The 144,179-nt window shown below is 46.2% G+C and overlaps 1 long non-coding RNA gene across 1 annotated transcript; it reads right to left on the bottom strand.

Annotated features, from left to right (window-relative positions):
• Positions 1-68,969: 68,969 nt before the first annotated feature.
• On the bottom strand, positions 68,970-143,739 carry LOC139827961 (uncharacterized). Its single transcript, XR_011739105.1, has 3 exons — positions 143,668-143,739; positions 96,547-96,609; positions 68,970-75,484 (listed from the first exon to the last, which is right to left on the bottom strand). It is a non-coding gene; the product is annotated as an uncharacterized lncRNA (long non-coding RNA).
• Between the last annotated feature and the right edge of the window lie 440 nt (positions 143,740-144,179).

Genomic DNA, 144,179 nt, shown 5'->3' with positions numbered 1-144,179 from the left:
TGTTAGTTCTGAGAACTCACACTCTGCTGGTGAGGGGCTGGAGCACAAGTGTGATGGGAGCGGCTGAGGGAGCTGGGGGGTTCAGCTGGAGAACAGGAGCTGAGGGGAGACCTTCTGATCTCTGAACTGCCTGAAAGGAGCTTGGAGCCAGGGGGGTCGGGCTCTGCTCCCCAGGAACAAGTGCCAGGAGCAGAGGAAACGGCCTCAAGTTGCGCCAGGGGAGGTTGAGGTTGGGTCTGGGGAACAATTTCTTCCCCAAAGGGCTGTGGGGCATTGGAACAGGCTGCCCAGGGCAGTGCTGGAGTCACCATCCCTGGAGGGTTGGACAGACGGACATGAGGTTCTCAGGACATGAGGTAGTGCCAGGGGTGGGGGAACGGTTGGACTCGATGATCTTGGGGGATCTTTTCCAACCAAAATGATTCTGTGATTCCCAGGAGAGAAAAACATGAGAATGGACTCAGATGAAGTGCTATGGGCAGAGGTTCTCTCCTCAGGGAGCTGATCCCAGCTGAACTCTGTCCTCCCCTGATGCTGCTTCTGCTGCGGGAAGAGAACAAGCTGGCAGTGGCACGGTGTCACACTCATTAAGGTGACCCCCAAGGTCCCTGCTTGTTGTCTTACCCTTTTCATGTCCAGCACCTTGCCCCAGCACTGTGTCCAGCCCTTACCATCTTCTAAGGACTGATGTACTGAAACCCCAGCAGAGCCGAGGGCTGCCAACACGCAGGAAGCTGCTGAGAGGTTCAGAAAGCTTTTCTTCTTCTCTGTGTTTTTCTCAAATTTTTATATTTTCATTTACTGTCTATAAGCACAGACTATTTATAATCAGGAGAAGTTACGCCACCCACGCTACCAAGAGATGCAGCATGGTTCGGAGCAAGGTTCAGAGCTTGGGAAATATTCTTTGTCAGGTTCCTGGTTTTACTGTAAAATCAATAAAAAGCAACCAATGTGAGGCAAGCCGAACTATTTCCCCTCTTATTTTCAGAGAAATGAAAAAAGGCTGAAAAAACAATCATTTAGAGTCAAACCAAAATATTTCCCTTGACCACCTAATTACATTTTTTGCTTCATTTTTAAGTTATTAAAAATAAACAGGTCCACTCTGAGAGAAATTCCACTTTGAAATGACAAATAGAAGCTGAAAGGTTTTGCTTTGAAATTACTCTGGTGTTTCTGATGTGAAATATAAGACAGGTTGAGAAGAAACATTTTGACATTTCCCTTCCATCATCCCCATGCTTTTATTTTCAGCTGAAACCATCGGCTACACTCAATCCATATTCACAAATAACACACTGCCCCCAACACTCCACTTCTAATTGAATTAATTCTTTGTGAGAAATGAGTCACCGGACTCTATACAACATGCGGTCCAAGCCAGTGAACAACTTAACAACTTTTGCTTTCTGTTTTCTTCCTTCGGGGTTTGCCGATCATCCAGCAATGGTGAGGACAGTCAGGATTTGGTTATTACAGCCCAAAATGAGAGGGAGAAGAGAAAAGATCACTCCTTTTCTGTGTGGGGGAGTGGGGGGAAAGAGTGAAGAAATGACATAAAAATCTTTCCCAAGCAAAACCTCAAGGTGGTAACCTCAGAAGGACTGCAGAGCTCAGCCCATCATCAGGGGGACATTGACCCATGAAGACCAGGCACACCATTGCTGGCCACTCTGGCTACTAGACCGACTGTGAGGAAGAAGAGGACAGTGAATTTTCCCAAGGGCTACCGCAGGGGGAGGTTGTAAAGGAAAAACTCTTTCTTCCTTTGTGAAAATCCTCTTTTTAGCATCCCTCTTCAGCCAACACTTTCACAGGCTGCACTTTAAATTGGATAATCATCTGGGTTAAAGGAAATCTTCCTCGTGTTGCAAACCAGGCATCATTCTACTGGTTTCTCTGCTCTTTACACACGTCTCTCTATAATTATATCAGAGAGAGAGGGCAGCGCATTCATTAGGCACAGCCACAAGTAGACGAAAACGACATTGTTTTGTGATACACGGCATCCACCCCACGAGCACACACGTGTGTGCCATGCCCCAGCACAGTCCTCTCTAGGGGGTTTTAGATTGAGTTATATTGCTATGAGAAAGAATATGGCAGGAGCAGAGGATCTTGACAGTAACACTGGTATTTCCAAGGGCATGTGGAAGCGTATCTTCGTTAGTCCCGACCCTGCAACAGCCCCGGCTTTGCTCAGCTCTCACTTTAAATGAACTGTGATCAATTAAAAGCTCTGCTCACTGCTTGTTCAAAGAGCATATAAATCTTCAGGGTCCGATTTTGCCTTTTGGGCTGCCTTTGGAAGACTGAAAACAAAGCCAGTGCCAATTCTGAATATTTCATGTCTCCATGTTTCCAAGCTCAAATGAGTCTGATGGCTCTGGTAATCTGTAAGGAAACAACCAGAACAGACCAGAAATCTTGGAAAAAAAAAATCACCCCATATCACCTCTGAAGCGAAAATACTCCTTTTGGTTTTCTTCCTTTTTTAGACAAATGTGGACTTGCAGGGAGACGAACTGGAGGGTTCCAGAGCTGTTTGTTGCTAGGTTTCTGTTGAAATCCAGCTGTAAAGACCCAAAGGAGCTTCTCACTCATCTGAAACTATTTCAGCCTGGAGAGGAGATATCCCAACAAGCTGCTGTGAAGCAGCTGCAAATTTGCTTTAAGAGGTGGGGGATAACATTCTACTTAGAGGTGCATCTTCCTAACTGATAGCTCCTAATTAAAGATGGCAGGCGGAGAATATCAAGCCTCTATAGCTGTTTTCTCTCCTGTCCCTCTTTAGAGGGTAAATGCAGGACCACGTTTTCCCAGGCTGTCAATGTGGCACTTTGGAACGTGTCCCACATCCACTGAAAGCAAATAAAACTGTGTCGGACCGACTTTCTCATGCTAATCAAGTCACTGGAGGCAGTGAAGACGAATGGTGTGGGACACTGCCTGTGCTTACCAGTGAGGTAATGACACTCCAGACCCTTGCTAAGGCCAGGTTCATAGTTGAGTGCCTTCAACCTTGCTTGAATTAACACTTCTGGGTGCTCCAGGAGTGTGTTTAGCACAACCACAGGTCACTGCCCGGGAAATCTTATCCTCAAAGAAAAACTGGTGCTGGCTAGGGACCTAAACTTCATCTCACCATTGGGTACTGGAAGTGCAATGACAAATTTCTTCCCTCTGCCCTCCTCTGATCCATGGTTTCAGAGATATTGGTGGCCACATACACCATTAGATCGGGCAAGGGGAGACTCCTTTCCTGCTGTAGATATGGTCTGTCTTCCATAGCTAAGAATGAAAGGCTGCTTCTCTTCCTAGACTCCTACTTTGTTGGCACGCTGTCTCTGAAAGCTGCTGGACTCAGGGTGTCCCATCTCCAGTGTAACTTTGCTGTTCAGTATCCTACCTGATAGCCCACCTAAACCAGTCAAGCAAAGTGGCTTGATTTACATCAGGGGATAACCCAGCCTGGTGTCTAAAAGCAGAGGGAAGAGGCAAAGTTCCATAAAACTAGAAGTGGATGCCTGGAAAACTCATTAAAACCCCTCAAAATACAATGGATAATGAATCCTCAGTGGGCCATAATGTCTGTGTAACTCAGTGGGCAGCTGACACCACATCTATCTTTTAAATGGTACCTCTGGTCCCTTAAAACACATTACCAGAGCAGATCTGTGTTGCTGGAAGACTGGAAACATAAACACTCCAATTAAAATCTTTATCAGTCAGACAAAGCCTGACAATTGAAGTCTTGTGCTGAGCGGGTCCATCTCCTACTGATGCCCCCTAAGATACACTGCTGAAAAAGCTTTGCAAAGTAGACTGGGGAAAACACCATCCCTTCTCTGCTTGCCAGATAATTGTGTGTTGCTGTAGCTTTTTTTATTGTTGCTGTTGTTGTGTTTTGGGTTTTTTTCACTATCCCCAGCATTGAAAATTCATTAGTCACAGGGGCGTGAGGTTAAACGGCACTGTGTGCAAATCACATTTTATTTTAGGTTGCATAAGCTTCACAGAATTTCTGCTTAATGCTTTTGCATTCTCTGGTGCCCTCTCCTCCTCCTTTCTATTATTCTTGTCAGTCTAACGACTAACAAGACTGATCTTGCTTACTGCTTTCTGATCCCTGCTCCCCCTCCCAGCTTTCAGTTTACAGTAGTTTTTATTGTAATACAGCTGAATAGGAAAGATTCAAAGACACAAAGGACCATGAGTGATTTGCTTCCCATCAGTCTCTGTTGAAGCACAGGTGTCTTTGTGCCCTTGAAATTTCACCAACACTGAGAAACTGGGGGATCTTACACTGATCTCCAAACTTATCTTTGCATTGCTCTTGTTCTACCTCCTCCCAGCTTCTTTTTGCTACTCAGGTTCATTGGTCAGGGAGTATGGAAGCTAAAAGAGGTATCAGGTTCCCACCAGCTGGGAATCTGAACTATGATGCTTGTTTAACAGCAGAAAATGTGGTCTTGCCTCTGTATTTTTATTATTGTTCCTTATTTCACGGGTATCATAATGTGCTGGAGTGTCTTCCCTTCCTATTTGTGCTGTAATTGTGGTCACTTGGATTGACATCATTTGAAGACTTTAAACTTAAAATCCCTGATACTTTAAACCAGTGTACACATCTCCGTCTGAATTAGCTGCCCACCCTCCATTGCTAATCAAGGGAGCAAAATGAGTACTTCTAGGAATGACTCGTTGCCTCCTAAGTGAATTTCCAAAATAGACCAGATGGCTTTTATCCTCTTTCACCCCACTGGCTACAAAGGGAGCCCAGGGCACAAGCTCCAGGGGACACTTGTCCATTGCAGGACTGTCTACTTGGCCAGAGAAACCCCACTGTAGACAAGTGGCTCAGGAGTGAACATGTAGAATCACAGAATCATAGAGGGAGGAATCATAGAATAGTTTGGGTAGGAAGGCACCTCCAAAGTTCATCCAGTGCCACCCCTGCCATGAGCAGGGACATCTTCACCAGCTCAGGTTGCTCAGAGCCCCGTCCAGCCTGGCCTGGGATGTCTCCTGGGATGGTTCATCCACCACCTCCCTGGGCAATCTGGGCCAGTATTTTACCACCAGTAGACTGAGGGTGCTTAATATTTGGGGAGGTTCAAGCAGAACCAGTGTTTCTGGGATGGATGCTGGGTCAGATGAGGCCTGCTAGTCTGGATTCATGTGCTTTAAGAACAAACAATGACAAAGATCTTTTCTGGATATAAGACTGTCAGCTATATTCTTGTCTAATGTCATTAGGAAATTTTCTGCAGTCTAAAGAGAAAGTTACAGCGGCAGCACTGGGTAGGAAACCATGAGGTGTTTAATGATGATGTAGGGTAGATTGTACATGGAAGGAAATGTCAGGACAAACAGAATGGTTTCTGTGGCATAATCTGCTAATGGTTCACTGCCTTTGGTTGTTAATCTGCGGTTACCAAAGGATCTCAGGAAGTTACTGAGACAAATCATACTTGAGTGTATTCTTGAACCTTAGTCCATATTTACTGCTCATGCCAGGCTCAGGAGCTGGTGATATTTAATATACATGCTCAAAAAGTAAAACAGAAAAGTGTCCCTGTTCATCCCAGCAGTATTGATGGTGGTGGGAGATGTTGGCTAATGGGAGACAGGTAAGAGCCTACCCTAAACAAAGCACATGGATGGTGAACATGCAATACATCGGTCTTCCAAGGAAGTCTGGCCCCTGGGCCCAAGTGTCAGGGAAAACACTGACCAGGATGCAATTTTGTTAACTCTTATTTTGACCTTGGACAAATAGGATAAACAGAGCTCCTATGTTCTGCTTGTGTCCAACAAGATCAATAAAAGCTTGCTCAACACACAGCTCAGGAAAACATTGTCTCCTTTTTATGGTGGTGGACACCAACCAACATCTTCACCTCAGGGCATAAAAATGACGCAGAGAGACTTCAGTTTTTTGTTTTTCAGCATGAATAACTATTCAACATAAATTGACCTCGGAGTCCACAAGCTATGGAAATTCCTCTTTTGAAAATGTTCTTGAGGAAGCAAATTGGGGAGGGAGATGGATAGGAGAACAGTTAGAGGCCAGCCATGCACTCCATCAACCTTAAACGAATGAGCTGTCACGTGGATATATAGGGAGAGGGACACAGGTTAGTAAATTAAAGCCTTGACAGCTCTTGACTCCAGTCCAATGTGCTAATTGGAAAGACTTCAACTGTTGCTGTCCCCAGAGGCCTATATCTCAATCACAGGCCTGCCCTCTCCAGGTCAGTCCACAGAGTTGTTATTGCCTACTGCTTGGTCTTTTCCTGGAAGCAGTTCAGGAGTATGAGAACAGGGGAAAATATGGGGTTTTTTGCTTCTACATGGTTTTTCTGTGCCTGAGTAGGACTACACGGAACCTCACCTGGTGGCAAGTCAGTGTCTCACCACCACAGAGATGCTGTCACCACCCAAGAAGCTACATCACTTTGTGCAGATTGGAGACCTTCTGGTGGTGGCTGATGGCAGTGTTACTCCACTTTAAACTGACAGAGGATCAGTCCTCATTACACCAATGTAATAAACACTGAAATTTCACTCTCTTAATTATGGCTGTAGCTGTTTCCACTATTACTTGTTCAGTACCAATTATGCAGATTTAAAATAGCCTGTGGCATTGTCTATCTCCAACATTTGATGCCTCAAAATGACTTGGATAACATTGTATTAACCGTCAAGGTGGTATCTGAGATACTGCTCTTTCTTGCCTGACCAGCAGGAAATAATTTGGTTACACAAAGGGAAAACCTGACTTTCTAGTGGTGGCTACTTTGATTTTGCTGGTTGGATCCATCTCATTTGGTTCACAAAATCATCTTTTTTCCCTTACTGAACTCTTTGACACTCATTGGCTGCATTTCTGAGTTGCCACTTTCCCAACTCATTTGCATGTATTTATCCATCAAAGCCAGACCCAGAGACTTTATTATTAAACCACATACTCTCACAGTCTCTTTAATAGAGAGAAACTACCTCTTGTTCTCTTCCGTGGAAGTTATATGAAAACTTCGCAATGTGCATTTATTTAATCATATAACATAAATGCACAGATGTTGACTTGGGGACAGGTGCTCTGAAGTAATAGGAAAGGCTGTTCTTCCCAGGAGGCAAAATGTGATCACCTTATTCAAAACTAGCCAAGAAATGCAGACAAATCATGTAGCTCTTCCAAGATAGCCCCAAGAGCTACAATTACCTCAAGAAACTGGAACCACAGCTCTTTCCCATGACCCAGTAGTATCAATTGAAGAAATATTCCTCTCAATGTCTGGTTTGGTTGAGACTGATCTCATCTGTAGACCTGAGCAATGTAGAGCTTTCTTACAAGTTATTGTAATCCCATCTTATTGAAACACTTCTCCTGTTGCCTCTTAGAAAAATGAGCATTTTTTGGTAAATCTTTGTTCAACTAAATAAGAGAAAGGAGAGCCATTTTTGTTGTCATACAATGGGCTACAGACAATGCCACCACAGTGTGATAGAGGAGAGGAAGGTTTCCTGCAGGAGTATTTTTCCATCCATTCAAATGTTTTATTGCTGAACAGTCAAGCTACTCAGAATGGCATTTGATGAACTGGTGACTGTACAGCTTGGATCTGCTGTTTAGGGAGAGCTGAGTAAATGCTGCTCCAGAGGAAGACAGTGGGACAGGATCTCTGTGAGGGTTCAAAGAGAAGATGCAACTGGTGTGTAACATCAGGATGGAGGATAGCTAAAAATGAAGCTAAATATCACTGCATCATGTTCTGATCTCACACCAGTTTCACACAGGTGGATTCAGATGATTTGAAAAGGTTTGGTAGTAAAGTGAAAGGGGGTGAAGCCAAATATTCAGGATGTCTCAAGTACCAAACTCCAGAATAGCTGGGACCTCAGAAATAACTTCCAAGTGACAATCCTGATAAAATATATACTAATCATACTAATAAAATAGAAATAATCAAGGAACCCTCACCCCTCAGATGCTTCAAAAAAGCCTGTGTGATACCTCCATGGCATCTGTGAAGCTACTCCTGATTTGCACCCTGGAGGAGAAGGATCAAGCCCAGATCCTACAAAGCCATGTAGCTGTGCCCACCACACCTGTCCCAACAGAAGGAAGGTACATCCTCCCAGACCAACCTCATTCTGGATCATCCACCCATCTTATCACAGTCCCAAGGACAGAAACATCTCAAGAAGGAAGGTTTGGCTGCCTCTTGGTCCCTGAGTTCCTGTCATGGTGCCATGCGGCCTCGGGGTTCAAGATGTGGACAAGCTGTTGTTGGCTCCAGGTGAAGAGCCTGGCTCAGGTCTTGGAAGCTGGGCACCCCTCTCAGCTCAGCGCTGCTCCAGAGGTGATTTGCTCGGCTGTGCTGAGAGCTCATCCATGAGGCATGTTCCCACTCCTGAAACAGCCAGTTTGCTCCTGTGCCTGGGACTTCACCCAAGCTGACACTTGACCGAGTATTCACACTTGGCTTTTAATTACCGTTACAATTAGCATTGGTTTCTTGGCCTCCTTTTCATCCAGCTTTGCAGGGAACAGAAGCACTGAAGCCACTGCTGTAAGCTCACTGGGGAGGAGGGGATGTGCCCTTGAAGCCCAAAATTATTGAATGGTGAGGGCAAGAAATTTGCTGAGAACAAATGAAAGCGAACCTCTAAGAAATGCTGAGTGTCCTGTTCAGCATCCAGAGACAGGCATTAAAAGTGATTTGAAAGATGTATGGTCTTTTGAACCATAGAATCATAGAATCATTCTGACTGGAAGAGACCCTCAAGAACATCGAGTCTATCCATAACCTAACTAGCACTAAACCGTGTCCCTAAGAACCTTGTCTATACAACTTTTAAACCCCTCCAGGGATGGTGACTCCACCATTTCCCTGGACAGCCTGTTCCATTGCTTCACAAGAGAACTAGCAACCATACCAGCTCTCGCCTTGCTACTATCACTGCTCCAGTGATAGCAGCTCCAGTTGTTTCACTGATTAGCAAATAAAACATGGAATAATCCTCTCCATCTTGATCTTGATTTGAAGTTTACTGCTTTTGTTTCAGACCTGCAAAAAGCCTTGGGAACCCAAAAGCTCCCCTGTTCCTCCTACACACTCATATCTCATGCATGAGTAAGGGATGATGCCCTTTTCATACCAACCCACTTCACGACTCAGCTTTGGAAATCAGCCTGAGTTTGCATGGGGCACTCAGGCAGTGATAATGCAGTTGTGCTCTTCCCAAGGCCTCCATGGGGGCATGAACTTTGCATCATGATCCCAGACCATAGCAGATTGCAAAGGAGGATGGTCCTTGGCTATTTTGCTCTGTTTTCATGCTGAATGTCTTCCCAGGCTTTTTGGGCTCTGTCCAGATCTTCTTTGCCATTCAGTTGGGCTGCACCTGAGTGTCCCTTGCCCAGACAGTCCCACAAGTGGGGCAACCAAGGCTTCTGCTGGAAAACCCTGCAGAACCCTGTCTCCAAGCACAGCCCTGAAGAAGCAGTGTCCACGTCCCCGAGAAGGTCCAAAGCTCTGGTATGCATCACTGTTATCAGCTCAGCCATTTCAAAAACACGATTTACACCACAACGCTCATGCAAAGAGCCTCAAAGTGAGTAGTATTGTACGTGAGGCATCTTTCAACTATCAGAGCAGTTTTACCAGATTCTATCAGCACATTGTTTGCTAGGGTTTAAGGACTGTTACTCAGTCCAATACAGCCCACAGTCTTGGTCATGGGAACCCAGCCTGTCTCCTATCCCTTCACCATGATGGGTCTAGCTTTGAGACTTCATTGTCATTTGTTGGATGTGTCCTGCAGCACACAAAGGGTTACTGTGAAGCCAAGGAGTTTTTGGTGTGGCAAGGACAAACAAGGAAAGCATTAATCACAAGGAAAAATGTGAGGAATGTCACCCTCTGTAAAATCAAGCCCTTGTTATCAGTTTGAAAGACTACTATTCTGGCTCAGGCTGGGGTTTGTTTCCCTCTCAGACCTCCATCAAGTCAACATCACTGACACGAGGCATGATTTACCTTTCACTCTGCAGACCTGGGACTTGCGTGGCCACTAGTCACCCTCTAAGTACAGTGACAGAGACCTCGCTGCCTTGCCAGGCCCCCCGGGACCTCGCAGGGCTGCAGGAATTTGGATTTTCAAAAACCAGGGTCAAAACAAGCCAGGGAAAGCGTGCACCACCATGCTTGGCTTTTGCAGGGACTGGAGACACTGGATGCAAGTAGGGAGTCTAAAGAGCAGAGGAGAGAGACCGTTAGTTCCATGATTGGGGCAGGTGAAAGAGCAGGGGTCGCACAGCAATGACAATGAGCTTGGTCATGTTGTGGAGGAGTTGTTGAGGAACAGAACAGTGTCTTCAAGGGACAGAAAGAAAATTGCACCAGTAATGCTATTCCTGAGTCAATCCCAAAACATTCCTTCCGCTGAAACGCTGTTTCCCTTTGTTAAGATGGGAACAGCCCCACAAACAAGCAGCTTGTCATAGTCCTCTCAGTGAAAGAGTTTCTCCTTGAGGAACTTCCAGATAAATAGAGGGCCTTCACAAGTCACCCCCACACCTCCCTCCCACATCTCCAAACAGCCTCACATCTTTTCCTCCTGGGGGTTTCAGCTTGCACCCAGTGAAGTACTCTCGGTTTGGCTTCTGTCCTGCTGACCACCGGAAGAGTCACTGGAGGACATTCAGGATCACCATCTGAAACTGAAGGTCTTCTTGTGGCCGTATTTTTCAGTCCTTGCCAATAGTCGAAGGGCAAAAACCATTCCCCTGTCTGAAGGTCTGATCCTCAGTAACACTGAGCAGATGTAGCGCTGTGACTCCTTCCTTCCATTTACCATCAGGTGGCAGAAGGAGCTTCTTACTCTCTCAGCTTTAAACCACAGCTCTGATGTTCCTTTTCACCCAGAGTGGACTCAGAGAGTTGTTTCATTTTCTAGCAGAACTGTTTTTTTCCTGATGGTGAGTTTCACCCAACTACATGATTTCTATAAAACAGGGGTTATACACCTGAGGATAAAGGTGTTATAGAAGCCAAACTATATCTCTTGGCTTCTTTGAAGATGAGTTTATAGCTGAAGAAACTGAGTCAGATGAGTAAAAGGCTTTCATGCAACCCAAGCCCTTACTCTCATCCCTGGGGTAATCCCGTAGATTATAAAAATGGTAACCCAAATATACTTTCCTCTGGCTCTGGAGTGCAAGTGCAGTTGGTAGTTGGTCAACAATGCAGGTAAGTAGTGGTAGACCCTCCACTGTCTACATTTGCTTTGGAGCAGGGAATAGCACCACCTCTTTGCCTCCAGGTGCTACTCCAGCCTTGGGTGCTCACCCAGCACGACATTGCTTCTGCCCACCCAGGGGTGCCAGGACATCAAAAGAAAGCAGCAGGAGGCAGGATCAAAGGGAAGGAAAGGAGATGCTTCTTCACTTGCATCATTAGTGGTGGTGGTCCTTGCTGCAGCATGGAGTGTGCACTGAAAACTCACAGCAGTTGGAAAGTCAGTTGGATTAATTCATGGTGGGAAATCCAGTTATTTCCATATATCCAGTGAGGTCTATTAATTACACAGAGCCATGGATTACTGTGAGTTGGGGGAGTGTTATTTGATGGTGTCATGTATGTGCTCTTGTTGACACAGCTTCTGCTCTGGCTGCTCTTAGAATCAGGATAATAGACTAAGCTGTAGGACAGTTCTTCCATGCTTGTGAGCCAAGGGTTTGGGGGACCTTTTTTTTTTCACTGTGGATTTAGGTGAAGCCAACATGTTTTTGTAACAGCAGAGACTTTTACAGCCAGACACATGAGGGCAGAAATGCAGCATTATGTTATTCTATGGACCTGTAATCACAGCCCCAGATCATTTGAGGATTTCTGCATTTTTTTCACAGGTGGCAGATAACAGTCGACTATCACCTCAGACAGATTCCTTGAAATAACACCTTCACACCCCATATACATATGAAAGTAGCAGCAAGGAAATCATCTTCTAGCTCTGGAAAGGGCTGAGACATCAAGAGTCTCCATCCTTGGAGGTTTTTAAGACCAGACTGGCCAAAGCCATGACTAACTTGATCTGATCTTGTAGCTGATCCTGGTTTGGGCAGAAAACTTGACTGGAAATGTCCTGAGGTCCCTTCTAGTCCAGATGAACCTGTGAACCTTCGGGTTATGATTATGAAAATGTGGCGTGAACAAAACCATCTCCGTTGCATCTCGCAGCCTCATGGACGTGGCTGATCCAACAGCCCAACCTTCTCAACCTCTGAAAGGTCGGATGACTGTCTGAAGCAGTATTACCAGGGCCAAAAATAAGTTAAACCAGTCTGCAAGGGCTTAGTACTTTCCCACGTGGCTCCTTTTTCTTCTCTGACCCAAGCCACAACTAGGAGCTGGAGGAGCCTTTGCCTGCTTTACTTGCTCTGTTGGAGATATGTTGAGCCAAAACATGACGCCTTTGCAGGTCTATTGGCTTCTGGACTGAGGGAGTTGAGGATTAGTTTTGCAGAACACTGGTTTCATGGGAGAAGATGATTTGTGTTGCTTTCCACTTTCACTAGCAAAATCAGTGTAGCTGGAAGCATGCGAAGAAGTGGGAATGGGGACCCCAAAGCTGTAGATTTACTTTGTGGGTGAATATAATTGCAGATTTTTTTGGAAAGAGAATTTTGCAGCTTTTCTCCCTAGTGCAGGAGATTTTCACAAAAAACAAGTGCAAAGTCAAAGAAGCAAAGGCTTCTCCCCTGTGAGTTATCGAAGTGGAAATGGGCTTGGAGCACTGCAAACCTGGTCAGTTTTTCCATGTCTCTTGTGCGCTATTTGAAACATTTCAATGTTTATTCTGTGTGGGCTGTTTGTGATATTGGACCACTTTAGTGAAATAACAATGCAAAAAAATTCAAAAAAAAATTGACTGTGTGCATTTTCAAGCTGTAATGGTTTAGAACTGCACAGATCTTATATGTTCAGTGACCCCAAATGGCCAAAAGCAGTTTTTACATCTCATTGGGAATCACAATGATTCAGAACTATGAAAAATTGACAAGAAAATAGATTTTAACAGAATTTCAATGGGGAATAATCCAAACAGGCCTTCTCATTTTTGTACTGGCTGTCGTCTCTAGGTCTGCTAGTTCCTCACAGAAGTATTAGTCCTCAGAGCTGTTAGCACCAGTTTGCTTCATGATCTCCACTTTTTGCCTGGACAGTAGCTCACAGGTATCTGTCATTCCCTTCCTTTTCCTAAGCTAAATCTTATCACCTTGGAGACAATTTATTCTCTTGTTTGATCCAAATGTTGGCTCAGTTCGAGAGAAGAACAATTTTCAAAACCAGGGAAATTTCTCACAAGGTGAAACTTCCCATTTTTTAAACCTTTGTTAATTAACTCTCCCTTCTGGCTTCCTCCCCAAAGCTTATCTAGTCACCCCCTCGCTTTGCTGGGAAGAGCTGATGAGGTCACAGCCCAATCTGAACATAAATTCCCACCTTACACCTCTTCTATAAGAAGGAAATGACATATTGCAAATCCAGTTTGGTTCTTTAATCCCAGGGTAGCATGAATCCAACATCAGGACACAGCTTGTTCCTTGAAACTAGACTAAAACAATTATTACTGAAATGTTTCAGGAGTGATTCTTGTTAAGCTCCAGAATCATGCTAATTTCTTTGCTTAAGTTTGCAGGATCATTTCCTTTTTTATCATTTTTTTTTAACCTAAGTTGACATTCTTTCCTGTCCCAGGAGAAATTTCTGTACAGCAGTTAGAGCAGCAGCTGCAAGCTGAAAGCTGCACACGCAAAGGGACACTTCAGCAAAGCAATCCTCTTTGATTTTTAAAACAGGGCAATCACTTAACGAGGAAGGCAGCAGGATGCACATTGAACACCAGCCTGTTTTGGAAGGCAGCGGGGTTCAGGGTCAACCTCTGCTGCTCAGACTCTGCGTGACCCCATGCACGTCACTTTGGACCTCGTCCCCAGCTTTGTTCACTGTTGGAAAGGTCTCATCCCAGCCATCTCTCATCACAGGGATTCCACCATGCTCTAAAGAAGCCCTGCCTGAGTCCCAGCAGCTTGTGCCTTCAGTTCTGTGCCAGGAAATCCCGGGGTTACATTCCCACCCCAGGACAGCTAATTTGATGGCTGATGACCTTGGTCATACCTCAAGCAAACCGAACACAATCTGCTAGCGACTGGTCCTACAACTGTACTCCCAACTAGAGAGATCCTGAAGCACATAATCAGATTCAGGTGAACAAGGACTTCTTCACATTTCTTATTTGAAGAGAAGAGAGATATCAGCTCAGAGATATAGGGCATCTTGGCCTTGCAAACCTCAGATGTCCCTCAGGGCATGTCTCCCTCAACCCAGCTTCCATCCCTATGGCTAAGATTGCTCCCTCCCCTCAGACTAGACCAGCCTTGTCTCCACTGCCTGGTGGAAACCATCCCTGGTCTGCACAAGGCCCTGAACCATGCCTGGAGGGGGAGGTCAACATATCTAGGAACAGGGATCCTTGGGTAGGCTCTGTGGGGCAAGAGTGTGGGGTACTGTGCAACAAGGCTGTTGGTCTCTGTCTTCAGAAATGCCTTGCCCTGAGGAGGTGGGTGTCTCCATCCATCTGAAGAGCCTTTATTAGTTGGTCTGGGTCCAATGGGGCTTAAAGATGGCTCTACCAATGTCTTGCTATGAGTGGTTTATCTGGGAGAGGCTGATCTTTCACCTTCTGTGATAGGGCCTGGGCATACTCATCAGAACTACACAGCATGTCTAACTCACCAAACCTAAAACCACCTTCCTACTTGGGGAGGGAATCTCCTGAGCCCTCCCTCCAGCCTGCAATTACACTTCTTAAATGTTGGTTTAATGGTGCTATTAGGAACCCTTGCTCCAATGCTTCGGAGGCCTCAAGATATCTAGGGTAGGCTCCTACATAAGCAAGGAGGGATCGCTCATGGATGGCCAGCCTAGCCTCCTAGACATCCCAAACCAGAAAACCACTGGTCACTCCTACATGGACAGTTTCTCTGAGATATGTCCCTCTCAATCAAAGCAGCCCACAGGCAGTCTGACCTGAGCCTGATTTACTCTGCCTTTTGCCTTGGAGGAGAGGACTGGGACAACGCTACACTGAGGCAAGAATGAAACCTCTATCGGGTCATGATAGGTCCCATGGAAACCCCACCCTAGCCATGAATCCCACCAGGCTGGAGTGAAGGTACAGCATTTATAAATCTCCAAACAAGGCCTGTTTGGATGTCTTTGTATTTAATCTGTTGATCTCCTCGGACTCAGCCATCACCTTGGTAAGTAACGTGTTGCAGAAGGCACAGATCGAATTGTCTTGTTTGTTTGTGTGTTACAGTGCTGATCACATCACCAGCCCGAAGGCCAGGACTGTTCCAAGAGCGCTGTGGGAATTAAGTACCCTGGAGAAATTCGTATAAGCCTGGCCGCATTTCAATAAGATCTGGGCTCCTATGTTCCTTTGGCTCCCTTTGAAGATTTCAGCCTTTAACGAATTAATAACAACGGGGAGACAAACATGGCATTTTAAAGCACACTATGTCCAATCCTTAGCAGAGGTCACGGGATGTCTGTCACTTTGCAGCAGCTGAGGATCTGACCCAGAGACAATTTGCTTTGTTTGGGGAGAAATTTCTTCCCGAGCATTTCAAACAGGCGAGCATTGGGCTTTAAATCCACCCAATTACCTTCAGCACATATGTCCTTCACCCGCACAGGAACATCAGAAAAAAATGCAGGAAAAGCTCCCTAAAGTCCAAAATGAATTTAAATAAGACAAGAGTCGAGCAGCAGACTCGTTAGTCTCACTACTGTGTGTTGCCTCTTATTCCTGCCGTGGGTTTGCACTTTCCAACAGCTGCTCCTGTTGGGGGACGCTCCTCCCTTCCCGGCTGGGCTGGAGGATGGAAATTTGGACACCCAGTCCTGACCAACATGCTGTGCTGTAATTGCAATCTGCCATCTCAGGAAAACAGACAGATTTGTTTAACTAAAGACAGCCCCGAAAGCACCTGTCCCCAGACAAAAATGATTCTGTCGCCAAAGCCAGTATGAAAGGTGCAATTTGTGCCTGTGACTGAGTTTTATTAAAAGCTTCCCTGGACTCCCTCATATCATGATTAGAGTAGGCACTGTCACAGTTTTCCTCCAGACACATTAGTATTGCTTCAGGGCTGCAAAAAGAAGCAGTTTTGGGGTATGTAGACCAGTATTTGGGTAAGTTACATGTACTAGAGATTTAAAAGCATGCTCACGGGCTGTTATTTTAGAATAACTCTTACTCAAATTAGTCACTTCACAGCTTGATCTGCTGACCAGTTTTTATTCCACATTCAGGGATTAAATCCTCACCAGCCATCTCTCTCTTTGTTGATTCATCCCAGGAGAACTTGTCCCCCTCATCCTTGCTGTGCACCTACACTGGAGATGCCATCGAATGGCACCCACTGACTCTGGTACTGACTCTGACCATGCAAGTGCAGAAGCTTCTAAAGCCCAGGAGTCTGCCCTCCAATATGGTTGCTCCTCAAGGGACATTCCATCCTCCTCCATCATATTGCATGGTGTGCTATGGGCAACCTGGTAGAGGAGTCATCTTCCCCACACTGCTGTTCAGTGCCTTTCAGACAACTTTACTGTGCTCAGCCTTGGCAACTCTGGGTTGAACAGAAGTGTTTCACAGCTAGGATGACCAAGTAAATGTCCACCTGAAGCATGGACCATGCAAACCAACGTGAGCCATGGTGCAGAGCAGCACTACGTGGCCCCCTTGGTACAGCACAGTGGGTCTCCTGCCCAGAAGCACAGCATAGGGCTTCAAAACCAACAAAAAACCCCAAATCCTCATTATTCCTTTCAATGGAGTATCCATTGTTTCCTCCTGACCACCTCACCCCTCCAGAATGATCCTTACAGTCTTCAAATGCCGTGTGATGCCATGCTTGATCTCTGCTTCACGCCTCTTCTCTTCATCTCCCTCTGCTCCTTCCTGTTTTCCTTCTTTTCCTTTCTCACCCTGGTGGTGTTTTCTCTCTTCTCCCCCTCAATTTCCCCCTGATCTTCCCATTTCATATCTCACTTTTGCCTCATAACACGTTTATCCAAAAATGGTGGCTACTCAGATAACTATGAAATAAAGCTCTTGAAAAACACCTAAACTCTGTACCAGGGAGAGCTAAGAAACTTGTTTAACCTTGAGCCAAACAAAAATAAATAAATAAAAAGCCATCAGACTCAAAAGCCTGTGTTTTCTGTGTTTTGTTCATCAAGAGAGAGGGACTCTGCAGGGATTTGAGGTCTGATCCTGCACGGAATGGGAAGTCCGCCTATGTTATACAGACTCAGATACACAGTTTTCCCCTCTCTGCCTTTACTACTGTAATCTTCTTGGCCCAGGTGTAAAAAGCCGTGAAGAGGAAAGAGTGTGCTGAGGCGATCAGACACTAATGCAGAATTATAGTTCCTGCAAGTTCTTGCTGCTGCATGATGCTCAGGAAGCGCGAGTGAACGCTGGCAGCTGGACGACGTGCCGACATGGGTAACTTGCTGTGTCTGCACGTTTCTGATGAGGTCCTTGGCCTCTTGTTTTCTTTTCCCATCTTCTCCCAGCCAGTGCTGAGTGACACATGTCACACACTGGCCCAGATGGAAAGTTTTCCCCAGGAGGATCCGAACCGGGAGCAGTGGGCGGTGAGGATTTGATGCCGGGCACAGAAATGCTGGGATGCGACAGCTCCGGTCCCTGACATTTGGTACATGGCAGACTTTAATAATGCCATTGCCCACCTCCGGCAAATGAGCCCTGGAGGAGCTGCAATTCTGATTGTCAGAGAGGGAGAGAAAGGGTAATTAAAAGGCCAGGTAACAGGTAATGAGCAGGATGGAGCCGCATCTCTGCTAAAAGACCTCATGCTCTCCCAGTCCCTCTCTCCAGCACACTCCTCCGTGCCCGTGCAAGCACATCCCTCCACACCCCCCTCTCTGCCTGGGACCAGGAGTGACCTTCTCCAGAAACACAGCCGGAATTGGACATCCTCAGCTCCCACTGCTGAAAGCGTCAATTAGCACTAATTGGAAGGTACTAGGGTGAGTGCACATTGTGGGGGAGGAAGGGCAGGCACTGTAAGGCTTCGTAGGTTTCTTTCTTCTTTTGCTTGAAAATACAGAAAGCTATGTGATGAATGCATTTCCATGTGGGTTCCAGCAGGATGTTTTCTCAGGATGGAGCTTTTATTCAAACGGCAAATACCAAATTCCCCCAATGAGACACAGAGTGAAGTACCCATGGTCAGAGTAGACAGAGGTCTATAGATTGAGGTCTTGCACTTTCATTTCCCACAGAGCAACAAAAAAACCTTTGGTGTGTCAAAAACAAGTGAGAATCTTTAAGATTACACAACACATTTTTTTATTGGTCCCACAGTCTCATATGACTAGATTTCTCCCCTCCAGTATTTATGACAGCCCTGGTTTTTCTTCCCCTGATATCTTGTATGTCGGTGTCCTTTCACTTCTAATGGTGAAGGATATTAGAAATTTGTGTGAAAAGGACTTGCTTTGTGCACTGTTGTTATTTTTATTACCATCGAACAAGTGTTCCAACCTCTAGTGCTTCTACACTTTTATGATCACCTACGCTGAAATCTCCCCAGATTTATGTACTGTAAATGGTAAGTGCCTTGTTCTTTAGATCATGTGCCGAGGATCCAGATGGTCATGTTGTGATGGTCTGTAAAGTTTAAGGGCATTTGGGGACCTAATAAGAACTTTCGTGCTGTTGCATTCAAAACTCTCCCAAGTAGGTAACCTTCATGCACCCCCAACCTCCAAGTTTCATACGGGTGATGCCTTCATACACTGGATTTAAAACTTTCTAATATTTTGTTTAAGAAATAAACCTAGGATTCTCTGAGGATGTCTGCATGAGGATGCTAAAGGGGCAGCTACACCGTTTATGTGGCATAAATAAGACGTTTCCAAAATACATTTCATCCTCTGGAGGTTACATCTCAGTCGGAGGGGGAATGATGGCAGAGGTGATAGGGATAGTGAGCCAGAAATAGCCAAGAGATAAAACTCTTTGTTTTAAATCCGTTGGTAATAGCAAAGACAAATTGTGAAGCTGCCTGGAAAAGCAGGATAGCTATTGATAAAGAGGCAATAAGGGGATTCTCGGAAACTGTGAACAGACACAGCACAAATCAACCACCCAATTTAGTGCTTCAGAGGGCTCTGAAAAAATTCACTAACAAATTTTTAAACTGCAAATTGCAGAATTTACGAAATAACGTGGGGTCAATGGTGTGTCCATTTCTAAAGAAGAAGGGACAGTGCTAGGAAGGATCTAATGCTAAGGACATAGTTCCACTTCTCGCTGCTTTTGCTTTGGCCAGCTCAGGTGATTTTGAAAGATGCTTCATGCTTTTTCAACAGCTGTGAGAAGAGATAGAGCATCATGGATCCAGGGGTGCATGGGAATAGCCCAGCTGAGCTTATGAATTTAGTGTGATCGCATGAGTGACACCCCCTTACAGGCTGGTGAAAACGAAGGGAGCAAAAGAAATTCTGATGCAAAAATAAGAACGCCAAGGCAAACGTCAAAAAAAAAAATAATGCAGTCACTGAAAAAGAAGAGTGGTTCTGGTAATTGTAACTGTAACTAATAGAAAAAGTACGGAGTGAAATAAGTACCTTCGGAGTGGGTAAAGAAAGGGAAAAAAGCTCAAACCCACAAGCATGTGCCCAAGTATATAAAGCGTAAATCTCAGCAGAGAAATTTGTTGCCTATTTTTAGCTGAAACTATTAGTGGATAAAGAGTTTCTGTTTGGATTTTATTAAAAACCTTGCAACCCTGCTCTCTGAATTAATTCAAATACACATCGCTTAGCCAGGCTGCAACAGAGGGAAACTGGGGTGTGAAATGTATTAACCATCTATGGAGACTTGCAGAGGCAGAATACTGCTCCGGGATACCGAAGAGGGTGTAAACAAGACAACATGAGTGGATACATGGCAAAGATATATGGCAAAAGAGTAGATCCTCACAGTAAGATCTTCCAGGCTGCAGGGAAAAAAAGGGTAATGGGAATCTAGTTCTTTAGGATAACTCCTGACAGAGTACCTGAGGCACTACTGTTTCTTCTCCAGCCTTCAAGTCAGCTCTTATTTTCCTTCAGCACAGTTCTCAGTTCCTAATCATGTTTCTAGTTTTACTTTTCTCAGCGTAAAGTTACATTTTCATGATTTAACTCAAGCAAATCCCATGAGCTAAGCTCTGCATTGCTTCAGAGCAAGAATGCTCCAGCTCTGCTCTCTGGACTTCTTCCTGGTCACACCACAAGGCTACAGAGAGAGATGTTATGAAGTTTTAGGTGACTCCTCCAAAACGGGCTCTGATGCCTTTAGATGAGCTTTATCCATTTATACATGGAGGTCATCAGGGAAGACATTTCTGTCTGAGCACACCAGCCTGGGAGAGCTTGCTGGTGTAGCTGGTGGAGTCTAGGACATGACTCATCCCATGCTAAAGAAGATACCTCCATTCAGCTAGGTGGATCACACCACTATCTCCAATGACTTCACCGACTACGTTTGCATGGAGAGTTTGCACACCTAGATACACATGGAGACACCTTCCGCTGCTTTATTTTGTGATGTCCTACCCTATGAGCTGGATCGGGTCCTCCAGGTAATGCCACCGGTCCATCAAAATGGTCTTAGGTCTCCCATGAGTCCTGTGTCCTGTCTGCCAGACCTGCACTGGCATCCCAGGCCTTCTCAAACAGCACCAGACACATTTGCATGGGCAACTGAACTCAAAGTCTGCTAATTTCTCTCTAGATGCCTAGGTGTTCTCCAGGTTATAATAGGGACCTGGACACCTCATGTGTGGGACCTTGAACTTCATTGTCACCACCTGCAAGGTGAATCCCACAGCTAAGACTGGTGAAGACTGATCCTTCCCTTGCAGGATTTTTGATCTGGAGGTACCAGACTATGTTCAGGTGCCACCACTCTCTGGACAGGAGCATCTCCTCTGAATGGTCATCTCAATATCCAGCATCCAAGTCTCTGCAAAAATTCACAAGGGCTTCTACCGCCTTTGGATCATGGCTCTAGTCTTCTTTTCAGGCCAGTGCTGGGTTTCTTTAGGCTCTTTTCCCTGCCCCAGAGCAGATGAGGGGATGCAGCACTCCACAGCAGCTCTCCCTGTCACTCCAGCAAGAAGCCATGATGGAGCACCACGGAGAACACGAAGAGATTAAAAGCAGAGGCTCCAAGTCAGAGACGTTTTAAAAATGTGTGTGCTCAAGTAAAGGAGTTTTTAATGTTCTAATAACAAATATTACAAGATATTTTTCTCCATGCCCAGTGCCTGCTGAGCCATCATGCTGAGCCTATATTTATGGCACTGTAAAGCACAATGAAGGCAACAGCGCTAGGAATACTAATAGCCTCAAGTTTATTACACTAAGGCTGAGTGCTTCATTTTAATTGCATGGAAACATTTAATTTGTTAGATGAGGTGTCATGTATTTTTCCTCAGGCACCAGTAACTCATATCCACACTGGGACAATCTAACAATCTAGGGAAGGCTTTAAAATTAAATGGATTTTACTATTTCTTACCTCTTTGGTGTGTGTGGGTGGCCAGATTCTTGGACCTTGTAGAGTTAAAATATTTCTGCCTCTTTGTTGTAAGGCTTGATTGGGGAAATCCATGTCTCCACAGCTGTCCAAGGCAAACAGGAGTCTGCAAGGAGTCACAATAGGGAGTAAGGAGTCTGCTGGAAGAGCTATACATCTCATGTCTCTCTCCTTCACGCTATATGGACAAAGGTGTCCCTCAGGGGTCCATACTGGGACCAATACTGTTTAATACCTTCATCACTGACATGGACAGTGGGATTGAGTGCACCTTGAGCAAGTTTGTGGATGACACCAAGCTGAGAGGTGCAGGTGACACGCCTGAGGGATGGGATTCATCCAGAGGGCTTCTTCAGAAGGACAAGCTCAACAAGTCTGTCCGTGAAAACATCATGAGGCTCAAGAAGTCCAAGTGCAATATCCTGCATCTGGACTGGGGCAATCACCGCTATTAATCCATGCTGTGGATGAAGGGATGGAGAGCAGCCCTGCCAAGAAGGACTTGGTGGTACTGGGTGGGGGTGGAAGATGGGACATGAGCCACAACGTGTGCTTGCAGCCCAGAAGCCAAATCATATCCTGGGCTGCACCCCCAGCAGCGTGGGCAGCAGGTGGAGGGAGGGGATTCTGCCCCTCTGCTCCGCTCTGCTGAGACCCCCCTGCAGTGCTGGTCCAGCTCTGGGTCCTCAGCACAGGACACACATGGACCTGCTGGAGAGGGGCCAGAGGAGCCACAGGAATGACCCGAGGCTGGAACAGCTCTGCTGGGAGGACAGGCTGAGAGAGTTGGGGTGTTCAGCTGGAGAAGAGAAGCTCCGGGGAGACCTTAGTGTGGCCTTTCTGGACTTAAAAGGGGCTGATAAGAAAGATGGGGACAGACTTTTGAGCAGGGCCTGTTGGGATAGGACAAGGGGTGATGGTTTTAAACTAAAGGAGGGAGATTCAGGCTGTACATGAGGAAGAAATTGTTGCCCTGAGGGTGGTGAGAGCCTGGCCCAGGTTGGGCAGAGAGGTGGTGGATGAACCATCCCTGGAGACATCCCAGGCCAGGCTGGACGGGGCTCTGAGCAACCTGAGCTGGTGAAGATGTCCCTGCTCACGGCAGGGGTGGCACTGGGGAGCTGGGAAGGTCCCTTCCAACCCAAACCATTCTATGATTCTGTGCTTCCTGCCTGTCCTGCTAATGCAACCAGGCAGCGACCTATTGCTGCAGTGATGGGAACAAAACATTTTTTGGAGGGAAGAGTCGGAGTTGAGATCCCACCTGACCAATGAGTTTAAGGTACTGTCATGCTTCTCAGCATCTCTCTCCATCATTTTTCTGACCATTTATAACATCAATATTTATGGAGTAAAGAGGAGAGGAATCCCGACTCAACAGTAATGGGTTTATGCTCTGAAGTGATTTCAAACCAGAAGATATGAAAAACCCAGGCATTTTCACGAAAAAAAAAAAAAAAATCCATTTAAGAGAAAAAAAGGAAGCTTGCCAGTATATCCCATGTGGCAAAAGGGATGGGGTAGAGGAAAATCAAGGCCATTTGGAAACAAGCTGGGTCTATCAAAATAATGATAACAGCTCCAGTTTCCTGCGTAGTTCACACGTGCTCAGACAGTGATGATGAATGTGGAATTAATGCCTGAGTGGGTAAGATTACATTTACCTCTGGTGTTAAGGGACCTGTAGCTCACATTAGATTTTTTTCCCCACATGCTGATATAGCATGTTTGGACATTGAATTTAGGAAACTTCACATTGGAAATGAAAGGTGATTTATTTTTTTTTAACCTGCATAGAGAAGTAGTGACTGCAAGAGCTTTGCAAAACCAGTGGTAAATAACTTATCGCACCAGGTTTTAGAGCGAGATAGGACTTTGTTTCTTAAAGATACGCTGCAGTTCAGCTCCAACTTTATGGGCACAATGCTGTCGTGTCTGTGCTATGGAAGAATAACTCTCCCAGCAGGAATTACCAGGGAAGAGGAATATTATGCAGAAGAGGAGACTCTCCCATGTCCTTAATATCCACATTATCTCCTTTGAGGCAACAAAGCAGATACCACAGCAATAAGCAAACATAGTGGTAACACAGATGATGTGAAGCCATGTGTTAATGATGAACATCCTGGCCAAGATCCTCTTCTTCCAGTTACCTTAAGCCTCTGGGAAGCCAGGATGTGCACATTGTGATGGTCCCAATGCATGGCTGGCTACACCCGGTGTGTCCAGTGATCCGATGAGAGCAAGCGAGCACTGATGTCCGTGTTCAAATCTACCGTGGGCTTTTTACCTCCCTTAAATGTCAGCGCTCAAGTTGTCACCGAGATCCCCCCTCCATCCATCAGTGGCAGAGGCTTCTTATAGAAAGTTTGTGGGAGGTGTCCAGTGGAAAACGCAGAGGGGGAGGTCAGTGATGTAAAAGCAGGGGACCGCAAGAAAGAATTTCATTCCCTTGTCAGATTACCGCAAAAGAAAGAAGTCACAGGGGGGGCTGATCTCCTGAGGATGGATTTTTGTACCACTTCTGACAAGTGCTGCAGTAAGAGCTGAGAAGGGCTTTTCCATCAGCGTTTGCTGGAAATTTTAAACAAACCTCTCCAAATGTGTCAGTGACTCCTTTTTTATTTTTTTGGAGTGTGCATTTTCTGCAAATAGTCCTGGCACTGAGATTGTTGAGGCAACAACTATAGAAATTGGCTGCCCCCAGCCGGCATCTAAAAACGGTCACGGGGATGGAGTTTTGGATTGATTTATGAGGCTAAAAGAGGCGCTGTATGTAAATGGCTATTGCATTGCAGTCTCTTACTCCCACACTGAGAGCAATAGCTCATATTTAGTTAGTGGACAGTTTCTAGGAACTTGCATTCAAATTCTGAAATTGCCCCAGAAACCTGGTTTTAAATTTCTCCTCCAACTGGAAACACAACTTCTATTACGTCCCCTCTCTGAATTAATGGTTCAGGATATTTCCACCTTGGCCCCACACTGACATTAGTGCAGAAGCACCCTGAAGACATGAATAATTTCCCCATTATCACCAAAACAGTCCTTGCCATAGAAGGGAAAGTTCAGCTCAGTTGTGGCGCAGGTAGCCCAGAGGCGTTAAGTGATGTGACTAAGGTCAGTTGGAGATGCACCGTCCTACGTAACTCCTTTGGAGGTCTGACCAATTCCCAAACTCAGACCTCTCCCTGCTTTCAGACATTATCCTGCTCACAGACTCCTTACAAGTAACAGAAAGGCCAAGAATACTCACAAGGTCATCGGTGAATAATTCCGAATAATCGCCAACCCTGGAAAAATCACAGATCGCTTGCAGGGAATTATTGAGCAGGAAGAGGCAAGAAAAAAAAGTCAGAATTAATTCTTTCCCAGACTCCCAGATGTGTATCACTGCTTTAGTTTTGATAAAATGAACACAAGGAAATCGTATTTTCAGAGAGTGAATTAATGTTCATGGGCAGCACAGAAAAAACTCAGTAGCCAACAATTTCGAATACTAGGTGCCTGTAGAAAGCTGTGACTCCATGAGCAATCATACAGATGAAATAGCTTGCTGCTGCCCAAGTGTTGTCATATTTCTTCTCCCAGCACTTGTTCATGGCCACATGGTCCTTCTGCTCTGACTGTGGTGCTCACAGACTCTTCTGTGATCTGATTTGGCTCCTCAGCATAGTAGAAATCTATCCCGTTTTTGGTCTCAGGCAGGATTCCTGAACTTAATTTGCTTTCAGATGTTATATTTCCATTGCTAAAGAAAAAGATGCCGTTGAGCAAACATGGTGTCCCATCACTATTGCTCCCTGAAATCTCAGCAATTCAGTTGAGCTCAGAATCACTCATCTCTGGACCCAATTTGCCACATGAGTTGTGGTGAGGCACCAGTTCTGAATGAACGCAGGGACTGGCACATGCCGTGGAGTCAGGACATGAGTTGCACCATATGCCAAAGTGTTTTATTCCCTGATTTGGGACCTTAAATGACCACCTCCCTGGGTATTTAGAAATCTAACTATGAGCATCTAATTTTGTAACTCTTGACCAGTGGGCCAAACTAATTTGTAGGTGTCCTCTAATCTATTAATGAATTTATAAGAAGAGAATAATTTGTCTCTCTATGCCAAAAGAAGCATATTCAGATGAGGGGTGGGGGGCACTCTGTTTTTTCCTTTTTAAGGAGAAGACAAAGATACTTTGTACCTGATTTGAATTTCAGACAAACATTTAACAGATCACTTTGCTTTCCCAAATGTATGGTGCCGCCTCTGAGAGCAAGCTAAATTGCTATAAATTAAAGTTAAATGTCAAAAAGGCAAAGATGTGCAGGAATGCAGGAGACAATCTCTGTGCAATTGGGGTTGTTACCGAGCTGCTTTTATCCACTTTGCTTGCATATTGTTAAGTGCTCTTCCTGGAAAGGGGAACTTTTTTTTTCCCTTTCCATTTTTAAATAAGTCCCAACCCCCTGTTCCACTAAAATAGGGTGTTATAATTTCTCATTTCCAAATATTACGAGAGAAAGAATTATGATTGTCCACTCGTTGTGCTTATAATTTCATTTGAATTTTGCAGCCTGCTCTTAGAGAAATGCCATCCTTTTGATATAACAGGTATCAACCTGCTCAGTAAAAGGGAAATTAAGATGCCATTTTTACCTGAGTTGAGCAGTTGGCCTTTGTGGGAGGGAAGTAACTGCTACTTCAAAATAGAAAATATAAGGGGAAATGCAGTGTGAGCTATATGTGACAGATGAGAAAACCAGTGCCAGGGTTCCAATAGCTGGATCTCACCTACAAAAAGATGACTTCTGCTCTTTATTTCAGCAAGATCCGCTTGTTCTTGCCCTCCCCACTTGTTACAAGACCTCTATCCCCAACCCCACAGTGTCCCTGCAGCATGACCTAGAGGATGGGAAGAGCTGAGCTGGCTCAGCACAGACCAAGTCGGGCTGAAGGCTCCATTGCAAACCTCATCTCCTGAGATTACCTGATCTAAACGGTCCCTCTTGCCCTGAAGACCTTTGGATCTATAAAACCATCAACATCTATGCCACCAAGGGATGCTTCTAAACAGGGAGTAGCACAGAAGACTGTATAATGTATGTTGTGGTTTAAACTCAGCCAGCAATCTGTTCTTTGTGCTATTTTCCCAGTTGTGTGTACCCTATGACCCATCCTTACAGAGCCCCAAAGTGGTCAGAATGCTTTTAGCTGCCAGCCTCACCATACTGGCCATTCTTTTTGATGAACTGACTACAGCATAAAGGACTTCCTCCAATTTAGCTAATGTTGCAATAGCCAATAAATAGCTAGTCAATGAAAAGAGTGAAGACCATGATTGCTCTTTACAACTACCTAGCAGGAGGCTGTAGCATGGAGGCTGTTGGTCTCTTCTGCCAAGGAACAAAGCGACAGGATGAGAGGAAACGCCCTCAAATTGCGCCAGGGGAGGTTTAGATTGGATACTAGGAAAAATTTCTTCATGGAAAGGGCTGTGGGGCATTGGAACAGGCTGCCCAGGGCAGTGCTGGAGTCACCATCCCTGGAGGGGTTGAACAGATGGAGATGAGGTTCTCAGGGACATGGGTTAGTGCCAGGCTTGGGTAAATGACTGGACTCAACGATCTTGAGGGTCTCTTCCAACCAAAATGATTCTATGATTCTGTGACTGTTTAGATTTAACATAGATGTTGACTGGAGGATCTACATTGTCCACTGACTGTGCTGACAAGAGTGTATTGATCTTCAGGTGAGCCATAATGTCAATGGATACATTCTACAGTGTTTAAACAACACAGGAAGACTAGAGCTCAGTTCAGGTGCCTGAACTCGCTGTCTAGTGCCATTTGTGACACTCATGTTGACCACAAAGGGCTGGTTGTTGGGTCATAAGATCTACAAGAGCTCCAGCAACTGCATGGGTTCAGCTAGAATCTGGAGGAGGTAGATCATGTCTAATGCCAATGGATATCTACAGTAGGCCTCCTCAGCAAGTCTCGGGTGATTTTAAATGCCCTTCTGACCTCAAAACAAAGAAAAAAGCACCCATGAGCCCTGTTTTTTAGCTAGCATCTTGTCTTCCTTCATTTGCAAGGTAACAGAGACACCAAAGGCTGCAGTGCTGTGCAGCCTCTCTACCCACACAGCACCCAGGAGCAGGATTTCTCCTTTTCAGGCAACAAAGCTCATGAGGAAAGTAAAGATGCTGTTTCTGACTGACATCACAGTTGTGATGTGCTAAAAGAGTGGATCCTTGAGTAGCAGCATGTCCTGTGAGGTTTCTCTGTCCCACCACTTTCCAGCCAGCCAAGAAGCAGGCAGAACGGTCTGTACAAGATTCCTTGGAGGAGTCAGGAGCTTGCTTGGGTGCAGGGCCCCTTATTTCTTGAAGAACATGCACCAGCTGTATTTGAGGTCTTGTGTGGATCCAGTCAAGACAGAGGACAACGAGGGCCCAATGTCAAATACACTTTGCCACTGCTCTTGAGGTTGCCAAGAGTCCTGAGCCTTGTGCTACCAGATTTACTGATATAACCTAGAAAAGTCACTGATGGGGTTTGTTATTTTTGGCAGGTATGTTTGAAAACCCTGGGGAAGAACAAGAGCTGTGGACTGAAGCCATGTGAGGTCTCATCTTGGCTCTGGGACAACATACATCTTGGATGAGATAAAAGCTTCATGCCAGGATCTTGAGGTGAGACAATATGGGTGGGAGGATTGCTCTCCAGCAAGAATCCTGGATGTGTGCATAGTTCAGACTCATATCTGATGGATCTGTCTACATAAATTTTCTGTGAGGGATGTGATTATTTTTTTAGGCTGGCTTCCTAAGGAAATGAGCCCTTTATGTAACTGAAATATCTGCTTGTCTGTCTTACTCCTCCTTTGCAACTTTTGAACCCAGCAACAAATTTCAGACAATTTTTCTGGCTCAAAGGTCTTAAACTTCTACAAATTTCAGGAAGAGATGCATCTGGCTTAAATGCACTCTGGTCCTGTCACTGGGCAGCACTGAAATGAGCCTGGCTCCATCTTCTTTACATCCTCCCATCAGGTATTTATAGACATTAATAAGACCCCTTGAGCCCTCTCCATGCTGACCAGTCCCAGCTCTCTCAGCCTCTCCTTACAGCAGAGAAGCTCCAGGCCCTGAATCATCTTCATGGCCCTTGGCTGGACTCTCTCCAATCTGTCCATGTGTCTCTCGTACTGAGGAGCACAGCACTGGACCCAGTGCTGCAGGGGTGGCCTCACCAGTGCTGAGCAGAGGGAAGGATCATCCACCTCGACCTGCTGTCTCTGCCATCACCAAAGTGAGGAGTGGACGTGCTGGGTTCCTTGTGCAATCCCACACTGAAAGCCCAACACAACTCTCCAGAGGGGAGCAGATGCTTCTTTTACACTTCCAACAAACTCATTTGAAGTTTTCAGGGTCCCTGCCCCCACACAAAATTAAACCTTTACAAGAGTAAATAATTTTCCTTGCCCTTTTCTCTCTCCTTCTTCAGTGCTTTAGTTCCCTCCAAACATTTTTAATTAGTACTCAGGATCTGCTCCAAGTCCAGCCTGGAGATGAGTTTAGTAATACCATCTCTAGGGTCTCTACTTTCCCTTCAGGAAGAGATAGAGATGGAATTGCAGTGGTGTTGTTTTGTCTCTATTGAGGCACATGGACTGTCTACATGTATCTGCCCTGGGGTATTTCAGGTCCCTCCACCAGCAGTAGCCAATATCTCTGGGTCCTCAGACACCTCAGACCCCTGAAAACGATGCAGAGAAAATTTGCTCCTGCACATCAGCAACAGAAGGTTGATTTACGACCCATTCATCCATGACCTGAAGACTCATAAAGTTTAGGAATCCGCTGGCCCAAGAGTTTTAGAGCCGTAAGAGGTGGTGACTGCATCCAGCTCGCAAAGAAGGAAAACAAAGACAATGACCCTGCTAAGTCTCGGAGGAACTGAGCTTAGAGACGTTCCTGCCAGGGTTATTCATGACAGCTATTCTCTTCTCCTGACCTGATAGAGTCTTGTGCTGCTTTCAGCACTTTGAGGCTTCATGTTTTTCATTACTGTATTTACATTTTTGCTTTTAACTGGTTCTTCCAGAAACGAGGATAAATACAGTACCCCCTATATATATATATGCATATATATATATGCACGCGCACACATGCATAAGTTACACTTCATAAAATTCCTAGAGAAGCCGCCGGCAGGATTGATTGAAACCGGCAATTTCGTAGTGAGCTGCAAAGTTCTTCCCTGAATCAGTGAGTCATGATGCCCTATAAAACACACACTAAAACGTCATAATGACCTACCGCTATTATTTCTTCCTTAAATCTTGACTGTGAGAGAAAAAGGAGTTTGCAGAGTGAGGGCAGGAGGGACTCAGCTGCCCATGGCATGACCTGAGGAGGCAAGGCTCTCCATTGCTGGCAGCATTGTGGTTAAGTGGTCAAGGAGAAGACAGGACACACGTTTTTGGGGTCATAAATCCCAAGATCACTCGTTTGCATTCCTAGGAACAGAACAGGTTGCATGCCAGCAGCATTAGACATTCAAGCCGTAATTGGGTCAGGTAGAAGGTATGAATGAAATAAATGTGCCTTTCCATGCATACACAGACACACAACCCACTAATGTGTTTTCTCACACCCATCTTCACAACTATGTGCAGAGATGAATAATATTTCTTTCTTTTCATTTTTCTAAGACCTTTCTCTACTTCTCAGCCTCCCACACTGCTGTTCCCTCTTTTTTTTTTAATGGATAATCACGTTATAAAATGGAAGAAATCATGTAAGCTTGAAGAAAAAGGGGTTTCTGGTTGGATGGTTTGTTTGTTTGCTTCTGGAAAAGAAATAATCAGAAATATTTTCGCAGAAAACAATGTTTTGCTTGAAAAGACCTTTCCTCTTTGTGAAACATTTTATCATCACTGTTTCTGCCAGTTCTATGGTTTTGCTGCCAAATGAATCCTGAAGTGCAAATGAACTTTGAACAAGAAATCTTAACTTTCTTTCCACTCAGAACTCCATGGAAATGGCATAACCACCAAATTGTCATTGATTTTCTCGAAAAATAAGAAAGCTCTGCGTTCACTGGAAAGCCTGGAGAACCATGACGCAGAATGACCTGAAGCTTCTGATGATGTACGAATCTGTGTAAGGCCCCAACCATACGGTTAGACCATGATATCAATGGCAAAAGCAGTCTGAGGAAAGACTGCAGGCTATTTCTGGTGGCAGTGGTAATGAAGAGTTCGTCTCAAGGAGGATCAGAAAGCAGGAGGCTGTAATCCAGCTCTTGTTTCCATGTAAAACCACTACGCAAGTCCCTTTTTCTCATATCCCATTTGTGAAAGATAACCAGTTGGCAATGAGAAATTTCAGCCTGTTTTGGACCACATCCTGGTCTAGAAGTGGGAGGAATGCTTTTAGATTAAACTGTCAAACCAAGCCCATGACATAGAAAATGTGCTGGAAGACAACTGCAAATTAAAAAAAATATATGTATGCAATTTAACTTTCCATTGCACTGGTCTTTCCTTGCCTTGTATCTTCATGCAACTACTTCCATCTAGAGATGGGAAGCCAATGCTTTGCTAGCCCCTATGGAATGAATGCATGACAGATCCTAAAAGAAGACACTGACTTTTTTTCTGTGTCAGTCATGGAATCATAGAATATTTTGGCTTGGAAGGATCCTTCCCAGCTCCCCCAGTGCCACCCCTGCCATGAGCAGGGACATCTTCACCAGCTCAGGTTGCTCAGAGCCCCGTCCAGCCTGGCCTGGGATGTCTCCAGGGATGGTTCATCCACCACCTCTCTGCCCAACCTGGGCCAGGCTCTCACCACCCTCAGGGACAACAATTTCTTCCTCATGTCAGTGCTGAGCTCAAGGAGACTCTGAACTGAGTTGAGCTTTTTGCTCTACAATAATATTAATTATATGGTCATGCACTTGGAAAACAAATGGACAAGAATGCACTGGCTCCCTCTGCCTTGTGCAATCCTCCAGGACTGTCCCAACACACTTTGCACCTTCACCCCTGCCCTCACAAGATGTTCAGTGCTACAAAACTACTTTCCAGTGGGTTGCAGGGTGGCCTGCACATATTCTAGGTTGCAGTCCATGAGTGCATCAACAGAGATGCAGGAAAAGCGCTGGGTCAGGTGGGCACCACCAGTTCTTTAGATGCTCCAGTGCTTTAGAAGTGCACTCTGCTCTAGAGACATGGTAGAGATCAGTCACTGCACCATTTGGATCAAAGATTGCTCCTTTGTCCTGTTGTATTAATTCATAGAATCATAGAATCATTTCAGCTGGAAGAGACCCTCAAGATCAAGTCCAACCACAATCTAACTCCTGCACTAAACCATGTCCCTAATTGTGTAGACATGTCCTAGTGGATAATCTCTAACGTACACTTTTACCCACCTGCAGGTACAAAGTCTTTCCTGTCCATGAATCAGCTGAAGGATGCTATGCTCACTGGATCAGCATCATGTTTTGAGCCAACACGAACTGGCATCTATTTTAGGCTGCAATTAATTCCTCCCTCGCAGTGCTGATCACCTTGCACAGACTAGAGAAAGAGCCTTTTTTAACTAGTTCAGTTTCCACTCCAAACTTTCTGAGTGCTGATGTGAGATCAGAGAATCGATAACATAAGAAAGACCCCACTGGGTCAAACCATATGCCCAATACCATCTGTAAGTGTGGCTAAAAGCAGATGCCAAGTGAAAAGCCCAAGTACGAGCACTTGCACCTTCCACCTCTCGATCATTCAAGGCTAAAGGACTTTCAGGACTAGGTTTAGTTTCTATGAGCCTCCAGCAGATCACTATTTCTTGTCCACTCTTCTCTCGAACAAGTGTTGATATTTATTATCCACAACACTTTGCAGCAAGGACTTCTACTCCTCTTCTCATTGTGCGAAGAAAAAAATCCCTTAGAGTTCATTATTTTCTGAACTCATCTGTCATTGTCTTCCTTCAGTGATCCTTAGCTGTTGTATTGGAAAAGGCAGGAAGGAATTAATCCTCTCCATAGTTTCTGTGGTACTCATACTTTTACTTTCCCATGCTGAACTCCATCCCCATCTTCTTATTTCACCACTGAGTTACACCAGACTCATGCAGGTATCACATCGTTGACTTGAGTGGCCATCTGAACCCAGCTATGGCAGTTAGACTAGAATAAGTAAAAAACCCAAATTGCTGGATTATCTTGTGATGCTTTGCTGATGCACACATCTTTATTGATTTTTACTGCATCAATTTTTTTATGTCTCTATATGTTTTACATAAGCAGATACCAGCAAATGTAGCTGGGATTGACAACCTATACATGTGGAGAGATACAGTAGTATAAATGTCATTGAAATGAGACGCAAGGACACCAAGGAAGATAAAAACCTTGTGACAGGGAAGATTAATATCATCCAGACAATTCTCTTTTCACTTAGTATTTTGTGTCCAGATCCAGATACTGACATCTCAGCATGAGAAAACAGATTGAAGTCCATGAAGGTATGCATGATGCTGCGAGTTAAATGCATTTGTGAGTCTTTGCAGTACTGAAGACTCAATTAGCAAAAGGAACTCAGGAATACAAATACCTTTTAAAAAATAACTTTTGACTTTTTTTTCTTTTTTTCTCAAGTAAGAGGCTTTACTGTTTTGTTTCTCTTTTTTGACCAAACTGGTTTTGTTGTCATTGTTGCTGAATGCCTTGTATTTCCTTTGATGCACCTGAAAAGCTATTTTCAAAAGAAAGAAGAACTTTCCAATGTATTTTTTTCTCTGTCTGACTTTATTACATAGTAAACAAAGCAGATTTATTCCTGCGCACACCTGTATTATTTCTGAAGAGCTGTTGAGCATCTGTGAAATGAACAGATTGTCTCCTTTTTTTAAAATACAAAAAGCCCCAGAACAAAACTCGTAGAGCTCGAGGCTCCTCTGTGTCATCATCCACATCGTGGCAAAGTGAATGTCGTGTCTCTGCTATTCAAATCCAATAGCTCTTCAAACCTCTTCTCCAGTGGTAGAAATGGCAACAGGAAATGTGAGCCCGGGATGAGTCGGTGTCTCAGGGCTTTTAATTATGCTAATAAGTCATTCCGGGAATGGAGGAACTTATGAAGTTTGAGCAGACTCTCTGGTGTCTAATAAGGTTTTTTAGATCATGCTATGAGCTTTGAAAATAAAAAGTCTTTCAGCTGCCCAGCTGTCTGTTTTTATTAAGTTCCAGGGAGTTTAATGTATTCATGGTTTAATTTATTGAAGACACTCCCTTCGACGGAAATAATCGAAGTCATTCCAAAGTTACTGCCAAAGAAAAAAGGTAGATATGAAGACAGACACACAGACAAGTGAAGACAGCATGACAGCCTAAGCTAAATGACTTCAGGAAAACAGGTCCAAAACAGATGGATGTTGCCCCAGCATCAGCTGTACACATGATCTGAATCCCATAGTTCCCAAACTATAATACAGGGAGCACAACTTCACCATCACTCCTCCATGAGCTACATCACCATTCACATCTCATGATGCAGTCATTTCCAGCTCTCCCACTAAAGGTTCTCAGCGAATATAAGCAACAATATACACTTTCCAGCTGGTGATGTAGCTCATCACACCTGTGATCTACAGCAGAGGAGCGCTTTTGAGCAATGAATTTGTCCATCACTGCTTGGGGTCAAGCTGCGCAGTGTTATCTTCCTTTTATCCCCATCAGAGCTGCTGTTTATGTTAAGAAAAGCACTTTATGTGGACCCTTGCCAGGTCAGTCTCTGCAGCTCATAGAATCATAGAATCATTTTGGTTGGAAGAGACCCTCAAGATCATTGAGCCTGCTCATTTACAAAGGCAGATTTGTTCTTGCTGGAACGATGAGCCGGTAATCCAGCAAAGAGTTAAAGCACGTGAAAGCCCTTCCAGCAGTAGCTTAGTGCACACAGGCAAGGCAATTGGGAAGCGGGCACATCACTGCTGCTGAATGAGTGACCCGTAACGTCATGATGACACGTCACTATTGTTCCCTTGTAGAATATTTCCTTCGGGAGCAAAATGAGCGAGAAACGAGTTTCCAAATGATTGCTATCAAAAAAACAGGAAAAAAAAAAAAGAAGGGGGGGGGGACAAAAAGGGGGGGAAAGAACCCAGAAAGGCTTCATAGGCTAAGAGCAAATTACTCTGCAATTCAGAGAGTGATTTCATGGACATGCTGCAGGGATAATGTATTCTGAGTGGCTAGAATTTCATTTAATTCCACTTCATTGTTGAGCATCTTTTCCAGTGGTTTTACGACTGAACACTCTGTGCCCATTTTCCTTGTTCTTAATCTGGCTGTTTGACAGTCTCTCTGGATGTACAATGTTCATGTTTATTTGCACGATGTCTCTTTTTCTGTATATGTTCTGAGACAGAAGTGGTAAAAGGAAAATGTTCACAAATGAACCCTAATTTCACTACAATTGCTGTTTAGGTTAGTGACTCAAGGTTTTTGTCTCTGCCATGCAGCCCAGGTAACACGGGGCTGTCAGTCACTCACTGATCAATTAAGTGATCAATCAATATATATATATCAGCTGCAATGACTGAGGGGGGCAGAAAGCTCTGTGAACCTGAACAAAATTCCATTTGCCGTGATCCAAAAGCAGCTCTGGGACAGTTCTGTGCTGATATCAGGAGTATCTCTCATTTTTCTTTAGCTTCCTTATGAAGCCACACAAAACCTCAAGCCCTCCGATCAGACTAATAGAGAAATCTGAGGTTCACAGAATCCCAGAATGCCAGGGGTTGGAAGGGCCCTGGAAAGCTCATCCAGTGCAATCCCCCCATGGAGCAGGAACACCCAGCTGAGGTTCCACAGGAAGGTGTCCAGGCGGGTTTGAATGTCTGCAGAGAAGGAGACTCCACAACCTCCCTGGGCAGCCTGGGCCAGGCTCTGACACCCTCACCAGGAACAAGTTTCTTCTCCTCTTTCAGTGGAACCTCCTGTGTTCCAGTTTGAACCCATTGCCCCTTGTCCTACCATTGGTTGTCACCCAGAAGAGCCTGGCTCCATCCTCCTGACACTCACCCTTTATATATCTGTAAACATTAATGAGGTCACCCCTCTAAATTCTGGCAACACCAACCAAACAGAAAGTATGACCAGAGGGAAGCTGCTGAGCTCTGTGTGTGGAGAACTCCTCCTCAGAAGAGCTTCCCAAAAAAGCAAAGCAAGTTGAAAACACAAATATCTTATTTTTTTTTTTCTACCCACACAAAGTTCAAAACTCCCATTTGAGGGGAAAAGGTGCAAAAAAGGAGATGAGGATTGTGACTTAAACTTCTTTCCTGACACGCCTGTTCTAAATAAATGTTGTTCTGAGCTAAAGGAGCTTTGCTGTGCACAGAAGGGGAACGTTATATCAATATAAAAAGCATTTTTTCAGGGTGTTCCAGGTGCCAGCAGTGACCTCAGCTTGGACCCAGAAGCATATGAAAAGCTGCTAGGGGCCCCAAAACTGGTTTGTGCACAGACGTTCCTAAAGGCACAGAGAAAGGCTCTGAAATAGCAGCTATATAGCAAAATTTGTGCAAATTACAGTTCCAGCTACGTATCTCACATGGTTTTGGTTTCTTTCTAGCACTTTTGCCTCTTGCCTTCTCTTGAAGGCAAGATAATTGACTGGACAAACCTCTGGTCCCAGGTTGTAATCTTAGTCTTCCAACTTGCTATTCAAAGACCATGACGCAAATTTTAGCCACAAGCTTTTAATCAGATACTGTTTTCAGTGCCATTTCCTCAACTGGTTCTGGACCATTTATATTGGCCATAGTGCCACCAGCTGGAAACATCAAATTACTCAATTTTTCTGCCCTTTCTGTGACAGTAAAATTGTCCCAAGCCATTTTTCTCTTGGTTTTGTTCCATCCTTCAAATGTTTTTTATTGCTGAAGTAAAAGGGGAATTCCTCTTGGAATGTGTTAACTCCTATTCAGACCCCCAAAAAGTGATCTTTGGGAATTAAATGAACCCTCTTCCTTTGACTGTGATCTCTTTGTAAGTGAGGTGTGATGGGTGGAAGGAAATGGTGGCATCACAGGTATTGGACCTTGCTGTCCCATCACAGATATTGGAGCTTGCTGTCCCTCCATAAGTAAATGATCACAGAGACATGAGGATGGTCAAATTTGGCTGGATGAGAGATTTTGCAGCTAGGTACCATTTGGAATATTTGCCTGAGCGTTATCTTGTGCAGTCCCATCTGCCTGTACCCACTGTTGTCTCTTGCTTTATAATTAGCACTAGCACTGTTGCAAGGACTGATTTATCATTCTGTCTTCATACAATTTCCAGCACAATGGAGCGTTGATACAAGTCACACTTCCATATAAAACCACTGTTTGAAGATTAAGAAAAAGGACAGCGTGGCCTAAAATCCCATTTTGGTCCAGTGGCAAAACAATTAAAAATAAAAAGACAATAGAGGAAAAATGGTACTAGGAAGATAGTAATTAGCAAAAACGAAAAGCTATGAAATTCAGATAGGTGGTTAGGAAAGCTAAAGACATCAGGGGAAGTCCCAGGCTTAAAGAACTGTACAGCATGCTAAAAACACGAGGGATCTCAGCAATGGTATTTAGCTCATTGCTAGCTGGGGATAAGAAAGTTAACAACATGTTCTCCATTCCTGAAGATGTTCTCATCTTCATCCATCATTTTTTTTAATAATAGGAAAGAATTATTTCTATCTCATTAATATTATTAGCAATAAATATCAAGTAAGATATTAAGAAACTACTAGGAATACATTAGTTTAAAAATTGTTAAGTCATTATAATGTGCTTTAGATGTTGGCTGAGGAGAAATCTGCACAAACATGTAGTAAGCCCTGCACTGCTTAACATGAGTTTTTACTCACCGTAAATATATTATCTGTCGTGACAGGAATAGGAAGGATTTTAAACAGACAATTGTGAGGATACCCATGGAGATTTAAGGAATGTAGACCATGTTGGGTTAAAGGTCTCAGAAAGTGAAGAGCTCACCAGAAACTCCCACCATGGTGCTGTAGCAAAGATATGAACAAAGACCCTGGAAAAAAAAAGAAGAAAGGAGATAATTAGGAAAGGATAAATGTTTTCTGCTTCTATGCGAGATATCAGTGAGACTGAAATGTGTAGACCAGCTGGTTGTCTGCTGTCAATTTTAAAAAGGAGTTTGGGAAAAGGTCTGAAGGGTGTCCAAAAAAAAAGAAGGTGCAAGAAAAATTACCTGAGAGCTGGAGAAAGTGCCTTGCACTGAGACTTTCCTCAATCCAATCTGCTTAGTTTATCAAAAAAAAAAAAAAGATGGAGAGGTGACTGATTTGATTAAGGTGTGTAAGTACTTCCATAGGGAGAAAATTGTGGTTAGCAAAGCAATCTTTAATCTTGTGGAGAAAGGTATATTTATGACTGCAAGTGGAATCCTGACATATTCAAATAGAAATAATTTTTAACAGAGCAATGGAGCATTTGGACAAAGTGCCATGGAAAGCACTGCATCTCTCTGCCACTGAAGGCTTTCAAATCAAGACTGAATTTCTTCCTCAAAGACCAAGACACGTTTGACTTAAAGCTCTCAATATGCTGCTAACCAGCTAAATTCAATAACAAGTTAGAGGTCAATTTAAATGATCAGTTATGTCTTCTGGCCTTGAAATTCTACGTCACCAGCACAATGTTCCAAGGTTTTGCTGTTTCACAGGTTTTTTTAATTATCAGGACTAGGCACAGATGATCCTTGGTCACCACATCTCCCAACCACCCCCTCTGAGCTCTTGGTGTCACATTGAATAGTTCGAGCAGGGCAGTGGGCATCTCAACTGCCCCTTGTGGACTCAGTGACAGCTCACTGAGAGATGACCTACCACATCTCACATCATTCTCGTAGAATTATAGAATCACAGAATAGTTTGGGTTGGAAGGGACCCCCCAAGCTCCCCCAGTGCCACCCCTGCCATGAGCAGGGACATCTTCACCAGCTCAGGTTGCTCAGAGCCCCGTCCAGCCTGGCCTGGGATGTCTCCAGGGATGCTTCATCCACCACCTCTCTGCCCAACCTGGGCCAGTGTTTTATCATCTTCATTGAAAAATAATTTCTTTCATGCTCTGGTGTTTATTTTAATATCATTTTTTAAATTTCCATTTACTTCCTCAGTTTTTCAGAGAGGAACCACCAAAAAAAAAAAAAACACCTCACAAGGAGCATAACAAAAGCTGGTGCACTCCATCCAACATGGCCTTCATCAGCCCTGTGATTTAGAATGGAGCCTGTGAGTATTTTTACTAAATTAAATGGCTTTGCTGGAAGTGCACTGAAATGGCACATTTCCCAGGACATATACTCTTAGTGTGAGCACAACATCTACCACAGCCTAGCTGTAGCTCCAAAGCCCTGCCACAACCCAGACCAGAACGGATATATGAAGGTCATAAAGGGGAAACACAGAAGAGGAAAACTCTTCCTGCCCAGATAACAGAGTTTGGAGGATATCTCTAAGCAAGTGGCAATTAAAAGAAAATATGTTGTGTGCCTCCCTGCACTCCAGGGAGGGGTCTGTAGAGCATCCTGTCTTGCATGACAGGGCAGCCAGGGTAAGTGCATCCTTTGTTGCTTCTCAAACCATTCTTGGCTGTCCGCCTGGCACCAGGCTCCAGCAGCATCTCCCAATGCTCATCTTCTGTCCCTTCAGAAAATGCTAAGGAGGCCTCTGGGGAGCGTCACCCCAACCGAACGCCGAGGAGGTTTAATTGCAATACCAATGGTTAGCTGAGCCGCCAGCTGGGACTCAGCGCTTGTTGCATCCGCAATATGAAAGTCATCTCACTGAAGCAGAAAATAGGAATGTGTTGAGCCATCACGTGGCCTTCTATAAAGATAGAAGTGCTACCAGGGGTTTCTAGGCTATTTGTGTGCATCTCCCCATTTCCTAATTATGACATTTTTTCCCCCAGCCCTTTCAGCAATGAATAAATATAAATATATATATATATACATCAGCATTCCCATCCCCATGATAATAGCTGGAGCATCTATTTAGCCCACAGCCCTTCACTGGTATTCGTAAGTCTCAGGCTGGCACTGGTGACCGTGATTTGAATTAAAAGGATGTAGCACAGAATTTAAAATCAATGGGCCAGATCATTAGCTGGTGCAAGTCAGTGTAGACCAGCCGAAGCCAACAGAACTAAAATTATTTAGATTAAGCAGGGAGATCTAACTATATGCATAGGAAACCCTGCCCAACCTGTCCTTACTCATTCCTCCAAACTCTTGCTGTTTGCTATTCTCTGCATTAAGAGAGGTTAATTATCATCATCTGGAAGCGCTGGAGTGAAATTAAGTAAAGGAGGATTTAGGAGGCATGTCAGGAAGCGCTTCCTTGCTGTGAGATTTTGGAACAGTATATTCTCACAAGGAAGGTGAGAGGTGTCTGATGACTTATACCACTGAAACTTTGGGTGCTCAAGGTGTTGGGAAAAGATGCTATAAGGAGCAGCATCCCTCTGTCCTAGGAAAAAGATCTGACATCTAGATGAGCACCTTGGGTTGTTTGATCCACTGTTTCTGAGTGATCGCATTTCCCAATGAAACTGCTAAGCAGGGCACAGGCTATCTGAATTATTATCCAAGCAAACACTCTCATTCTCAAAATCTGGGAAGTTTTCCAGCTTAATTAACATTAACATTTGTTTTCACTAAGCCGTCTGTCAATGTGCCACCAGAAGCACTAAATATGAGCTCTGAGTACACACACGGCTAGGTAGCAATTCAGGTGGAGCATGCAGTTTTATTTCCAAGCTTTGTTCCTTACAAGCTTCGTTATTTCTCAGGTCTGTAAATCATTCCCTCTTCGAACCGCAGAACCCTGTCCCTTGACACACGGTCTCATTGAAAGCTAATGACCAAACATCATGTAACAGCCTCGGCTCATCTGTACCCAGACATGAACCCTGATTGCCTTTTGCTGCTACTGATGTTGGTAGTAAGGCAAAGAAATGGTTTTAGAGTGGCATCGTGTCCCTGTCCCCCTCCACAGCTCCATTTCAAACCACAGAATCATTTTGGTTGGAAAAGCCCCTCAATATCATCAAGTCCAACCATTAACCCACCCCTGGCACTGCCCGATGTCCCTGAGAACCTCATGTCCGTCTGTCCAACCCTCCAGGGATGGTGACTCCAGCACTGCCCTGGGCAGCCTGTTCCAATGCCCCACAGCCCTTTGGGGAAGAAATTGTTCCCCACATCCAACCTCAACCTCCCCTGGGCAACTTGAGGCCGTTTCCTCTGCTCCTGGCGCTTGTTCCTGGGGAGCAGAGCCCGACCCCCCTGGCTCCAAGCTCCTTTCAGGCAGTTCAGAGATCAGAAGGTCTCCCCTCAGCTCCTGTTCTCCAGCTGAACCCCCCAGCTCCCTCAGCCACTCATCATAAGACGCAGCTTTCTTACGTATCAGTCCTGTGAACACACAGGTGTTAGTTCTTCATGTTCTCAGGCTCTCTTTCCCTTTGGTCAGCTTGTGGCTTTGAAGACTATCATTTCTCAGGGATGACAGTGAGAGAGGGGTCTGATCCACTGCAGAAGGTGGCTGAGCTTGGCCAGACATGTAGCAGGGTGATAACAAGGGATAGAGAGCGAGACAGGTTGCAGTTGTGGCGGGTGGCACACAGTATTTCCCATCCGCGCTGTACGGCGTTGACACGAGCGCATCCACCACCCACATGTTCCTGTTGTTGACATCATCGAACCCTCTGGGCAATTTTGTGCATCACCACTGCGAGTAGCTTTAAGCTTGCATGACTGACACGTATCAACACTGGTCTTACCAACCTAGACAAGCTTGCAAATGTCGTGTTCTTCCGCCAGATTAACTGCTCTCGGGGGAGCTATATGAGATAAACAGGTTCTTCCTCACCTCTGAGCATGATCCATCTTGTGCTTTACTGTATTTAAAAGGAAAATTCATTGCTTCTGTCACCAGCAACAAATAGAGGCTTAGTCATACATGGGTGTAAGGACTGATACTCTTGGACCAGTCCTTGTTGCCATTGATCCCTTCCCCTGATTCATCTGATCCAACCATGTTTCCTCTCAAGTATATATAAGCCTCACACAAGTTTGGTACGTGGTTTCAAGTACAGTGTTCTTCTGGTTCCTCAACACCAACCTTTCTATCCTGCTCAAACCTACTATGTGGAAAAAGCCACAACAATTTGGTCCCATTCATGCCTGTGCCAGGAAGTACAAGAGCAAAGAGCTCAGCTACAGGAACCAGGTGCATCTGACCTGGGTTAATTTCAAGTAGACTCACCTGGGACAGGGTTTTGTCAGATTCTTTGTACAGACTGGGGTCTTCGAGTTTCCTGCTATATTTCTGTTCGGAGGAGATGACTCCCCTTGAGATCTTGTGCCTGATGCTGAAATGGAAGTGGAGCTACCACTCCAACATTTGCTTGGCAACAGAAGAAAAGGTTGGCATAGCAACCCTCTTCCAACACGTAAAAGGTTGTTATAAAGGGGACGGAGATCAACTGTTGTCATGTCCACTGAGAGAAGGACAAGAAGGAAGGCAGTTTAATTTGAATTTAAAAAACAATAGTAGTTAGAGATGATAGGGAAAAACCTTCTAACCTCCTAATAGTGAAACACTGCACCTGGCTGGTGGGAGAGGCCACAGCATCCCCCTCACAGTAAGGTTTGACGAACAGATAAGACACAGCAGACAAGGCTGGTCTAGATGCACTCAACCCTCGTCAGTGCAGAGCCTCCAATGGGCAGATTTCTTAAAGCAGTCTTCAAGGACTCCTTGGATGCTTGAGATCTTCTTGGCTCTTCTCTGCTTCGCATTAATAGGCAAGAAGCTCTTTATTTTCCAGCTTCTCCCTGCCTCTGCCATGCTGTCATCAGATGCCATCAGATCTCTGTATCCATGCATGTTGTTGCTATAATGCTGTACCTGATCTTGGGATCAAGTGCACCCTGAGCAAGTTTGAGGATGACACCAAGCTGGGAGGTGCAGGTGACACACCTGAGGGATGGGATCCATCCAGAGGGACCTCGACAAGCTCTAGAAGTGGGTCCATATGAACCTCATGAGGTCCAACAAGGCCAAGTGCAAGGTCCTGCACCTGGGCTGGGACAACCACCGGTATCAACACAGGCTGGGGATGGAGGGATTTGGAGCAGCCCCCAGGAGAAGGACTTTGGGGTGCTGGGGGTGAAAGATGGGACATGAGCCACAACGTGCGCTTGCAGCCCAGAAGCCAAATCGTATCCTGGGCTGCATCCCCAGCAGCGTGGGCAGCAGGTGGAGGGAGGGGATTCTGCCCCTCTGCTCTGCTCTGCTGAGACCCCCCTGCAGTGCTGGTCCAGCTCTGGGTCCTCAGCACAGGACACACATGGAGCTGCTGGAGAGGGGGCAGAGGAGCCACAGGAATGATCCGAGGCTGGAACAGCTCTGCTGGGAGGACAGGCTGAGAGAGTTGGGGTGTTCAGCTGGAGAAGAGAAGCTCCAGGAGACCTTAGTGTGGCCTTTCTGGACTTAAAAGGGGCTGATAAGAAAGATGGGGACAGACTTTCGAGCAGGGCCTGTTGGGATAGGACAAGGGGTGATGGTTTTAAACTAAAGGAGGGAGATTCAGGCTGGACATGAGGAAGAAATTGTTGTCCCTGAGGGTGGTGAGAGCCTGGCCCAGGTTGGGCAGAGAGGTGGTGGATGAACCATCCCTGGAGACATCCCAGGCCAGGCTGGATGGGGTTCTTACAATGGAAATTCAGAGAGCAACACATCTGGTCCTTAGCACCAGTGAGACTCGTGGTTACCCAGTGAAAGCTGTCTAACAGAATAGAGAACGGCACCCATTGGGAACTGAATTATTAGGAGAACATGGTGGGGTAAGGAGAAATCTAAAGGTAGAAATATCACACCAGAAGGAGCAATAACAAACATGACTACAAAAAATCAGCTCTGGACCTTTAGATCTTTAACACAAAACACTCAGTAGTAGATCAAGATGGTGCTTCCTCCCTCGTTCCAAATTATTCTTTGCTTAAAAAAGTAAAATAGAACCCACAAAACCACAAGACGCAATCTCAGTCTCTCCACAAAACAATATAAACAAGCAAACTTCAAGCCTCTTCGATTCCAGCACAGAAGCTCAGCCTGCTATAAACGCTGCTGGATTTAAATATCAAATATATTCAATGCATCAACAACAACAAAATATAATCCATGTTATTTCAGATGACAATGCACAGAGTATAAAAATAGAAAGGCCTGCCCCATTAAGCTTGCATCTCAAACTGCACTGAAATTATAATCAACAGCTTCTTCAGGGCAAAGGAAAAGAAAACAAAGCAAGGCAGAAGAAAGAAAAAATACACGGAGGCTTTTTCTGTAGCACTCAGAAGAATTCAGTTCCTCCTTCCCTGTCCCGTCTCATCTTCCTTGATGTCAAGACAAACCACAAGGAAAGCCAAGACTGAATCCTACACATGTCCATCATTGGATCAGGAAGGTTTAGAGTAGGATGTTTTAGGACATGTTTAGGGTGGAGAAGTTTGACCTTCAGTCCAGGCTCCTTGCTCTGTGCATTCAGCTCTCTCCTCTCTTGTTCTGAGGCCATAGTAAGAGGCTATCAGTCCCTTTTGGATGCTTTCCAGCAAGATTTTTCAATAGGTGTCAGAATATCATGCAGAATTTTTCCACCTTCTTTTATTTTTTTTTTTACTAACTAGAAGTGGCTGAGGTCATGATTTTAAAAGTCAAAACTACGTGGCTAATCAAACCAACCATCCAACTCTATAAAGTTAAAAGCTCCAATTTTGCTATTTTTTCCTGGCATGACCTCAGCCCTGTGATGTAGAAACAGAGTCTGACTTCTCTGAGCAAGGAAAACATGAAAAGTTCAGAAAAATCAGTCTCACCAGTGCTGCTTTCTTTGGAGCATGTTTATGGTCCCCAAACTCCTTCTTCAGATTTCCCAGGTTTCCTGCAGCTACAGAATCTGATTTCTGTTATTACATTTTTTCTTCATCATTGATTTATGTAAATTATATAGTTAGAAATACCAGCACTCCAACCAAAAGGAGAAATGCCAGGTTTACAGGCTCAATATTTCACACAGATTATTCATTCTTCCTTGTGAGCAACTTCTTTTTTTCCTCTCGCATTATATTTTTACTGATAGTATTAAATGCTGGATGTAGGCAATATCTTTGATGTATGGACAATTTACAACACACACAGAGAACCCTGACAGGATCCCTTTTCGTTTCTTTAACATTTCATAAATTACAGCTGCTCCAAAAAGGGGGATCGGCAATGAGAAATTAGGGCTGTGTTTGAGGGGTGAAAGCATGGTCTATCTGTAACATATGACCAGTCAAGGTGCGTTTGGTGCATATATCTCCTGAATAAGGCAGTTTGCTTATGGCCTGCGGGTTGTATATAGCCTCATAGGACAGTTAATTCTTTTCATTGTTTGCAGTGCCCTCCTGAGTGCTTTCCTTTTTCAGGACAGCTTAGGAAGGCACAAGTGGGGGCTGAAGCTGACAGGATGAATTTGTGCAAGGACAGCCACCCCAGCTCAGATTAAAGCCTCGTTAAGCCCAGCTGCAACTGCAGAGTCACATAGCCCAGTGATGGCCAACAGCTGCCACCCAAAGAGACCTCAGGAAGGTTATAACAGGCTGGTGGACTTCACTACCCTCCAGTGATGTGCCTTCAAAGTTTCTGGTCTTTTTGCCATAGGATGAGAGGAAACGGCCTCAGGTTGCACCAGGGGAGGTTTAGATTGGATATTAGGAAAAAATTCTTCTTGGAAAGGGCTGTTGGGCATTGGAACAGGCTGCCCAGGGCAGCGGTGGAGTCACCATCCCTGGAGGGGTTGAACAGATGTGGAGATGAGGTTCTTAGATGGGTTAGTGCCAGGGCTGGGTTAACAGTTGGACTCAATCTAGAGGGTCTTTTCCAACCCTAATGATTCTACGATCCTGGGATGGTTTCAATCTATTTCAAGCCCACATCTTACACATTCTGTCCACTTTTTCCCCATTATGCCACCACAGGGGAGGTGCCAGGCCTGCTTTTCTCCAGAACTGCTGAGGAGTGAGCACAGCTGACATCTTTCCCCTGCCATCAGAACAGAAAGTGTTGTGGGGCTCCTTCAACATCCATGCAAGCAGATGGAGTTGAATCCCTGAGTGTCTGTCATGACGCTCCTGCAAGGAAGATGATGCCTACATCTCCATCATTGCTGACAACATTCACAACAGTCAGACACAAGTTTGAGACTGACTCTGGGACTTCTCCATTTCTTGCCTTTGAGAGCTCTATCTGTGGAGTCCCCTTGCCCTCTCTTTCCCCCCCTCCCTTCAAATTCAAGACATTTGGCAGAGACCACAGATCTCCAACCTTCAGCATGTTCAAGGCCTCCACTCTGTGGGATAGAAAGGCACCTGGAAAGAATAGAATTGGGTGAGAGCCAAGGAGAGGGGCAGATGAACTATGACTTTCCTTCTTCTTCTTCTGGAATAAAAACATTCTGTTTCTTCCTCTGGGTCATAGTAGCAGCAGGATTTAAGACTCAGAGAATTGCGAGAAGTAGGAGGGGGTAGGAGGGTGGTGAAAATGAAATGCCAGGCACAGAGTCATAACAGTGTGAATTGAAAACACATTGCATTTTTTCAGAAACTCTTAACCCAGCCTAGTAAGCTGCTGCTCTGTAAATGCAAACCTCTCACCTTGACGTTAGTCATATGAAGACATATTCAAAACACCCAAGGAAATGGCTTGAGCTGGGTGGCCCCATATTGAGAAAGTCGTTCATCACCGGTGCATCTCAGCAATGGCACCCAGGGCTCCCCAAGTCCTGGGTGCTCCGTAAAATGGGAGGAAGGCATCGTCCCATCACACAGGAGCTCTGGACAAGGAAAACACAACTCCCATGACCTGCTAGCCCCAGGTTGCAGTTTTAGATCACAGATTGTTTCTAAAGAATCCTTTCAGAAGACAGGACTAAATGCATTAGTGGTAAATTGTTTAGGAGCTGTATTAATCTTAGTCTTCACGCATCTGTAGTCATTTTCTGCTGGTTGTAAGCAGCATTTCTCTGCATAATTGTATACTACCCCCCGGGGTCTGTTCCAAACAGAACTTGTTTTTAAAATAGAGTTGTTAATCTGATTCTCTTCTTTGTTTTTCAAGATACAGGTCAATGCACACCTGTTATAAAACATCTGTATGTAAAATTTACAGCAGCTACCTTCATGCCATCTGAAGTCATGGTTCCTGCCTTGTTACTGGTTCCTGGATCATGATGTCAAGCTATTATGAGTTAGGATAAAAACAGTTCAGACACTGACAGCTTTGGCACAGGCTTTCCTACAGAACAATTGCCTGACTGCTCTGTCTCCAACCTCCTTCCACATGGCTGCTCCTATGGATGGGTAATCTGCCTCCAGCTGGGCCCAGAGACTTCCTCTGCAGATCAAATCTTCAGGAAGATAGAGTCTGCACAGATTTGCTGGTTAATGAAGATGTACTGATTTCATCCAGCTAAGAATGACGGAGCAGGCTGCCCAGGGAAGCAGCTGAATCACCATCCCTGAAGGGGTTTAAAAGATGCAGAGATGAGGTTCTTAGGGTCATGGTTTAGTGCCAGTGTTGGGTTAACGGTTGGACTTGATGATCTTGAGGGTGTCTTCCAACAAAAATAATTCTATGAGTCTATGATTCTACTTAAACTGAATCCTAGACCTGGAGTAAAGAAGGAAGTTTCCTCTTCTGTTCCCAACCCCTTGTCTAACCTGCAGGGTCTGCTGCAATTCCTTTTGCCTTCTTCTGGAGGGTGGCCCAGAGCCTATCACCTTATATCCAGTCTGATCCTGGAGAAGGGCCATCCCCTCTGAGAACTTTGCTCTTTTCCACCAGCTAAATTGTCCTAACAAAATATACTGCTTCTGTCTACAAACTTGGTCTTGCTAAAAAAATCAAGACCTCCTGTCATGACCATGACAATGCTTTGGCTCTCCTATTGCCTCTTTCTGAAGCATTTTTGAGTTTTTTTGAACTTTTCTACTTGTCCTTCCCATGAGCCATGTGGAAGCATTTTGCAGCTTGTGGAACTAATGATCTGTCAGTCCTTCTGGACCGGCCACATATTGATGAGTTGCTCACAGTTCTGCAGGTGGACACAGCACGGCATAGACAGTTCTTCCTGTGCTGTGAATTTTTTACGGTACTATAATCAAGTTATTCCACAGTCACCTTGTTCCTGTTGGGAATCACAAATTGTGAGAAAATTGAAGAAGATACAGTCTGCCTACATGAAGGATATACTTGTATGTATTCTCTGCTCATGAACTTTCCACAGACTGGCCTTGCTTTCTTACAAATGACAGGATCATACAACCATTTAGGATGGAAGGGATCTCTTGAGACTGTCTTGTCCACCCCTCCTGCTCAAGCAGAGTCACCTAGAGGAGCTTGCCCAGGACTGTGTCTAGTCATGCTTTGTGTATCTCTACACACAGACCCTACACAACACCTCTGAGCAACTTGTTCCAGTGTTTCACCATTCTTACCATTAAACAAAAAAAAAAGAAAAGCTTTTCCTGTGTTCAGGTTGTATTTCACTTCTTTTAATTGGCACCCATCGCCTCTTGGTATGTCACCGGGCATCACCAAGAAGAGTTTGGCTCCCTCATCTTCATCAGCTACCATCAGGTATTCATGCACATTGCCTCCATTGTTCCATTTATACTCCATTTATGCACAAATGCCTCTGTCATTCATAATTGACAGCATGTGAGCAGCACACTTCAGAAGAGATACGAAGAAAGACACTATCCCAGATGACAACAAGCTGACAGCAGTTGGCTGAGATTTTCAAATTGCTCAGAGAGGGACAAACATATAAGCCCCATAAGCAATATCAGAAACATTGCCACCATGATACCCATTTAATTCAGCTACACACTGTGTTTGAGAAGAGGTTCATTGGAATTGAAGCTTCCCACTACAAGGTCTGTTACCAAGAAAAAGTTAGCCTCTAATTCTTTGATCCATCTCAAAGCCCCACTAGATGCTTCTATTGCCCATTTCTCCTGCAAAACTCATGCTCTGGCACGAACTAAAGCCATAATTCATTCAGAAGAAAAAAATACCTTAATTTCATTAGTGCTAAGTCCCTGGTAGAAGGAAAACCAGTAGAAAAAAGAGGAGCTGAGAATTGAGAAGCCAGAGATCAGCCTTCGTGGTGACTCACGGGACTCATGACAACACATCAGCGCACAATAAAATGTCACACCATGAAAAATACTCATTGTCTGGCCATAAATCCTTTTCCCAGTTGAACTGTCTCCCTGTCTCCTGCCCTGCTAAAGGCCACAGAGCTGTTCAGACTCACTTGTAGAAGTCCCTGAACAATGTGGGTTTCAGGAAGGGAGCCAATACCCTCCCAGGCTGGGGTTTGGGAGGTCATCCTTTGGCTCTGACAGCATCTGGATTGACATTTCTTTGGAGCTGGGGCTGAGAAGCAGAGTATCAGCCAACTGGAGAGGCAGAGCAGATGCCTGACTACATGATACATCAGTGAGGAGGAGGAAAGCGTGGTCTGTCGTCACTGCCACAGGGATGTTCATCACTCTTTTTCATCTTCCATGTCAAAACGAAGTAGTTCAACCATCAGCAACAGGGAGCTCCTGTTACTGTGGTGTTGGAGTTCTCATGGGGGACAAGCAGACTCACATCGTTGCAGGTAGATGGGCATCACTTATTGACCTCTTGCTGTTTGGGTAGATGCTGTAGCCACCAACCAGTTGTAGTAGGAAAATCGTCCTTCTCCCCTGTGGTATCCCCAGGACCTGTTTTGGAAAGTGGGATCCCATGCTGAAATGCACACAGCTTTTCCTATTTTGGAGATTCTACTGGACCATTTCTGGTGCATAAGACTCAAGCCACTCTGGACATGCCTAGGAGCAACCATATAGACAGAACATGATGGGAACCATCTCCTCTAACTTTGGGAGCTCTGTCTAATCCACAGAGAGAGAAGTGCCTCCTGAGGCTTAGTCATCCCACCTCATCTATATCCCATGGTTAAAAAGAGACTGTAGACAACTGCTTCGGAATGGACACATGGCTTTTACACAGCTAAAGGTAAGGGCAGTGAATCCTCCCATGTGAAGCAGGTCCAGAATGTAAGCAGTCTACAAGATCAGCTGTGAGTCAAGCAGACCATTGTGGTTCTGGACCATGGATGTGGGCAGTTAGAGATGAAAGCAGAATGTAAGCATTTATTCTTATTTTAGAACTAGCTGTATCACTTGTCTCTCAGGGCCAGCTAGTGTTGGAAAACTTCCATAAGCATGTTGCCTTCACAGGCTGTCTGCAGCAATTGTGGTGCCTGTACTGACATAGAACATGAAAGAAGGTGAACCCTGGGTCCAACAGACCCTCCACATGACCTAGGATAAGCATTCCAGAAAGGTCAACACGTTTGTTGCCTCTGACTTCAACACAAGAAGGAACACGTCCTTCTGTAGCCCAAATTAAGTCAAAGCACAGAAGATAATTTGGGAGTTGTTTTTCCAGGCCAAAAAGAGAGCATTAGTGAGCAACATGGTGAACATGTGGCCATTGTCCTCTTCAGAGCAAGGGGCAAGGCAAGTGGTGAAAGAGACACTGTCACCTGGCAAGACACGAAGTCAAACTCCCACACAAGAAGCAACCTCAGCTCTGCTCACTGCCTGGAAGAGAAACATTTTAAACATTCATGGGTCTCTTCAGAATAATGTATTTGGTTCAGGTGTTGTCTCCCTGGGCATGTAAAACACCTTCCTCCCTGCTCAGATGTGTATTGAGACTGGACAATTGCCCCCAAGCTTTGCATTCATACTGGGCAGATGGACAACTACCTCCAGCCATGAGACGAAGCACCACTCCAAAAGCTGCGATAAACCACCACCCAAGATGTCAGCAAACCCATTCTCTTTATCATGGACACAATCAGCGCATTTACCAGCTGCAAAGGAAACCGTTTGTGTACAAGGTTTGATTTTGGTAAGGATTGCTACTACCAGGCACAAGCAATTAACGAGTTTGCTTCTCCTGTTGAAATCAGCAGAAGATTTTTCATTGATGATGTAGAAACCAATATCAGGCTTTGCAAGACAAGGGTTTGGGTTTTTTTTTTCCTTTGGATGATTTGAGCCTAATAAAAAGACATTTTGTTCCATTCCCGTGGGATGGAACATCTCTCAGTGCACAGCGGGGGCCCTAGAGAAGATTGTTCTTCCATTTTATGGAGAAACAGTGCTAAAACAGCCCAGGCAATGACCAGAGAAGGGGGAATTCCCATCTCACTCCAGATGTTTCCCATAATCTGGTCTTGCTCTGGCTGACTGGTTGCATTCGGCTGCCCAGGAGCAGTGTGTTTGGGTAAAAATCGCATTGTCTATCTGAATGCTTGGTAGCCAAAAATTTTGGACATGAAGCACTGAACAGTATGATGGGACAAACTTCCCCCGGTGTAAGATCCTGCCCTTGTCTCTAGTAAGGGCAAATGTGGTCTATCCAACTGTCTGAAGACAGGGTCCCTAGAAATACACACAGATAGACCCAGAGTTCCAAGCTATGTATAGCTGCTTCTTTTTTTTTAATTATTATTTTTTTAAATATATATTTTTATTTCATATAGTAAATAAAGCTTATTTTTTTAATAGCTTCCCACAGTGGAAAAGTCACCATGATCTCTGTTGAATGGATCATTCTTGAAACTGGTCATGGACCTATCAGTCAAACAGTTTTCCCAGGAGGGCTTTTTCACGCCATTTAAATTTGGTGTGGGAAAACTTCTGATTTATATGACGCAAGAATGAAATGTCTCATTTTATGTCTGGCCTTAATTACACTTTCGATATGAAGTAATGACTTCGCTGTGATTTTGGTCTCAAGCGACATTTTTCTTTCCTGTGGACATTACATTAGCAATGTGGGACTGAAGGTTTGTGTCTCCTATAATGCAAAACGCATTTCTTCACTGCCTAAGATGAGTGATCACTGTGAGAACGGCTGATCATGACATGGGAGGTATAGTTCAGCCAAGAAACAAGACCAACAGCAAGTAGTGGTCAAAATGACATCACAAGAAACATGTCAAATGAGGAAGGACGTGACTTCCAGCAGAACATGGGGAATGTGGTAATGAAGTCAGGATAAGGCATATTGATTTGGGAATTTATTTGAGAGCCTTTCAGGCTAAAATTCCTGAAGCCAAACAGTCTGGCTGGTCTGGATCTCTTGGAATTACTGGGCTGCAAAAAATTTTGAAGTGTCAATGTTTTTGGCCCAGTTTGCAAGAAAAAGCCAATGTTGGTATTTTCATGGGGAGGGGGGAACTAATTCCCCATTCTATTCTGCCTAAATCAGCCTTGCTATTTGAGAATGGGTGGCGGATCCCTCCATTAAGGAAAGAGAAGCGTTGTAACCACTGGAGGTGGAGGGTTGGAGCATCTGTCGCCCACGGTTGCCCTTCCTCCACCCACTCCTTTTGTTTTGCCTCTGTCTCAGGAAATCTATCACCTCGCTCTAGCTCTCAGCCAGCGGATCTTGTTATCCTTTTGTGATACAAACTGAAGAGCCTCTCTCATTTCAAATTACTGTTCCCAAGCAGGTACTTACAGACAATGATAAATTACCCCTTAACCTTTTCTCTGCAACATCAGGCAGCATCTGCCTCCCATCCTTAAGGTGTGTGTCCTCCTCCTGCTCCCGCCATCCTCATCCCCAAAACCTCAATTGTTCCTGTGGCTCTTCCTTGAACTGTCACCAATTAAATAGCATCCTTCTGGAGCAGAGACAAAGTGAATTAAACACAGGGGTGCAGAGGTAACCAGCCAAATGCAAAACTCTCTGTGTCCTACCTTATGGAAGGACTGCTGGTCTAGAAGAACCCTGTTGGAAATAATTTCTGAGATATTACGGAATTTCAATCCTCAGACACCACATAAATGGGAGGGAGCTGTGTAAAGAGGTAAAATCCTGGAATCATTTGGGTTGGAATGGACATCTAAAGGACATTCTAACCCCCTGCCATGAGCAGGGACATCTTCACCAGCTCAGGTTGCTCAGAGCCCCGTCCAGCCTGGCCTGGGATGTCTCCAGGGATGGTTCATCCACCACCTCTCTGCCCAACCTGGGCCAGGCTCTCACCACACTCAAGGGCAACAATTTCTTCCTCATGTCCAGCCTCAATCTCCCTCCTTTAGTTTAAAACCATCACCCCTTGTCCTATCACAACAGGCCCTGCTCAAAAGTCTGTCCCCATCTTTCTTATCAGCCCCTTTTAAGTCCGGAAAGGCCGCACTAAGGTCTCCCCAGAGCTTCTCTTCTCCAGCTGAACACCCCAACTCTCTCAGCCTGTCCTCCCAGCAGAGCTGTTCCAGCCTCGGGTCATTCCTGTGGCTCCTCTGGCCCCTCTCCAGCAGCTCCATGTGTGTCCCGTGCTGAGGACCCAGAGCTGGACCAGCGCTGCAGGGGGGTCTCAGCAGAGCGGAGCAGAGGGGCAGAATCCCCTCCCTCCACCTGCTGCCCACGCTGCTGGGGATGCAGCCCAGGATACGATTTGGCTTCTGGGCTGCAAGTGCACGTTGTGGTTCATGTCCCATCTTTCACCCCAGTGCCCCCAAGTCCTTCTATTGGGGGCTGCTCCAAATCCCTCCATCCCCAGCCTGGATTGACAGAGATCTTCCCGTGTGACTATGGAGGCTGCAGAAACCTCAACAGGTTTAAGCCTTACCCAATAGAGCATGGAGTTATTTGTAATAATCTGCTCCGGTAGCATGTCCTCTGCCTTTCCTCTAGTCCAGGCAAACACTGAAATGAACCCTACACAATCCTCCCAGCTGTTCTTCTGACATACCTGCTACTTGCTTACCACTACCAGGAATGGGCTAGCAGCATCCACTGGTACCTCATCAATCATCTCCGAATGACACACCATAACGTGTAGGAAGCTTAAATCAGTGGTTGCCAGAGAGCAGTGTGCTGTTGGGGTAAATGAGGCTGTTTTACTTTCCTATTACATCTGACAGCTGGACCAGTGCCAGGACAGCATGGTTTCATGATGTGTCTCTAAATTACAGCCGGACTGTGACACACTCCATCAGCGTTAATTCTATCCACAAGACATTCAGAGTGAGGAGAAAGGTCTCTTTTAGCCTGCGAGTGTATTGATCCGAGTGCACGGGACCCTTGGTGGGAATGAAAAAAGAAGTGCTGGCATTTATGAAAGAGAAAGAGACTACATTGTATTTGGTGGCTGGGAGAAGAAGAAAAGACCGCTTGTCAAATTCAATGAGCGGTTTCATATGTAGGGAACTGTTTATGGCCCTTTTTAATTGCTGTAATATTCCTGCTGCAGCCACAACTCTTTTTCTAGCTGCTTCACTTGCTCTGACAAATCAGCTGCCAGGGGAAGAGAAAACAGTAAAGCAAATGATTTAAGCAATGAAAAGAAGGGTGACCAGTCCTGCTGATTTCTCAATCTCTGTTCTCTGCTTGCAGGAAGGTGTCCAAATGACAGGCAAGGACTAGCCATGTCCCATCAGATGTTGGCCTATTGACCTCTGTTTGTGGCCAATCTGCTGCACACACCTTGAGGGAAAGGCTGCCTCCTTTCCATACAATGCATCTCATACATTGTGCTTTCTCATCCGTAGGAGCTGGCAGCAAATGTCCTTTTGAGCCTTGCTCGTTATTGAAGCATGAGGAGCAGGTTGCCCTTGGTTAAACTTCAGAGCAGGAAAAATACTTCTGGGGCACAGAGTTCACCTTGAAAACCATGCGCAACTTCAGCTGCGAGGTCCTGGTCCAATGCCTTTCTTTCGCAATACATTTCTCTGGGAACCGTGTTAGTTTATTGATTAGCAAAGGACCCATGAATCTCACCTGCAGTCAGGCTGTGAGCTCTTCCAGCTGTACACTTTCCCTGCTGGGGTCCTGCTATGACCCAAGATGTGCTCCCAGGGGAAAAAAACTTCTATTCATTGCCAAATTTTCCTCCATAATCTACAAACGTTCATAAAATAGCGTCTGAAAAGGCTAGGGTCTCATTCTATTCTGTTTCTATTCTATGATTCTAGGTGTCTAAAGCTAGTTTTTGTCCATTTGGAAATCAAGATTTAACCAAGATGTAATCAATTGGTGAGACTCATTCTCTTGGACTGGTAGCGTTCAAGGTATGGATGGATGTCTACAACAAATATATATGGATAGAGGTGACTGAAGTCCACTAATCTTTTCTTGGGACAGCACACATACCTGACTGCTCAGCCTAGAGCGAAACAGCAGATCACTGATGCAAGAATTGGGGCAAACATCCTCCAGCATCAGTTTGGCAGTTAAAATGCTCCACAAAGTACTATTTCCATTCCCTGCTTGAATAGTTGGGGGGAAAACAAATAAATCTTTCCTCAGATATATTTTATTTCCCACCAACACGTGGAGATTGTTCGATGCCCAAGTATATCACCACTTTATCTTACGGAAGAAAACTCCTCAACACTTGAACTTTTGAAGAAAAATTGCAAGCCCATTTCTTGTTATACAAAAAATGCACAATAGGTTTGTTATATTGGTGGTTTGACAGAGAAGAGCTCTCAGGAAGCACACATGGTGCTCTCATAATACCAAGCAGACTGACTGGAGTGCCTAGGTGGGAGTACAAATGCCTTTGAACTTGCTCGGTTGCTAAGGACACACGCTTGGCCTATTGTGCTTAAAGAGGGTATTGTCTGCAAGTTGCTGCTAGTGGTCTTTTGTCATAGGCAGGGAAGATAACCTGTCTTTCCAACCGCAAAACATAGAAGTATTGACACGATCTGATGTCTCTACAGTATGAATCATGAGGATTTGGCTGGATGTAACACAAAATGGAAGAAAAAGGGATAATTTCAATATTCTCCAAGCATCCATTCTTACAATAATCACTCCTTTCTTTCCACTCCTCCCCTCTTTGATGCCCAGTGAGTGAATTCTCTGCTGCGTGGTCCCTTGATGGCCCACATGGCACATACGTTAGTCCATTCTCAACACCCTTTAGGACTGAGAAAACTCTGGAACTAAACCCGAGTGCTGCGCTAGGGGTATTTAATCCTGGAGAGAATGTCCTATAAGAAACAGGGCTTGCTCCAGACACCTGGTCCTCAGCACTATCCCTTCAAGATCTGGAGCCCCTGAACTCCCTTCACCCCCATGTTTTCACACCCCATGGCAGGCAATGCTTACCTTCAGAGTCATGCAATAAGGAACATACCTGTAGAGATTCTACAAGACAGACATTTTTGCAAATCCCAGTATGCATCTCTCCATCTTTAGGAGCTGAGTGACTTTAGAAACCTGTGTTTCAGCTTTACCAGTAGAAAAAGAGTTCTAGCGCCTCCAGACTGCACAGAGCTGCAGGGATGATATGTATGAGTTGTTCATACATATGAGTCACTCAACTATTATGAGGTTCTTGCAGCTTGTTCAGAGTTGGAGACAAAAGCTGTGCTCTTAGAGCAATTCAGTTGCTTTAATCTTTGTCCTTTCACTTGAGCTGTCAACTGAGAAGTCACCTGGGGTCCTCCAGCCATTTACGGTGGAGCATTAGAAGCTGCCGGATGAAGTCTTCTCATCCATGCTTGGATGGAAGGAGGGACTACAGAAGGTGACTTCCCAGTTACAAGACCCCATTGCCAGTGGGGTCAAAAATGAGCTGTGGGCCACACAGAAAACTGGGTTGGTCTGATTTTCTTTCAGGGAAAAGGTCTAAATGAAAGAGGAGAGAGGTCCTTCTCCCCACTCTTCATGCAGCGGCCTGTGAACTTGATTAGCAAACACACACTCAGAAGAAAGTAGTAGGATTAAGAAATGGAATCGCCATTTCATAATCAAATGCTTGGATTGAAAAGAAAAATCAGAAAATGATAGGGTCCCTCAGCAGCATGCTATCTCCAGTGGAATATCAGAAGAGGGTTAAAACACTTGGGTAAAGACTGAGATTTAATATTGTTGTCTCCAGTGTGTAAAGAGGCAAGGACAAGGATACCACAAATCCCAGCTCTTAGGTGAGCTCTGACAGGACAACAGGGGAGCACAGATGTCTCCATGCCCTGAAACTGGGAGACAGACACCCTCCTCTCCACCTCAGCCAAGCTGTTGTGATTGAGTTCCTGCCTGTACCTGGCATTGATAATATTTTCAGGAATCTGAGCTTCCCTTCAGCCTTATAGTGGGTAGAGTTCCTTTACCCCAACCTGAGACATGCAGAGTGCAAATACCATCACCTGACGTGATTGCTTTTGGCTCACCTGGCAGTCAGCAGCCAGAAATCAGGATTCCCAGCGGGTGATGTGTTTCGGCTATTTTTGGTGGGATGAATCATGCCATAGAAGTGCCATCAACTACAAAGAGAGCTGAGGATGAGTGTTGCTAATGGAGATGTCGCTGTGAGTACTACGCTGTCTAAGGTCAAGAGAGAGGCAATCAGCATAAACCATCTACTCTGCAAACGCCAGCTCCTTATTTCTCCATGGATAGAAATAACCCCTGGCATCTATGGGATGTGATCTGACATGCTATGGACACCTCTCTCCTTTGCACCGAGAGGCCAGGTCTGCCAGCGCTTTGGAGCAGGTGACATGAATTACCCGTTACAGTCATGACTGCGTTAGGCACAGGAGAAGCACGTGGATCTGGATCACTCCAGAGTATCTGCTCTGTGTAGGGGTTTCCTTATGGGGTGCAGCTCCTTCATTGCTGTCCTCATGTAACAGAGCTGGAGGAATGACATAGATAAATCACCGCTGTGTGCCCACTACTCCCCGTGAAGGGGATATCACTCGTGGGAGGTCCCCAGCACCCAAGGACCAGTGAAGCCAAACCCCAAGGTGCCTGTGGTCTCTGCTGGAAGGACAGTGGGGCTGAAAGACATGATGGAGCCCTAAGCAACCTGATCAGGGTGAAGATGTCCCTGCTCATGGCAGCGGGTTGGACTGGATGAGCTTGAAGGTCGCTTCCAACCCAAGCTATTCTATGATATGATGACCTAAGGATTCTGCGGTCTCTTTGATGCAGATATCAGTCTGGACTTGAATCCCACTGTCCCTCCATTCAATGACATATTTAGGGTGTGTGTCAAAAGATTTAAAATAAATAAATAAATAAATAATAATCAAATGCAAGGAAGTTAACAGTCCCTGTCTTCCCAAAAATACCACTCTGCTGGAGAATGAAAGGAAGGATTGTTTGGGTCCTCGCAGTCCAAGGCACTGGATGGACCGTGGCACAAACAATCCTTTTAATACCAGTCATGACCTGGCCTCCTCACCCCTCTATCCCAGTGTAGGGCTTGACATTTCAGGCCAGCCCTGTGACATGCGGCATGAGATCACCCTGCATTCGACCCAGATTAGATAAATACTCACCCGATGATTCCCAGGAACACCACAGTGTTCATTTTGTAAGGCACCAATTGCAGCAAATTAGCAGCCAGCCACAGAGGGAAATGCTGCTGCTAATGAAAACTTCCCATTTAGCAGCGCAAAACTCATAATTAATTTTACCACTAACATTATTTTTTATTATTTTTAATTTATCCCTGTGAGGCATTGGGGTCAGGATAAGGGTTCGGTTGTTGTTTGACTTTCCAAAACACAGTGGTGAGTAACATCCCCTGACTGGTCAAGCTCACAGCCTTCATCTGCTTTGCTGGGAGTTTCAAAGAGAGGAGGATCGGATTGAGATGAGCCTGGACCTTCTTTTCCCTTTTTCCTTACTCTTCATTTCGATCCTTTTTTTCAGCCATGAGCTTGCATCCATAACGAGAGGTGGAAACCTCTCTGGCTGTAGACCATCTAGCTTTACAATGGTGACCTCCAGCCACAAGCTGGCCATGGGCCTTTGCCCAGAGTAGGAATAAAACTCCAGAGAACCGAGTTATTTGATTAATTGTTTGCAGTAATTACATCCATGGCCAACCAGGACCACCAGGGCTGAGGCACTGAAGGGCTGCAGCAATTCCAACAGTGTTGGGACCTCTTGTGCTAACACCAAACACCTCATGCAATGTTCAGTCTGTGCCCACTGGCTCCCTCCAACTTTCAGCTTTTCTCAGAGGTGAATAATTCACAGCACAGGTGGCTGGCCAAAATGGATGAGAGTCTGTTGAACGACAACTAGCTTACCCCTAGGGATGGGTACTAAAATGTTGTTTTCTACCAGATACCTGTGTTTTTTCAGTTCAAGGAGATGGAACCTTTGGTTTGATTCTAGAAAGAGAGAGGCATTTTAATTTTAAGGAAAAAAAAGAACATAACAGATTAAAAAAAGGAAACTCTAGTTACACGTCAGGGTGTCACTGGTGGTCAGACACAAGTCATAATCTCATTAAGCAAAGAATAAAACTAAAACTAGCGCAAGAACCTTTCCAAGCAAATTTGGTGTATGCTGCATTAATTCTGTATATTAACCCAGCCAGGGAAGCTCTAAATGATATTTACACCTTCACACCATTACCAGTCAAGGATAATGGCCCACGGTAGCATCAAACCAAACAAAGCCTCCCAGTGCTGAGGTCTGTGGTGGGTGAAGAGCATCATTGTGTTTGGTGGGGTGGAAAGAAGAATGAGAACTGGTGGTTAATGCCTTTTAGCAATGGATTGGCTCAGCAGAGTGAGGTTGAGGAAGACATTCTGATGACACGTTCTTCACCCTAACAATTGTGTAGTTATTAAGAGCCCAGTTGAAAAAACTCCACCGAAGGTTCACCTATCCTGCAGTGGAACATCTGGTGAAAGATGATAGGATACCATAAAGTAGTGGGGAAACCAAAAATAGGAATTTCTGTCCTGGGGGAAGTTATGGTGTTTCCTGTTTGGTCCTGTCCTGACTCAGGATGCAAACCTGAACTACTGAAAACAAACAAACCAACACTCTTAAATACTTTTTTCCCCCCAAAAAGGATGAAATGTTCCACCTTGGCCTCTCCAGTGAAGTGAAAATAACTGACATGCCAGAATTGAAGCTTTGTGTTTGTTTGTTGAAATCATCCCAAATTTCACTTCTTTCATATGCATGTCATGCTTTCAGGACTCGGTTTCTCAGCCAGAGCCCATTTTTTAAGTCCACCTGTGATTAAGTTCATGTTACCTATAATGTAACCAGTCAGTGGCCCAGACTTGCTTGTGTATGTTTGCAGGGAACATCGTTTTTGTTCTGATCCCTGGTATATTTTACATAGATGTACTTTTTGCCATAGGTTTTCAGATTCGGGTCATATCAACTCCAGGCCTTCCTCTCATTGCATCCCAGGCAAACTCTTATTGAAACAAAGGGGAATTTTGCAAGCTAAAATTACTTTACCAAGAAAAATGAGTGTGCTTGACTTCATTTCCTTTACAGCTGTCCTGTCTGGCACCAGAGATACCAGCTCTGGCTGATGGCACAAGATCAGCCTGAAACATCTGAAACATCAAGAGTTACTAAGAATTTGAGGCATTTTCTGTCCTTTTCTAAGATGCTGCTACAGACACAGAAATAAGGTAGAAGATAAGGTGACTGAAATGCCTTTTGGAGAGTAAATGAGGTATATTGGCTTGTCCCTGTCTCTGACCACGTGTTGGACTATTAATGATCTTCCTTCCTCCAGGTGACTTGCGCACTAAAATGAATCGCTGGCAGTTCTCTCAGTGGCCATGCTTATTTGATAATTTAGATGGAGCTATGAATGTTTCCCTCCTTTTTTATTCCACCTGTGGAAATTCCAGCTCTCTGATTGTAGATGTGGCTGTTTATTCATTACAGTGGTACAACCATGGCACTTGGCTCACCAAGTCTGGTCCCTGGTTGGCCCAGTTGACCTCAGAAGCTGTTCAGTTATGTCCTTCTCCCATTTCAACTGCCCAAGTTCTTGGTTGCATACCACATTCTTTGCTTTCCTATTGTACCAAGCTTCTCCAGAGTGGAGCTGCAACCTTGCTCCATCTTGGTCTCTGCAGCCTCATTCAATATCTTCTAAGTCCAGCCATTCACTTGGCCTTAGGTACTCCAGAAAGTACCGACGTGCCTTCACAGAATCATTGAATCAATCATAGAAACACAGAACAGTTTGGGTTGGAAGGGACCTTCAAAGGTCATCTAGTCCAATCCTCTGCAATAAGCAGGGACACCAACCCTGAGTGCATCTGTGGAAGTTCTGCAAGTCCTTTTTGGCATCACCAGGTGTTTCTGAGATGCCCAGAAACTAATTTTGGTGAAAAAGGCAGAGAGAGGAATGTGTTTGTCTGAAGTGTGGTGGGTGAGACCAGGACATTAGGTTGGCAGAGAAGCTCTCAAGTTTCTTCATTCACAACCATGACACCCCTCATGGTGGTAGGACCCTCCTGCCTGTTCTCATGGCAGAAGAGGTGACACGTTTTTGAGTGGCCATTTTACACGTCTTAGGGATGCTGGGCCTTACAAGGAATCACTTCTCCGAATAAAGTTTAAAACTACGGCTTCTCTCTTTCTTGTGACTGCACACACCAGACACAGCTTGTCAGGACATCAGGTTTGGGAGGGGGCGGCTGCAGTCTCAGATCCCCATAGCAAGGCTTGGAGATGCCTGCAAACCACCACGGGACAGGATGCACCAGAGTACAACTGACCATTGAAGGCTGGCAATTCTGGAGCCTGGTGCTGCAAGGACAGGAGCTCAGCACATACTGATGCTCAGCACCACCAGGGTCTGCTCCTGGGCTTGCCACACCATCACCAAGTGCTGGGACCATAGAGTCATCCTGAGCTGGAAGGGATCCACAGGGATCATGGAGTTCAACTCCTGTCCCTGCACAGGACACCCCACAGTTCACCCCATGTGTCTGAGGACATTGTCCAGTCTCTTCTTGAACACTGTCAGGCTTGGGGCTGTGACACCTCCCTGGGGATCCTGTTCCAGTGTCCAGCACCCTCTGGGTGAAGAACCTGTTCCTCATGTCCAACCTAAACCTCCCCTGGCACATCTTTCTGACATTCCCTCAGGTCTTCCTCATGAACTTATGATTTTGGGGAGAATGGAGAGGAAGATGACGGTTGGAGGACCACACAAGCACGCTCTGGCAAATGTCCACCTTAACACGGTGATGACGGCTGCTGCCAAAGAACCTACATGAAAACAGCCCGTCTGCCCAAAGGGGCTGCAGGAGTTCTCGGGGAGGAGAAGGGAAGAGGGTAATGAAAGCAGCAGTTTGGTGAAGAAGCACATGTGCGAATTTCAAACCTTTTCTGGTGCCTGCAGGGCTGGTACGCTGCTGCTCGTTGAACCAGGCTGCTAATTTCCAAATTGATACTTTACTCTAATCCCATCCCTGAAGGCGCCATTATGGTGCATTCAGTAATGGGCTATTATTCGGGCTTGTTGCAGGGGGGCAGGGGAAGGGAAGGAGGAGGGAGGCTTTTTTGGAAAAGCACGCTGATATTGGAACAAATCAGCACTGTGATGCTCCTTCCCCGATTTGCAAAGCTATTAGACTGCTTTAGAGCTATTCGCTCTCCTTTGGTTTGTCTACAGCCTTGTTTTGGGGAGAAATTTTATGGAATTTTACGGCCTCATATAATACTTATCCCCAGCAGTCAATATTGATTTTAACATAACATTCTGGTTTTAAGACTCCTTTTGTTGTTTTGCATTCATTCTGCATGTTAATAAGGTTTATAAAAACCATGATCTTTGCTCATTTCATGAAATCTTATTGGGATAATTACCTCGGTCTGTTGACAGATAGTTGTGCCTGAATTATACAAAGAACACTACTGTTATCAGCTTTTCCTCTGTCTCTTGAAGAACACTTTCCTACTTCAACATGCATTGAGTGTATGAATACAGAGTAAATACTGAGAAATACTTATTGTACCCAGCGTAACCTTAGTTACTTTTTTTTGCCCCATGGAAAAGAAACTTCCAGATGCCACCCAATGCTTTGAGGCAGAGTGACCTTTACTGTAAATAAGAAAGCAAACGAATGAGAAGGAATAATGGTTAAGCCTTCAGGACAGAGTATACACTACATGTTGTTCTTTTCTAGCTGTCTACACTCAAAAGAGACCAGAAATGACTGACCAGTTCTGGAGGTGCCAAGGGAAAAATGTCTCTGGGAAAACCCTCCTCAATGAAAGCACTTCCACGAAATTATGTCTAGAAGTTTTGATCCTTCTGCTTTCAAGACGTAACTGTTAGACAGAACATTGTGATTCCGTCTTGTCATGCTCATACATTAGTTTGGCTACAACTACAGTGGTATTTATTGTTGATTTCGGTATCATATCACCCAAAAACTCATGTGAGATGCCCCACCCCTGCATTGTGTTACCTTTCTATTCCTGTGTATGATATCAAAATGTTTTCCAGGCTCCTTTTCAGTGCCTTCCAGGAGTTTGACATGAAGTCTCCTGTCACCCTCCAGGCCAGTTAGAAGGTTGTTGAAGCAAGAACTTGGGGTCCTGAGCTGCTTCTGTTTGAGACTCACATACAAAGATGCTTTTCAAACCCATGGTAGCAAAAGCAAAATCTGTGGGATGTGCACAGGGAGTAGAGATGAGACCATCACAAGATGAGATGGAAAACCAAGAGGAGGACTGTGTCTGACAGCCTTAAGGCTGACCCTAATTAACACTGTAGGAAGAGCTATCTGGAGACGAGAGTTCAAGGAGCACCAAGCTTACTGCACACTGACATGATGCATTAGTCAAACTCATAATGATTTTTGTTTTTCTCCCTTCTCAGTGTTGATGCCTCCAGATGGTCACATCCTTGTAAATCAGACCACCAAAGTCACTGCTCATGGGAATCTCTCCTGCAAATGCAGCACACAGTAAAGATTAGAGCTTCGTTTCATCTTCTTGAGATCTTGTATCCCCTACAAAATATCCCTGTAGTCTGTCACAGAGTACATTGAACCTACAGACAGCCTTGCTTTCTGAACTTCCAGAGGCACAGCGATGTAGAAACGTAACAGAAAAAAATGCCCTGTTTTTGGATAATCCCCAGCAAACAGTACTTTCCTTAATCCCTCACAGGATGCTTTATTGTATATTTGTGCTTTAGCTGGCTGTTCCCAGGCATTTGCTTCTCAGTTATTAAACACAGATCGCTGTTAAGTGGATAGCCCCTGCACAAAACCAGCCAGCGCGAGACCAGGACTATCACATAGCCCAAGGGTTTCCAGATGTCACAAGGAAGAGCTCAGCACTTCTCTGGGACTGGTCTTTGGAGTTCTGGGCTCACCTTGCCAAGGTTCTGGTTTGCCCATTAAATGCTGGGTAATACCAGCTGCAATCAGAATAAAACGAACTGGATGCAAGTGCTGTACATGTTACATGAATTTTGCCAGAGACTTGCTCTGGAAAAGCCTCAGGAAAGAGTCAGGAAGAAGAAAGGTTGTGTGGATTTGTCTCCTTTTAAAGAAAATATCTGTCCTGTCAGACACTGATATCTGAGACGCAGGGGACTTAGAGATGGACAGAGGTACAACCACGGTGATCAAACCAAACAGCAATGCAATTCTGTCCCTGGGACAATCACCAGATCGTGACTTAAAAGTTTCTCATCTCTGTCAAGACTCTGTGTGTGTTTCCTATCAGGAAAACAGCAATACCCAAAAGGGAATAAACACCGAATTGTTCCAGGTGGGAACACAAAAAGGAAGAACAAGTATCATTTCCCTCAGATACGAGAAAGAGGGGTGGGTGGTGCTGCCTTGTCTCCGGTCTCAGACAGGCAGCAGCCACAAAGAACTGAGTTTGTGTGGACAGAAAACACCAAACACACACCAGATGGTCTGAGGAGAGGGAAAGAACAACTCAAGATGTCTCAAAACATCAGAGGTAGCATTAACCAGCTGGGAGTCCAACATCCAGTCTAACCTGGTGTCTGGGCTCAAAAATGATCCGAGCTTGGAACAGCTCTGCTGGGAGGACAGGATAAAAGAGTTGGGGTGCTCAGCTGGAGAAGAGAAGCTCCAGGGAGACCTTAGTGCGGCCTTTCTGGGCCTGTAGAAAGATGGGGACGGAGTTTTGAGCAGGGCCTGTTGTGACAGGACAAAGAGTAATGGTTTTAAACTAAAGGAGGGAGATTCAGGCTGGACATGAGGAAGAAATTGTTGCCCTGAGGGTGGTGAGAGCCTGGCCCAGGTTGGGCAGAGAGGTGGTGGATGAACCATCCCTGGAGACATCCCAGGCCAGGCTGGACGGGGCTCTGAGCAACCTGAGCTGGTGAAGATGTCCCTGCTCATGGCAGGGGGGGCACTGAATGAGCCCCAAAAAATTCTGTGATTGTGTGACTCTTTGGAGTCAACTAGGACTGACTGGCATTTCCAGCAGGCAGTTGACCTCACCTTTCTGAGCTTGCCTGTAAAACAGACAGAACCCATTCTCTGACCATGGGGAAAAATGGCACGACATGGCTCAGGACCACCTGGCCAGACTCTGCTCCCTTCTGTCCTTCCCTCAGAAAAGTGTGGCTGTGCCCATTTTGCCTCCTAGGAAGAGCTCCTGGCCTGTAGTGCGCCCTTGCCTGTTCTCAGCATCACTGAGGTTATACATGAGTCAGAGGTCTCATGGTTAAGCTGGTCATGTTTAGTTTGCTAGTTAGGACTGGATCACCTCCTGCAGACCCCAAGCGGCTTGGACTAGACTGCTGCATTTCATGAGAGAGCAGCAGATGTGCCGAATCCTATGTTTTTCTCACTAAATGCATCAGTTTAGATATTTAACATAACAATGCTATGGATGGAAGGTAAAAATACCCTGTTTAGATATTGTCTTCCAGCTTTCCTAGTTACAGCAGGATCCCAACATATTGAGGATTCCCTCTGTCTCACCTCATATCACAGGAAATTCCTTGAAAAAATAGACTCCATATGTTTTTCATTTGTTTTACAGGTTTTGGGGGACTGGCTGGACATTCATGATCCCTGATTCATGACCCCTGGGACTGTGGGGGATAGAGTTTGCAGGGGGCCTTTTCCACCCCTGTGTCCCAGCACTCCCAGATGAAGCATGGCAGAGCTTTCCTCGTTATGCTCAGACAGATGGAAAGAGACATAGGATGCAGCAAAGCTCTTGGAAGTACTTTAGGCACCGAGTGGCTTCTGAACACCTGGTCTTTTACTCACGGTGGACTGCAACCAGGGTTAGAAATAACTCAAAGTCGCACAGCTGAGTGGGGGATTGTGTCCATCAGAGCCCATCACCACGCTCTTCTACAAAGCCATGGCTGGGATGCTCAACACGTCTTGTACGAACAGTTTGACACGTCTGAGTGACCAGGAGCCACAGACCCAGCCAACGCGCAACTCCGCGTTATCGTTGGATTTGTTACCTTTCCTCACAGCTGGGAACTCTGGAGAGGAGTTTCTTTGAGCTGCGTTTAAACAGGCACAGATGGCAAAGCCAGCTGCTCGTTCTTTTGTTCGCGTTGGCACCACAGGAGCAGCTCTCGGTCAATTAACAGTTATTGCTGTATGGCTGATGGTTTTCTCAGGTTGGCAGCCCCCTCCCACCATGTAACAGCCATGCCTGAGCTACAGTGATGCACCAGAGGCCAGACTAGAGCTGGTTCTTAGATGGCAAATACTGCAAAGCACTCTGGGCTTTGTTGACAGTAGGTCTCCAAACCACAGCGATTCTGTAACTGAGTGGCTCAAGTGATAATGGTTCACCAAGTTCTTCCTTGATGAGTAAATAAAACAAGCTGCCCCACAGCCTCAGGTCTACAGGGACCTCAAAATGATGGAGAAATCAGCCAACAGGAACCTCATGAAGTTCAGTAAGGAAAAGTGCAGATTTCCTCCTGGAGAGGGACAATTCCAGGCACCAGCAAGTGCTGGAGGCCACCCAGCTGGAAAACATCTTGGTAGAAAAGGCTTGGTTGTCCTGGTGGACACCAAGTTAACCAGCAATGTACCCTTGCTTCGAGGAAGGGTAATGGTATCCTGGGTTGCATTGCCTGCAGGTTGAGACAGGTGATCCTTCCCCTCTGCTCAGCACTGGTGAGGGCACACCTGGAGCACTGGGTCCAGTTCTGGGCTCCCCAGTACAAGATACACATGGACAGACTGGAGAGAGTCCAGCCAAGGGCCATGAAGATGATTCAGGGCCTGAGGCTTCTCTGCTGTGAGGAGAGGCTGAGAGAGCTGGGACTGGTCAGCCTGGAGAAGAGAAGGCTCAGGGGGTCTCATCAATGTCTATAAACACCTAAAGGGAAAATGCAGAAAGGACAGACCCAGACTCTTTCCAGTGGTGCCCAGTGACAGGACCAGAGGCAACACGCACAAGCTGAGACACAGGAGAGTCCTTCTAAACATCAGGAAGCACTTTTGTTACAGTGAGAGTGACTGAGCACTGGCACGGGTTATCCAGGGTGGTTGTGGAGTCTCCATCTTTGGTGATCTTCAAAAGCCATCTGGACACAGCCTTGGGTAACCAGCTCCAGGTGATCCTGCTTGAGTAGAAGGCTGTACCAGATGACCTCCAGAGGTCCCTTCCAGCCTTAAGCATTCTGTGAAGCAACAGCAAACAGCTTGTGTGTCCAAGACTAAGTTCTGCGTCCTACAAACGACAAAAGCAACATCACCAAGTGCAAACGCACTGGAGATACCACAAAGTTCTGGGTCAGCTTTTGCAGCCACGTGTTCTTTGTGAAATCACCCTTTTTTGGTGGCTCTGTAGACTGAAGGGCTCAGGCCCACGGCAACAGCCACCATAATATTTGCCAAATGATGACAATCATTTGCCATGCTGATGACAGTCCTCACAGAGATGAGGAGGACTAATGAGCTGCTGACTTACCAGGTTCTGATATGGTCTAGTGCCACCGTGGACTTTAGAGAGGCTGAGAGGGACTAGACCTTCCTCAGAGAAGATATTCTGGGTGCCTCATGGCTTCATTAAACCTTCCTTGTAGCCTGATTTTCTTTCCTTTGTCACACCTGAGAACCACATTAAACTTTTTCTTGAAAGTGCAAACTATTTTGCATGGGGTTTTTGTGTGGAATTTGTTTGTGAATGCCTTGTGGAACAAAAGCTGGGGTGAAAAAAGCAACTTAAATGAATGACGCTCAGGTGGTAGATACTGGAAATAAATTTTGCTGATATTTAGTGGCTACCCCTGGCATACTGGAAGCTTCTCAGCTCACTGAAGTGTCACTGTGGCATGGAGACACCTCCTGAGCTCTGCGGAGAATTCACCGAGCAAAGGTTAAAGACAACTCCAAAACATCCTCCACTAAATGTCACTGCATTCCTGCATGATGGCATTTTAATGAGCACCGTTTACTTTTTGTCAAGATTTCCAAATAAGTGAGGACAATATGACACTGGAAGGAAAAGAAACATATTTAGGCCATTTCATAATGTCTATAAATCTTCCTCCCTCCAAAAGTTAATAACTGCAATTAAGAGCAAAAGGATACGGTTAAGCTCCAGTAGCTGTCAGAAAAGTGTGCTGTAAACTTCTAGAGGATTTAAGGAGTTCTGTAAGTCACCACTAACAGGCATTGTGCTAAGGAAAGGGTTAACAGAAAGACACAGGCACTGATCTTAATGTCCCATCAATTTGCTTTTCCCTGTACCCTGGAGGACTTTCCATATTCACACAGATACTGGATTGGAAACCTTCTTGCTGGAGACCACCTGTCAACAGATGGACACGGGGACCCCTCTGGAAGAGTCAACAGTGGGTTGAGGGCTGAACCAGTAGTCTTCTTGGTTTAAATGAGCAGCCCACCTGGCTGACCCTTGGGGATGTTGTCTTGTCCACAACCTGAAGGCCACCACCCACTGTCAAACTGCACAGAGCTGTGAAAAAACCTGCACTGATAGCACCAGAAACTTTTCCTCATTCTTGGCTTTTGACACACTGACAGCAGAGTTTACCATTCTAGCTGCTTTCCATAGCATTGCTGAGAGCAATACCCATAGAATAGTAGAATCATGGAATCACTTTGGCTGAAAGAGACCTTCAAGATCATCAAGTCTAACTATTAACCTAACTCTGGCACTAGCCCATGTCCCTAAGAACCTCATCTCTGTGTCTGTTCAATCCAATTTAAACCTCCCCTGGCGCAACTTGAGGCCATTTCTTCTAATCCTGTCCCTTGTTCCTTGGGAGCAGAGCCTGACCCCCCTGGCTCCAAGCTCCTTTCAGGCAGTTCAGAGATCAGAAGGTCTCCCCTCAGCTCCTGTTCTCCAGGATAAACAAGTGATCTTGCATAGGACAACAGCTTTGTGCTGTTAGTACGCTTGTTCATCACTCCCTGAGGCAGTAGCAAGGTCAAGTGTTATGTACCCCTTGGCAGTGTTGGTTCAGCACTGGTTGCAGTGTGCCTGTTGGGAAGACACCACTCATGGAGATCCTCATGATACTTGTGGCATCAGAAGAGAGGCAGAACCTCTGTGGACCTGCTGATGCATATGATACCTAGGGATGGAACAGGTCTACATGCTCTTTGTGCAATGCTCCTTGTCATCTCCCTTCTGTATCCCTGTCATAGCTTTATTAGGACTTCTGGAGAGCTTCGCCAGGCATGGCTGTTTCTTCATCTGAAAGGGAGTCATCATTTGACCAAGCTTTGGCTGTTCATGGTTGGAAGAGAGACCCCAGGAGACCCATGAAAATCCGGGCTGGCTGTCAGTGCTGCTTGGAAAAAAGTGAGGACAGCAGCCGATGCTACTGGAAGAAGTTGCTTTCTATTCTCCATCAGTAGCTACCACCTCACATACACCCACAGCTCAGTCGAGTCCAGCTTCGCAGACTCTGGAGCAATGGTCAACAGGATTTTGGTGTCCTATTTGTGTTCAACTCTGCTGTGTTGTACCCACACAAAGTAAAATCGCAGACACTGGAGTTGTCCTTGTTGCAAAATTCCTCCTCCTTCAACTGAGAAAGCTTCTCTGAAATGATATCGGATTTGAAGAGACTTGCACACAGCAAAATAGCTCTAACTTCACCCATTTTACAGCAGTAGCACACACAGACATACTACACAATCATACACCCACACCTACTCATGACATCCATCAAAGAAGCAGAGTCCTTTGCTCCATGATGGAACGACTGCACAAGGCATCTGAATTTGATTTTTCCTATAATTTTACGTGTGAGAGAGAAAAATGTCACCAACCCATTGAGTGGCTTGCTGAAGGTCATGGTGTTCAAATGGTTAAGAGGGCCTTTTACCTGAGACTTAATTCCCAGTCCTGTACATTGGTCTCTTGAAGAACAGACAGCATTTAAAAAATGTCCAAGATAAGAGGAGAGCTGAAATCCAGGCAATATGTCCCTAGAATTTAAATTTAGCCCTAGGAAAATGCAAGCCAATGTAACCCAAACATAAGCCCACATCACAACGAAAATCAGTTCTATAGCCAGGAGCTGAACCCATTTCCTTGACCCTTAGAAACAAAATTTCTAAAAAATTCCTTACCTCTTCTTGCAGTTGAAAATCTGCCAGTTTGTAAGTGCTAAGTATTATTTCAATTTCTCTCTTCAGTGGCTAGAAAGTGCTAATGTTTTTGGCTCTGTCCCAGCTGACCTGACCTCTCTGACATCCTACATCACATGAAAATCCTCCTGTAGATCTACACTGGTGATAGTGTCATAAAAAGCATAGAAGGGGAGGGAGACGGGAGACTGGGGAGGGAAGAAAAAGGAATGATTAAACAAAGCAATAGCCAGGCACCCACATAAAAATCTATCTAGGTGATGAAGCTTCAATGAATGTGGCACGTCAGAGCTTTCATATAAATGGTCAAGGTAAAATATATTTTTATATGTACATGAAAGAGTAGTTTAAAAATTACTCGGAGCCCACATTCCCCCCCACCAAAAGAAAAAAAAAATTGCCTGAAGTGTAGCATGTTATTGATTTTTTGTAAGTCAGGGCCAAATTTATTGGAGAGAAAAGTTCATTATTTAGTAATCCCACAGCTCAATCTGCTCTGCTGGCCATTAACCCTCAACAGTTCCCATGATAAACTCCCCGTGAACTCTCTCCATGTGTTGCCTCAATGAACTGCAGATGAATTTTGCTGAGTGCTCGTTCAGCCTCGCCTGGATATTCATTGTGCCTTTTGCTGACATAGATCTCAACTCACCTGGGTACCGTGGCAGTGTCTGTACCCACCTTGGCTCCCACTCAATTCTGCTTCCAAGGAATCACTCTCCAAGCCCTCATCACTCATTTATCAACCTCAGTCAGCATGGACTGAGAGCAGAAGAAAATAACAACCAAGCAACCACATGCATGCTCATTAAATGCACTGACTCCCTTAATTCTCCCACAGTTCTTAATTAAATTGGTATCAATGATGTACAAAGTATAAATATGTGGCAAAACGAGCTTTTTTGCAAGCATCGTGGTATCATCGGTGCTTGGTGGTCACGTGTGAGTGCAAGTCCATAGGTAAAACACAACAATGTGCAACTCCGCATTGGTGCCAGCTACTCTGAACATACACATCAACATGAAGCTCCACCCTGGGATGGTGTTGCAGCCCTGTGTGAGGATCCCAACATTTTTCTGACCCAGTTCTATACATCACGTTAAGTCCGGCAATACGGAAAATGCTCTGACACAAGAGTCAAGATAAAATAGTAGTAAGTGCTACTCTTCTTATCTAGCGGCATTTTATACCCACCTTGCACAGGTGGAAAGCTCTGCTCTGTGTAAAGGTTTGCTGGAAATAAGGCAAGGGAAGCAGAAATCTATATTAAAAAAGAAACCACAGTGTTGTGAAATTATGAGGGGCAGCAAAATGTATTTGCCTTGTATGTGAAATCTATCTTGGTAAGTCATTTGATAGAGTGGATGAATTGCTCATCTGAGGCAGGCTGAAATACCGAGTGTGAAGGAAAGAAATAATTGAAACCAGCCGTCATAAACATTCAGGGTAAGGGAAATCGTGCGTTCAGGAAAGGTCCTAATTATCTGGTGACCACGAGGCAGGTTAAAAAACACAGGGCAGAGTTATGGAAAAGGAGCTATTGCTTCACTTACCACCTCACTCTAACTATAGTAAATCAGACCTCTTTCAGCAGTCCCACTTTTCAGAGACACCAGGCACTGATCCCTTCTGGGCTGATGTAATCTGTTGGCTTGATGGAGAACCTCTTGAGTTTCTTTGGCCCAGAGACTGGGAACACAGCACCAGTGAGGAGAACAAACACAGGTGGACAACTAAATTATCATTAATCATTGAGTTAAAGCGCATCACCTGAGATGAAGTTGCATCAGGACAAGAGCATACAGCAGCCAGTTATGGTATCTCTGCTGACTGGTGGTAATTCATTAATTTGTGCTGATGGATGTTGGTGGGATGCTTTTCAGCAGGGCATCTAAGCAAAAGGAGCAACACTGAACCATCACTAAGGTGCAGGACAGTTACCAGAAATACTCAAGCCTCACTTGGAGAGCTATACGGGATTTTTTTTGTATGGGAAGCTGGCTGTGTGTGACTCCTCACCCTCCCAATGCAGCAAGAAACTGCACCATAGGCTTCATGGATGCAGACTTTATCATGCAGAAGGTTTGGCTCCTTGCAGGCATCAGCTAACCAAGAGTGCCCCAGTCACCTCCTGAAGGAGGAGTGGGAAAGACCAAGGTATGTTCCTGTCCCACCATATGCTCAACAGCTTCCTCCTTCTCCCACACTCATGCAATGGTTTGAAAGGATAGTGTTGTTGAAAAGAGATTAGGACCTTCAGGTCATTTACCCCAAGCTTCTCCTGGATGCACCTCCGAGAAACTGGGGAGCAGATGGTTTTGGCCCAGTCCCCCACCTTGCAGGCTGTGAATGCTTTTTTCCCCCTGTATGTGGGGACCCTTTTCAGCTGTTAATGGAAAGAGGGTAGGAGGGCCCCTCCAAGCTCCCCACAAAGAAGATGCTGAGCTACCTAGAAGAACCTCAAAGGCTCCTTTTTTCTTTAACACCTTGTATCTGCACCTAGCCTTCCTAACCATGTAGGACATCAGTGGTTTTTCTGAGCTGGGTCTGCCTCAGAAGCCAGGACATAACCTTTCTCAGCACCAGCACTCATTTCAATGCAGAGCAAATCGAGTACCTTTGCTATGGTCCCAATCACTGTTGCCTTCGTCAAAGCTGCCTCTTTGCTTTTCATAGGACAGTACTGGGCTTTGAGCCCTCCTGGTCAATGATATGTGTGCTTGTCGATAGGTGTAAAGCCACCTGAATCCAAGTGGGATGAGGAAAGTTTATTACGGGTGTTATTGATTTTGTGCTTTGTCAAGGGCTACCAGTCACATTTTTAAGGTGGTTCAGGTGTTTCCTCTCTGCACTGAGGAAGCAGGGGTCTGGAGTAGGAAACACAAGAAAATCCCTTTAATAGGGAATCTTCCAGTCTGAGGACATGTATGTCACAACACATAGAAGACCTTCTAGATCTGGCCAGCTGAATAGATCAAGGGGGTTTAAAAGTCTCTTCTCCAGCACCCATCCCTCCTGTCCCATGGCTGGTATGGAGGAGAAGGGAACAAAAGAGAGCCAGAGGGAAAGGCCACCACCGAATAGCCTCTGTCCTTTAATAAAGCATCGTGTCGTGTGTGAAAACAAATCACTCTTCCCCAGGGCAACAAACTTACTTCCTAAGCAACCGCCAGGAGGTTTCTCAGGTTTAAAAAATAGCAGGGCTTGGTGTTCGGAGGTTATTTATTTATGTGTTGGTTAATTCTGAGCCCTGTACTTGTATGAAAAAAAGCCTCCGGGAAGAACTGGGTAAGAACAGGTATTTCAGCTGCTCCCTGCGACAAGCTGATGCTTTATGCAGCCAACACACATATGGAGGCAAAGCCTCTTGGCAGAAATCAGCTGACAAACGTCATTCCTCCTGTGCATGGTCCCTGCAGACGGGTGCAAAAGGGGGGCAGGAGTGTCCCAGGGAGGAGGACACAAGGGACCAGGACCATTCCTGTTCCCAGAAGCCATTTCTAATCTCCCCTTGGGCTGCGAGAGGCGACAACTATAGGACCTGATGCCTGCATGGGATTCTTCTTGGCTGTGGAAAATAAAGGTTTAGTGCCAGAGCTGGGTTATGGTTGGACTTGATGATCTTGAGGGTCTCTTCCAACCAAAATGATTCTACAGTTCCTAGGGCTCTGAGCTGTAGCTGCTGTTTCAGATAAATTCAAGAAAGAAACAGGTATAACAAGTCAAGAGAAATTCAGTCTGGCTATGAAAATGAACAGCACTGGGGCTGAGTTTTCCTAAGAGCAGCATTTATAGTTGGCAGGGCTGTTGCTTATGTCTCAGCCTTGCCAAAGACATCTGGTCTTTTCCTCTGTGCTCACGGCACCGATACAACCCTCTTCTCCAAAGACTTGGATGCAGCTTCAGATCCAGGAGGTAAATCAGCATCTTGGATGCAGTGGGTGCTGAGAAAAGCCTTTGACATCAGCGAGGGTGACACTGGAGCTGGACCAGGGCCCTTCTTCGTGTGCCCTGGCTTGACAAGTTAACAGAGCTTTGCCAATCTGCAGAGACATTTCAGACTTCCAGGACCGTGCATCGATTTATCCAGGTCACTTGTTTTTTAGGCCTGACAGGGGCCGACGCAGCTCCTCCTCTGCCCGCAAGCGCTGATTGTCTTTGCATCCATCTCCCAGAAGTAAAACAAAAAGTTTTAAATCATCTTTTTGCTTCCAGGATTGGAGAGGTGAAAAAAAAAAATTCTGAAAAGCATCCAGGAATTAGGAAAGAGTACAGGTTCTTTTTCTTGGTTTTCTTTTTTTTTAATAGGGGTACTCTGACTGATGAGCTTTTCAAAGGAAAAACCTGTCCGCTTTTTGGACTTCTGGACCATAGCAACCAATGTGTGGGAGTGGATCCTGGACATGATTTAGTGAGGAGTAAGACACACACTTTTACCTAAAGGAATACTCAGTCACTGACCAAAATAATTTAGTACTACATCAACATTTGTAGAGCAAGATGTGTCTTATTTGGTTAAGCCAGTCCAAGGGCAGAGCTGATCGCCAAGAGAGTTTTCTTTGGTTTGCAGGTGTTCAGCCCAAAATCATGAGCGTTATTCAACATGTTTGGCAAAAGCTGCTTTTCCCCTTTCCAGGACACTAGGTTGTGCTTGCAGAAGCCACTTACCAGCCCTCCAACTTGTGTCAGTTTTTAAAGAATGAGCAAATCGGCACACCTATGTCTCACAGGAGCAGACTGGCAGTCTTTAAATCTCCTTCAATGGCAGCTAGGGAACTGAGATTAAATGGCATGAAAACCCAAGATTTGTGGCCCTTGCAACATCTGTGATTTATGGTCCACAGACACAGAAAAAGTCTCTTTTCCATCCCACCCTTTATTAAGCTCTTCCATTGACTGCTAGTTAAATTTTGCCTGGGAATCGCTCAGAATAAACATTTAAATCTCCAACAGCATATTGAATAGCATCTTTCCAAGAAGCATAAATAAACCAGAACCGTGTCTTCAGCCATCTGTATGCAATCACAGACTGTTTATGTTTCTAGCTCTGGTCCAGTGAGCTTCAAAAGGAAATGTTTCGGAGAGATGCATCAGACAAAGAAGTTCCTCCATAACCCACCAGTACTGATATGAACTGGAGGTGACAATGTTGTCTTGTGCTTGACACAGAAGTCATCACACCTTCAGGGGAAGAAAAGCTGTGGCTGGAAGGCAAAGAGTATATAGTTACTCGGCTGCATGCGGAGGGGGATGTTTATTCATGGAGGAACAAAGCCTCAAATAGCGTTTGTCCCCAGGACCTTTCTAGAGATGGAGTTTGGCACTTCACTGTGGCTCCCACTCCAGAGAAGCAGCATCTCCCATTTTACTCTTTAGCTTATGTACAAGAAGAGCCCATTCCCATGGCACCTTGATGCTCCCATCCCACCTTGATGCTCCCATCCCACCTTGATGCTTCCATCCCAATGGGGAAGGAAGCCCTCCACACAACTTCCAGAAGGACACATAGCCACAGCATGGTCATGGCCTCCAAGGACTAGGACCAAGTATGAAGGTCCCAAGGTTGTCTCAGGTGCATTGGGCAGGCACAACCTCAGAGCACAAGCACCCTACAGACAATAGTCCTTCTCTGTCTCAAGTGACAGTTGCTTGTGTCTTCTGTTTGAACTACACCTCATGCTATCCTTTGGCTTGCTGTCTGCCTGCAGACTCTCTGAGGGCACCAGAAATTACTTCAAAATGCAATTTAATGTCAGGAGTCTTTCACCCCTTAAGCTGTATTCACACATTTTAGTGGGTTTTCTACATCAGCAGCAAGGAGAATCAAAGGAGGCTTGTGAAGAAATTAGGGAATAAACATATAATATATCTTAGAATCACAGAACCATAGAATCATTTTGGTTGAAAGAGACCCTCAAGATCATTGAGTCAAACCATTATCCTACACTGTCACTAAACCATGTGCCTAAGAACCTCATTTTTGTCTCATTTAAACCCCTCCAGGGATGGTGACTCCACCACTGCCCTGGGCAGCCTGTTCCAACTCTTCACAACCTTTTCCAGGAAGAAATTTTACCTAATATCCAATCTGAATCTTCCCTGGTACAACTTGAGGCTGTTTCCTCTCATCCTAATTATGCTTCTATGATGGAGCATCTTTTCATGATGCATTCTTTAAATTATGTTTGGTGTCCAAAGCTTCACTGTGAGGTATTTTATGATTGCATACACAGGACAAAGAACATCTTGGTGGTTTACCCCACATCATACAAGTTAAAATAAACCTCAGATCTGATCCCAATTTCCAGCCCAGTGAGCAGCCTCTTCCCAGCCCATCTTGGGAAATCAGACCAGTTTAGAGCCAAACACCCACCAGCAGACTAATGCTTGTTCAGATAACAGATATTTTTCTTCTCCTCTTTCTTAGACAGGCATCTGAGACCTAAAATAACTGCATGAGAAGACCTTGGCTGAAGGAGCAACTTGCAGGCCTCTCACCTAGATGGTGAAGAGGACAACATGGTTCAAGACCCTTCATGGTGCTTTACTAGGACTTTCAGCTTCTTGGAGAGAAGAAAATTCTCCTCTGGTATGGGAGACTGAAATGTTCCAAAATGAGGCACCCATTCCCCAAGCTAGCATGGTACTGCTGAATAAAATATATATATATTATAGTGAACATGCTTATACCAAAAATGCTTAGATGTTCACTGCGTGGCACAGTATTGGAATCTGCTGCCCTTGACCAACTGACTCAATGATCCTGAGGGTTTCTTCGAACTGAAATGATTCTGATTCTATGATTTTGTCTCATAAAGTGACTCAAAATCCCATGAAGTGTCTTAAAATTCTGTGTCATGGCTGTCAGGCAGATGAAGAGACTTATTCTCCTCCTTCGTGGTAACGAACACGGCAAACTTGGGTTGTTCCCATGTGGGAGCACATCACACCATTTCTCACACTGGCAAGTTTGCTAATTACTGCAGGGACTAAAATGACATGGACATTGGTTGAAGTGACTTCTTGGAGATGGCTTTAAAACAATTTACAGATATATTTGTGTGTTTTCCAAGAACAACCTAGAAAGTTCTGTGACAAAACTTACATTTTTTTATCATAGGTTTTCTGTTGTCAACAGGTTGACTGCGTGTGGGTGGGTGCTACAAGAAAGAGAAATGACAAAAATTGCTGTGCTTTCACCACAGTTTTTCCAAGTTTGTGATTTTCCCTGTTTTATTTTTCTTTCGCTTTGACAAAGCAATCCTAGATTACGGAAAATTTACAGAAAAATAAATATTTCCACCTTTCCATCTGACTTTTTGGCTGAGAGTAGACTTGCAGTGCTGGAGTTGACACAGACTGTGATTGACCAATTTGCTTGGAGGGTGGAGAGGTAAAAGTATCATCCTCCTAGTCCACCTACTGCAGCAAGTGTCCTAGACCTTAAAGCAAGGAAGAATTCACATGCTTACCAAGCCCCACCATCATTCACACAAGTCTTTTGTTATTTTCTTATTATCTGAAGACAGTTGAAATAAATTTCTTGAGTAAAGGCCACTTGATAATTCTTCTGCACTAGTGACCTTGTGAGCATATTGACTTTGCAGGAATGGACAGTGTGCCCAGGTGGCCAAGAAGGCCAATGGTGTCCTGTCCTGTATCCAAACCAGCATGGTCAGCAGGACAAGGGCAGTGATCCTTCCCCTGTACTCTGCACTGAGGAGGCCACACCTGGGGTATTGTGTTCAGTTCTGGACCCCTCAGGTCAGGAAAGAGATTGAAGTGCTGGAGCGGGTCCAGAGAAGAGCAACAAGACTGGGGAAGGAACACAAACCCTATGGGGAGAGGCTGAGGGAGCTGGGCTTGTTCAGTCTGGAGCAGAGGAGGCTTAGAGGTGAGCTCAGCACTCTCTAGAACGACCTGAAGGGCAGTTCTAGCCAGGGGGGATTGGGCTCTTCTCCCAGGCAGTCAGCAATAGGACAAGGGGGCATGGGCTTCAACTCTGCCAGGGGAAATTGAGGCTGGAGATGAGAAAGCAATTCTGTGCAGAGAGAGTGGTCAGCATTGGAATGGCTGCCCAGGGAGGTGCTGGACTCACCGGCCCTGGAGGTTTGTAAACTGAGATTGGCCATGGCACTTAGTGCCATGATCTGGTCAATGGACTGGAGTTGGACCAAGGGTTGGACTGGATGAGCTCTGAGGGCTTTTCCAACCCAGTCCATTCTGGGATTCTGTGGTTCTGTGACAGGATCCCACTATGGTGCACCTGTAAGTCCTTCAGAAAATTGCTCCAGGCCTCTTAGGGGTACCACATGAGGGTGTCCATGTCACTACTAAGGTCCAGGAAGGTTGTCAAGGCAGGGAGTAATCTGAATTTGTAGTCATGGCTTATTGAAGACGGAGTGGGCTGACACAGAAGACGACGCTGAGTAGAAACAATACCAGCTGGGCTGAAAAGACATGAGGATGATGAGGGGTTTCACACACTCAAACAGGAAAATGAGCTAGTGTAATTTATACCTATCTCAGTTTGGAGAAATATATGTCTGTTTTTATCTCCAGCTCCCAGAGATTAATTTACCACCCTTTTTCTAAGAATTTTGCTCCAGCCCTCTACTTTGTCTACTCTACAGCCCCCCAAATTAGTGTTTTTCTAAACACTTTGCCAAGAATGTTTCATGCTTCTGTACTATCTGGCTCCACTTCAGTCAAAAAATACGATGTGAACAGCTTTTCTGGTGATGTTGTATTTTAGGTTTTATTCCTCTTGTTGGACTGAATGAAGAAGCAAAGAGGAAATGCAAAGTGGGGAAGAAAATGAAAGAGATGGAATATCTCCAAAGCTCAAAACAAATAGACGAATGTTTGGGTTTGAGTTCTGGGCATACATTCAGGATGGCTCTGATTTTATTTAGATGAGGTGCCCAATTTCTATGTTTATTAGGATCACTACACTAATGAAGGTTTAAAGAGAAATGCCGCAAGAACAAATGCTGGGAAAGTCTTTTATGCATCTAATGACACTTAATTTCCATAGTAAATGCCTAATGTTTAACGAGTATTTTATTCTTTCCCAATTTACATATTTATAGTTAACTTTTGTAGCTGCTCATGAGTAATTAGCCGTCTGTTTAAAATGAGCCTGTGAACTATACAACCACATGCTCATTCCAGTGATGGTAACAAAACGAAACAAAACAAAAAACTTTGGCGCTTCTTTTAGAGAAATATTTGATTACAGGTAGTTGAAAAAAAGCCAGGGGAAAAAAAAAAAAAAAAAGAGCAAGGGATTACATAATGGGTAAAAGACAAAAGAGAAAAAAATGGGACAAAATGGCATTGAGTCTGAATCTGAAAGGGAATTTCTCCAGTTATGAGAACACTTGCAAGAGTTGAGAAGTCTGGAATAATGCTGGTCTCATGTGCCAAGTTCATCACCTGTCCCATTGACTAAAGGCTTGTGGTTGCCATGGAAACCTCACAAGGGGACTCAAAATTTTGGAAAAATAAAGCTTTCTTTTGATACAGGGGAGATGAGTTATTACAGAGCTAGAGGAGGAGTCATGTTGCTAGTGCCTCTGAGGGAAAATGTCCCAAACTGGACAAACCACTGCACAACACCAGATTTGGTGATGTGTTGGCTGTCATTCAGCTATGTTCATGCAGCTTTGTCCAGAAACAAAATGGGGAGAAACCCTGGAATTCCAGGTGCATCTTTGCTCATCAAAGGCATCTCACAGATGCAAAGTACTTGACAGCAAGGCAATGGCAGAAAGAAATCTCCTAAATTCAGAGATAAAGGGGGTTCCTTGTCATTGGCTGTAGAGCCTTGCAGAAAAACATAAAATCTAGCCTTTCTATTTGCACTCAGTGGTCTCTGTCACCAAATAAGAATGAACACTAAGAGTTAAAACCAAGTGCAAAGAAGCTGCTTTGCAAAAATATTTGCTGAAATACATCCTGAATCTTCCTGCTGATCAACAGCATTCAGGGAAAGGCCAAGCCTGTGTCTAGGAATGGAACTGAGTTTCCAGGTAGATATTAACAAAGCCGTTTATTGTGCAAGCCCATAAGCCTGCTACCAAACAAAATAATTGGTTGTTTAACCTTTATCTTGATAGCATAAACTAGTCATGCTTTTCTTTTTCTCAAGCATTGCCTATGGCTGAACTCTGCAGAAAATGGCAAATACAATTTATATGTATGTATATGAAGTCTGGATGTGCATCTAGGCCGGGTACCAGCCATCCAGCATAAGACCGATGAATCAGACTACTCTTAACTCACACTAAGCATCACTGATATCAACAGAGTCAGATGACAGAAACCAAGTTTAGCACATGAGCTTGTGTTTCCCATTTGTCTGACTGGGAGTTGGTTTGTATGTTATGTGTCCCATCTGGATCAGAATCATAGAATCACAGAATAGTTTCAGTTGGAAGGGACCTTCCCAGCTCCCCCAGTGCCACCCCTGCCATGAGCAGGGACATCTTCACCAGCTCAGGTTGCTCAGAGCCCTGTCCAGCCTGGCCTGGGATGTCTCCAGGGATGGTTCATCCACCACCTCTCTGCCCAACCTGGCTCAGGCTCTCACCACCCTCAGGGCCAACAACTTCTTCCTCATGTCCAGCCTGAATCTTGCCTGAAACCCCTGTAATGATTGGTATCATTACAGCCCTCATGGAACAAACAGCCTTGAGAGACTATACACAACTTGCCCATAGGAGAAAGGGCAAGAAAGACCACACTAATGGTCAATAGATCCTGTAAGGTATATTTTGTATCCTCGTGAATATATAAAAGCAAAATTTCCCCTTGACCATACTGTTCAACCACTGTCACTTCTGGAGGGTACATCACCCTAAGCAGCCACAGAGACTGCTTACTAAAGTACCTCAGTTTCTCCAGTGTTTGGAAAACCTCTGTGCTTCCCAACACTCCTGGCTACCTTCATCGTGAGAGGTTATGCGCACTGAATCTGCTGTGAAGCTGAATTAAATCAGCCAGAACTTTTGTATTCATTCCAATAGGCTTTGATATTTCTCCATGTTGCTCTGGCCATGCTGCGCTTCCCTTCCCCATGGTCCCATGCCACATTTTCATGGACAAAGAGTGCACAAGAGTTCAATCCTGAGCTTTCAGGAGCTGTAGGGACATCACGTTGAGGAGGTGGAGGGCACAAGAGGATCCAATGGATGGGCAGGAGGCAAACCTGCAAGAGGTCTCCACTCATCCATGGGTCCTTCTTCTGAAGGACTTTAAGTTCCTCACCTCAAGTTCTCACGAAATTGTCAAGAAATGTAAATGCATTCGGCTACATTTTCTAACCCTCAGTTGCACCACACCAGGGCAGTTTAGGACACTGTGAAGCCACCAGCCTTGCAGATTTATGATGTCATCTGGATGTCTCTAATTTCACGTTGTTGAAATTCACAGCAAAAATAATGTTGCAAATTCATCTAGTGTTTGACCTACATTTGTCTAGCAGGGAGATTCAGCAAGCCTTTTTCCAATGGCCTGCAGCATCTCATATTTTTTCCACTTCTACTGGGCTCATGCTCCCACACAGTGACTGGATTTTCAAATGAGACGTATGACAAAGTTCAGTATCTGGCTGGCTGAAGCAGGAGGCCACAAAGGCAAGAGCATTAGGGTAGGTGTAGTAGAGCAGAACAGAGCAGAAGGGATGAGCTGAAGCAGAAAGCAAGCCCAACATTATCCAGAGCTATCAGGACACCAACGAGTGACTTCTTTTTTCAGTTTAGACATGAGGAAGAAATTGTTGGCCTTGAGGGTGGTGAGAGCCTGGCCCAGGTTGGCCAGAGAGGTGGTGGATGAACCATCCCTGGAGACATCCCAGGCCAGGCTGGACGGGGCTCTGAGCAACCTGAGCAGGTGAAGAAGTCCCTGCTCATAGCACTGGATGAGCTTTGAATGTCCTTTCCAACCCGAGCTGTTCTGTGATTCTATGATTTTTGTCACCAAGGATCCTCCCTCAGTGTGGGCATCGACCATATGAAGACATCACCAGAGGTCATGCTGCTTGGATGAAGGCCATTCAAGACCAACCTTTCATCATGTCAAGCAAGTAGGGTCACAAAGACGACCAAGTCACTTTTTCTGTGGACCTCCAGATTACAGCACAGCTCAGAGAGAGAAAAGGTGCATTTGCATGAGTGAAGCAGGAGAGCTCTTGGCAGTGACAGCACGCCACTCACATTTCTCAAACTTTTTAGTTTGCTGCATTCTGGGGTCTTTACTGGAGACATGAAGTTTGTGACTTTATAAATATCTGAAAAGGAGAAGTTGAGGAAAGTACAAATGAGTTTCACCTCGGTTTTAATGACTGTAATTTTCTCTCGTAATGGTAATTTCTGTAATTAATGGCTGCATTCTTCTATTGTTGCAGTATTTGGAGATGACACAAAATGAGCAAGTGTTTTTGTTTCAGTGACAAAAGGAGAAGATTAGCTGGTTGAATGCTGATAGGAAATGTTTGGTGGGAGGAATTAGCAAGGAAGGACTGATAACAAGTTTAGTGGTATTGTTTCTTTGCTGTATTATCTCTATTTTACTGGAAGGGAACTGCAGCAAGAGCAATGATCTGATGGGATGCTGAAAATCCCTTTCTCCTCCAAGGTGGCTTCCATACCTGGAGGGACACCTTAGGACAGCTACCCCATCACACAATATGCAAAAAGTGCTTTCTCAATTTGGAGCATACCACAGGGTTCATCTAAAAAGTCTTGGTTCCAATCTTTTCTCTTCCCAGATTTCACAACTGACCACTTAACCTCTCTCCCTGGGCACCACCCCATTAGTGAAGAGTCTCTTCTTTCCTGCTACCAGGGAAGGTCCCCAGAAGAGCTTGTGGTCTCCCTGTGGTTTAAACCAAACTTGGTCAATGGGAATCCCAGCACAGGTGGTTTTTGAGTTTTTTGTTTGAAATTTCAAATGAAATCTACAACATAGTCTGATAGTAATAATAACAATTAGTAAGAACAATAATAACCGTATATGTCAACTTCTTGGATCCCTCCTCAGTGATGCAGGAGTTATACTCCCCACAGCAGCCGGAATTCCCCAAATGACGTCTAAAATAATTTTCTGTTCTCAAGCCATGTCTGAACAGGGGGGCAGACCCTGTGCAGGTGTTTTGGCCAGCCCTGCTCACATGAGGACCGTCTTCCTCTCTTCCCCATAGGGGTCTGTAGCTATAAAGTCTTAATGAGCAGTTGGGCTTTGCTGTCACACCCTCTTCAAAGGGTTATTTAGGTGAACAGCCAACTTGACAAGAGTTACCTTCTGCATTCAGCTGGCTGGAGACTTGCTAGACGTTTCCAATCTAAATTAACTTGTCTCCAAAGACTACCTCCTGACTTTGTTTCTAAGGCTAGAGGGCAGGGAGATAATGAAATCCAGACTTCACCTGAAAACTTCTGAGAAAAAAACAATTATTTCATACATATCTGATCCCAGAACAGGGCCATCAACTCACAGAGGTCCTTCTGGAAGCACAATGAGATTTTCTGCATTTAATATATTCACCACCACGCTTCACTGGGGGAGGCTGAGTTTCACCTCGTGACGGTGATTTTCTTCTTCTTTCTCTTTTCCCTTGCCAGCCTATTTCTGTCCGTTCATCGTCCTCCACTCGTGCTTTGCCAATGAGGAAGGATGTTCATGACTGTGTGTGATTCCTGTTCCTGTTCTGGGACTAGGGACTTAACGCTTTTTGTGCCTTCCATTGATGATGCTTATAAACCAGCTCCCGTACCTCAAGCTGCCAAACTGCACCTGTCAGGTTATGGAAGCCTGTCCAGATACACGTTCCATGTTTTTGGCTCACTCTCCCCATCTTTTACTGCCATATGTTTGTTGGATGCAGAACTGGGAAAGAGAAACATTCGAGCAGAGTGTTTATCCCAGGGGTCAGAGACTAGACTCAATCAGCAGCTAAGAAATCAAGCGTGAGGAGTTCTCTACGTTAATAATACGTCCTTCAGTTTTATTTTAAAAGTTTAAAACCTTAAAAACAAAAAAAAGGGTGTCTTCTAAATGAGGAGACTGATCTTTGCCTCTGCAAAGCGCTCTTTCCATGGTAGTACATAGGAGTCCCCACACCACAGCTGCTCTGATGGAAACCTATAGAATCATCGAATCATAGAATAGTTGGGGTTGGAAGGGGCGTTCAAAGCTCCCCCAGTGCCCCCCCTGCCATGAGCAGGGACATCTTCACCAGCTCAGGTTGCTCAGAGCCCCGTCCAGCCTGGCCTGGGATGTCTCCAGGGATGGTTCATCCACCACCTCTCTGCCCAACCTGGCTCAGGCTCTCACCACCCTCATTGTAAATAAATGCTTCCAGCCATGCCTGTGCAAAATCAACCTTTTCAATACAAGCTGGCACTGGAGGTGATTTGAGCCAATACAGCTGATCTTCCACCAGTGCAGGCAAGACCATAATACATGCTGCTGGTGCCTAGCTCTCTCCCTCTGATTCATGGTTTCCAGCTATTAAGCAGAGAAATTGATGCTTTCACACCAGCCTTTCACATCTCTATTTGCTGGCCGATCCAGCCAGGGAGCAGTTTTTTTCAGCCATAATGTTTTCGTGGCATGTGATGGCCACGGTAACGATGTGGCACCCTCGCCATAGCAAATGGCATGAAGCTGCGTTTGTGTTAGCTAACGAGAGGTCTTCCTGATGTTGGACACGCTCCATTTCTGACTGGGCAACTCATCCTGGCTCCCAACACTGATCTGCCAGGGATGCCTCTTTCCTCCATCCCCATTTCACTCAGTTCCACCTTGTTTGCTCTGCTCACAGGCCCCACTTCCCCTTCCAAGGCAGCAATTGAGCTGTACCCTTCCAAAAACACAAAGCAGCTGCATGGCTGAAACCTCCCTGGGGCTGCCAGATCCCTACTTATTTGGAAGAGGGCTCTGCTCCTGCCTGTGATGGGCTGTTGCTTTTTCTGTCTTCCCACAACCTTTGGTCTTTGTTTTGAGATGGACCAGATTGAAATCAGTCCTTAATTGTGGTATCTTCTACTGAAGGTGGAGTTACATGAATCCAGGCACGTAACAAGGAGGAATTTGAAGTGAAAGGAAGAGACTCCACATGATCACAACAGAGCTGATTATCTGAAGTCCTTTCTATACTACATGAACCTCTGTTTTCCAGAGGTTGTTCTTCCCCTTGGACTGGTGATGTTGGAAGTCCAAGACAAAGGGTCATCCATACACTGTATCCATCTAGCTTTCTGTTTCTGTTGCGTTGGCTCCATCGCTCTCTGGGATGAGTCTGGGGCACTGGTGATGTCTCACCCCATAGAGACAAGGTTAGAGGTATTTCACAAAGGGATTTATAAGAATGTATCTCATCCAGTGCTTTAATACAGCCAGAACTGGGGTAAAGCACGTGTTTGGCAGCACCAGGTTAGGAAAGGAAAGAAGAAGGTGCCATGTCTATTTTTCAACAGCAGTGCTGGCTTACTGCTTTGCTTTCCTGACCTAGTTACTCCATCCTGCTCTGCACCAGGCTACAAAAATATTTTGGAAGGGGCTTTGTGTTGAACTGCCAAACAACGACCTGGCTCGGAGCATCGGCTTGGAGGCTGCTCAGTGGGCAGCAGCAGGAGCAGGGCACACGTGCAGGAGGGAAAGGATGGAGCAAGGAGCTTCGCAGTGGACAGAGGGAAGGTAAAAATCCCCTAAACCAGCATATGGACAGCAGATGAAGAAGGTGCAAGCATGAGAAGTGGCACTAGTGTGTGCTTTGGGCAAAGAGATGTTTCTGTTAACCCTCTGTACAGGACCAGGTGTTACCGCAAGGCAACAGGACTTGTGGCCACACTGATGTGGGAAAAAGATCTGGTCTAAATAACCTATTCTTTCCCTTTTTAAAAACTTCTTTCTACATACATGTAAAATCATCTTACAGATCTGGTTTACAGACTCCGGGCACTAAGGGTTCCGTTGATGCCATTGGGGTCAGGCCACGGAGCAGGGAAGGGTGGGCAGTGGTGGCAGGATGGAGAAGGGGTGCAGACAAATCTCAAACCATTCCCAGGCAAGTCTCAAACCATTTCCCTCCCTGCAATATGACTGCAACCGTCATTCCCCACGGCAGACATGGGAGGAAAAAAAGTGTGCTTTAACTCAAGCTTTTAAAAACAACCATCCCGCAAACAAAATATGAAAAAAAAAAAAAAGAAAAAATCAATTGTGGGTTGAACCAATCCTGGAATAAACCCTTTGTTTCCTTGTTCCAGCTTTTTCTAAAAATAAAGGCTAACGGAGGTCAATTTTGAAACATCACTTCAAACCTCTCTAAAAAGGAAGTATTTCGTGCTGAAATTGGCAATCAAAAATCATTTCACATCCTCCAAAAATAATCCCAAACTCTTTGTTTTGTGCTTTTAACCAAAATGCTTTGCTAAGTCCAGACAGAATGAACAAGCATCTCTGGTCAGCCTGAATAGATATATTTTTCCCAGGAAGATAAAATATTCTACCAAATGTATGCATTTATTTATTATGCATTTGGGCTGTAAATACAAATGCTGCTTTATGCCCACAAAATGCACAAGCTATCATTTAAAAAAATGTTTATATTAACACTGGAAGTCGGGCGTACTGCCTAGCAGAGAAAATAATGTCAATTACCCACACAAATAGCTTTCCAAATCTCTCAGTGCCTGCTTTCTGCATGAGCAGTTAGATTCATAGAAATTAGAGATGGGAAAAGATCTTATTAGTGTATCTCATTTACCTCATTGCTAGCAAAGGTTTGTCCCCCTCTGTGTGTTTTCTAGTTAGGTTTGGCCAGACTATGTTTAAAATGATGGGGGTCTCCAGGGTACCCTGTTTGGTTTTTTTAATATATATATACATCTTCATTAGCAAGAAGAAATATTGAAATTCTGCTGTGGAAAACAGTGACTTGGAGTCTGTTGTCTGTATAAAAGTCTCTCACCTATAGTCAACATGCAAGAACCGAGAGCAAGTGCTCCTCTGAGCTCAGATTTGGAAAGCTTGAGGGCTCCGGAGATGGTGTCTCCATCATCCCTTGATGACCTGGCAGCACTGTGATGGACAGGGATGGAAGCTTGGTTTAGACCGGGTTGCAAGCTTGGTTAGACAGGGTTGCAAGCTTGGTTAGACAGGGATGCTCTTGCAGCCCAGCTGGTGTTATAGGCAGATGGGTGCTGTCTGTGAAATGCTGCTTTGACATGGGATGGAGTCTCCAGAACAGTTTGAGGAGGCTACAAAGTTCTGGGAAGCCACAAGTCAATCTCTTGGGCTACTTGTGTAGTGGCTCAGCAAAAGGCGACAATGCATCTCGTTTATCCCCCGTCCCATGACCACTTTCAGTTGCTCCATAGGTTGGTTTCTGGTGTAACTCCCCTGCTGAAACTCAGTCTAGAGCAGGGGAGCTTTATACATTTGGAAGAATGGTCACTGCTGAGACTGGGCATGCAGGAAGGTCCCAAATCAGGGATACGGCTGCAGCAGCTGCCGAAGGATGCTCCACACTGGCTGGGGCACTAAATGACACTCAAAAGGAGGCATCCCACTGCCTCTAGCAGACAGACCTGTTCTTTCTCCACCTTAGAACAGAATAACAGAGTCATAGAATCACAGTCATAGAATCAGAGAGTCATAGAATCACAGAGTCATAGAATTGCAGAGTCATAGAATTGCAGAGTCATAGAGCAGTTTGGGTTGGAAGGGATCTTCAAAGCTCCCCCAGTGCCACCCCTGCCATGAGCAGGGACATCTTCACCAGCTCAGGTTGCTCAGAGCCCCGTCCAGCCTGGCCTGGGATGTCTCCAGAGATGCTTCATCCACCACCTCTCTGCCCAACCTGGGCCAATGTTTCAATGTCAAAAAATTTCTTCCTCATGTCTAAGTCTTGAATCTCTCCCCTTTTAGTTTAAAACCATCACCCCTTGTCCTATCACAACAGGCCCTGCTGAAAAGTCTGTCCTCATCTTTCTTATCAGCCCTTTTTAAGTCCAGAAAGGCTGCAATAAGTCTCCCTGGAGCTTCTCTTCTCCAGCTGGGCACCCCAACTCTCTCAGCCTGTCCTCCCAGCAGAGCTGTTCCAGCCTCGGATCATTTCTGTGGCTCCTCTGGCCCCTCTCAGCAGCTCCATGTGTGTCCTGTGCTGAGGACCCAGAGCTGGACCAGCACTGCAGGGGGGTCTCAGCAGAGCGGAGCAGAGGGGCAGAATCCCCTCCCTCCACCTTCCATCCCAACAGCCTGCAAGACAGACACTGCAGGCTGCGATGCCTGAGAGGTAAAGAAAGCAGCAGATCATGGTGCAGTTCCCAGTCCTGGGACTTTCTTCTCCAAGCTCAGCTTGATGGGTGCCAAGTGGAGAAGAGGGGAAGTGTGCTAAAGCTTTCTTTACCCACCAGCTCTCTCCAGGATCTCAGCAATCAGCTTTTGAATTTGATAGCAACTACATGCCTGTGGCTCACGTCCAGCCAAAACAACTTTGACAGTGAAACCCTGTCATATTCTTTTTAAAGGTCACCATAAGCAAGCTCAGCTCCTTCTATCAACTTATCAGTTCTCTGCTTAAACCAGCTTAAAGAGAAACTTCCCATGGTGAATTATAGTTTAACAGCATGTTATTCTGTGATAAGCACAATCCATGGGGCCCAAGACACTTTCTGCTCCAAAAATCTCTGATAACGGCACGTCTCTTTGGTGAGGCACTAAGATATCTGCCATAATCATAACGCACCTTCTCCTCCATCTAGACACTGGGCACATAAGCAACTGCTGGGACAAATAAGATTTCCTGGGCACAATTTCTGCATTTGGACAAAAAATTAGCTAATTCATTGCTGCTTTTAGGCAGAGCTATGTGTGTATTCTTTAAAACCTACCTTACGGTCTCAGTCCTGATGATGCTCTGATTTGTGTGTGTACCCCACTCCATATCCTCCAAGTTTGGGGTCAACACATGTCGTGTATGGGACATCTCTGCTGTCCCACAGGCCAGGTGTGGGTCAGTTCAGCTGCTACCAGTAGTAAAACCCAAGCCGAATTAGACTCCCCTGACAGTTGTTCTTCTAAGCTCCTGTTTTCAGTGGTTGCAGACGTTGCCAAACTTGAACAGTTCAACCTTAAATTTTTGGCATAGTGGGTATCCAGCCCAGGCTGTGTGGTCTTGGAAAGGTTTAACCAATACACGGCATATACCTCTGACTAGAGAACATCTGTGCTGTTAATTATAACAACAGCAAACCTTCCCACATGGTGTGGGTAGGGATTTCCAGCGTGTTCTTTCTGGGAAGCAGGGAAAAGGGTTGCAGCAGCAACAAGGATGAAGATGCTTTGAAAATACGTAGACTCCGCTTTGCTGCCGGCTCTCGGCACGATGGAAACAGCCGATTTCAGACAGAGCCGGATCCGCTACTGAAAAAGTGAACTCACTTTTACCCTTCCCTCCCACTCCCATCCCCAGGGCATCTCAGCGCCAGCCCGAAATGACAGAACAAATTTCCAAGCCACAGAAAAACCCCCAAAGCACATTGCTAATGTAAAGCAAGATAGTGACTTGCACCCAGCTCAGAACAGAGGGCTGACCCTGCACTCCTCAAAGGGACAATGTCCTTCTCTGCTAAATCTGGGTCCATGCCACCAGCACCCTCATAGAAGGGTGGAGGTTGGCAAAACTACTTCTGATATCATCTGTGCTGCATGGACCACCTGCACGTGGTGGTTGGGAGGGTAAATGGGATGATGCCCCCTTTTTCTTACTGCATTGATAGAAACCCTTGAGGACACAACCATGTTCCACACCCCATGGTTCAGACAACCAGTTGCAATCTCTTTGTGAGGGACCTGGGGGGTTCAGCTGGAGAACAGGAGCTGAGGGGAGACCTTCTGATCTCTGAACTGCCTGAAAGGAGCTTGGAGCCAGGGGGGTCGGGCTCTGCTCCCCAGGAACAAGCGCCAGGAGCAGAGGAAATGGCCTCAAGTTGCGCCAGGGGAGGTTGAGGTTGGATGTGGGGAACAATTTCTTCCCCAAAGGGCTGTGGGGCATTGGAACAGGCTGCCCAGGGCAGTGCTGGAGTCACCATCCCTGGAGGGTTGGACAGACGGACATGAGGTTCTCAGGACATGGGGCAGTGTCAGGGATGGGTTATGTTTGGACTCGATGATCTTGAGGGTCTTTTCCAACCAAAATGATTCTATGATTCTTTGTAAGTCTATGACTCTATTGTTCTGTTCTGTGATCTACTTTCAGTCCATAAAATGGCACAGCCTATTAGAGGTAGCATTTGACTTCTTCCATATCACACATCTCATTACCCTTCACACTTCTACAAAGTGCTGCTAGTGGTCCTACACTACCCAGCCATGCACAAGGCCGTACCAGAAGTTTATAACTGACCTTAACCACAGGGAACGTTACAGCTCCTGTCAAATGAGTCATCTGTTCTTAAAGCTTTTGTTACCAAAATATGGTGCAAGAGTGATTGACGGGAAGCTGGAATCCTTCCCTGGCCCCTTCACACGGTTGCAGTGCGCTTCATCTGCTGCTGCCAGGGAGCATCTCTGGGGCCAAAGGACTGTTCACTCTCCAGGAACATTTATTTCTTAACCTTGCCATAGACACAGAGCCATGGGGCTTTAGCTGCTCCATCAGCAGGAGAGTGTTGGATCACCAGGGAGCAGAACCTGTGTAGATCTGACAACCATGGTATTTTCAAAAAGCAAACCAAACTGTCTCAGTTCCCTAAAGCTCTGGCTCCCCTGCCCTGATCCTGAGTCCTTGTAGCACCACCAGTGCCCACTCAAGCAAAGGCAATATGTGTCTCTTCCTCCGCATCCCAGGCTTGGCTTAACCATGATCCATCTCTTCTCAGAAGAAATAAAAAGCCCAAACAGTCCCTGTACTTCTAAGCCAGAAATAAATACAGCAGATCTAACCCTAGGACCTGTTCCAAGCTCCCTTTGTCACTTCTCTGCTGTGAAACCTTGGGGAAATCCGTCCTTTCCTCCGCTCAGCACCTGCTCTGACAAAGGCAATCCTTGGTTGAGGATTTGGGGCTCTTCTGAATATTCTGTGGTTCTTCTGGGTAAGTCCCCAGGCCCCCCAGAAATGTTGATGAATTTAGCATGACCCCGAGGAATCATTTATATAGATTTTCAGAGATTTACTCAGTGACGGGGCAGATATTGCAACCAGCTGCCCCTGTCTCAAAACTGGCATCTCCTCTACAAGGTCACTGTTGTCCTCCTGAGTGTCTCTGAATACCCCATGTCCCTTTGACACCTTGGCAAGGCTGGAGAAGCAAGTGTGTCCCTTCCCACCTCCTGATCATCTTTCTCTAGCATCTCAATTATTTACCACCATTTATATTCCTCTCCAATTAATTCCTATCCCTCACTTGGTTTCACTTTTTAATTCCCTTCTTTCTTTGTAATAACTTATAGTCTTACTAATTGATCAAGGAACTCAAGGATAGGAGCATTTCTTTAAATAATTCATTTTATTACTGCTCTTAATTTCCCATTCTCTCGCTGTACCGCCTCTCTGATGTAAGCCAGGAGTGGATTTTCTCATTTCAAATCCCCTGCTTGCAGCCACGTTTCAAAAATGTGAGAAGGAAAATTAAAGTAGTGATAATAATAACAGTAATAATAACAACAACAGTGGATAAAGACGAAACTGTAGCAGCCTGAAGACAGTTAAGTGGTCATTAACACTACCAAGTACTGAGAGCTGATGTCGTGCCACGGACTGATCCTGAGTTTCATAAACATGAAACACGTTCTGTTGGACTCTGTAAGAGTATTTATTAAAGCCTCCAGATTTTAAGCACCTGAGCTCTTCTCTATGGTCGAGTCCCCCAGGACCTGATGGTAGAGATTTGGGCCAGTGTTCCCATGTCTCATCCAAGACATGGAAACCAGGAGCTTGCCATTGGGTTTCACTCAATAGAGGGGAACTGGTGACCCTCAACCACATAGTCCTTCTCCAACGCATCATCTTCCTTCAAAATATCTTCTAAATGCCTGCACTGACCTACAAGTCAAGGGACAAACCTCCAGCATGGAAATGCTTGCCATCAACCCACAAATGGAGTGAGATCCAGACCCAAGAAGCTTCTTGCATCTGGCCACAATGCAGAATAAACCTGTCCACAGCTTTTTCAGATGCAGCACCTTTAAACACGTTTCTGCAGCTGTGTTTGAGTGTTGTTGGACATCCTTTTCCCTGCTTCCTCCTGCGAGAGCTACTAGCAGGGTTAATACCTGAGTGGAAAGGAGCCTGGAAACATTTCTGAGAATATCACAGGTACCACTGTTTTTTATGGCTTCTATTATTACGGCCATTATTCTGCTCAAATGTGGTTATTGGCTCATTAGTATTTAAATCAGTTGATAATACAGGGAGAGATATTCCTTCTGACACAGGCTTTACAGCTGGTCTCTGTAGTGTGGAGGTTATAATGGTGCCAGTTGATGCCATTTATGTCAAACAAGCTTTGATTTTTAGCCTGCAGTAGTGATAGAGCAGGGCCATGCAATTTGGTAAGATTAGCATTTTTGCCGTCCACAAAGGGAGGATTACGGAGCTTATTGTGGACGGCGAAAATTAGTTGTGAGGGAGCAACGCCTGCCGTTTTGCTTTCTTTATGGACCATATAGCCCCGTGGCAGTGTCAAGGGAGGAGCAGAGGGGACACGTTTTAAGCAGCTTTGATGGCTGCAGCTTCCCAGCCGCTGCCACTTTTGTAGGCTGGATAATGAGCCAAATTTCACAGTTCACATAGCAAAAAAGATGGGGAAGGTGGCAGGATGTGGAGCAGAGAACAGAAAGTGGGGAGACAGGGTTGTTTGGTGAGGGAAAGATGGGGCGGACAGAGAAGGTGGTTGTCTTCTCCATCCCCACACATCCATACCCTCTATTTGGACACTTGTCTTTGGCTGTTTGCAAGGAGAAAAGCAAGTGATAGAATTACAGATTTCCATGGTCCTTAGAGATCTTGTTAGCGATTTTTCCACCTTTCACACAGACTTTGGAACTTTCAGGCTTTTGCTTTGGAAATAAAAACCAGTCTGGTTTTCTCTACCTGGCAGGTAGTTACAGCCCTGGGTGGCTTCTTACTAAGTGATGAACGCACACGTGCTTATTGGAGATAGATAAAAGTACAGATTAGATGTCTAGCTGTGGGCAAGTCTGTCAGATAACTGGTTTAGTGAGAGGTTTCCTTAAGAGAAGACAGGGACTCTGTAGACTTCATCTAGGAGACATCTCTTGCTGAGTGCCACAACTGCAAATCGCACATTCATGATGTGCTCACAGGATTCAGCATTGCTCCCTATCTACCCTTCCCAAAGCAGACAAAGGACTTGGAAGTTTACCTGGTTTCCAGATGGATATCTGGCCCAGGAGTCCCAAATGTCCCGAGACTGAAGGACAAAACAATGTTGGAAGTCACCCCAGAACTGGAGATCCCCATGTGTCCTCACCAAGAGGAAGACCTCAAAGAGCACAAGGTCTCCTGCACCCTTTGACAAGTAGCAAGATTGTTCCCACACACAGGACAGCCACTGGGACTATAAAGAATTGGTCTTGGAATCAATAGTTGCCTTCAGCAGCATTGGTGTCTCTCATGAAGGCCACTCAGATGATGACCCACTTGTGTGGGGGAGCTTCGGTGTGTTCCTCTCAAAATTTCCATTGCAAGTGGGAGAAAAGCCATGAGTGATGATACTAAACAGAGCCCTCATTTCACTCGGGTGCTACCCAGAATTTCTAGCATGCATTTCTTCTCCTGCCCTGGGGATGAGAAGCATCTCTCCTATATCATGCACAGGGATGGGGCTGGAAAACCAACACCACCACTGTGTTAGAAGGAGGTTTCCTCTATCTCCAGAGTCATTCCCCACAGGATGTATATTCATGGAGGTGCTTGTGTGCAAGCAAAAACCCTGGGAAGGGGCCGGGATCCCACTTGTTGCAGCTATTGAACTACCCACCTGCCCATTAAGCTGAGAATCTACCTCGTTATTGATGTCACATCCCGGCCATTAGCTGCGAGCAGTTCAACAGCACACGTTCTCAGATTCCTCCTCTCCCAGCTGGGGAAAAGAGAGGTGACTGTGTGTAGGGTTAACAGGGGAAAACTGCTCTGTCTTTCCTCCAGTGATGTGACTCCATTAAAGGGAAAAAGAAAGCCAGCAACAAAAATTCAGCCTTTTTTTTTAATTAAAAAAAACCCCTAACTTCAAACTCTTTGTGTAGGTCTTCATTTCAAAACATAAGCTCATTGTTTTGTTGTGCAGCTCTCACTGTGACAACACAAACTCCGTTTCAGCTATCCCAGGACAGCGAGGAGCAGCAGTCTGAATGGGCTATCATCTACTCCTGAAAAACCAGCACTAATAAAACTAATATTAAGGAAAGAAGGCTATATTGCTGCTGCCATCAGAACCTGGAGGCATCGTGGCTTTCCAAGCTTTGACAGCAGAGAGCTGTGCTGCTGTGGTCACAGAGCCACTCGCATGTCCTCATTTTATTCTTGCAGGCAAAGCAGAAGCCACAAATAATCATAATCATGGTGGACGAGGTGGTGTCCAGTCATTGAAAACCCTTCTGGAAAGAGCTTCCACACCGGGAAGGATGACCAGGAGTCTGGGCATCTACCTAAAGATTTGGAAGACGGATCTTCATGTCCCAGCCACCCCACAGTCTTCTTGGATGACCTTGGCCAAACCAGGCACAGCCTGGCAATGGTGTTGAGTAACATCATCCCTCTTGTCTGTGGCCTCTCAGCACCTTACTTTCCTGTTTGTGAACTTGACATGGTGGTCCTCTGATCTCCCAGGGCAAGGGATTTCCCATTTTCTGCCAAGTAAACTTCCCACTCACCCTCTACCTCTCTGCTGGTTTGGTGGCCCTGCCACAGGGGACAGAAAGGACAGCAGACACCACAATAGGAAATCATAGAATCGTAGAATGCGCTGAGTTAGAAGGGACCCACAAGGATCATTGAGTCCAACTCCTGTCCCTGAATAGGACAACCCCAAAATTCACATCATGTATCTGAAAACCAAGACTCAAGAGATGATCCATCTCTTCTCTTGCACCTGAAGCCTGCCCAAAGCAGAAGTCCTCACCTCTTGGAGATGCTTGAGATGGAAGCAAGCACAGCCTTTTCCAAGCACCCTCCCTGCTTTGAAGAGAGGAGCGAACACATCCTGGAGCAGCGGAAGGGTGGCACCAACCTCACACATTCAGCAGCTGTTTTTCCTGAGGCTGGAAGGCAGCTATCCCTCAAAATTAACACTGCATGAATGCCTGCAGTAAGGGTTTTTCGCTACTGAACAATAACAGGATGGGAAAGGAGAAAAGTTAGCTGGATACAAGAGTTTCAAGTGGGGCGTGATGGCAAAGGGGGATTTTCACCTCTCTTCTTAGGTGGGGTTTGGGAATATCCATGTTTAAAACCCTGCTCTGTCACAGGTTTACTGTATGAGCATGGACCTGAGTCTTACAGACAGAACGAGCTCTTGCAGCTTTTGTTCCAGAGCGTGAGACCCATACACTATGCCAGGAGATGTGGGGTGTTTGTCCATCCATGCCATGGAGAGAGCTGGGAGCAGGTCTTGCGGAGAGACCTTCTGAGTGCAGATGTGCCCATGACACCTCTCTCCTGCATCCTGGCTCCAGGTTGAAATAACAGTCAAGTACCTCATTCCAGTTCAGATGTAGTTTGTCCTGCAAGGGTGTCCTGCACCCTGAGGTGGGGCCACCGTCCTCCCTCTCCTACCAGCATAAGGACAAGTTGCTCTCTAGCTACTCTATCATGCAACAAGCACACAGGGTATTTTGATTCAGCCACCCCATGTCAACCTGAGTTTGGGGACAAGCTACTTGGCCAGGCAAGGGGACGAGGAGAAACCCTGTTTCTCTCATGAGGGAGCTGAACCTGAATCATGATTTATGATCCTGCATTATAGTAAAAAATAGACCCTGTTCTCCTTTTCCACAGCAAGTCTGGTGCCAGGATCTCTTTTCTGGGACATTGCAAGGGTCAAAATCATTAGAATGGAATGGAATGGAATGGAATGGAATGGAATGGAATGGAATGGAATGGAATGGAATGGAATGGAATAGAATAGAATAGAATAGAATAGAATAGAATAGAATAGAATAGAATAGAATAGAATAGAATAGAATAGAATAGAATAGAATAGAATAGAATAGAATCATTTCAGTTGGAAAATACCTTTAAGATCATCAAGTCCATGCAACTAGGGTCTGGTTGACTCTGGATCCACAAAGAGTAGCCCTACAGGAAGAAAACAAGGGTCTTGCAGGGTGACTGATGTGACAACAGTTGGCTGGCTTCACTGTAGTTCCCTACAAAGAGATGTTCCCCATCTCCTTGCCATCACCAAACTAATGCTGTAATGAGCGTACGTTGTCCTCGAGGTGCCAGGAGATCTGTGTGAACTCAAGCAGAGGCTGCAGGGTCGTTCTCATGGCAGTTGTGCTGTTTTGCTATGACAGGGAGGGGACAGAAACATCTCTGATGCTCTGGGCTGCACAGAAAACCAGAGCACGAGAATTTCTCTGTGTTCTGTTCTTCAGACTAACGCAAGAGTCTGAAATCTCCTTTTTTTTTTTTTTCCATTTTAATCTGCTGATGTTTTTTCCTTCCCTTCTGAACTCAGCAGAACATGTTCCCCACTTCGCTTCACTGCAGGATCCCAGCCCAACATTTCAAAGCTCTTCCCTCTCTCTGGACAGAGATTTAGCAAACAATATTGATGATCTAAGTTTCTCTCCGAAACGAAAGAGGAATATGCTCCCTGGCGCTCTTGTGTACGGTGTGAAAGCAATCCCTGCAGAGAGGAGTTTGCAAATGAAAAGTGACAAGCACTTCCCACGACGGCATCACTTCCCTAATCGCTTTCGGAGGCGCGGGCAGCAGCCCCCCTTCTGCTTCCCCTACTTGTTCTGCTAGGACAGATGTGACCCCCCAGTCTGCCCATTTCCCGGGCTGGAGGAAGCCAGCAGTATTTTGGGGTCTGAGGGATATTTTTCTGAATACTAGATTTTCCCCCATAAAATCCAAGCTTAGCGATGCTCAGCTTGCTGTCCCCCACACAGCAATGGGGACCCCTCCATGTGAAAAGAGGGGGTTGAATAATCATCATCATCATCCTCATTCCTCCCACCTTCTCCCATAGGTCTCCGAGTCAAACCATGTTGTGTACGGTGTGATAAGCACATATCAAATATGATAACAGGGATTTGGATGAGCAAAATGAATGGCTTGAGAGGATGCTTTCATAGAATCATAGAATGGTTTGGATTGAAAAGGACTTTCAAAGCTCCCCCAGTGCCCCCCCAGCCATGAGCAGGGACATCTTCACCAGCTCAGGTTGCTCAGAGCCCCGTCCAGCCTGGCCTGGGATGTCTCCAGGGATGGTTCATCCACCACCTCTCTGCCCAACCTGGGCCAGGCTCTCACCACCCTCAGGGCCAACAATTCCTTCCTCATGTCCAGCCTCAATGTGTCACCATGAGACTGGATGTGCCTCCACCACCAGGCAGCAGAGACCTTCCCTCTGCCATGGATGGAGGCAATTCTGGGCACGTGGCAGGTAGTGTCCACAGCCACAAACCACGGAGCATCCCCCTAAGAGCCCCACAGGTGAATCGCACTCTCTCTGCAGAGTGAAACCTCACTGCATCAGTCAAAATGCAAAAACAAAAAACACATGCCCAAAGCAAATCAGCAATCCATTTTCAGGTTGGAAACCTATGCATTTTCATAAGAAAGGCTCCTGCTCCTCCTAATTCCTCGTGATTCTATTTGCAGCCTTTTCTATGCTGTGGGAAATAAGCTGCTCCATTTTAATTGGGACAATTGCAGCAATAACTTGTTTAAGGCACATTTGGGTCCACCCAGAGTAAAACCCAAAGAATAGCACAAAATTAAAAACGGAGCATTACCCTTGCCCCTCCTTTCAAATCAGAGAAAAACATATTTTCCAGATGCACAGTGATATTATTTTCCCCTATCTCAAAGGAAAGGTTTCAGTTTCTTGCTTTCCCCCATCATTTTACTTGTAACCACTGCATTTTGCTAAATTTTGCAATGGGGCAGTAGTGGAAAATGAAAAATCAAAACATTCCATGTGACAAAATTATTAAACTGCTACAACTGTTCTACAGCAGAATAATTTTTAAAAGCAGTTGTTCACCCCCCCAAAAAAAACCAAAAAAATCCTGTAAGTGGCTTTTGACCAAATGACTGGAAAATTAGTTCACTGAGAGTTTCACTCAAGCCAAATCTGCATTGTTCCAGCATAATAAACTATTTGACCAAACACCATTTCATGTGCTAGAGTGGTCTCTTTGCTACATATCAATATGAAGGCTTTAAGAAAGAGCGTGCCCAGCTGGATGCACTCTTAATGGGTCAATTTGCTGCTCATTTTCCATTATCGTATGGTATGGGAGACAAGCTTCTCTGTGTTAACTGGGAACCCTGCAGGGACAATGGGTTTCAACGGGTTTTATTCCCCCTGCCATCCCTGAACTTGCCTTTGCCTCCCGTTGCTCCAAGACATCTTTGAGCTCACATCACTGCAGTTACGTTCTCACAGGAGTGTGCGGAGGAGAGGGCTGGTGCATCAGGTCTGGAGGTCTGAAACCTCATTTCACCCCCCAACCAGCCCCATCCATCACCCACTACACTGCAGCATCCACGACCTTCCATGCAATCGACTGCTTCCTGCAAGGAGAAGATAGAACAGCTGCGACCACTGAGATTTTTCCCATAAAAAGGCCAGGGAGCAAACTGAAGGGTTGATGGACAGGGGGACAGGAGGTGAGGTGCAGCCCAGAGGGAGGAATCACAGAATAGCTTGGGCTGGAAAGGACCTTCAAAGCTCCCCCAGTGCCACCCCTGCCATGAGCAGGGACATCTTCACCAGCTCAGGTTGCTCAGAGCCCCGTCCAGCCTGGCCTGGGATGTCTCCAGGGATGGTTCAGCCACCACCTCTCTGCCCAACCTGGGCCAGGCTCTCACCACTGGTGGGGCAGAGCTGAGGAGTGGGGCAGGGGCTTCCCTTGGGGGAGGTATAAGCAGGTCTCATCTCCCACCCAGAGCAGACAGGGTGGGTGAGATGCAGTAAATGAGCTTGTTTGTTTGCCAACAAGCAGGAGCCTTTGATTGCCCACATTTGTAGAGAAAGATAAAGTGAATAAAGTAATGGGTATTTACTCTTCTCCGCCTGCGTACACAACAGAACTGTGTTTCTTTTAATGGCAGCTCTGTTCTAATTGCAGTCATTACCAAAGTGAGACTTTAAGCTCAACACCATCTTTCTATCACTTCTGTATGATGTGCTGCATGTCTGGTCTGCTCAAATATGCCCCTCCTTTGACACGATCTGAGCCACGGTCCAGATAACCCTCCCAAAATGTTTTTTTGGCATCTCCTCCGAAGCCTCCCCAGAGCCAGACATGCTCACAGCTCTGCAGGATCCAAAAGATCCTGGTGATGTTTCATTAATGGAGCTCGTCTACCCACGGATCCAATTTTGTCTGCTCATCAATGCAGTCGGCTTGTCGTGTGAACAGCATATGCCACAGCAGATGGCACGGACTCAATTCCAGCAAACGGCTCTGGAGTGAAATCACTCATCTGCTCTCCCCTGCTTTGGATAGACCAGGGGTGTTGTTGGGAGAGAAGTTTGAGCTGAAAGCAGAGAAGGAGTAACGATGGAATATTAGGTGCACTCTGGGTCAGTATCTCCATGACCTAGACCCTGTGAAGGACCCACAGATAAGGAGCCCCTGATTTTGCACTGCAGCAGGTCACCAGCTGCTGCACCACTCCCAGCAGCCACCAACAATACTTTTTCTCCTGGTCAGACCCACAGAGGAGGATCTTGAGGGCTCACGTAGGAGATGAGGAGGTATTTAAACCCCTGCACTGGACACAAGTTGTGGACATCTCACGGTACTTTCATGTTGCACCTTGTCATCTAGTGGGTTGTCTTCCTTACTTATCTCTGTTCCTGCCTGCCTGTGCCATGTCACCTGGATGTGCCTTGGTGCTTGGGTTGTGCTTTCTCCTTGGTCTTTCCATATCAGAGCAATGAAGCTGGTGAGAGGTCTGGAGCACAAGTCTTATGAAGAGCAGCTGAGGGACTTGTGGGGGTTCAACCTGGAGAACAGGAGCTGAGGGGAGACCTTCTGATCTCTGAACTGCCTGAAAGGAGCTTGGAGCCAGGGGGGTCGGGCTCTGCTCCCCAGGAACAAGCGCCAGGAGCAGAGGAAACAGCCTCAAGTTGCACCAGGGGAGGTTGAGGCTGGATCTGGGGAACAATTTCTTCCCCAAAGGGCTGTGGGGCATTGGAACAGGCTGCCCAGGGCAGTGCTGGAGTCACCATCCCTGGAGGGTTGGACAGACGGACATGAGGTTCACAGGGACATGGGGTAGTGCCAGGGTTGGGTTATGGTTGCACTCAATGATCTTGAGGGGCTCTTCCAACCAAAATCATTCTGTGATTGTATAATTACTCTTCCTGCAGAATTAAAGACTCCCTGTCCATGAGTCCTGTCTGAGATTGGACATTTCAAGAGACATCCCAGTTTCTCTCCCCCTTCTGACTGCTGACTGGGTACCTGTGGAATAGCCTGGGCTCAACAATGCGCAACACTAAATCTTTAAATGCAAGCACGGTCCTATCCAGAGCCCCAAGGGCAGTCTGGCTTTGTTGGTCAGAGGGAAGGATGTTCAGGAGATGGAGAATTTGAAAACAAACTAATCAGCAAAAAGGGCTGGGCCATTGAAATCTCTAAGTGTCCTCCTCGGATGACTGCGTGTGGCTTGGTCCAAACATCTCCTACAATCCAAAGTCATTGTCCGAATAAAACTGGTGTCTGGCATCTGTCACAGGTCTGTAACACCTCTTTGGGTAACCATTGGTGATCTGCCTCCAACCACCTCTGAGTTTCCTCAACCTTCATTTTTAGTGGTGCTTTGCCTCCAGTGCTGAAGGGTGAAGCTGGTTTGGGGATGCACATCTACATATGACCATATTCAGCAAGTGGATGGTCTTTATTTGGAATGTAGTTTCCCAAGTAAAGTTTTCCCATGAAATTTCTCCAGTCATCCATCAGTTAAAGAGCTTGGTCACAGCTTCTATCCATCCCTCCAAGGCTTTCCTGTGATAGAGTCTGTGTGTGCTCCATCCCCAAAAGGCATGTGCAGCGCCACATGAAGCACAAACTCATCCCTGCATCCCATTTTCCACCATGGCTGGTGTGTCTTCAAGCCACTTTATAGTGGGTGAGATTAGCTCAATTCCTGAAAGCATTGTAGATGCAACAGCATGGCATCTGGACCTACCACATCCTGCATATCAGTTGGGTCAGTTAATTCAGGAGCATTCTTACGGTCATGGTTTGAGCCTCTGTCACAGACACCTCCATACCAGTGCACTCTGCAAAGAGCAAAGACAAGCTTGGTTTTGCACAAGGTTCTCCTATAATTCCACTTGGACCTGCAGGAGATTGGACCACCTCCTGCACCCCCAGCTGGTACCTCCATGTGTCAGCTGAGAGAGGAATAAGGATCTTGCTGCTAGAGCAAAGCCTACACAAAGCAAATCACAGTCCTTGAGCGAGATCTGTAGATAAACCTTCCTCTGGTTCCTGGGATTTGTAGATCAGATCATTAACATTCTCCACCATCCCAGTCAAAGATTTGGATGGTGATCAGACAATACTTCAATGCATTCAATTTACCATGCAATTACATTTTAATAAGTTGTGACCCTTGAGGTAGGACCTACCACCTGTCAGCTGAGATCCAGCAGCTGACCTAAGCTCAACCACAGATGGATGTGCTGCAGCTGAGTCGGTGGCAGTGTAGTAAAATACGATCTATAGCAATTGTCCAGCCAGACCCTTGCTGTCTGACCTCAGCAAGCAGTGGGAACCAGCTGCCTCTATTTCCCTTTTGTTATAATAGAGGTCTTATTTCTGGCCTCGTGAAGATGCTGAAGAGCCTTTGGCTCCACTCCCACCAGCCTGGCAGGGAAATAAGGCTCTTTGGGGAAAGGGGAAAGTGAGCAAAAGCAAAACGTTATGTACCCTCATCTCCCCCAGCTCTGAACTGTCCTGAGAACATCTTCAAACTGAGAGACCAGCACTGGCTGCAACCATTAAATAAAAATCCCCAATCCCTGATGACAAATCCCAGGGAGAGTCAAATTCCTTTATGAGACGAGAGGTTTTATGATCACACTGTCTTACTATACCCAGCTCCCCGTAGTGCTATATACATCCTAAGAACCAATTTACTATGTATCACCCTCTGTCTCCAGCAACACTAGGAACAAAACAACTTCTAAATATCCTTCCACAGCCACAGTTGTTGGGTTTTTTTCAGTAAACATTTGCTTAGCGGCATTCAGGGACCCAAACCTTGCAGAAGGGCCAAAGCATCCAGGCATCACAGAGGAGATAAGTGGGTTTTTGTGGTCCTTCCCTGGGAATACAGGCTGAATGGCTCATTTTCTTTGTGATAGAAAAGGATACAGAGTCTCCTGAGTGTGCTGGTACAGCAAGGATTACACGAGGCTTTTGTTTTACTTTTCTCAAGTGGCTTCCATCAGCAGAAGTGAAGAATATTTGGCTTAAATGACTCCTGCAAGGAGATGAACACCTGGAGAGAGGCCTCCTACGCCTTTTTTTTTTTCAGAATATGATTGTTTTGGTATTTTACATGTCTGTTGCTTTTGTTTTTTCTTAAACATGCATAGAACATTATCTCTTCCTTGAGACTGGAGTTAATGCCACCCAGAGCAATAACAGCAGGACTTGATCTAGGCACTGTACTTGGTCAAACACTGGAACCGGCTTCCTGGGGAGGTTGTCAATGCCCCAAGCCTGTCAGTGTTTAAGAGGCATTTGGAAAATGCCCTTAATAACATGTTTTAACTTCTTCTCAGCCCCGAAGTGAGACTAGATTATCACTGTACGTTCCTTCCAACTGAAAAGTCTATGATTCGATTCTATTCTATTCTATTCTATTCTATTCTATTCTATTCTATTCTATTCTATTCTATTCTATTCCTACTCTAGTTCTAATTCTCTTCTGTTCTATTCTGCTCTGTTCTATGCTACTCTGTTCTACTCTAAATCTAACTCTATTCTGCTCTGTTCTGTCCTACTCTAGTTCTAATTCTCTTCTATTCTATTCTGCTCTGTTCTATGCTGCTCTATTCTACTCTAAATCTAACTCTATTCTGCTCTGTTCTGTCCTACTCTATTCCACTCTAATTCAAATTCTAATAATTCTAATTCTATTCTATTCTATATTCTATTCTATTCTATTCTATTCTATTCTATTCTATCCTATCCTATCCTATCCTATTCCATTCCATTCCACTTTTGATTCCCCCTGCAGCTGGGGGATGTTGGGCTGCAATGGCAGTGGCAGCCTCTGCCCCCACTGTTTGGCAGCAGCATCCAGACATGCCCGTGATGGCTGGATCCCTGTTGTTTAAACACCGCACACAAGGTTACAACCCCACTAAGCATATGGTTAATCAGCGTGAATGGAGCATCCTGTAAACGAGGATGCTCTGCCTTGTCACACAGTTCATGGCTCCACTCATCTCCACGTTGCAGCTTTCCAAGGGAGGTGACGGCTGCAAACACATGGAAAGTCTGTCCCTTATGGTGCCAACAGCTTGTGCTTAGGGGAGAACTTCAAGAGGAGTGTGTGTATGTGTGTGGAATGACACCTTTCTGTACAAAAACTCGTCGTTTAGGGACTTTTTAAGCCAGACTGTATTCACTGTGTCACTTTTCATTGCTCTTATGTGTTATTCTCCCCTACATGTCTTCAGCCCAAGAAGCATTGCTGAGTGATTTAGACCCTGGAAACCGTTATGGCAGAACATCTTTGATGTAATCCCTAACTATTGATGCGTAAAGGGTGTTACAACAGGCTCCGGGGGACTGTGGTGGAAGGTAAAGAGGAGGTTTTCCCTTTCCAGGTGCTTAAGGAGAGGATATTTCACCTGGAGTCAAACACGACTGTCCCAAAACACTTTGATGCAGCAAATTCAGTTTGCCTGTGAACAAGCAACAAAGTCAGTGCTGAGAAACGAGGGGAACACCAGCAAAAGCAGGAGCCAGCTGGAAGAGCACCGGAGCTCCCAATGACCCTTTTTTACATCAGGCAGCCCCACATTGTACCTTGCCAGCTAATTTTCCTCAAAAGGGGGACTAACAATGTATGGGGAAAGGGGATTCTTCCTGGGATCTCCTTTGCTGGGAGGGAGCTTCAAGCAGCAAACTCTGAGCTCTTAAAGCAGCCTGGGAAGGATTCATTTCACTTGCCTTTTGTATTCCCTCCCTTTGGCTTTATTTATTTATCTCCCCTTTTCCTTTCTTGTAGCACTTTCAATCTCCTCTTTCTTCGTTTTCTTCCTTTTTTCTAATTCATGCTTTCAAAGACATCCTTGGCAGAGAGAAGGGGGAGAGGGGAGACAACCGCATGGAAATTTCCCTCTTCTTTATTTTCAAGCTTGTTCAGCAAAGAAGCAGGGGTGGGGGAGACAGAAAAAAACACACAGCTCTAAAAACCCTGGAAATGTGCTCCTGCTGGTTTCCTGAATGTCAGGGGAGCGTTATCTGGCCTTGCACACAAGGAAGGAGAACTTGTGCTTTGTGAAGTGTAATAAGGAACACAGAGCCTAATGGAAAAATCATTTGCTTGTGGCATTTAATTAAATATGTAAATTTATGAACAGCCCTGAAATCATCAAATTAAAAGGCAGAGTTGCTGTGAATTTTGATTTGATTTCCTCCATGGGCTTTCCCTCCATCCTCCCCCACTCCCTTTCCCTTTAATCAAAGACGTGGCGTGTGGGGATGGCTGAGTCCCTGCCAGGTCTGTCCTTGGGGTTTCTCCAAGGGTGACGCACACACAAGGTGTTTTTATTCCCTACACATCAGCTGTTGGTCTAAGGAGGTGGTAGATGGGTCCGTGCTTTTTTACTGCAGAGGATCCAGTGCACGGATCATGGAGACACAAGTGGTTTTCACCATCTAGTCATGGAACTCGGTGTGGTGGCGCCATACCCCAAGAGATCCAATACAACAACTGGTCCCTTACAATTTCAGTGTCCACAAACGTGCCCATCCACAAACTCATCCTGCATCTGGAGGACCAACATTGCCTTGTGTTCTCTGCTGTTCCTTGCAGAAAGCACAGCCATGTCACCTCTTACATGATGCACAGCCCCCATGCAGAAGACAACTCTACATTGAGAGGGCTTCAGTCCCTTGCTGTGCTCCAAAATCTACCTTGAACTTGCATCCTGGCGCTATGATTCATCTTATTTAGTGCTACCATGACATCAGGACTCCTGATGGGATGAACCCACAGCTTCACCATTTTCCTACAGAAATTTGGAACCTGTGGCATAGCGTGCATTTCTCTAGGGGCCCATCATTGCTCAGCATGAATCGCTGGCCATCCTCCAAAAAACCACCAACCCTCTTCAGAGCTCGGATACCCAGGGAGGTGACTTAGTGAGACCTGGGCTACCAAACTGGCCCTTTTGACTTGCACCTGACCAGGCAGAATATGGAGTTGCCTCCACCTTCCCATGTCCAGCTCAGCTATTGGGGCTGATGCTTGGACTACAGGGTTTAGGGTGAACAGTTCCATCTGATCCACAAGGGTGAACCCTTGTGAAGTCTCAGCTGGTGTAGTGCATCAAAGACCCATTCTTAGGGCTAACTTAATGAAATCTGTGTTTATTTCTGACCTGTTATCTGCCAAGCAGCTGCAACGAGTGTTCAGGTGACAGCTCACCATGGTCATCAGTCTGTTTTGTAGGGTCTGTCCAGGCAAGAGTGCAGAACTGAATGGGCTCATGTGGGAAACACTAGCAAAAAACAGAGAGGACAGAGCAGCATGGGAGATTAGAGGCATTGTAGGGATAAACAGCAAGTGATAGGATGAGAGGAAATGTCCTCAAGTTGCGCCAGGGGAGGCTGAGGTTGGATCTGGGGAACAATTTATTCCCCAAAGGGCTGTGGGGCATTGGAACAGGCTGCCCAGGGCAGTGCGGGAGTCACCATCCCCGGGGTTTAAAAGACGGGGAGATGAGGTTCTTAGGGACATGGTTTAGTGGTGGACTTGGCAGTGTTGGGTTAACGGTTGGACTTGATGATCTTAAAGGTCTTTTCCAACCAACATGATTCTATGGTTCTATAACAGCAGAGACCCACGGCAGCCAAAAATGAGTACTGAGTTCCAGAGAAAAGAATAGCATAGAAAGGGAATAAACAGGGTCAGAGAAGGTAGAGTTTGTGATGAAAAGGCTGTACATGGATGTTTGTACAAGCCAGCAGTAAGACTGAAGCTGTGTCCATGATGACATGGCCATGGCTTTCTCCATCACAGCAAACCTTGCAGAGGGCACAGAGGTCTAACCCTTTCCATGATTTTTTTACTGAATGCCAACTCTCAGCTGGAGTGGCTGATGTGCCTGTAATGTGGATTCATTCCCCCAAAGACCCCTCCATCACCACAGCAATGCCACCTCTGCATGTGGATTGTGAGCTAGCAATGAGAAAAACCTCAAAATTTGAGCAAGATTTTTTTAAACTACCCCAGTGTTTCATTAAAATACCTTGCCTTTTCACCGAGTGACTGCAAGACATCTCTGCAACAAGTTCATCAGCATCTCCCCCAGCACCAGGCTTTCTTCTCTTGGATTGTAATGACAAACTCAAATCAGGGTCACTTCACAGGGGCCACGCCAGTTTTCCAGGGAGAAAAACTGAGTCACTTGTTTGTCTGTGTATTTAGGCAAAGTCAGACACCTTTTCCTGTCTTCCCAGGCTGCTTTAGATCTGGGATGAACGGGTCTTGAGGCGCAAAATTTGTCTCGATTTGATACCAATAGCTGAGATGTTATGCAAGTACAACCCCCAGAATTAGCGATGCGCCTCACTTTCCACTTATATCTCCTTGCAGAAGATGCTGCGAGCGGATTGCCGACTCCCCAGGTACACCACCGATTACCTGTTCGCTTTATTTATACATCTTTCTGAAGAGGGGAGAATAAATCTGTCATGTGTCATGCAGGGACGCATTTATCCTGCTGAGATTCTGCAGTGATACACTTGGAAAACAGCGAGCGGTGAAGGGGTGTCCTTCCTTTCAGCTCACTCCCATCTCTGGTTAGCGATAGCTCCAGCTGTGCAAATGAAATTCAAGAGACTTAATAACATTTTAATGCATCCTCTTAGCACTGAGGGTTGGGGGTTTTCCCCCTCCCCTTCTTGCTTTTTCTTTGATGGTTATAAATGGAGGGGATGTCATTTGCTTGTACAGCTGCAAGGCCAGGTCTTTGGAGAAGGTGGGGAGGATGAGGGAGATTATTTTATCAGGAACTTGAAAGAAGGCATAAAACAGTAATATGCAGGTGTGCTGATTTCCCAGAGAGCTCTAATCACCTAATAATCTAATCTGTCAGCCTGGCTCAGCAGTGATAAAAGTCTTCGTGGCTCCTGGGATGAAACTGCACTGCCCATTATCCCTGTCCCAATGCTGCGCTGTTCGGGTTGTTGCTGGAGAAGACAGAAACCTGGTCAAGAGCATCCATGTCCAGTTCCGAGCTCCCCAGTTTAAGAAGGACAAGGAATTACTGGAGTGAGCCCAGCGGAGGGACACAAAGATGCTGAGGGATCTGAAGCATCTTTGTGATGAGGAGACACTGAGAGACCTGGGGCTGTTCAGTCTGGAGAAGCTGAGAGGGGATCTTATCAATGCTGATAAATATCTCCGGGGTGGGTGTCAGAGGATGGACCAGACTCTGTTCAGTGGTGCCCAGTGACAGGGCGAGAGGCAACGAGCACAGACTGAAACACAGGAGGTTCCATCTGAATATGAGGAGAAACTTCTTTCCTGTGAGGTGCCAGAGCCTGGCCCAGGCTGCCCAGAGAGGTTGTGGAGTCTCCTTCTCTGAGACATTCAAACCCGCCTGGACACCACCCTGTGTGATCTGCTCTGGTGACCCTGCGTGAGCAGTGGTTGGGCTGGATGATCTCCAGAGGTCCCTTCAACCCAACTAGTCTGGGATTCTGTGATTTGCCCAAGAGCTGCCAGTAGGGGGGTCATCCACCCAAGGTCTTTATCTTCACATAGTCTTGATCTCCAGGAGGGGTGAAGGACTGTTGAGGCTACAAGAGATGGCTGTGAAGCAGAGCTTGCCCTTCCTTTGCCTACAGCAGAGCCAACATCCACTGGCTAAATATTCCCAGTTGTACTCCCCTTAATTTGTGGTCAAGACTTTCTGTGGTAGCTGATGGTTGGTGGTGCAATGGTCCTTACTGTTGTCCTGTCCCATAGAAGTACTTTTGGGAATTCCAGAGATGTGCACTACGCTCTTGATGGAATACTGAGGATGTAGAGTTTTTGCAGTTTTTCTGTTCACGAGCACAGAATCACAGAAGGGTTGAGTTAACCGGTGACATATCCACAGGCATTCATGCTACATCGGTTTCATTATCACCTTTTGGACATCAGGCTGACAGTGCTCAGTGCTAGTAGTCTTTGTTAGGATGAAGCATAAGTTCTTAGTCTGCAAGCCAAGGCACAGCATTACCTGTTCATCTTGTTTACCATGTTTTTTTCCCCCATGAGATGTTCATTCCCCATGGAAAACGAAGGACAGACTGAACTGGTAATGGACATATGACACAAGAAAATTCTTGGATGAGCCTACAGCTGTGGCATCCGTGCCTGTTCTTCCCTGCATCAGCCTGGGCAGACAAACCCACAGCTCACAGGAGCTTCTCTCCTTTCCACCCAGGGCACCTGAGACCGTGTTACCTGCACAGCATCTGTGAACCAGCAACAGAGGAGTGAGAGAGAGGAGCTGGGGGTTTGCTGTGCTCTCCTTCTCCTGGGCTAGAAATGTGTCCATCAACAGAGACTGTTCATCTCTTCATCTTCCTGACTAGGCCAGAAGGTAGGGAAGTCTTCCTAGCATCCTCAAACATCTGGGCTAAACACAGCTTGCCCAGAGAGGTGGTGGATGAACCATCCCTGGAGACATCCCAGGCCAGGCTGGACGGGGCTCTGAGCAACCTGAGCTGGTGAAGATGTCCCTGCTCATGGCAGGGGTGGCACTGGATGAGCTTTGAAGGTCCCTTTCAGCCCAAACTATTCTATGATTTCTTCCTACATGTCAAGAAATGGAGCAGAAGCAGGTGACTGCGAGCCATACCCTGGGACTCATCATTCCCATACTGAGCTTGGCCCATCCAGAGACAACAGACAAGAGTCTGGAGTAACGTTAAGGCAGAAAATTCTGAGTTTGTGTAATCCATGGTTAGGTTCCTGGGGCAAAGCTGCATCCTCCCAGTGGAGCAAGTTCCCTGGAGGTGGCATCCCTGTGACAATGCTGGAGATGCTGCACGGCTGGCTAAAGGGGGATCTGCCTGACTACAGGGCTAAAAACCTCAGCAGGAATTATCTTGGGATGGCCTGTTAGCATAATGAGCAAATCTTTCTTTAATAAATCAGTAGAATTACTGTTTGGAGATCTGTCATTACTAAAATAATATCTACTACCAAGAAAATGCTTTCTTTCATGGCACGGAGCTTCAGCCAAATGTACCATGTTAGGAGCAGCCTACAATGAGACAAAGAGCCATGGTACAGCAGACAAGGAAAGTGAAACCTCTGGTATATCCACGCACACAGATGTGCAATATAACCCAAATGCCACCAAACTTTTCCCAAGCTGTCTTCACCCATCTCCTCATCAGAGCAACGGAACCAAATGGGTTGCAAATATTCTTCAACCCCAGGATCAACCAATCTGTTCTGGGTATGACACAGGTTCCTTGTCCCAAACATCACCCTTCAGTCCTCAACAAAAATCAGTGCTACTGCTTAATCATTTTGCTAAGCAAATATTTGAAAAAGCTCCCAAAGATGACAGGAGGAGGGTTTTTTCTGGTGCAGGGGGACCACAGGAGTGGTCCACAACCTGGGCATCAGCCTCATTGCCTTTGGCGTCCTTCAGCCCATCTTTGAACAGGCTGAGGACAGCAGAACGCAGCCAGGAGCACTGTCAGCTCTCCAGAGATCCCTGATCATGAAAAACAGCAAGGTTTTATGAACAAATTTAATTCCTCTCTGCAATACAACCCAGGCCTTTCCAACTGAACTAAATGGAGTGTCTCTGCAGGTCTGTGTCTAGAACTCCAAGCTAGAAACACTTTTTCTACCCTTTAGATAACATTGACCCCCATGCAAACACACACTTCCCGTGCACAGGGCTCTCAGAGAGTACATGTTATGTGTTATTATATCCCCTCCTCCAAATAAAGTGTCTTCACTCAATCAGAACTTCTACTCTCCCTTGCACAGTTTGGTTTTTTTTCCAGAGCTCTTGCTGGTTTTATTTGTTTGGAGAATGGCTGGATGGTGCCATCAGGGAAAAACAACACCTCTCACATCCCATGAACTCAGTGCAGAAGCGCTTTGAAAACGCAAAGAATCAGCACAGCTGCCAGGAAGAGCCTTTGCTTGACTTTGCAGCCAGATTTCTCAATTTCTCTAAGTTCAACCCAGGGGCTGGCTCACAACATTGCTATGTTACTAGTTCGCTGCTGTTGCGCTGCTCTTCTAACATTTGGGAGCTGCTGCACCAAATGTGTGGGTCTGGCCCCAGAGCAATTCTGTGGGATGTGTTGGAGCTGAGGAAATCCAAAGTTTGAGTAAAGAAAGTTTGAACGTGGAGGGCATCTTCATCTCTCCGCTTGGAGCAGTGCACGGCATCAAGCAGTGCGGGAACTTCGAGAAATGCAAGCACATCGCTATCAGGGATTCTCCCAGGATAATGGAATCATAGAATCATTTTGGTTGGAAGAGAAGCTCAAGATGATCAAGTCCAACCATTAACCCACCCCTGGCACTACCCCATGTACCTGAGAACCTCATCTCCACGTCTGTTCAACCCCCCCAGTGATGGTGACTCCACCACTGCCCTGGGAAGCTTGTAAACCTGTTCCACCCCAGCCTATAAAACCCAACCTGGAGGAAACCAGGGAGAGTGTGTTAATAAGCTGAGTCTAGGCTTATCCCTAGGGTCAGAGTAAGACCTAAGCTGAAGTGTAGGTCTGTGTAAGCCTCCCTGTAAGTCTGTGCTTGCTGCTGCAAATATGGCTTCACGCAAGCCTACAATTCAGGTTTCCATCTCAGCAAAGATTCCTTGTCTGCCTGCCAGGTGTCTTGGTGACTGACATGCCATGGCCTCTGCACCAGATGCTTCCCATATAAAGGCATTTCTTCCATTCCCATCAAGTTTCTTTTCCCTCTGCTTCCCTTCAGCTGCTCTTTCAGCGGCTCCCAGAGGTGCAGAGCATGGGGAACAAGCACAGCTTAAGGAGTTACTGATCGTGTCTGTGGGTGCTGCACCTCAAGTCATGGGGTCAGTTTTGGGCCCCTCACGCCAAGAAAGGCCTTGAGGTGCTGGAGCGAGTTGAGAGAAGGGAACGGAGCTGGTGAGGGGCTGGAGCACAAGTGTGATGGGAGCGGCTGAGGGACCTGGGGGGTTCAGCTGGAGAACAGGAGCTGAGGGGAGACCTTCTGATCTCTGAACTGCCTGAAAGGATCTTGGAGCCAGGGGGGTCGGGCTCTGCTCCCCAGGAACAAGCGCCAGGAGCAGAGGAAACGGCCTCAAGTTGCACCAGGGGAGGTTGAGGTTGGATGTGGGAACAATTTCTTCCCCAAAGGGCTGTGGGGCATTGGAACAGGCTGCCCAGGGCAGTGCTGGAGTCACCATCCCTGGAGGGGTTTAAAATACATAGAGATGAGGTTCTCAGGGACATGGGGCAGTGCCAGGGGTGGGTTAATGGTTGGACTTGATGATATTGAGGGGCTTTTCCAACCAAAATGATTCTATGAGTCTATGTTGGAAATGTCAATGCTTGGAGCAGAGCAGGATGTGACACCCCCAGCCAACACTTTGGTAAACATGGCAGAGATGCTAAAGCCAAGAATGTCGGGAGCAGGAGGTGAGGGTACAGTGATGAAGAGCAGAGCCTGGAAGGCACCGAGACACCTCAAGGAGGTGGGACAGAAGGTATTTGGAGAAGCAGCCACTGGCACTGTGATCACAGCTCCAAAGGCGCACAGCAGGTGTGGGCTGAGGAGAAGGATGAGTGGTGAGACTGAAGAAGCCACTGGTGCATTGTGATCCTCCTCTCCAAACCAGCCCCGCCAGACCCTTAGTCCAACTCCCTTCAGCCACTGGAAGGACTTTATGCAAAAACAACTAAGCTGTGCCAGATCTTTCCCTCTTTCTGCTTTCTTCCAGTGCCATCAGGGCTGGCTTGGAGCTCTAGACTCTTCCCAAAATGAGAGTAAGTGTGATGCTGTGTGCTGGGCCGCTGAAAACTAGTCCCTTCCTCCTTCTGGACTGGCTTTCTTCTGGCTTGCTGGAGCTAAGCTTAATGTTACAGACACTCCTCTAAGATTTTGGGGAAATGAAGTCCCACATATCCTTTAGGAATTAGGGCAATACAAGCAAAAAATCTAAGCAGAGCAGTTTCCTAATTGCTGCAGGTGTCTGCTTCTAGACCTGTTTCTGAAGCTACGCAGCTCTGCAGGTTTTCAAGATGGTCTCCTAATTTTGGAACCTGAGCTACATCAGGATGCAAAAAAAATAATCAAAAAATCGCTTTTCTTTTTACGTCTCTCTCTTCAAAAAAAAAGGTTTTCACTGCTTCCAGCAAAGAGAAGGTGGCAGAGGGTTTCTAATTCTGAAGCTGTCAGCTCATTTGCTTTTGTGGCAGCTGGAACAAGCTGAAGTGATGGGGATCTGGAAATCGGTGTGTCTGAAAGCTGTGTCTGAGCCAGCAGTTTTTATCTGCCTAATAATATTTATAATTGGTTGATTTTTATTAGAGGGAGGAAAAAGAGAAGACAAAAAAAAAAAAAAAAAGAGGAAAAAAGAGCAAGCTGAAAACCTTGCCTGGAGATTTTAACTCTGTCAAGTACCAGGCAATCTTCAATCATGGGTTTTGATTTTTTCCCTATGGCCAGCATCACAAATTTTGCTCTGTCCTCCTCGAGTGCAGCTGTATATTGAAATTCACGTCTGGCTTTCAGTGGGGCACACAGGCGCTGATTTGTTCTTGCAATGGCTGTTGTTATTCTCTTTGATGCTCAGACAGGACCTTGTTAAAGTGTTTGCTTTGGAAAGGAGGAACCCAGTCTCCAAGCACCTTTCATCAGTCCCTGGGGCTAGAAGTATTCATGAGACCTGGTGTGCTCCCACTTTGGCCATGGACATCTGGTGAGAGGGGCAGACCCAGTGGCTGAGGAGACCAAGGCTGTATCTCGGTGCAAGCTTTGTAGAGAACGGATTGTGGACAGCAGTCTTGAGACCCTCTCAAGGGTCCAAATCCTTTCATTCGGACCTCACTCTTCCATCCGTGAAATGGATTTGAACTCATAGATGCTGCAAGAGACCTATCTTTAGTCTTCCTACTTGCATCTCCCTGTAAAACCTTTGACTCATGATGCCCGGATTCCCAGAGCAGGGAAGACCAAAGGCCTGGAGGTCTCAGGAGACGCAATGCCCAGCCCACATCCAGTAGTCCTGGCCCACTTGAGGCCAGGCTGGTGGCTGCCTCTCCTGGCAGGACACTCGGCAGGTTGGGTGACTTGACAGCAAGACCCAAAGGACAGACAGATCAGGGACAAACTGCCACAGCCAATTGGTAGCAGCTCCATGTACTGGTAGCTCAAGTCCCTAAAGGTCACAGAATCTCAGACTGGTTGGGGTTGAAGGGACCTCTGGACATCACCCAGCCCAACCCAGCTGCTCACGCAGGGTCACCAGAGCAGATCACACAGGGTCGTGTCCAGGCGGATTTGAATGTCTCAGAGAAGAAGACTCCACAACCTCCCTGGGCAGCCTGGGCCAGGCTCTGGCACCTCACAGGAAAGAAGTTTCTCCTCACGTTTAGATGGAACCTCCTGTGTTTCAGCCCATGCCTGCTGCCCCTCAATCCTATCATTTTTTGAACAAACCAAAGCCCAAGCTATCCTGGTTGAAGAGGTGTTTCAGAGTAACTCAAGTTTCTAAGACAACTCAGTAGGAAAGCGATTTTCTCTCTTTTTGTCAGTCTGCTCCTTGCAGAAGTGTGGATGCTTGCAAGGGACCTCCAGCCTGGACAGGAGCTGGTGGATGAGGCTGACATGGTTCACACTTCTCAGACTCCTGTCCCTGCTTTTCAGCAACCAGCACTTGGCAGGCAAGGTCAGTTCAAAGCCCACGGCATCTGCTCTGCACTGAGCACAACCAGCTGCAGGAGTCCCTGGTCACCGTCCCTGAACTACAGCACATTGTCACACAGGGGAATGGGGCCAGCGCTGCCCGAGGTGGGTCGGGGAGGAACAGGAATCAAAGGGAGCCATGCTGGTGGGGAGCCTGATAGGTATGAAATCCTCCCTTTGAAGAGTATATTTAGGACTTCAAGGATACCAAATGTACTGGTCTACTTAGCAACAAAGCATCTTTTGTTCCCAAAGCAAAGATGAGGATTCACCCCACATGCCTTCCTGCATGATACACACAAGGTGGAAGGGTGACCTTGTCCCTGCCTGACTCATGACAGACAAGGAGGTGCCTTCTCTCCCCAAACCCCAAATTTCAAATGATAGTATCATAGAATCATTTTGGTTGGAAAAGACCCACAAGATCATCGAGTCCAACCATTAACACACTCCTAGCACTAATCCATGTCCCTGGGAACCTCTTCTCCATCTGTCCAACCCCTCTAGGGATAGTGACTTAGAAAGTGACCAGGAGGAAATGTGTCAAACAAAAGACCATCTCTGCCTCTGGAGGGAAGAGTGAAGGTGTCTACTAAGCACGACAGTCCTGGGTAATGCTTTCATAGCCAGGAGCTGGGGTGTCTCTGAACACACCCTGTGCCTCATGCAGTAACCCTAAAGGTCATTTTCTGCTTGTTTTAATCTTCCTCCTTATTCATCTGATGGTCAGGGACACTTCTCTGGTGTATTTGATGGACCTCAGAGGGCTACTTCACATTCTCAGGGCCTTCAAAATAAAGGGAATGAAGACAGGAGAAGCTCTCAGATGGATCCAGGTTGATTGCAAGGCAAACTGGCATGCTGGCCACTGGTGCCTAGGAAAGGCTGGTTGTTCTCCACCAGACAGGACCATTTGCTGCTCTTAATAAAGCCTGGGCTTGCTCCAAGAAGTGCCTGCTCTTCTCCAGCCTGGACAAACCAAAGTGGTCCTTATGGTGGGAAGCAAAGATCAGTGAAGCCCTTCTGTCATCCTGACTTGTCCTGTTCCCACTCCAGCCTCTGCTAGGAACCTGCAGAGACTCACACAGGCTAATTAAACATCAAATTAAACACCCATTTCTTCTTTATCATCACTTGTCTCTGTCAATGACGGCAGCAGCCTGTGATGGCATGGACCAGGTCACTCTTAATTAGCCGTGAGATTAAGTGATAACCTTGAAGGCCATGGAAGACCTAAGCAAGGCTGATACTCCCTATCAAACTGGTGGCATTTCAAAGGTTGTCAGCTGAGAAGTGCATGAATCAGGGAAAACAAACCCACTCACCTGGGCTATTGCGATGTCTCGGGAGCAGGGAGAGAGGAGCATGATGCCTGGTTCCCTAGAGCAGGGTAAGCTTTGCCTTTGAGACATCACTGTGGACAGATATGGACAAAAGAGGATGCGACCAGACTCTGTTCAGTGGTGCCCAATGACAGGGCAAGGGGCAATGGGCACAGATTGAAACACAGGAGGTTCCACTTGAATATGAGAAACTTTTCTTTGAAGTGCCAGAGCCTGGTCCGGGCTGCCCAGAGAGGTTGTGGAGCCTGTGGAGCTTCTCTGAGACATTCAAACCCGCCTGGACACGACGCTGTGTGATCTGCCCTGGTGACCCTGTGTGAGCAGGTGGGTTGGACTGGATGATCTCCAGAGGTCCCTTCAACCCCAGCCAGGCTGGGATTCTGTGATGTACAAACATCTGGCACTCGGCTGACAGGGCAACCTGGCTGGAGGGGAGCAAGGTGGGACCCCCACCACCCAGCAGCACATGAAGTCTGTTGCTCCAAGGCTTTGCCTCACTATCTCAGAGCAGTTGCTGGTGGGGGAACATGGGCAGTCACCCAGGGACACATGGAGGATAACCACCAACACTCATTCCCTATGGAAAACAAGCTGTGAAGTCTCCCTAGGTCAAGCTGGCTCTGCCTGAGTTCCCACTGGCACAGGAACACAGCCATGTCCCTACCACACCCTGAGCATCCCCAAATCCTTCCATCCCCAGCTCAGTTTCCCACTTTGGGGACATAAATTCAGCTTCTGCTTCACTGCCCCAGTGGACAGTCACGTGGCCCTTTTTGGCTGGAAAACTTTTGCAGCAGGTGATGCCTCCATGAGGGCATTGCTTTAATGCTGTTTAAAAGCATCTGTAAATTTTCACGGAGATTATCAAACCTTTTTTGCGGTGGCCTGGGCAGACCTCTTGCTGTCCAGGTTCATAAGGCTGGCCATGGAAATTGCAGCCATTTCCAGACACATCTGTTGAAACTTGCCTCTAGGCATCCCTCTGCTGCTTCCCTCTGTTCTCACAGCCAAATTGCTCCACTGGTACCTCCTGCTTCTCCCACACTTGCTAGGGATGTGGATCCCAGATATCTGAGGAGAGCTTCAGCCCCTCACAGCATCCTCATCTCAAAGCCCAGGGTGGAAAGGGGACCATTTCTGTGCCTATTTGGCTCCAGACCACAGGCTCACTTGTTTGCTTCCAGTTCCTTCCCCAAGATCCTGGTTTCATATCCACCCATGACTGTCTAGAGCAAGGACAAGAGGCACCTGAAGAAGGAAGCTTTGCCCTGCATGGTGCAGAGCAATGGCAGCATCCCCATATTCCAGCCCCAAGCTCTTCCCAAGACATCCAGCAGCTCAGCAGTACTAAGCCAACTTGCTCTCATGTGATGGCGGACCTTAAAGATCATAACAAACCAGAATCTGGATAAGCCACATCTTCGTTTCCAAATCTTATTATGTTGGGAGACCCAATCTCTAAAAATGTGGCAAAGCATCTATTGCAAATCGTGCGTTTTCTGCTTGATAAGGCTATGGTGTACAACCAGCATGGCTATTTTAGACCTTAAGAGTGCCACCTCTGTACATTAATATGGAGACAAACAGGCAGGCCCATGGCACCTTCTCCTTTCTTGGTAGAACCCTGCTCAGCTTTTCGCAGGCAGCTCCAGCTGGCTTTAACTGCTGGAAAGCAGAGTGATGCAAGTGGTCCTGCCAGCCTGGGAGACATCAGCCCAAGGTGGGAGGGAAGGAGAGGGGAGCACAGGGATGCGAAGCGCTGCAGACAGCCATGGTGAGAGACGTGTTTTCTCCCCTGCATAGTGCTGGAGAAGGGATCTGGGGCTGGTGGCCACCACTGATCCAGTCTGGCAGGCTGGGCCAGCTCCTTCTGCCTCCTGTACAAACCCTCAGAGCACGAGGGAGTGCTCAGTCTGTTGTCTAAGAAGCATGTTTGGGCAGCTGCTTGCTCTCAAAGCACTAAGGGTCCCTTTCTCTACCCTGGATTGCAACGAACTCTGACTTTTGGACTGACAGGAAAGAATCGTCACTCATCCTCCAGCCAAAACAGCCTGAAATAGCTCATAATGACTCTGGCTCTCCACAGGCTCCCTTGGGAATAACAGCAACGCGATTTGCACTGCCATCAGTGAATCTGCCGCTCCTAAGAGCTAACACCCCGCAAGCAGTGTCCTCCAGAAACCCAGGGAGCAGAGAAGGGAGCAGGACACACCGGTCATGCTGTTGCTGTTTAGTAATTTTGCCACAGTCCCCCAAAACGTGCACTGATGTGCACGCCAGCCCTCATTCTCCCCATTGTAAAGTTGAAATACCCCAGATGCCATAAATTGTCTAATTCCTGGTGGTTTTGGATGTGCCATATTCTTGACTACCTGGGAAATAAGTTGGGGTACAAGGTGGGGTTGCAGGACCACTCTAGGCCAGTCTCCACCCACTATTATAAGTAAAGCCAGAAGTGCTCTGGGCACTGTCCTCTCTTCATGTCCCACAAGGCAAAGCCCAGAAGCAACTTTCCCTCCACAAGCACCTTCAGATTCCTGACAGCCAGAATCCACACCAGTACCTCAACACGATATGTTCCACTTTCATAAATGTGTTATTCTGGGTTTGGGTTTGTTTTGTTTCCTTTCTGTGTGCAGCCTCACACCCCATCCAGAAGCAAATGCTGCTTATTTAAGACGTACTGCCTTCCACTTCAAATCACAGACCTTAAAAATCCCTTGGGAGCAGAGGGACAAGTGAGAGGGAGGGAAGAGGGAATCTCTGCTTCTCCTGCTAATGTTTCCCTGCAAACATCTGCGCAGTCACAGCACGCCTATCTCCAGCCAGAAACCAAAGAGGGATGGTGATCCCATGGGCACATCCCACCCTCTGACAAAACGCTTGGCTCTGCATGGAGCAGCTCTCCAGTCGTCTCCAGGATGCTCGCCTCTCCCAGCTGGCTCTCCAGAGGGGTGCAGCTCTTCTGCTTTTCAGCTTCGGTGACCAAAGTTTGGTTTGTTCTCTTTTTCCCCAGCAAAACAAATGCACAACGGGTGTCAGCATCCACTTCCCATAAACAAACAGCGTGTATGAAGAGCCAGCGTCAAGCCGGAGCTGTGGCTTTTGTGCAAGAGGAGCACTGAGGCATTTCAAGACACCTCGCATTTCAACCAACCCACAGACTTCCATCTTCCACATCATACTATTATCATTATTATTGCTGCCATTGTAAATAAAACAGTGAAACCCTACTGAGAACCTTACAGACTCAATTTCTTGCAGAGACAGTCGGAAACTGGGGGCGTCATGTAGGAACCGCTGGATGTAATAAGAGCCGCCATCCTCCTGGGCTGTCATCCAGCTCTGAGAACATCCAGTTGGAGATGGTTCAGAGGGTGGAAGGAGCCTTTTCTCCCTTTATGGGCACTTAGCAGCCAAAGTGAGCCCTGGGAGGAAATCCTTCTGGAAACCCATCTCCTTCCCATCTCTACCTTCCAGCAAAAGATGAATCTGTGGTGGAGCTGGGAATGGGTCCAAGATGTTGCATTGCCAAGTGTCTGCCTCAGCCATGGAGGAAGATTCCCCCAAGGGGGCGAAGGGCTGTGTTGGATGGGTGCAGTCACCCTTGGAGCAGAAATGGGGTCTGCTCTCCACAGGCCGAGGAGAAGGTTGGCTTGTAAAGCTGCCAGCCTGAGGCAAAGCGATTGAGGGATTCAAGCATTTAAGAGATTTTCTGCAAAGATTTTCCCTTCGATTGACCTTTAAAAGGCCAATTCTGCTGCTTTTGTAGTCAAAGCTGATCAGTGGGGGACATTGTTAGCACTTATTTACTTTTTTTTATTTTTAACCCCATGGTTTTCCAAAATGACAGCAAACTACCTAATCCCAGCCTCGCCTAAACCGTCTGGAAAAAAACAGATTAGTGACTCAGGACTGACTTTTTTCACACGTGTGCTCTCAGTCCCGTTTTCCTCTACTCCCCTGGCCCCGCAGAACCACAGGCATGGACTCCAAACCCAGTGTCCCCTTTTCACCATGCACCAGCCTCATATCCAGTGCCTGATGGATCCCAAATCACCACTCCTGAAGCACAGGCCCCCTATGATTTTCTCTCCTCCTCACCAGCCCCCAAAATCTCTATCTTGCCAGATCAGTTCAGCCAGGAGATGTGTCCTGGTGATGGTGAAACTGCTCTTCAGAGGGATGGGTTGCAGGGCAGGAGTAACTGATGCCTCTTGATTGAACATTTACAATATCTCTTACTTGCAGCACATCAAAATGTGATGGGCCACTATGTGGGACCCAAAGACTTCACCACCTTCTGTGCCATGGCTTTCCCAAATGAACTTGCTGGTTCCCCAAAACATTTAAGTATGGTGGTAGGATTGGCTGAGATGTAGAAGAAGAACCACGTCTTCATCCTCCTCTCTTTGTGCTCTGATAACTGCCTGTTGACCTTGAAACTCCACCTCCATATTCCTCACCCACCCTGCCCCTTGCCACATCCTGGTGATATGAACCATCTCTTGGCTGATGTCTGTTACACAAAATCCTCCTCATAGCATCACTCAGCGTGGTATTGTAGGGTTCAAGACAAAATTGGTAGCAGAGCTCCAATGCTTTCATCAAGATCTAAACCCTGTCAAGGATGCTTGTGTTGTAGTTGAGGCCAACTCCACCCTGAGGATGGTGGGACGCACCTGGCAGCATTGTGATGCTGACCTGAGCCATGGGAGATGCCAGCTCACAGGTATTTATGAAGGTCCAAGCTGAGGGCCTGTCTTGTAGCACAAGCCCATCACCCAGGTCACTGCTGCTTCCAGCCACCTGGAAACACTTGGTGGCCATAACTTGGGGACTTGAGTTCCCCTGACAAGGGCTGCATTGATCTGGTGTAAGCACCAAGTCCCATACCATGGGAAAGGATAAGATGGTGTCTCACTGGGGATAATGGAGGATATACAACAGCAACGAAATTGAGACAGATCACAGGCTTACTTGGCCCAGTGGCCAAGAGCAGCTGCCAAAGGAAGAGGGTGAAAACCAGCCAGCACATAATGACAGTTTACAGATTACTGTTCCTCAGTTTTTCCACAGAAGTGGTACCTTCATTTCATTTACCACATCTCATATATTTTCTTCCTTGATTTTTTTCTCAGTTACTCCCATGTATGCTCTTGGCACACACAACACCCTGCAGAAAAGAGTTGTCAACTTTATCTGTTGCAGGGGACCACAGGCTCTGTCACCTGTTACATCCTGTCCTGAATCCTGCAGAAGACGCTGAATGGTCCATCTTACCCATCTTCTCTGTGGGCATCATGACTTTGTAGAACATACTCATGCTAGTTGGTACTGACTGTATTTGCATGCATATAATACATAAAAAGGGGAGGAAAGATTCCTTCCTGATAGCCTAAAATGCTCCAAAAATATCTACTTGTTCATGTTGTACCTCTGCTAATGAATTAATGCTTTTACAGACTAAAAGGGCAGAAATATTGCCACCAAGTAAATTACTTTATCTTCTCCAGCTGAGAAGCAGTGTAAAGAGAGCACAGAGAACAGGTGAGCTGTGGAAAATCATACAAAAGATGTATTGATTTCTCTTTTTTATTCCCCTTCCCTCTCTCCCACCTCCCAGCTGGTGCCAAAGAGGAGATAAGAGCTGCCAGGACTTCTAAGGGGATGAATCATCTTCTTTCAAGTCCCTGTGACTTGACTTAAAAAGTCAGTGAAAGAAAAACCTCAGCAAAGTGAAAACTAGAGTCAATGAAAGAAAAGCCTCCACAAAGTGATAACTGGAAGATCCACCAACCCGACGCAAAGGAGGAATTATCCAAGGAAGGTCTGTTAATGGGAGCAGGAAGGGGCAGGTAAGGAGTTTCGTGTGCAGAAGTAGTTTAAAACCAGGATCTGCCCCAGACTCCTGCTCCAACCCTGGGCCAGCCTGGTGGGGTGAAGCATCCGCTTAACACCCTGTAATCTTGTATTTCTGCAGCCTGAAAAGATGGGGCATGAACTAAAGCACTACACAGCTCCTCCTGAACAGGATACGGGTGTTTTCTGCACCGGCTGCAAATAAAAAATGCACACAGGAGGTTCATGATGGGGAAGCAGCTACCCCAGCCTGGGCATCCCCTGCAAGGTGGCAAGAGTTGTGCCAGGGGAGGTTGAGGTTGGATGTGAGGAACAATTTCTTCCTCAAATGGCTGTGGGGCATTGGAACAGGCTGCCCAGGGCAGTGCTGGAGTCACCATCCCTGGAGGGCTGGACAGATGGACATGAGGTTCTCAGGGACATGGCGCAGTGCCAGGGGTGGGGAACGGTTGGACTCAATGATCTTGAGGGTCTCTCCCAACCAAAATGATTCTACGAGACTCATGCATGGGTGCTACTTGCCCCTGTAGCAGGAGTCAAACACAAAGCAGGTGAGTGAGAAGTTTTTAGGTTATTTCACCTAACAAAAGGAGCTTGCAATGTTTTCCAGGACAAGGAGCCTGTGAAAGAGGCCACCAGCAGAGAGGATGCAGAAAGGACATTTGTTCCCTTTGACTTCGTCCCCCATCGCTTCAAAGCCTCCCAATCATCAGCTCGGAGCCAGGCCTGACTCATAATAGGCTTCAAGGAGGCATTTGCCCTGCAAGGCTGAGGGCTTTGGTGACTCATGGGGGCCTTTGGGCACGCTGGCTTCCCTCCCTGCTTTGGCCTTTGGGAAGGATAAGGGAAGAATGCTGCCCCAGTCCATGCATTGCACAGTGACCTTGGCTGATGGTCCTTTCCCAGTGGATTCAGGACTCTTGGGTGCTTTGGACCATCCTGTTGCCAATTCCTCATGAGCCTCATCTCATTTCCCTCGACAGCTGCCCAAAGCAAAGTGTTAGACGCAAGTGATCCTTGCTCAATATCACCCGACCCTTTGCTGTACCACTGGTGGCTGGGCTCTGAGCAACCTGATCTAGTTGAAAACGCCCCTGCTCATTGCAGGGGTTTGGACTAGATGACCTTTGAAGGTCCCTTCCAACCCAAATTATTCTGTGATGCTGTGTTTCCTTGTCAGTTGTCCTTGGCTTTCCCAGTCCCAAGGCTCAGCCCTGCATCCTTCTGGTTTCCCGCTGGATTTTTGCCTGTATGTATATACAAGTGTGTACATCATGACACAGCTCCGGGTATAGGACAATGTGACATTTCTTCCCCTTCTCAAGAGCTGTGCATCACTTGGAGCAATCAAGCTTCCCAAGTGTTCCCCAAGCAAACTCAATGGCTTAATGTACAAGATGTAGCACCAGGATTTCTCTAGCATACTCTGTTCAGACTCTGCTGTCGACAGCGAGTCCCAGACCCAGCAGGACAGTTATAGGATATCCACTGTAAATTAGGAATCTGTCTCATAGGCAGACATGCCAACATTTTCAGTTGTGGTTTCAGGGGAGGCTCTAATCCATTTCTGAAGCACAGTACCGAAACCCCTGTACAGGTGACACGAAGAGGTGGAACGCTCAGATGGCCTCAGGGGCTGCTCCCATCCTCCAGGTTTGGTCTCTGAACAAAATACACTGAACCAGAGCCTTAATCACAGACTTCCTAGCAGTGCTCATTATCACAGCATCAGAGTATGTCACAACCCATTAATTAACTAATCCTTGCGTCCTTCGAGTACATTATCCTTACTACAAACAGAGAATTGAGGTTCAGAGAGCTTAAAACCAAAATTTTCCAGGAATGCTTATTGCTCCGCATCAGGCATGATCTGGAGCACTTGCCAGCATTGGCAGAGTGCTAAGAGAAAGATGCAGAATGAGGCGGTGCCTTCTTCCACTCCTTGTGGTACCAATAATTAAGTTTCTCCTTTCACCCTTTTTCCATTTTTCTTTCTGACCCCTTTTCCCATCCGTCTCTTTGCCTGCATTAGGCCTCTTAGAAAAACATCCACGGCATCCTGAGTCTTTATGGCATTTGTGGTCTTTAGGCTTGTGTTGAAACACAGGACATGGCAAGTCCTGGTTGATCCAGGTCTACCAGGGGTCATAGCTATGACCTGTGACATGCTCAGCCCTCACTCCTGCTAAGGTCATAGAATCATGGAATGTCCTGAGTTGGAAGGGACTCACAGGATCATGGAGTCCAACTCCTGTCCCTGCACAGGACACCCCACAGTTCACACCATGTGTCTGAGGACGTTGTCCAGTCTCTTCTTGAACACTGTCAGGTTGGGCCATGTCACCTCCCTGGAGAGCCTGTTCAGTGTCCAGCACCCTCTGGGTGAAGAACCTGCTCCTCATGTTCAACCTAAACCTGCCCTGGCACATCTTCCTGCCATTCACTCAGGTTATGTCGTTGGTTGCCAGAGGTGTTTCACTCTCTTCACAGTACGACTTGCCTTAGCCCTGGGTCAGATACCTCCAAATGGTCATTGAAAATCATTGGCATTTAAAACTCACTCCATGATGTAGCAGAGAGGATGGAAGAGGAGAAGTTTTCAGCCTTCTTCCAAGCCTTCTTTGGGAGGGTGGATGCAGCCCATGGCCACCCATCCCTTATAGTGCTGCAGGGTGGGATGGCTCTGACCATTGGTCTGAAACAGTGTGAGACAATCACCTCCACCATCTCCAGATCTTCCCACCATCCCTCACTGCTGGACCTGACATGTCTCCTTAGCAGCTGTAAACCAAAACTTGCCTTCTTACAGACTTCATGGAGAGCTATTATTACCTTAGGAAAAGCAGGATGAGATACAGCAATGCTATCTCCCGATAAATGCCGAGAAGACAAGACTGAATCTCTTTATGTCTACCTGTCTGTATGTCCCATCTGCCACCCCATAGGTGAGAGAGTCCTACACCTTGGGCTCTGAAAGGAGAATCCCAGCCACTGTGTATCAGCAGAGTTGCTCCAAGCTGCCCCCGTTTATCTGAGCATCCCTTCCCCAGGTGATTTTACATCCCATGAAGGTGGTATTATCCAATAACAATCATCAGCTATACAGTTTCAATTGACTATGAAATGGAGAAATTCCCAAATGGGAGTGCAATCTCTGAAGTACTTTTTGATGGATGTTTAATGTGAATATTGACTACCTGGGCTTTTCTGCCTAATAAGTGGAGTGTCTCTATGTGAAGGCTCATTGTTCAGCTTTCAGTGTCATAAGGCAGCTCTGTTTTGATTATGGTGATTTATTCTCTGCTCTGCTGCACTATCTGTAACAGCTTATAACTGATTCAATTCCCTATTACCTCCCCCCGCCACAAAAAAAGATCAGCTGTGTTTGGGACTTCATAGATTTTTCTGAAAAGCATGAAAAAAATCCATTGCGATAATTTTCCCTGACCTGCTGGTCAGCCTGGCCCACAAGCTTTATGCACTTAATTCCCACCTCAGATCTAATGACTGCAATCAAACAAGAATCCCTCCATTTGAAACACAGCCCTCGTCCATACAAATATCGCTAGCGATGGAGAATGCAACACGGCCTTTATCCGCTGCCCCTATTATCAATTATCCTCATTGTTAAAAAAAAAAATTGCATCTTTTTCTGGTCTGATTCATCTAGCTTGAACTTCCAGAGACACATTCTTGTTACACTTCAGTTGGCAGGATCAGAAAGCCACTGTCATCAATTTCTGTTCTCCATGAAGACGTTCATGGTCTGGCATGAAGTCACTCCTTAATCCTCTCTTTGTTAAGCTAAACACAGTGAGATCCTGGAGCTTCTCACAGTAAGAAGGTTCCCAATCCTTTAAGCATTCTCTTGGCTCTTCCCTGCACCCCCTCTACTCAAACGTCAATCCCAGTCTGGACACAGTCCTGCAGGTTTTGCAGCGCTGCCAAAAAGCAGAGGTGATACAGTCTCCTCACTGAAACATCCATTGTTCACAAAGCCAAGGATGGCATAACCCTGTTTAGCCCCAGGCAGAGACCTCCTGTTCCGCCAACAATCTATTGTGCCTGTAGGTCTTTTGCAACCTCTGCTTCTTGGAAAACAACCTTGAATGCTCTAAGTATGCACAGACCCCAGGAGTTGGAGCTCAGATCCTGCCCAGACCCTCAGTGCATCTGACGCCCAGTGTGTCATTTCACGTTGAGTGGCTCTACTGAGTCTGGTTCCTCTATACATGTTGTGTTGGCTACATCTGACTGGCCATTTAACTGGTTCTCAGGACCCAGAGGTGTTTCAAGGTGTCCTGTGCCCATGCATGTCTCTAAACTGCAGTCCCACATTAGGGGGGTGAGAGCCTGGCCCAGGTTGGCCAGAGAGGTGGTGGATGAAGCATCCCTGGAGACATCCCAGGCCAGGCTGGACGGGGCTCTGAGCAACCTGAGCTGGTGAAGATGTCCCTGCTCATGGCAGGGGTGGCACTGGATGAGCTTTGAAGGTCCCTTCCAGCCCAAACTATTCTATGATTCTATGATTGAGATTCCTGATAGACAACCCAGCGTTCTTCAGACGGGCACATCAGCCCAGACTGAGTCCCATGCAGAAACACCTCCTCATAAAAATCTATATAAAAGGTGAGAAGTAGCCACCATTTCATTCCTCCGAGCTAGTAAGATCAACTGGCTTCAGACGTTCCTTCTCCCCATTTCACCCTCGCCCCCGCCACCCCAGCCCTGGCACTGCTATAGGGAGCGAGTTAAACCTCTTGCAAAACTGCCTTTCCTTGCCAAGCCCGGATCAACCGGGCGGTGAGTGACAGTGCTCCCATTCAGCTGTCACACACCAGATGAGACCTTCTTCCGCATCATTGCCAGAGTTCTTTTTCTTCCTAAGGGTTCAAGTGTTTTAAATCCTTGGTACACATTTGGTATCTTCATACTTTTGAAAGGCCATCAGGAAAGTTCGTCAGAGAAGTAGAGGAGAGCACTGAATTTTTGATGCAGCAATATCACTTGTTGTCTGGACTTGCATAACAAGAAGTTTGGACATCATTCTGTAGTTCATAAAATGAGGCCTCAAACCCACTTGAGAGCAGAAGGAGCACTCAGCCTACATTTGCACACTGTCACACAGAATCATTTTATTTGGAAATGCCCCTCAAGATGATTGAGTCCAACCATTCCCCCACCCCTGCCCCATGTCCCTGAGAACCTCATGTCCGTCTGTCCAGCCCTCCAGGGATGGTGACTCCAGCACTGCCCTGGGCAGCCTGTTCCAATGCCCCACAGCCCTTTGGGGAAGAAATTGTTCCCCACATCCAACCTCAACCTCCCCTGGCACAACTTGAGGCCATTTTCTCTCATCCTATCAATACAGAGGTGGTTTCCAGGTTTCCAGCCTGTTATCCTCCTTCATTTTTCAGCCCAGAATCAACAGCAAGGCAGCAGGTGTACTACCATAATCCATCCATTCACCACCTCAAAATATTGGTACTCTTGCTTTCTTCTTGCCTTCAAGACTTTAGAAAATGCAGCTCAAAAGTGAGGGCTCACTTGATTGATTTTTTTGCCACCTGCAAGTTAGGAATATAGCTTAAACTAGTGTAAACTGCCTCTAGGCACTGGAGGGAGATGAGCACCTGCAGGAGAGATGGGGATGGCTGGAGGAGATGAAGTTTGGTCTGAGAAGCATCCTGCCCAGCTCCCTTAAAACTCTTCCAGGCGAATGTTCCCCACCTGCTGGTGGGTATAAGGTGCCTTCACCAGCAGATGAAATCTTTCTACATATTCTTCTTCTCAAGCCACCACTTGGGCAGACCCATTTCCCCATCCATTCCAGGTGAGGCTGTCAGGCCCTTGGAAAGCAGCTTTCAAAATGGGAGGTCTTTTCCTCTTCTTCCATCACTAGACTTGGGCAAGAGTTTCAAAACTTGGCTCTGTCTCAGGCTGCCCATGTGATTTTTTAACAAGTTAGATCAGGCCAGAGATTTCAAAGAGCTCAGCTCCTGTTAGAAACCTAAAAAAACAAAGAACCACATTTGTTCCTGACCACGAGTCATCTGGCAACTCCCACTGTGACACAGAGAGCCAGACCTTCAAAAGGGCTGGTTGAAATCCTGCCCTTATCCACCCCAGGGCTTCTCTTTCTTCATCCAAAAGGAGAACACTGCCTCAGATCACCGAGGTGTTTTGAGGCCAGACTCGCTAATATCCATGGGCAGCATTTCAGGGGAGGAAGGAAAGTCAGATAAGATATTTGGCTGGATAGATGGAGTGATTTTTCCACTTCTCTGTTACAGCCCTTGTAGACAAGGCAAAAGGGTTTTGCTCTGAGCAAGAAATACTCCTCGCGGCATCTTTTCTGTCAAGGTCTGCAAGAATTTGCCAACCCCATGACAAGACCTCTCCCAACATCCAGCCCCTGGTGACTTCCCAAAACAGGCAGAGTTTCCACCCATTTAACAACACTCAGTGCATCTCTTCTCAAAGAACACCCCCAGTTTCCCTGCTCTGTTAACTTTCATCACACACTGTGCTGAAAGTAAAGAGGAGATCCACTGTGTTAGGACCTGCAATGTGAAGACCTCCTGCTCTTGCTTGCCATGGGCTAGCCAACTCCAGAGCACGATAAACCATCTCCTGGCCACTAAGTGAGCATCCCTCAGTATGTCAAGGCTGTTCCTTTTACTGAAGGGGATGGAAAAAGAAAAGGATCTGTCTCAGGAAACAAAATATTGCTTTGTACTGCTCTAATTAAGCTGGGGGGTTGATGGAGGGCAATCAAAAATGACTCAGTTTCAAGAACCTGATTATGGATTACGATTCCACCAGTGAAGAGTGGCTTTAATAAATTCTGAAAGAATTGTTGAGGATACCAAGAAGTCGATCTGTGTGGTGTAAACATGGATTTTAGGCACAGAGCAAGCACAAATACCTGCAGTTCAGGCTGCCTCACACTTTCCACTACAAGAGCTTATCTGCAGTAACTTAGAACTTCACAAAGCTGAAACCAGATAGTCTAAAATTTTCTATGCAGGATGCTTTACCTCAGATTGACCTCATCTTCAGAAATCGTTCAGCTGCTTCTAAGAACAAGGTTAAGGGAATATCTACTGGTTTGCCTGTATTTATCAATTTGTGGCAAGGCTTTTATTCTGGAAATTCTCTTGCTGTGGTTCTCTGCAATAGGGAGTAAATGGAAAAAGCAGTGTGTGATGAGCAGTTAGTCTGTATGGTGAAGGGGGGGATGCAGAACACACAGCCAGCCTCACAGGCAGCATTTCCCAGCTTCATGCTTTACAACCTTAACACTATTTCATCTGGTGTTTATGTCAGGTTTTATTTTTGTCGGGAGAGAGGTGGAAGGGGAAAGCAGAAGTCCTGTGTAACACTTATAAGCCCTCCTGCTGATGTCGGTGTCATGGTCTGCAGGGACTGTAGACTCCTGACTTCTCAAGGAGTTCACCTTTTAAGATAAAATCTTACAGCCCTTTGTTTTGGCAAGTTTAAAATTGCTTGCTGGCTTTAGCTTCTTTGCAGCATGCTGGGGGTCAGAAAGTTACCCAGCGCGGGGAGCCAGGTATGGACCACATGCTCGATAGCAGCATCACAGGACAGGTTTTCATGGCAAGCCAAGATGTGCATTAGCAACCCGAGCCAAGGAGGATGCGGTGCCCGTGCTGGCAGTACTGCTTACCCCTCTTTGCCCAAAAAGCCTCCCAGACAGTTTTTATACCAGTGATCAGCCACCTCCGATCCTTTTGTTAAACTGTCACAGTGCTGTTTTGATGAGGTTTCACCTCCCCTGTTTGCCAGGTCCTAAACACCAGCCTGGTTTGGGGTCTTCTGGACTTTCAGCACTTAAAAGGGACTGATAAGAAAGACAGGGACAGACATTTCAGCGGGGCCTGTAGTGATAGGACAAGGGGTGATGGTTTTAAACTAAAGGAGGGAGATTCAGGCTGGACATGAGGAAGGAATTGTTGGCCCTGAGGGTGGTGAGAGCCTGGCCCAGGTTGGGCAGAGAGGTGGTGGATGAACCATCCCTGGAGACATCCCAGGCCAGGCTGGACGGGGCTCTGAGCAACCTGAGCTGGTGAAGATGTCCCTGCCCATGGCAGGGGTGGCACTGGGGGAGCTTTGAAGGTCCCATCAAACCCAAACTATTCTATGTATTCTGCATACAAAAGAGTGGATCTGAAAGCCTGCTGCTAGTTTTCTGCCCCTACTCCTTGCATTTTGACTCAGAATTCTAACTTTCTGTAGCACTTGATCTTCCAGTTTTACACATCAGCAGCAGCTGCCCAGGGTGCTAAACAGCGATACGAGTTTTGCAGAGGGCTAGCAAACATTTCTGCTAAAGCCTCAGTAACCTGTCACTCACACCACTGATATTTATGCCGCAAAGTGGAGAGGCAGGCAGGATTTTAATGGAAACAGCCTCTAATCCATCTGCATGAGGATTTCCAGCTCTGTATTATTCAGCAAACCAGTTCTCCCTGCCACAGGCAGCCCAATACTCAGCTGAAAGCCAGAATAACTCTCCCAGATGGCCAAATGCCAAGAAATAGGGCATTTGTAATGGGATCAGAGAGGAAAAACTGCTCCTGTCAGAAACAATCCAACTGCCCTTCCCATCTTCAGCAGAACAAGAGCTTCAACAGGAAAATGAAGGTAGGTGCTCAGAATGAAGTCGCTGTTGATGCATCACGACGAGTAATTCTCTGTATTACTCAGCAGTGACAAAGCTCTCAGCAAAGGACAGCAGAAGACAACCCAGTGCAAGGAGCTGCGGGTTAATCCACAGTGGATCTGGAGCAAATGGTGCTCCCTGGGGTGGAGGCAGGACAAGGCTCTGTGTCACAGCTGCCTCAGTGTGCCAGAGAAGGGAGATGCTGGTGATGCATGGGATGGATTTTCAGCTGCCTGGAATCAGGGGAAGATGTTTGGTCCAGAAGAACCCACAGGCTGCCCATTCTGTGTCCCTAATGACATGGTGCCCAAACCCGAATCCCCTACACATTCAGCCCCCCAAGAGGAACCCATCACACCCTGTCTCTCCTCAGAGGTGCCCAGCAGATCAACTTGGATTTGGCACATCTTTGTGATGGACGAGAGGAGATGGCTCCACTGCTCAGACACTGATTCACACAAAAGCTGTCCTGCTTACCTGCAGCTGCTTAGAGTTCAGAGAAGGGAACGGAGCTGGTGAGGGGCTGGAGCACAAGTGTGATGGGAGCGGCTGAGGGAGCTGGGGGGTTCAGCTGGAGAACAGGAGCTGAGGGGAGACCTTCTGATCTCTGAACTGCCTGAAAGGAGCTTGGAGCCAGGGGGGTTGGGCCCTGCTCCCCAGGAACAAGCGCCAGGAGCAGAGGAAACGGCCTCAAGTTGCACCAGGGGAGGTTGAGGTTGGATGTGGGGAACAATTTCTTCCCCAAAGGGCTGTGGGGCATTGGAACAGGCTGCCCAGGGCTGTGCTGGAGTCACCATCCCTGGAGGGGTTTAAAAGGTGTTTAAATGATGTTCTTAGGGACATGGTTTAGTGCTAGAGTTAGGTTAGGCTATGGTTGGACTCTGATCCTGAGGGTCTCTTCAAACCAAAATGATTCTACGGTTTAGTGATGGACTTGGCAGTGTTTGGTTAATGGTTTAACTTGATCTTAAAGGTTTTCCAATCGAAATGATTCTATGATTAGTTTCTGTGCATCAGTCCTATTCTGTGTGAGCACCAAATATCCCCACAAGCTACTGAAGCAGCCCTAAAGAAGATCCTGAAGAAAACTCAGCATCTACCATCCCTTCTTGATGAGAGACAAACTCCCAGAGAGCCATCCAGGTAAGAAAAGCAGAAAAAGCCAGAGCCGTCTCCAGCAAGCGTTGCCTAATTCTGGTGCTCACAGTAACCTGGACTATCACCACTTTGAATGTCGCCAAGCTCAGCTAATTCCCTCAACTGCAAATTGCTGGAGGCTGGGACAACATTTGAGGGCATACAACATCATGCTGGCCCTGTCCAACGAGCCTTTTCAGAGCATCGGTCTTGGCCATCCAGTAGGACAGTGGACAACCAAGGTATTTGGTCTGACTCAGGACATTTGTTCTCATCAGAGGCCAAAACTGAGCTCCTCTTGGGCCAAAAACACCCAACAACCCACCTACAGAGGATCCATTGTTACAGGGTAGCTCTGCAGGCTTGGACAGACAGCAGAGGATTTTGGATACTATTCAGGAGAAAGCTCTTTTCCTACTATCACACATTACAGCTAATTCGGTGGTGCTTTTTTCCTATGAAGCACTTACAAAAACAGCAATGACAAAAGATATCCCAACCCAGCCATTTCAAAATCCTGCACTCTCGCTGCTATTAAATGAGCGTCTGAAAGGCCTGAATTGTGTAAAGTGAAGAGAATATGGAGACCAGATCCTCGGGTGGTGTAAGAGAGCATCCCTCCAAGGGAATCAAATGACTCTCACTGATTTTTAGCCCAACCAAGCGCCTTTAAAACTCAGCAGAGAAGATTGCATTGCTATTGATCAGGCACCAGCTATCACCAACGCAGGGGGAGATTTGTGCTTCTTGGGATGCAATAGAACAGGCTCCCAGACCCTGCTGAGAGAAACAGCAATTTAATAAGTGTTGAAACACTCTGTCCACTGAAAGGAAATGGAATAATCATGCAGGCTGTTGAGAGGCAGGACATGATTCCTACAGAGGGGAGGTTGCTTTGTGAGAAGAGGATTAGCAGCCGGAGTCCGAATCCCAGCGGCTCGGCTTTGGATCAGTAGCCCCTGTTTTTCACAAAGCTCCCTGTAATGGAGAAGGAGTCACTTAAAATAACATTAGGACAGCGGCATCCACACCAATTTGCCTGATAAAGCCGTTATCCTAATCTTAATAGGAGCTGACAATTGTTGTCATCATGAGTTAGCAGCTCTGAGCTGCAGTCCAAGACCTGCTGAAAGGACTAAGCTGCAGTTCCTGGAGGGTTTTTTACTGTTGTTGGAGGAATGTACAAAATACAGACCCAGGGACCAACTCCTCTCTCTGTTTCTCCAGTGTCTTGCTTTTGTGGAGTCCCTCGAAGGATGAGACCTCTCCAAGTTCACCTCATCCTGGTGTAACTGCTTGTGCAAGTGAGGTTCTAGGTCTGGTGCAAAGCTTTCTCATGGGGACAAGGCTGTGTAAAGCCAGGAGAAGTCTCCAGGCATCTTCTGGGACCTGTTTGGCACCGAAATGTCATTCAACAGGGACAAGGAAGGCCTGAGAGGATGTCAAATCTATGTGGTAGGGTGGTGGGAGTAGTGGCATCCATGGGGCCAAAAAGAAAACGCAGGAAACAGGATGAGCTCCTGCTCTGCAAATGAACCTCTCCGGGTAAAATTATGTGAAACACAGATCTGTGCATGTTCTGCTATCACCTCTGTTTCTGTCTCACAGCTCTGATAACTTCAGATATTCACAACACACATATTCATTGGTCTCAGCTCTCTTCCTAGGCTGCAATTCATCTTATTGCAGGTAGACATCCGAAAGTAGGTCATGCTAATCTAAACGTGGACAAATGAATCCTACCCTAAGTGACAACTTCTGTCATGTGCGATTCACCCTTCTCCCCTTTTTATCTCAAACAGAGTGTGTGGATGCAGCAGACAGTGTTATTCTGTAGGAATCGTTTAATTTGTTTTGCTTTGTTTTTTGGCTGTCACTTTAGATGTCATAGACAGGGAGCTGCAGTGGAAAAGTGTCCTGTCTGATGTCCACAAAAACATCCAGCTTCTACAGTATTTCCAGCCAAACTGAAAGCTCGGTGAGAAGCCTGAGGGTAGCTCTTGAAAGACTTAGAGGGTCCCCCAAGCCCCATAGTCCACCTAGAGACCCCACTGCTCTATACAGTCCTGGCTGTTACTGGTAAGAGATCAGATGTCCCCAGTGACTTAGCTGAGAAAACCTAAATCAGTTTGGTCTTACTAATTCTGGCCTGGAAATCCTATAGGTGTTTATCAATCATCATGCCAGATCGTTTGTTGGGTTTTTTTCTTTCTAAATCTCAGCTGGAGGGGGTGGGAGGGCAGGAATTTTGGAGGTTGTGAGCAAGACCCATTGAAGCAGAGACCACACACCCTGTCCCACCCCTCCTTCACATCTCCTAGCGCCAGGCTGTCCTGGAGGGCACTAAAAACAAGAGGGGAACGTTTTTCCCCCATTCCACTCAAGGGAGGTGCTGATTTTTGAGCTAAAAGCTCCCATGCACCTTTCCTAAGATGATGGGTAACCAGGCTGCAAAGCTCCTTTCATACCTTGTTGCTTCTCATCTCTGTGCAGAATTGGCAAAACGAGCACGGAAGATGAAGCATTATTCCCATCACCCTCTTAAAAAGACGTTTGGTGGCAAATATTTCTACTCTGTTTTGTCCTCTGAAAGATTAACAGCTTAATTTTGCAACTGTCCCACCCTCTGCCTCCCAGCCCTTCTCCTTTTCAGGACAAAATACAATTTACACTTGGGTTTTTTTTTTGCTGTGACATTTCCAGGCATTTTCCAGCCTATGAAAACTGAACAGTGACCAGCACAGATTTAATCGTCTTGGTGGGCAGGTCTTATATAAAGGTCTAAACTGCCTTCACACTGTGCTTCAAAAGGCTTTGTGGGGGGCACAGCGAGCTTTGCAAAGGGTACTTAAGAGCTTAGCGCTCACTACCCTGTTACCATAGTGAGGGGCAACATCTGGTTTTGCATCACAGCATGCTCGGAAAACTTTTCCAGGTTCGTTTTTGTTCCGAATTGCTCCCTAAAATCATCGGTGGCAGATGCTGTGCAGGACACAGGCATTATTGCTCTTTGGGATTTTATAGCAACTGCTTCTGTCTCTTCCCTGTGCAGTTTGTGCTGTGATTAAGGTGTTTCTTATCTATCAGCAGAAAAAAATATATTATCGCATGTGCCCTCCTCAACTGGCATAAACACGATGCAATAGTGCTTCGACTCCCTTTTTCTCTAAGCTGATACATATGAAGTGAAACAGAGGTGCACTCGGGTCCTAAAAATGACTTTTCAATTAAAAAAGACCCCAGCAAATCATGTGCTGGGAAAGAAAGTGCCATCAGCAGCAAAACAAAACAAGGACAACAACGAAACGCAGAAATCTGACCCGCTCTCCTCCCCCAAATCACCGGCTTTGGGTTAAACCTTTTTTAGCAAGACCCGAGAGCGTGCGTTCTTTGTCAGCCTGCTCATGTTTAAGCGGTTTGAGGTCTCACTTTCCCGCTTTCCTCCGTAATCACAAGAGTTTTTACAAACTTGTTTCAAAGAGAGAAGTATAAAAGAGCATAATAACATAAGGCTTGGCACTGGAGCTTTAGAAACGCATCAAACGCCGCAATATTTGTGATAAAGGGTATTGCTATCTGAAAGACTGTTACAAAGCTTTAGAGGTAGGGGTTTTACCTGAGGTCTGGTCCTTTTGCAGGACGAGAAGATGCTACGTTTGAATCTGCAGCCTTCCCTAGTGCGATTTCCCTCCCCTGCTTCCATGCTTTTTGGTAATATGAGATTTTTTTTAACCAATAATGATAGTTTCTATCTCTCCAGATCGTTGATGGATGCTCTGTGCAAACACAGGCAGACTCTGCTGCTCCGTCCTGCCCAGACTTGCTTCTCAGCCAAAACAGGTAGAGTTTTGGGCATGTCCAGGGATGCCACTTGCTCAATAAAACTCTTTATTACATGTTTTTCTGACTTCGACAAACCTCTTTCCAGGTTGTGTCCATCCCACTGTGCCACTGGAGGTGACAGGAGCTGCAGAGGGGGATGGATCTCCTTTTAGTGTTTTGCTTTTGCATGTTGCACAGGGACATCTCAGCTGGTTGCAAAGTTGTGCAGGGCCAGAAAGAAGCAGAAAGCCATTTCTTATATTGTATTTGCACACACAGCCCCTTTACCAGAAGGGTTTGCTGTATTTTTTCTGTGGGTGACCTTTTTCTCATTATTGTGTGCAAATAAGTTTGACACAATTTGGAGAACCTACTGTTCCAGTTAAAACACACAACCTTCGTATATTGCCCCAGTACCTTCCCCCCTTTTCATGTGACTGAAAGCATCCATACCTGCCCTTGGGTTATTACCTGGCCAAGTGGGACAAACACACTCAGTGCTTTCTCCCATAGGCCATGTTTTACTCATGCATTTGTATTTTTATACCATTTTTAATTACAGTTCTAAAGGAAATTAGGAGTAATGTGGTGCCCAGATGGTCGGGTGGGCTGCTCATCCCATGTGCCAAGGATGGATGGACACAGGGCTGCAGAAAATCAGAGGGACCCTGGCACTTGTTTGGAGGCTGATGACCACTCCAAGCTCCTTGGTGCTGGGGAGTTCACCATAATCCTCCTGGCAGAAACTAGGAATAGACATGCAATGACAGGGGACTGCATTTCACAGCATCAGGTCAAATAAGGCGTATCTCAATACCTTCCCATCACATCTCCACACTGGCACAGTGCTGCTGTGCAGCAGGGGATGCTCGGTGCTGCAGATTGCTTATCGGAGGGGGGTTGCCAACCTTTGGAGGGCAAGAGGGGATAACTCAAGGCAGGAAAAGCTGCAAACGTTGACAGCACGACCTGTCAAACACTTTACGGTGGTCTGGTAGAGCCTGCAGCTGGGCTGACACATGAGGGAGAAAGAGGAGGAGGCAATGGAGGTGGGACTGGAGAGGCAGCCCTGTGTATGAGAGTTGCTTTGCTCCAGATTACACTGTTTCAGTAACTGCATGCAGAAGTCTGGGTGTTAAGGCAGCCTGCAACCAAATAAAAACCAGGTGACAGAGATGCGGATTTCTGCATATGTACAGGAGAGGTAGGACAGGGCTTGGGAAGACTTGATTACCACTGTGGTTATTAAAACCAATGCTGCTTATTTAACGTATTCCTGCAAGATATCAGATTTTCTACCCCACAGCCCCTTGATGGACAGGAAGGATGATCTAAAATGAAGACGGCACAAGTTACAGGGATTCAAAGCCCTTGACTGACCTCAGCTTGTGCCAGCAGATGGGAAACATTTGCGAGGAAGGTGCGGTGCCCAAGGGATTGGTGAGCTCCCTTCGTACCCATCAGTGACCCACAGGGAAACCCCCAGGCCTCATCCATGAAGTCTACAGACAAAACAAGACCCTGGAAGAATATATTGCTGATTAAAGGCAGCCTAGATGATAAGGTGAGAAGGACACATGCAATCCATGAGCGTGTTAACACTGTTTGATCAGTATAAAGGCTCACGGTGTGACAATGAAGATGGTGTTGGTTTTGGCTGCATAAGCCATGGATTTTGTAAGCAGAGGTCCAAATACCAAAGCCTGGAGCACAAGTCTGATGAGGAGCAGCTGAGGGACCTGGGGGGTTCAGCTGGAGAACAGGAGCTGAGGGGAGACCTTCTGATCTCTGAACTGCCTGAAAGGAGCTTGGAGCCAGGGGGGTCGGGCTCTGCTCCCCAGGAACAAGCGCCAGGAGCAGAGGAAACGGCCTCAAGTTGCGCCAGGGGAGGTTGAGGTTGGATGTGGGGAACAATTTCTTCCCCAAAGGGCTGTGGGGCATTGGAACAGGCTGCCCAGGGCAGTGCTGGAGTCACCATCCCTGGAGGGTTGGACAGACGGACCTGAGGGTCTCAGGACACTGGGCAGTGCCAGGGGTGGGTTAACACTCGGACTTGATGATCTTGAGTGTCTTTTCCAGCCAAAATAATTCTATGATTCTATGTCTGTATGTAGCAGTAGGGCCACTGTGACTGGGACACAGCGTCTTTTTCTGATATTTACATTGAAAGCAAGAGCAAAGACAGATGATTTAGAAGCCTGAGTTAACCAGAGAGGACCCAGGAGTTCAAGTTGTTTGTTGTGAAAGAGGAAGGCCAAGGGGTGGCTGGAGCACAGTCTGTGAGACCTCTCATTAAGTGCAGGAATCTGGCGTCACTTGTCAGTCCGTCAGACAAACAGATAACATGATCCTGACGGCAGATGTTAAAGCAGGACTAAATCAAACAAGAAATTACAGCCAGTTGTTCTTTTACTAGGAAGGGTAAACAAAAGTGCAACAACTTATCAAGGGCTGTCCTGGATTGTCCATTGCTGGAAAAGGCTTTAAAACCAGCCCTATGTGGGCTTTGTTCTTGTCACCAAAATCTACATTCATCCCATTAAACAGGAGATGGACAATGTCTTCCTCACCTAACAAGAAACCTCCAAAGTCTCCACATGAGCAGCAGTGCAGTTTCTACATCCACTGAAAAACCCAAGGAGGGATGGAGTGGTAGAAGTACCTTCTGGGCAAGAAGTTGCAGCAGCTCCATGGGGTTCCACCTTTTCTTTTGCAGGATGGAGATGCCCTGAGCACATCCCCTTGTTCCTGGGCTGGTGGTTGGCTCTGCACATGTTCAGCCTTTCTCCCTTCTGGGGAAAAGCTTGTAACCCTTCGCTGGTCCCCACGAAGAATGGCAAATTCAGTACTGGGCAGTGCCAGCTTGGGAATCCAAAGAGAAGAAGGCAAGTAGTTCTCCTCACCTTGCAATCTGTATGAGGAACATTAGGTGGTGGAAAGACCATCTTTCCAGGGCCTTTCCCAAATATCCTTGTGCTTTCCAGAGGACCAACACCAAACTCAGAAAAAAAGGTGCTGACACAATTTCTAAAGTAATTAAGAACCGGCGACCTCCAGCAAACCACCTGCAGTGGGTAGAATAACTGGTTGCAGAGGGTAGAGTTCCCATCCAGAATGGTTTTCACTGAGCTGGTCTAAGGCCAGGACTTGTCTAAGGACAAATAAATCACCTATCAGAGGTGCCAGTCACTCTATTGCCCAGCTCTGGAGTCTAAAGAGCCATCCTGCATCAGATCCCTGTGCAGATGGTTAAGATTAGGCAAGATAAATTAATCCTCAAGGCCTGGAAATGGTTTTCGCATCATCCCATGGATGGTGTGAGCCACTGCTCAACTCATAGGCTGTCCCCAGTCACACAAGCAAGAAGGGCTGGTGGTCCTCATAGTGATTATCATTGATTTGGACATGGTCCTGATGAATTCTGGCAGCGCTGTGGTTTGTCATGTCCTGCCTCCTTGCCATGACCCCAGGAGCAGTCCCAAGCAGACCAGTAGTTCTCCAACCCTGCTTGCTTTTTATGCCAATAAAAGGCAAAATCCAGGTGCCCATTTTCGGAAGACCATCCCCAGCCCCCACCAGATCACTGTGATCTACCTTCTCATCAACACTTGGGAAACCTCCAGAGAGCTTTCTAAAAGTAATTTATTTTCCCTTCAAATGAACACAGGTATGAATATTGGAACACGAGGAGGAGGCTGGGAGGGAGCAAGGGGTGTATTCTGCAAGCAAATCCCCATTGGCTCTGGTCGTTATGTTGAATTGGGCTGCATCTGTCACATCTGATTAGATTGTGTTGTCCTTTTTTATCTCCCTGATCTAAGCTATGATTCTTCTCTTTTTATGTGACATTTCCTTGGCAATATAACTGCTCGGATTATATATTCAGAATGTTTCCCAAACCATAAAGCATGCAGATTGCAAAGGGTATTTATTTGCACAGTTATGTTTTGCTTTGTTTTAGAGTGGATTTTTTTAATGTTACTTTTGTGTGTGTGTGTGTGCTCATGCTGCTTGTAAAAAGGATCCATGAGCCTTTTTGCATTAAAAAGCATCCATGAGTTAAATTTAGAGCAAGGCTCTCTGTATTATACTTGGGTAAGGATGGGACTTTCAGTTTCAAGAACAGACTCTTCTGTCGATCTGGTGTCCGAGCAGAGTACACCCATGAAGTCTTTCAGGCCAACAAAGGTTTAGGGGAGGCAAGAATCTCACCCAAAACGATCATATCTACGCTTGACTTTGCTGGGAATTCCCTTGACTATATTGTCCCTTGTACAAACCATGACTGCGGGGGAACAGTGACAAAAATAGGGATTGGGAGCTGATGTTTTTCAAGCTGTGATGTCTCCAGGACCCATCAGTTACACCGTGGGCTGAACCAGTATCCCAGCTAAGGCCCTCTCCAGATGTGGTTATGCCTCTAAGCCTGGCTGCAGACAGTGACAAACCTAATCCTTCCGTGCTCTGAGCTAGAAACAGGAATGATGAGCCCAGGTCCACCATCCAGAAGACCTCAGCCACTGCACAGGTCCATCTGGCACCTTGACCACGAGCCAGACACAGTATCAAGGGAGAAAGCAGATAAAGAGGACAAGGATGGGGAGATCCACCTCCTCTTTCTCTCCAGCACTTACATATGGCTAGATATGTTCTGGATTGTGACAGGACTTCGAAATCAGTCTGGGCTGCAAAAATGAGCTGCTCCAGATGGCTAAAAGATTGTGCCTGTTCTCAAAGGGGATTCTTCCACATGTATCTTCTTCCTTGATGGCACTGTCTCATCCTCTCCGTCCTCAGAATAGGAGTCAGCCCTGAAAGGACTCAACTATACTCAGCTCTGACCATTTCTCTGCCGCCCCGGCCCCAACAAGCCCACAGATGAGGTTGTCCCAGCCTTGCAGCCCACTCCTGACTGCTGTGTTGCTAGAACTTTTCATGTTTTTGCAAGTTAACTTTGACACTGACATTTCCCACCCGCACATGCATCACATTCTCCTGTTCCCCACGTGGTCCACTCCTTCTGTTGTCAGCCATCTCCAAAGGACCATCCATGTCAGAGACAAGCGAAAGCAAATAATGACGACACAGATACTGAAAAGTAGAGGTCATGGGCCAGCTCCTCAGCTCTGCTAATAGATGTTACTCTTGGAGCATGGATAGAACCACACTTATTACATCAGCTGAGACTTCCAAGGCATTTTTTTTCCCCTGAGATACCCCTCATCTATAGCTTTTATATAATTAGATTATTTCTCCCAAGCTTCTCTCTTCTTGCACGCATTTTATAACCTCAGACACCCTATTCTGTAAGGCCAGTGCTGGACTGCTGGGTTAACTGACAGAGACAGTTGGGATTTGACAACCCAGTCACCACGGGAGATGATTCACAAAACCCTTTTAGTCCCATTACATGTCTCAGCTGAAGCAAACCTGGCCCACAGGATCCCTGAGGAGGATCAGTGCTGGAGGTCCATAATCATGCAGAGCAGATACTCGACTAAAGGAACCCAGAGGCGAGGGCTGTCTTGGTGACATCCATGCTTCATCCTGGTGGCCCATGATAATCCAGCCAAAGGTTGGTGGAGCAATGGTCAAGGAAGGTTGTTATCAGCAGAATGATGGACCCAACTGGTCCCCACATCACATCACTCTCTCAGACCTGCAGACCCCAGAGCCAAACAATGCCCTGCAAAAAACATCTGACGTATGTTTCCATCAACCTGACCCCACCTCACTAAACCTGGTCACATCTTTGTGCCAGCATCATCTTTCCTCATATTCATCCACTATCAGCAAGGCCTGGAAGAGTCCTATTAAAAAGCAACTTTGTGCATGTGTGCTCAGAAGATAAATATAATCACTGGTACTGAGTGACTAATAAACTCCTTTCTAGAGTCTGCTGATTATGTCTATGTAGGCAAAACCATGCTGATGAATTAGCGATGGATTATTAGAGTAGTTCTGTGTCCTGTCTGCAAGGCTAATTTTCCTGCTGAGGTAACATGTGCTTACCAAGACAAATACTCGATTGTCTTATCTTTGTCTCCTTGTTTGCAGGGAAATAATTCAAATCTTCCTTACCAAACTGTGGCGGAGAGGGGAATGATTGAAAGGCTGAGCTGGGAAAAGAGGTTGTGTAAAGAGTTACATCTCAGCTCAAACACGAGACACCTATTATATAAACCAACAAAGCAAGCTCCCACAAAGCTCTCGTGCCATTTTTGGCTTTTGTGTTTGCCAAGGAGACCTTGCACATGGAGGTCAACGATGTCACCTGGGCATTTGATACCCTGGCAAGGAAGCAAAACGCCAAAAGGATGGTTAAGTCAGGGGCCAAGGCTGTTGGCAGCCCTGGAACACAGCTAGGCAACCAAGAACACGTGTAGGTGAGCCTCTGGGACCAAAGCAAGCAACATTTCTTTCTGAGAACAATGACCTCATACAATTATACTCATCTGCTCTAGTTCCTCAAGGACAATGAGACTGATGGCCCACAGACCACCAGCTGAGTGGACAGAGCCAGAACAACCAGGACAAGGCTGGGTAGAGAAGGAGCTGAAGATTAATTTGGCAGCATATGTTATACTTGCAGCCATGGAAAACAACAGGGCAAAGCCCACAGCTGCCAAGTTCATGCTCTCACCCAGGCTTCAAATGGAGTTTCTGTCCCAGGACTGAGCAACCCCTGCTCCACCTCCAGGGATGGGCAAGCCAAAGGAAATTCAAACACTTCCCACTGGAAAGACCCTTTTTCTGAGCCATGTCTGGCTCTGAGCTCACCGTACTGAAACTGCTTAATGGATGTTGTGGGTGACTTGCTGAAACTATATTTTACAGAGCGTTTTTTCCCCACTTAAATTCTCAGCCTTTATAAGGTCTTAAATCAACGCTGAAGCCATTCGGTCACTTTTCTCATCTTCTCAAAGCATGCTGAAATCTTTTCAGGCTGTATATCCCTCTCAACCTCAGTTCTGTTATTGATGTTGCAATCCTTGCATGGGCTGTGCCATGTGTGACCACCTGGTCCCACTCTCAGCCAAGCCGTTATGTGGGGCAGTGATGGGGCCAGACTCAACGACTCAAATCACCTACGGCATGGGAATAAGTGCCAAAATTCCCCCTTGACATTTTCCCCCAGCTGAGTCTCTCAGTTCTGGAGTTAGAGAAAGCTCCCCAAACAGGAGGACAAATGAGAAGACAAACGATGGAGAATATGATGTGGTGAACAGCTGTATAATCACATTCTGGATCTACCCGGGCTGGCTGCGTGGAAGGACCAGGGATTCAGGATGCTCCAAGCACTGAGCCAGGGAGGATTCATCCCCTCCTCGCCAGCCCATGAACATGACAGCATTTGCATTTAGATGGGAACAGTTATGAACTCAAATAGCCTTTTGTCACCACACAGCTGCTGCACACAGCTGCTCCCTGATGCAAAAAGGTCCCTTATGGTTGTTACACATTGGAGCCCTGCAGTCCTTTGGTGTCTTCCCCCATTCATCTGAATAAAAGCACTGGGTGGAAATGCCAGAACGCAGTGAGATTTCCCTGCCGAGTCCTCTCGTCGCTCTGTGATCTCAGCACCACCGCACTTGCTAACACAACACATGTTGGATAGGGATGCTCCGCATGCATATCCAGAAACCTGAACATCAGCATTTTGGTGTGAGCTGGGTGCTCGATTCTGTTGTCTAAATGCAACATACAGCACAAAAGATGCCATAGGTTATCCATAGGGTCACCATGCTACAAAGGTGCAAGTCTTCCATGGCCTACAACCCTCACACAAACCCCCCTAAACCCACTCCATGCAGACCGCCTGCATCTCAGACACCTCTGGGCATCCCTGTCACCAAGGCACCCTGAAAATCAACCTAAACAGGCAACAAACTCCAAACAGACTTCATTCTAACCAGAACTGTTCAGCAGAAAACCAACTACAAACAGGGTGTATCCAAAATTATTCAACACTCCGACATTATACAACACATGTTCTGACACCAGTTAGGAGTTCAGTTACTACACAACCAACTCAGACTCAGCAGGCTCAGATCCCCAAAGTCTGGAGTGATGATTCAAAATGCACATCTTCCCAATTCTTACAAAGTGAGGACTCTCAGAGGTACCCAGATCACTTACCAGGTCAGCAAGGTCTCTTAGTCCCCAAAGAACGTTCCTTAGATGGCCACTCTCTTCAACTGCAGACCCCCTGCTCCAAGAAAGACCAAGGCCATAGGCACCCCCAGCAGCCCCATTTAAACCCCAGGTGAATCTGAGCTGTGGCCATTTATGGTAGTGATCTAGAAACTTCTCTCAAGCAAGGCATTTCATTGGTCAAAGGCCCTGTCTGTCAACCAAGGGGTGTGTCCATGACCATAGTGGTCCATCAGCCTAGAAGGTTCTGGTGCTTTCCTGCTGGGGAGGAGTGCATCTGCTACATCCCAGATGCCACTAGGCTGCTGTCTTTAAGAAACCGAGTCAAGTCCCTAATAAATACACACTCGAGCTTGGAGAGCAATTTAGCTGAGCCTCTTTCTGCTCCAGAGGGAGCAGAACTGCTCCCCGGACTCCTTGGACTATCCTTACTATTTCCACCAAGTTACAACATGAGCTCCTATGCCTTGCTTCTAGGAGACACCTGCAAGTACACA

The sequence above is a fragment of the Patagioenas fasciata genome, chromosome 4 (assembly GCF_037038585.1).
Source record: "Patagioenas fasciata isolate bPatFas1 chromosome 4, bPatFas1.hap1, whole genome shotgun sequence".
NCBI lineage: Eukaryota > Metazoa > Chordata > Aves > Columbiformes > Columbidae > Patagioenas > Patagioenas fasciata.
This window is presented reverse-complemented; position numbering and strand designations above follow the sequence as displayed.